General features: G+C 40.0%; 1 protein-coding gene across 3 annotated transcripts; it reads right to left on the reverse strand.

The window, feature by feature from the left end:
* Positions 1 to 45,507: 45,507 nt before the first annotated feature.
* PRELID2 (PRELI domain containing 2) lies at positions 45,508 to 121,340 on the reverse strand. 3 transcript variants are annotated; one of them, XM_061188290.1, is made up of 8 exons: positions 119,573 to 119,596; positions 115,725 to 115,808; positions 107,738 to 107,795; positions 103,923 to 103,996; positions 102,228 to 102,388; positions 75,277 to 75,382; positions 51,315 to 51,384; positions 45,508 to 46,895 (listed from the first exon to the last, which is right to left on the reverse strand). In XM_061188290.1, exons 3-7 carry the CDS (start codon positions 107,781 to 107,783, stop codon positions 51,325 to 51,327), a joined length of 447 nt encoding a protein of 148 aa, XP_061044273.1. In that variant the 5' UTR covers positions 107,784 to 107,795; positions 115,725 to 115,808; positions 119,573 to 119,596; the 3' UTR covers positions 45,508 to 46,895; positions 51,315 to 51,324. The 3 variants fall into 3 exon arrangements, with proteins under 3 accessions (XP_061044273.1, XP_061044272.1, XP_061044271.1); XM_061188289.1 differs by lacking the exons at positions 115,725 to 115,808; positions 119,573 to 119,596 and adding an exon at positions 121,003 to 121,340 and having other exon boundaries at positions 102,228 to 102,328; XM_061188288.1 differs by lacking the exons at positions 115,725 to 115,808; positions 119,573 to 119,596 and adding an exon at positions 121,003 to 121,340.
* Between the last annotated feature and the right edge of the window lie 556 nt (positions 121,341 to 121,896).

Below are 121,896 nucleotides of genomic sequence, written 5' to 3' on the forward strand. Positions count from 1 at the left end.
TAAAATGAAGTAGATGCTATCAGCCCCATTTTACAGATTAAGAATCTAAGAATGTCACCAAGGTCCCTAACTCTATTGGGAGTTAGGGGCAAAAACCAAGACTTGAACCAAGTTCTGACTCCAAAGTCTTTGCTCTTTCATTGCATGGTGCAGCCTCAGGAAAGCAAGCACATTCAATCTTCTCCTCTGATCTGATGCCGCTCATTAGCGTCCTGAAATCATCTGTGTAAGAACTTGACAAGGTTTCATTTTCTTCTGCCGCTTGTGTCTGACACAACGCCTTCAGCGGCTGTGGGTGACAGGAAGGCTTTTAACCCGGTGAATCAATGGCTGATCCCGGTCTACCTCCAACACTGCAGTGACATATGGCAGCCTCAGAGTCATCTCAGGTCTTTAAGGCATCTTGTTTGTTGCCCTTAAGTCCCACTTTGGCAATTTTCACAACGTTAGCTTGTCCTTTGGATGGGAGATGAAACCCTCAGTAATCATTTAGGCCATGACTTGCATCAGCAGTAATGGTAGCTGGATTTTTGTCCTTGCTCCAAAAAAGTAAAAAGAAAGCATTGAGATTTTCTAAGGAAGTCCTTGTCAAATATTTATTAAGCTACCTATTGAGTTCCAGGTACTGCTTTCAAGGAGCCTGCAGTCCAGTGGGGAAAAAAGGCAAACAATTAAACGAATGCCATCAGAAGGAAAGTATAGGATACCATGGGAAAGGGGGAGAAATCAATAAAGGCTTCCCAGTGGAAATGACATCTCCGCTGGCATCTAAAGGATATGTGAGAGTTACCCAGATAAAAGGGTAGAAGTTACCAGAGTCCTTAGCAGAAGGAACTGTACATTCAGTGTCCTGAAGGTGACAGCCTGGCAATCAGAAGAATTTAAGGACATTCCACGTGCCTAGAGTTTAGGTGCAACACTGGGACAGAAAGAGGGTTTAGACTTTATCCTAAGGGCAATGGGAAGCCAATATTAACTTTCCATGAGGATGATCTTCTTTGGGCTTAGTTCAAATGATGGCGAGACAACATAGGTAGACAGAAGGAGGCTGCTTCAGTCAGGGTCTAGACAGGAAACAGAGCCCCCACCAGTTATTTTGAAAGATAATTTAATATGGAGAATTATTTGCCAGATGTTGGAAGACTGAAAATACCAAAAGGAGACACTGGTATCGTAAACATAATAGTAACTGCAGGAAGTAGTAACCACTTCAAAGGCTAGAGAAGCAGAGAGAAGAGGTTGGTATTACTAAAATATAAAAGCTTAGAGGAGGGCTGCTGCAGAGTTCCACCCAAATCTCTGAGGAGAGGATACTGCCTGTCTGGTGCTCATTTCTCAGAAGTTAGAAGACCTGACAGAGCTGGAATTTAGACAAAGGCTGGCTGGCAGGTACTGATGTCTGAGAAGGCACCATGAGGCAGGTTCTGAGTGTTAGAAAAACAAACTGGAACCAACTGCTGCTACTAGAAGCAAGTGTCATGGGCAAGGTGAAGAAGCATTGCTGGGTTACATAAACAGGAAGGAGAAAGCCCTTTTTCCTCCCCCAGGTTCACAGTTTCTTCTGGAATGTGCTGCAGCTACATAACAACCACAAGTGGAGAGCTTGTTTGAATTTGGAAGCACTGCATCGAAAAGCAGAGTACAGACAGAAATGGGTCCTCGTAATACCATGTGAGCCCTGAGCTGTAACTAAAGGCAAGTCCACTGTCAGGACTGTTCAGTTAGGTAAACCACTCAATTTTCTTTTTCTGTTTAAGCCATTTGGAGTGAGGTTTTCTTTCACTTGTGACAAAAACAAAACAACAAAAAATACAATACAGTACATAGAGATACTGATGCAGCACCCTTGTCTTGCATTTGTTTCTCCACTCTTTCTCTATTCGCAAAATAACTTTTTCTTGCCCTCCTTTTGGATCACAGTACTGGCAGGAAAATGACTTCACACAATAGAAAATACCTCTATTAAACATAATGAAAATCATTTAACTTCACTAGTCAACAAAGAAACGCAAACTTCAATGAGAATGATCTCAACTCAATTAAAATCCCCCCCCCCAAAAAAACTTTAAAGATGACAATAACCAACTCTAACACAGTTCTGATGAAACAAGTACACTTATGCATATGACCATATAAATGGATATAGCTATTTTGGAAATCATATTGTAATATGTATTTAATGGTCTAAAGCTTTGACCCAGTAATCATACTCTTATAAATGTATCCTAAGAAAATAATTGCAGAGACCATTCTCTACCTTGCTTAACCCTCCTCATCTAACTGTAGTTCATCGATGTCCTATTTAAAGACTAATTACTAAAAGTGTACACCATACTTTACATATAGTAGAATGTAGAATACAGTGTTCCTACTCATTTTCAGGACCCTGAATAATATTTCTGTGCATACTAATGAAGCTCAACTTTTTCTTGGAGGGGAGGGTGGGTAGTTTACAGTAATCTTATCAAATCTCTTTTGCATATAACCATTACTTAAATCTTGCATTGTAAGTGAGTCCTTTACATGTTTATAGCTCATCTCGTCAAGAAGACTGGAAGTTCCTTGAAATAAAGTACTAGCTCTCATCTTTATAACCATCCAACAACATTTCAGTCAACAAACATGTAGTACATGCCTACTATGAAGTGGAAACTGTGCACAGTAGCTACTGCAGGGCCATGCACAGCTGGTGTTGGACAGAGATTATGATAAATGTCTTCCTGGGAATATTTACCTGGCAAATGTTTCTATGATACAATGAACTTCTTGAGGTTTTCATTCATCTTTGTATTGCAAAATTTAGAGCAGTGCAGACATACAGTATGCTTGATAAATGCTAAATGAATTGATTAGTAAATAAGTTTTTAATTGACTGAACCTGAATATTTTTGAGAGTTCCAGTCGATGGGGCAGAAGATATTTACATGTTTTTTTGGCCAACCAGTTCTGCAAGCTTATATGTACACATACACAAACACACACACACACACACACACACCCCTAAGCCTTGGATGCAACCATGCCATGTGTTTGTGATTATTAGCAAAGGGGTCACTTGACCAGCTAGAGATCTTCTCCCAGAACAGCACCATGCATCAATCATAAGTGTTTGAGCTGACACCTCAAGAGGTAAAAACGTTCAGTATTTTCACCCAAAGGATGACATTTTGTCTAATGATGTTAATTTTGCACAATAAACACTTTACACTACCAAAAAAAAAAAACAAAAAGTAAATGCCTGTCAGGTTGACAATTACAAATGGCAAAGGAGAAATAGATTAATTCCTGCAACAGTGAGTTTGAATTATCTAGAAGTATTTATAAAACAATTTGACAGAGATTAATTACGTCTGTGTCTTCATAAAGCAACATCTTTTGTTTGGCTCCACTTTGGCTCCAAATACACTCCAATTTGCCTGTAGTGTTAAGTATACGGATTTGGTTTACTTTACTTGCTCAGTCTTTACCTGAATTTTCATTCTGAATTTTCCACTGTCATTTATAACTCTTGCCACAGTCATAAGGTCTCCATTTAGGAACACATTTTTACTTGTACATAGTTGGTTACCAGGGGGATTTTCAGCTGAAGCAACCATTTGATAAGAGGGGATACAGATCAACCTCACTTAGAGAAACTCAGAAAGCAACTGCCTAATACTCCAAATGTATAAAACTACAAAATGGTCTGCTTTTCAAGATGGTTCCCCATAGTTTCCTTATTTCATGATTTTGCTGAACTTTATATACCAGTTTGAGAAATTTAACCTAAGGAAGGTATCATATCGTTATGCAAAGATTTACCTTCAAGTTGCTTTATTGCAGAATTATTCATAGTAGCCAAGAAGGGAAGGGAAGGGAAGGGGAGGGGAGGAAAGGGGAGAGGAGGGGAAGGAAGAGGACAGAAGGGGGAAGAGAAAGGAAGGAGGGAAGGAAGGAAGGAGAGAAAGAAGGAAGGAAGGGAAGAAGGGAGGAGGGAAGGAAGGAAGGAAAGAAGGGAGGGAGCAAGGGAGGAGAGGAGGAAGGAGGGAGAATTTCTAACAATTTTTTAAAAATAGAAGAATTAGAGTAGCCAAACATTGAAATACTGCACAGCCTTTACAAATTATGTTGGAGGAGAACATATAACAGTTGGGAAAATGTTCTTGATATAGTGATAAGAGAGGAGAAAAAAAAAAAAAGCAAGCCACAAGCAATATATGCAGCAGCAAAAATAGTGATTAAGAGCATGGATGCTGGAGCCAGACTGCCTTGGCTCAAATCCCAGTTCTACCACTCAGTAGCTGTATGACTTCAAGCAAGTTAACCTCTTAGGCCCTCAGTTTCCTCATCTGTAAAATGTGGGTAATACTAGGATCATAAGGTTGTTGTGAAACCTTAGATCATAAGGTTGTTGTGAAATTAATGTAAATAAATATAAATCAAGCACTTAGAACAGTGCCTCAGAGTAAGTGCAATGTAAACATTGGCTCTTATTAACATTTACAGTATGCTTCTGTTTTTATACACAACAGATGAAAATATTACATACAGGAAAAATACTTAGAAGAATATGCCCCAAAATATTAACAATGATTACCTCAACGGGATTAAGGGTAATTTTTAGATTTTTTCTTTACTTTTTTGTTTTTTATTTACTTTTCTAGGATAAAGTTGCAGCATTTTTGTAATATTAAAAGTTAACTTTTAATCAATCACCTTTTATATGCTTTTGCTCTTAAAATATTTTATTAATAAAACCATTTTTAAAAGCAAGTATATTACAGTATAATGTAATATCCAGCTACAGATTTTACTTGAAATTAAGTACAAATCCATTGTAGTTAAAGAATGTGAAGTTCATGATATAAAGTAAGGTGGTTTTGTTTTCCTTTGTTTTGTTTTTAATGTTTTGTTTCCTGGGATCAACCATCCCTATATGATATTCAGAAATGTCATTCATTTATTCACTTAACAAATATTTTAAGTGCCTACAATGTGAACAAAATACACAAAAATCCTTGCCCTCTTATAGTTTACATTCTAGTGGGGGGAAACAAAAAACAAAATATACGAGTAAATTATGCAGCATGCTAGAATATGATAATTGGGTCTGAAAGAGATGAAGCAGCATGGCAGGGATTTAGCAGAGGGCAGAGAAAGAGGGGATGGAAGGAGGTTGGGCTACAGGTTTTAAAAGTGTTCATACTGAGCCTCACTGAGCAGGCAATGTATGCCAGAACTGATGAAAAGTCCTTTGATAAATATAAGGGTCCATCAACAGATGAATCGATAAAGAAGATGTGGTACATATGTACAATGGAATATTACTCAGCCATAAAAAAGAATGAAATAATGCCATTTGCAGCAACATGGAAGGACCTAGAGATTATAATTCTAAGTGAAGTAAACCAGACAGAGAAAGACAAATATCATATGATACCGCTTATATGTGGAATCTAAAAAATAATACAAATGAATGTATAAGCAAAACAAACAGACTCACAGATATAGAAAACAAACATAGTTACCAAAGGGGAGGGGGAGAGGGATAAATTAGGAATTTGGGATACACACTACTATAACAGATACACAGTACTATATATAAAATAGATAAACACAAGGACCTACTGTATAGCACAGGGAACTATATTCAATATCTTATAATAACCTATAATGGAAGAGAATGTAAAAAATGAATATATATATTTACATATATACGTATAACAGAATCACTTTACTGTATACCTGAAACTAACAAAATATTGTAAATCACTGTATTTCAATAAAAATTTAAAAATAAAATCAAAAAAAATACAAATATTCACTTCATCATTACACAGAATTGCTGAGTACTTAGAATTTGCCAGGTCCTAGGCTGGGTGCTAAGGAAGAGGTAGTATCCAAGAAGTCATGCTTCCTGTCCTACTTTACAAAGGGTAAAATCTTATGGTCAAAATGGTCCTTTACAGGAAAAGTTTCCCAACCCCTGCTCTTAACCATTATCTTACTTAAAAAATTAATTTGAAGTTTTAGGGGAAATAATTGCAGTCCATTTAGACAAGAAAATCCCTTGGGTGTGGTTGTGCCTGCTTAGTTTAGATCTACAGTGAATTGGGATACGCAGACTGTGCCTTTGAGATTTAATGCATTGAATACTTGAGGAGAATTACAGGAAGACATTTTGTGACATTTGAAGCTGTTTCGATTTCAGCTGCCTGTTATCTGACACTCCAAAACAAAATTACTAAAAATTTTCAGCCTGCTTACTTCGAAGTTCACATAAGAGACCTATGATTCTCCTGATGCCCCTCAAATATGAAAAATCATTTTAGAGATGTTATGGCTTGCAAGGCAATGAAAAATATAAATTCAAGACCTTGGGTATTATCAACTAAAAATAGCATCCATTCTTCTTTGCAAGCTCCGTTATATAAATCTCTATTATAAGTCTAGAGAAAGTTTAGATTTTAATTCCAATCCACAAAATCTCAAGTATTCACTCATTCAACAATTTTTTACTGAGGACCTACTATATGCCAGGCATTGCTACTGCTTAACAGAACAGTTACTTCTCAAGTGTCAGTAGCCTTCCAGTATGACATACTCCTTTTTAAGTGAAATGATAGACATTTTTTCATCTTTAAACAAGAGGAAAAAATAGATATGTCCCTAGTATCTTGCAGTGTGCAGTCTACTGGAGAAGAGAAAACCCAAATAAACACAAATAACAAAAAAAAAATTATATCGTTACAACTGTGCAGAATGTGTGAAGAATAGCCTTCTAGGAAAGGGAATAATAGGCCACCTCATTCCCACTGGAAGACTTGGAAAGCTCCCTGAAGGAAGTGTCATCTCCCAGAGGAGGAGCAGGGCAAAGCCAAATGAATTTTGTGGGAAGAGTACCCTTACCCCTACCACAACGGTCACACACTGAAATGCTAAGGATTAGGGGAAAGTGGGACCAGAAAATAATATTTAACATAAGAAAGTTGAATATTAGTATTATTATTACCCTTTGATACACACACACCCCAACTTACAAAGGGGCCAACTGAGGCTGGGAGAACTGCCGATTCATCCACTTCCCAGCAGTAAATGGCAAATCTGGGGATCAACTTCAGGCTGGCTCAGAGGCCAGAGCTTTCCACTGCCCCATCACATGCATCTCTTCCCTGCTCCACGACACTAAGGAAAACCGGAAGCCTTTGTGCCACTCCTAGCTCCCATTTCAGTTCATGTGACACTGTGCTGTTCTAAGGAGAAACTGATTTCAGAGCCATGTGATCTTGCTTTTAGATTTCCAAATTCAGGGAGAAGAAATGTCAGATGCTGTCATTTAAACTAAGCTCAGCCCCACCCTCTCCAGCACTCTGGCAACCCACTCTCCCCACCCTCAATAACAAGTTGCTTCACAAGTTTCTTTTCTGGAAAGAAAACATCACCGTCCATTCTTCGGAGTCCTGGAGATTCTTCCAGAAAGAGACCCTGGTGCTCTGTGACATGCAATCTCTCCTTCACCTGGCTTCCTGGTCCTGATGGGGTCCCTCATTTCCTGGGAATGCAATATCAAGCTCAGGTGGCTGAGGGTAAGTCCCAGGCAGGAAACCATTTTTCTTTTAGAGCAAACACAGATATGGATAGACATAGCCACACATCTCTTTGTGGTCATTTCATTCTCACTTGACAGGTGATGAAAATGGTTGGAGTGGAGTGATGTGACCTTGTAACTCTAATAGTCATTTACATGATATTTCCAAACAGGCATTGAAACTCAGAGGTGTTTCTGGTCCTCAATGTTCCCTCTGTTTTAGACATTGACCTGTAATGATTCCAGAACCAACAGACCTGGATCCAACTCCTTCACACATTGGCTATGTGACCTCGGGCAACTTACCTGATGTATCTGAGTCTTACTTTACTAATACCATGTGTTCTAAAAATATTAACTTACATTCCTATATCCTGTTTGATATTCTGCTGTCTTTCATAAGCAGGACAGTAGCCATTATAAAATATTAAATATTATTTAGTTTTAATAAATAGGCACTGCCTTGAGCTCTCCAAGGAAATCCTTTCCCACTATCCCCAGCAGTAAAAGTGTTAGTAACTGGCACATCCACTACCTCTAGGTTCCCACAGCTGCTATTCTTTATGATTGGTTGATGCACAAGACAGTCAATGTGCCCAATGTATCTGTACTTGCCCCCCACCATAGATTCTCCAAGTAATCCCCAAGGGCTAGCCCTACTCTCTCCATGCACTCTTCCAGGTCCTGGGAATCCCTGGCCATCCTGATACCCACATATAAGAGCAGCCAATTCACTATGCTCCCATATGCCAATATCTGTTCCACCTGCCAGAGTGTGTTCTGATCCGGCAGAAGTTGGGTGGGGGATGCCTTTGGTGGCATTCCTTATACCCAAGTGGGCAAGCCCTCCATGCCCATCTGGCCCACAGAGGCTGTGATTGCCCACCTTGGTCCAGCACTTCCTAGAATCATCTCTGTGTGGTCACTTGTGGAAAATGAAGCCACTGTGAGCCAGGCTCTGAGAGAAACAGAGAAAGATGGGGATGGCAGATGGTCAGGCCAGGAGACAGTAAGAGCCACTAAAGAAGAGGAGAGTGCTTTTTGTAGTAATTTATTTTAATTTTTATAATTACTATGATTTTCCTCATTTCACAGATAAGGAAACTGAGGAACGAAGAGGCCATTTAAAACGTCAGTGACAGCAGGTGTGTACTTAACCTTCACACTCACCACCTCTCATTTGACCGGAAGTATAGTTTCAACTTAATCAAAAATGACATTCCAGGGACTTCCCTGGTAGCCCAGTGGAAGAATCCGCCTTACAATGCAGGGGATGCGGGTTCGATCCCTGGTCAGGGAACTAAGATCCCACATGCCGCGGCGGCAGCTAAGCCCACGTGCCACAACTACAGAGCCCATGCACTCTGGAACTCGTGCACCATAACTACAGAGCCCATGCGACCTGGAGCCTGCACACGACAACTGGAGAAGAGAAAACCCGCATGCCACAACTAGAAAGAAGCCCACGCACTACAACGAAGAGCCCACGTGCCGCAACGAAAGATCCCGCGTGCCTCAACTAAGACCCAGCGTGTGGGCTTCCCTGGTGGCGCAGTGGTTGAGAATCTGCCTGCCAATGCAGGGGACACGGGTTCAAGCCCTGGTCTGGGAAGATCCCACATGCCGCGGAGCAACTGGGCCCGTGAGCCACAATTACTGAGCCTGCACGTCTGGAGCCTGTGTTCCGCAACAAGAGAGGCCGCGATAGTGAGAGGCCCGCGCACCGCAATGAAGAGTGGCCCCCGCTTGCCACAACTAGAGAAAGCCCTCGCACAGAAACGAAGAACCAACACGGCCATAAATAAATAAATAAATAAATAAATAAAATAAAATTTTTTTAAAAAAGTGTTATTAAAAAAAAAAAAAGACCCTGTGTGCCACAACTAAGACCTGACCAAAAATAAATTAAATAAATAAATAAAAATCTAAAAAAAAAAAAAATGACATTCCAGTAAATGATTTTCATGGCTTAGTTGATGGGACAGAATTTGACCATATAAAAATCTTTGGCAACATTATAAAATCTAGTAAAAATTTTTTACGTAATTGCTTAGTTCAGCAGAAGCTGAAAAAGTTCTTAGGACCATGAAAAACATTACTGATTTTTAAGAAAGTCTCCACTTTTTAAGACCGTAAACCACCTAATGACTGTCAATTGAATAGAGAGCTGGATAGAAGAGGTGGATGTGATTCCCCACATCTAACCACATGGTGCCTTGTAGCATGTGACAGCCCTGCCAAAAAAGATCACACCAACAGTGTCTAAAAATCAGTGAATGACCTATAAATCACTGTCATTTTAGTGAACTGTGTGCACTACAACTTGTCACTTGGTAAGCAGTTTTATAAGTTTAGTTCAGACAATAAAGAGAAATGCATGTCTAATTTTATATATAGCTTGATTTACACATTAATTTATACTAATGTAATGCTTCTTAAGTGTTTTTAAATACCATCCCTGCATTCACTTATAAAAAGGATGTTTCATAAGTATGAACTAGAGAGAGCTAGCAAATTTATGGTAATCTGAGTATAGTATTCAAGCACCACAACTTTGCACAAAACGGCCCTCCAAATCTCATAGACACACAGAATACTCCTTGTCTATGGCTGGGGCTAGAGCCATGCACAGAGATTCACGACATCCAGATAAATGTAAAGAATCTACAGTAGATGCTTTCTTATCTTCCTTCTTTCCCTCTATCCCTCCTTCCTTCCTTTCCTTCCTTTTTTATTATTTTATTTATTCATTCATTTATTTATTTTGCAGGGGATGGGGCTAGTCCTCGGCATCCCTCCCTGGGAGAATCAACACTCCCTTACTTCATGTGGTCCTGGCAGAATGCATCAGGACACATTCTATAACATTCATTAAGAAGGAAAAAGAGGGGAAAAAAAACCCCTAACAACCAGCCTCACATAATAAGACATTAAGAACTGTGAGATAACAATCTCACCAAATAAGAAGCCAAAAGGGAAAACAATTCAATAACATTAAGGTCCTCTGTTCTTCAATGAGCTAAGGAACCTTTCCCTAAAGCAATCTCATCCCCAGCAGACTTCCATTCTGTCTCCTTGGCCAGAATTGGGCAACACACATCCTTCTAAGCTGTGTACTCCCATAGGGGAAGGAATTGTCCCAGTGATGTAGATTTATCATGACACTCCTGAGATTCCAGAGCACCCCTAGTGAAGCTTCATCAGCCCAAAGGCAGAAAAGATACCACTTGGGCTTAAGTTCTACATTCACTAGAAAAATTCATAAAGGTAGACCATAGGAAGAAAGGGAGTAATTTAACAGACTGATATATAATTTTTCCGTTTCTATCAAAAGACAGCAAATACTGTCAAATAAAGCAATCATTCATCTCTCAACCCTGATAAATGTACACTAGCCATGCAAACAGGAAGCTGGGAACAAATTGGGAACTAGATTTGCCGTTCCTTTAGTGGTCTGTGTAGCACCCATTGGCCATCAAGTAACAAGTGTGTTCAGCCTTTGGAAAAAGCCAAATAACCAAGCAAACATCATCTATTCAGAGCAGACAATTGGCGGCACTACTTATATTTGATAGGAATTTTTTAATGCAAATGATTTTAAACTCAGCTCAAATGGCTTAAGCAACCCAGTCAGCGTGGCTTTCAGTGAAGTTTGTTGATTTAGCAGCTCAGACATCATCACCAAGAACCCTTGGTGCCTGGTCTTCTTTCTGTCTCTTAGCTCTGCCTCCCATGGGGTCAGCCTTATCATCAGACTCCAGATGGCAGACACACCCACCCCACATATACGCAACAGCTTAAACTTTACTCTTACGGCAAAATGGCTGCTTCAATTTCAGGTCCCACATCCTTATCCTAAATAATCTATGGCAAAGAAAATACCAGTTCCCATAGCACATACCCTGGTCCTGGGACCTTTCTTTGTCCTAAAATGAGTCATCTGACTAAACCCAAATTAATAACTGTAACCAGGGGAAAGACTACACAGGTTGGCGTGGATTCATCAGAGCCTACTTTTTGAACTGTGTGTGGGATCAGTCCCACCCCAAAACCACACAGAAAAGGGTATGTTCAGGGCATATCAGAGGGAGAAGGGGAGGAGAGAGGAATGGTTATTGGAGTGACAAACAACAAATTTCCACCACACCTGTCCTCCACACCTGAGTTCCTCTAGATAAAGGAATTCTTCCAGCAAGTCCCCAGTTTCCAGAGCTATTCCAGAACTACATTTTACAAAACCACATGGCTCATTTTACTCCTTCAACTTAAGAGAAAAAAAATCCATAAAATCACAGCATATTTTATTCAACAAGTGCCCCAGAATCAGAGTCATGGTACCTGGGGTGTCCTCCTGGGTTGGCACAGGAGTGGGTTTTGTAGCAACAGCCATCACTGATGAAACATCATGTCACAGCAGTTTCAGGATGCATGTTCACTGGGCTGCAACCATTGCTAATCAAGCTTGGAGATTTAGTTACTGGCATTAGACACAGGGATGTGAAACGAAAGCCAAGCTAAGGGATGATATCCACAGATTGGCAAGTGGATCATTTTCACTCAATTTCCCTCCGTGGATGGATCAAAGTACTCTGAGCACAGCAATCAACCAGGAGAAAATTCCAAAACCTGCATCTGTCCATCCAGCTCCCAGCCTGGAGACAAAGTAAAAGATACTGAGGGAATTCCCAGCTTCCAGTAATATATAAAGCAACGAGATAAAAATGAGTGAACCACCATCTGCAGCCAAACAGAATGTTACTGTTGTAACATCCCAAGTGCAAGGCAGTTAACCAACAGCAGTCTGCTGTACTCAAAACATGCCTGGGATTGAAGTTTGTAGACTTATATTTTACCAATTATTTTGCTACTTGGGTAATTCACTTGGTGTCTCTGAGACTCAATTTCCTCCTCTGTAAAATGGGAGCAATTTAATGAAGTTAATACATTTTGAAGTAGCTGTGTAATTCACAATTACCCCACCTAACTCTCCCCAATGTATAGAGGTGCCATTTTGTAAATGTTTCCCCAGCAGCTGTTTTCTACGAAACTTACAGGTGATCAGACCAGGAGTAAAATCTGGCCAATACTGGGTCAAATACATTACTCTTCCTCATAATATTTAGAATTGGGCCCAAAAGGGAACAATTAAACTCCTTCAGAGTGGTGGGGCCAGTAATCCGGAACCTCATACTATTAGCAACCAAAGTCCACTTGTACTGACCAGCAGAGGAAGATGATCTATGTAAAAAGATTAAAAAGTAGACACACAAAGGGGCTGAGAGGGGACCATGAGAATACCTTCCAGCCCCTTCCAGCTATAGCCCTGCTCAAGAGTTCCATGGCAAATCCCATAATCTTAAATCAATCCTCCTAAATCCCCTTTTCTTGTTTAAGACATTTAAGTTGGTTTCTACTACTTGCAAGAAAATGATTTTAATGAACTCATAATGTCTATCTCACTGGGTGGCTGTGAGAATTAAATGAGATAATAATGCCTTGTAAATGGAAAGTACTTATAAAAACTGGTAAGGACAATAAATATAGTGACTGACAAAGACATAGACCTGGACAAAACAAGTGTCCTGTTTTGCTAATGAAAAACAAATTATTTTGGAGAGAGGAATTTCTTGATATGGAAGGATGTTTAAGAGGTATCATTACTCAGTACTCTGTAATAACCTATATGGGAAAAGAATCTGAAAAAGAATAGATATATGTATACGTATAACTAAATCACTTTGCTGTACACGTGGAACTAACACAACATTGTAAATCAAATATACTCCAACATAAAATTTTTTTAAATAAAATAAAATAAAAAGATGTATCATTAAGCAGCTGATCAGGTTACCAACATAGACATTATTTATATCAGAGGTGGGCAAAATTTTATTGTAAAGGGGCAGACAGTAACTACTTTATGCTTTGGGGGCTGTAAAATTCCTGTCACTACACTACTGTTACATCTAGGAAGCAGCCATAAATAGTATGCAAACAACTGAGTGTGGCTGTGTCAAAAAAGATTTTTTCATGAATGCTGAAATGTGAATTTCATATAACTTCACAAGTCACAAAATAATATTCTTTTGATTTTTTTCAACCATTAAAAAATAAAGTGTAAAATAAATTCTTTGTGCACTGTACATACACACAAACACACACAACTTTGAAAGTCCTACTTCAATAAAAACAAAAATAAACAAATGGGACCTAATTAAACTCAAAAGCTCTTGCACAGCAAAGGAAACAGTAAACAAAACGAAAAGACAACCCTCAGAATGGGAGAAAGTATTTGCGAACGATGCGACCAACAAGGGATTAGTCTCCAAAATTTACAAACAGCTCATGCAGCTCTATATCAAAAAAACAACCCAATCAAAAAATGGGCAGAAGACTTAGACATTTCTCCAAAGAAGACATACAAATGGCCAAGAGGCACATGAAAAGATGCTCAACATCACTAATTATTAGAGAAATGCAAATCAAAACTAAAGTGAGATATCACCTCACACCAGTCAGCATGGCCATCATCAAAAATTCTACAAACAATAAATGCTGGAGAGGGTGTAGAGAAAAGAAAACCCTCTTAAACTGTTGGTGGGAACATAAATTAGTACAGTTACTATGGAGAACAGTATGGAGGTTTCTTAAAAAACTAAAAATAGAGCTTCCATATGATCCAGCAATGCTACTCCTGGACATACATCCAGAGAAAAACATAATTCGAAAAGATACATGCACCCCAATGTTCACTGCAGCACTATTTATAATAGCTAGGACATGGCAGCAACCTAAATGTCCATCGAGAGGGGAATGGATAAAGAAGATGTGGTACATATATACAATGGAATATTACCCAGCCATTAAAAAGAATTAAATAATGGCATTTGCAGCAACATGGATGGACCTGGAGATTATCATACTAAGTGAAATAAGTCAGACAGAGAAAGACAAATATCATATGATAGCCCTTATATGCAGAATCTAAGAAAAACCAAAATGATACAAATGAACTTATTTACAAAACAGGAACAGATGCACAGACTTAGAGAACAAATTTATGGTTACCAGGAGGGAAGGGGTAGGGAGAGACAGACGGAGAGTCTGGGATTGACATGTACACACTGCTATATTTAAAATAGATAACCAACAAGAACCTACTGTACAGCACAGGGAGCTCTGCTCAGTATTCTGTAATAACCTATATGGGAAAAGAATTTGAAAAAGAATAGATACATGTATATGTATAACTTAATCACTTTGCTGTACACCTGAATCTAACACATCATTGTTTTTTCGTTTTTTGGGGGGTTTTTGGCTGTGTTGGGTCTTCATTGCTTCACGTGGGCTTTCTCTAGTTGTGGCAAGTGGGGGTTACTCTTCATTGAGGTGCACAGGCTTCTCATTGCAGTGGCTTGTCTTATTGCAGAGCATGGGCTCTAGGCGCATGGGCTTCAGTAGTTGCGGCACACAGGCTCTAGGGCACTCGGGCTTCAGTATTTGTGGCACGTGGGCTCAGTAGTTGTAGCTCGTGGGCTCTATGGCACAGGCTCAGTAGTTGTGGCGCACGGGCTTAGTTGCTCTGCAGCATGTGGGATCTTCCCAGACCAGGGATCGAACCCGGGTCCCCTGCATTGGCAGGCAGATTCATAACCACTGCGCCACCAGGGAAGTCCTAACACAACACTGTTAATCAACTATGCTCCAATATAAAATACAAATTTAAAATAAAAGAAAGTACTACTTCAAGCTCTTAATAGAAAAAAATGTTAACAGAATTTATTTTAAGGTGTTGAGTTTCAGGGTTACTTATTTTCTTCTTTGTGATCACCTATATTTTCTATTTTTCTAGGATAGGTATACATTACTTATAAAATTATTTTTAATTAAAAATTTTTTAAATGGAAAACAGTCATAAAATATAGTTCATGAAACATAGGTAAAGAAGGAGGCATGAGAATGGCAGGGTTGGAGGCCCCCTGGAGCCCCAGCACTCTCCCTGGGAGCTAGGCTGGATACATGTCTCACTGTGAACCTTGACTACACTGCTGGGACAAGGCAGAGAATCCTGTCTGAAAGGAGCCTCCCACATCATCACAGAGCCACCTTACGAACCACACCAGCCTCAGCTATCCCGGCCTCCAGTTCTAGAAGTTATAATAAGAACCCCACAGCCTCGAATCACAGTGGTTTCCAGAAGGAACAAAACAAAAATTAATGGCATCACTCCTTCTTTTTGGACCCAGATGATTGATGAGTAGTTGGTTTTGCTTATAAGAAGGGAGTTCAAGGGACCATCCACCCAAACTCTCACCCCGGCCTGAATGCCTCCACAGAGCAACCCTTCCCAGTTCTCAACCAGCCTCTGCCAATATGAACATCAAATGTTCAGAGGAAGCCAACATCTGTGCTTCACCTCCTACGTGCCAGGCACTGGGCTAGTCGCTCTTCAAAGGATGTGCTCCCTTCACCTAGAGCTGCAGGTCATGTTTTCAATGCCAGTGTTAGTAGCCTTCAGTTTAATATATTTAATATAAAAATAGCAAAAACAGTAATGGTGCTGTACTCCTGGTACCCACTATCTCATTTTAAATCTTCACTGTACCTGTGATGCATAATCACCCCAGCTGAGAAACTGAGGCTCAGAAAGGTGAAGTGACTTGCCCAAGATCACCCAGCCAGTGATTGGCAAAGTCAGGATTCAATCACAGGACTGACTCCAAAGTGACCAAGTATGTAAAGCATGTCCAGGGGCTTTATATGCAGTTACTACTTGGAAACCTGTTGGAAATGCAGACTTTCAATCCCCACCCCCCCAGACCTGCTGATTCTGATTTTGCATTTTGACACAATCCCCAGGTGAGTCTTGTTCCCATAAGGTCACTGTCCTAAGAAATTTATTCTTAGGAAAAGAATAAATTCAAACTAGAGATTCAAAGGAAAGGGAGGAAGGAAACAAGATGTATTATGCATCCATCTGTGGGCCAGGCACTGTGCCACTTTCATAAAATTCTTTTCCTTTTAATCACACAATGACCCTGATTTCATGCCCATTATATTAACATATAGGTAAGGAGCCTGAGGCTCAAAGAAGTTAAATCACTTGCCCAACATCCTCAGCCAGTGCAGGGCAGAGCCAGGATTTGACCCCAAGGACCCCAACTCTGCTCTGTCTGCCTTTTTGCTTTGTGTTGGGGTCTAAAGGGAGGTGAAGGACCACGTAGCCAACTTGCAAGAGGCTCGGTTAACCTTTGGGATTTGAGTTTACTGCTAATGTTGGAAAGAGGGTGATTTTCTAATAAGCTACATTAGGGGACAATTTGCCCCAGAAATGAGTTGTGTTTTTTTTTTTAACTTCTGTTAAATTAGGATGTGTAGTTTCCTTACAAAATTTGTCCCAAAAATGCTAAAATGGCAGCCTTTGGAATTGACAAGTTCCTCATCTCTAATCAAAGTGGAACCAGAAATTAGTCTCAGGGCAACAACGCCTAAGCCCACTGTCAGAGAAATGGATGTCTCCTAATGAACACTGAGGAATGTTGGACCTTCTTAGAACAAAGAAAGACCAAACAGTTATACAAACCAAGTCAGAAAAAAAAAATAGGACTTGCAGGATGTTTTAGATCAATTGTTGTCCCTGATTCAAATGATAAGGGGTAGCTAAAACTACACAGAAGGAACAGAAAAGGCTGCCGCGGGCCAGCAGGAGACAGAGCCCAGGAGAGACAGCCTACACACGCTATACCACCCCCACTCCGCCGCCACACATCCTGCCTTTTTTTGGCCTGTTTTTGTTCAAGGCTGTATGTATTCCTTTCACCTCAAAAAGTGCCTGGCACATAGTAAACACTCAATAAATGGCTGGTGAAAAAAATAAATGAATGAATGGTATCAAGGAACGATTATTACATGTATTATATGTTGCCCCGGAAAATCTGAGGCATTCTCTAGGGGTATCTCCAAAGAATTCTGGGGGTCATGGGAGGTGGGGAGAAGAGACCTGCAGCTCTCCCTCCCCACCTGCTCCCATACGACTAGAACATCTTTGTTTTATATGTTGCGCTTCTAAATAAGATTCGACTAAAAAAAGAGTCTCATCACTAAAAGGGAAAAAATTAAAATTTCACAATCCCTGGTACAATAGAAAAATATTAATCAAAAAAGAAAAAGATTCTAAGTCTTCTTATCATTATTAGCCATGTGACCTTGAACAAGTTGCTTAACTTTTCTGAGTCCCAGTTTCATCCCTTATAAAATAGTTTGATGAGTTCAGTTAGATTATTTCTAAGGTCCCTTCCAGCTCTAACATACTCTTATTTCATCATTTTCATGACCATCCAATTTTTTTCTTTCTTCTTTGTATTTTTTCCGATTTGTTCTAATTTCTTTACAATAAGCATGTATTTTTTTTGTAGGGAGAAAAGATTTATTTTCAATCACAGATAAATTAAACTAAAAAAAATCCCTCCCAAGTATTCCCTGCATTTGCTTTTTTTTTTTTTAAACATCTTTATTGCAGTATAATTGCTTTACAATGGTGTGTTAGTTTCTGCTTTATAACAAAGTGAATCAGTTATACATATACATATGTCCCCATATCTCTTCCCTCTTGTGTCTCCCTCCCTCCAACCCTCCATATCCTACCCCTCTAGGTGGTCAAAAAGCGCCTAGCTGATCTCCCTGTGCTATGTGGCTGCTTCCCACCAGCTATCTATTTTACGTTTGGTAGTGTATATATGACCATGCCACTCTCTTTGTCCCAGCTTGTCCTTCCCCCTCCCCGTAACCTCAAGTCCATTCTCTAGTAGGTCTGTCTTTATTCCTGTCTTGCCCCTAGGTTCTTCATGACCCTTTTTTTTTTTTTTTAGATTCCATATATATGTGTTAGCATACGGTATTTCTCTTTCTAACTTACTTCACTCTGTATGACAGACTCTAGGTCCATCCACCTCACTACAGATAACTCAATTTCGTTTCTTTTTATGGCTGAGTAATATTCCATTGTATATATGTGCCACATCTTCTTTACCCATTCATCTGTTGACGGACACTTAGGTTGCTTCCAAGTCCTGGCTACTGTAAATAGAGCTGCAATGAATATTTTGGTACATGACTCTTTTTGAATTCTGGTTTTCTCAGGATATATGTCCAGTAGTGGGATTGCTGGGTCGTATGGTAGTTCTATTTTTAGTGTTTTAAGGAACTTCCATACTGTTCTCCATAGTGGCTGTATCAATTTACATTCCCACCAACAGTGCAAGAGGGTTCCCTTTTCTCCACACCCTCTCCAGCATTTATTGTTTGTAGATTTCTTGATGATGGCCATTCTGACTGGTGTGAGGTGATATCTCATTGTAGTTTTGATTTGCATTTCTCTAATGATTAATAATGTTGAGCATTCTTTCATGTGTTTGTTGGTAATCTGTATATCTTCTTTGGAGAAATGTCTATTTAGGTCTTCTGCCCATTTATGGATTGGGTTGTTTGTTTTTTTGATATTGAGCTGCTTGAAATTTTTGGAGATTAATCCTTCGTCAGTTGCTTCATTTGCAAATATTTTCTCCCATTCTGAGGGTTGTCTTTTCGTCTTGTTCATGGTTTCCTTTGTTGTGCAAAAGCTTTTAAGTTTCATTAGGTCCCATTTGTTTATTTGTGTTTTTATTTCCATTTCTCTAGGACCTGGGTCAAAAAGGATCTTGCTGTGATTTATGTCCTAGAGTGTTCTGCCTATGTTTTCCTCTAAGAGTTTTATAGTATCTGGCCTTACATTTAGGTCTTTAATCCATTTTGAGTTTATTTTTGTGTATGGTGTTAGGGAGTGTTCTAATTTCATTCTTTTACATGTAGCTGTCCAGGTTTCCCAGCACCACTTACTGAAGAGGCTGTCCTTTCTCCACTGTATATACTTGCCTCCTTTATCAAAGATAAGGTGACCATATGTGCATGGGTTTATCTCTGGGCTTTCTATCCTATTCCATTGATCTGTATTTCTGTTTTTGTGCCAGTACCATACTGTCTTGATTACTGTAGCTTTGTAGTATAGTCTGAAGTCAGGGAGCCTGAGTCCTCCAGCTCTGTTTTTCTTTCTCAGGATTGCTTTGGCTATCCGGGGTCTTCTGTGTTTCCATACAAATTGTGAAATGTTTTGTTCTAGTTCTGCGAAAAATGCCATTGGTAGTTTCATAGGGATTGCATTGAATCTGTAGATTGTTTTGGGTAGTATAGTCATTTTCACAATATTGATTCTTCCAATCCAAGAACATGGTATATCTCTTCACCTATTTGTATCATCTTTAATTCTTTCATCAGTGTCTTACAATTTTCTGCATACAGGTCTTTTGTCTCCTTAGGTAGGTTTATTCCTAGGTATTTTATTCTTTTTGTTGCAATGGTAAATGGGAGTGTTTTCTTAATTTCACTTTCAGATTTTTCATCATTAGTGTATAGGAATGCAAGAGATTTCTGTGCATTAATTTTGTATGCTGCTACTTTACCAAATTCATTGATTAGCTCTAGTAGTTTTCTGGTAGCATCTTTAGGATGCTCTATGCATACTACCATGTCATCTGCAAAGAGTGACAGCTTTACTTCTTTTCCGATTTGGATTCCTTTTATTTCTTTTTCTTCTCTGATTGCTGTGGCTGAAACTTCCAAAACTATGTTGAATAATAGTGATGAGAGTGGGCAACCTTGTCTTGTTCCTGATCTTAGTGGAAATGGTTTCAGTTTTTCACCATTGAGGACGATGTTGGCTGTGGGTTTGTCATATATGGCCTTTATTATGTTGAGGAAAGTTCCCTCTAGGCCTACTTTCTGGAGGGTTATTATCATAAATGGGTGTTGAATTTTGTCAAAAGCTTTCTCTGCATCTACTAAGATGATCATATGGTTTTTATTCTTCAAATTGTTAATATGGTGTTTCACGTTGATTGATTTGGGTGTACTGAAGAATCCTGGCATTCCTGGGATAAACCCCACTTGATCATGGTGTATGATCCTTTAATGTGCTGTTGGACTCTGTTTGCTAGTATTTTGTTGAGGATTTTTGCATCTATGTTCATCAGTGATATTGGCCTGTAGTTTTCTTTCTGTGACATATTTGTCTGGTTTCGGTATCAGGGTGATGGTGGCCTCGTAGAATGAGTTTGGGAGTATTCCTCCCTCTGCTATATTTTGGAAGAGTTTGAGAAGGATAGGTGTTAGCTCTTCTCTAAATGTTTGATAGAATTTGCCTGTGAAGCCATCTGGTCCTGGGCATTTTTTTGTTGGAAGATTTTTAATCACAGTTTCAATTTCAGTGCTTGTGATTGGTCTGTTTATATTTTCTACTTCTTCCTGGTTCAGTCTTGGAAGGTTGTACTTTTCTAAGAATTTGTCCATTTCTTCCAGGTTGTCCATTTTATTGGCATATTGTTGCTTGTAGTAATCTCTCATGGTCCTTTGTATTTCTGCAATGTCAGTTGTTACTTCTCCTTTTTCATTTCTAATTCTATTGATTTGAGTCTTCTCCCTTTTTCTCTTGATGAGTCTGGCTAATGGTTGATCAATTTTGTTTGTCTTCTCAAAGAACCAGCTTTTAGTTTTATTGATCTTTGCTATCGTTTCCTCCATTTCTTTTTCATTTATTTCTGATCTCATCTTTATGATTTCTTCCTTCTGCTAACTTTGGGGTTTTTTGTTCTTCTTTCTCTAATTGCTTTAGGTGTAAGGTTAGGTTGTTTGAGATGTTTCTTGTTTCTTAAGGAGGATTCTATCGCTATAAACTTCCCTCTTAGAACTGCTTTTGCTGCATCCCATAGGTTTTGGGTCATCGTGTTTTCACTGTCATTTGTTTCTAGGTATTTTTTTATTTCCTCTTGGATTTCTGCAGTGATCTCTTGGTTATTAAGTAGTGTATTGTTTAGCCTCCATGTGTTTGTATTTTTTTACAGATTTTTTCCTATAATTGATATCGAGTCTCATAGCGTTTTGGTCAGATAAGATACTTGATACAATTTCAATTTTCTTAAATTTACCAAGGCTTGATTTGTGACCCAAGATATGATCTATCCTGGAGAATGTTCCATGAGCACTTGAGAAGAATGTGTATTCTGTTGTTTTTTGGATGGAATGTCCTATAAATATCAATTAAGTCCATCTTGTTTAATGTATCATTTAAAGCTTGTGTTTCCTTATTTATTTTCATTTTGGATGATCTGTCCATTGGTGAAAGTGGGGTGTTAAAGTCCACTACTATGATTGTGTTACTGTCAATTACGGCTGTTACTGTTTGCCTTATGTATTGAGGTGCTCCTATGTTGGGTGCATATATATTTATAATTGTTATATCTTCTTCTTGGATTGATCCCTTGATCATTATGTAATGTCCTTCTTTGTCTCTTGTAATAGTCTTTGTTTTAAAGTCTATTTTGTCTGATATGAGAATTGCTACTCCAGCTTTCTTTTGATTTCCATTTGCATGGAATATCATTTTCCATCCCCTCACTTTCAGTCTGTATGTGTCCCTAGGTCTGAAGTGGGTCTCCTGTAGACAGCATATATACGGGTCTTGTTTTTTTATCCATTCAGCCCGTCTATGTCTTTTGGTTGGAGCATTTAATCCATTTACATTTAAGGTAATTATCGATATGTATGTTCCTATGACCATTTTCTTAACTGTTTTGGGTTTGTTATTGCAGGTCTTTTCCTTCTCTTGTGTTTCCCGCCTAGGGAAGTTCCTTTAGCATTTGTTGTAAAGCTGGTTTGGTGGTGCTGAATTCTTTTAGCTTTTGCTTGTCTGTAAAGCTTTTAATTTCTCCATCAAATCTGAATGAGATCCTTGCTGGGTTGAGTAATCTTGGTTGTAGGTCCTTCATCACTTTAAATATGTCCTTCCACTCCCTTCTGGCTTGCAGAGTTTCTGCTGAAAAATCAGCTGTTAACCTTATGGGGATTGCCTTGTATGTTATTTGTTGTTTTTCCCTTGCTGTTTTTAATATTTTTCTCTGTATTTAATTTTTGATAGTTTGATTAATATGGGTCTTGGCATGTTTCTCCTTGGATTTATCCTGTATGGGACTCTCTGTGTTTCCTGGACTTGATTAACTATTTCCTTTCCCATATTAGGGAAGTGTTCAACTATAATCTCTTCAAATATTTTCTCAGTCCCTTTCTTTTTCTATTCTTCTTCTGGGACCCCTATAATTCGAATGTTGGTGCGGTTAATGTTGTCCCAGAGGTCTCTGACACTGTCCTCAATTCTTTTCATTCTTTCTTCTTTATTCTGCTCTGCAGTAGTTATTTCTGCTATTTTATCTTCCAGGTCACTTATGCATTTTTCTGCCTCAGTTATTTTGCTATTGATCCCTTCTAGAGAATTTTTAATTTCATTTATTGTGCTGTTCATCACTGTTTGTTTGCTCTTTAGTTCTTCTAGGTCCTTGTTAAACGTTTCTTGTATTTTCTCCATTCTATTTCCAAGATTTTGGATCATCTTTACTATCATTATTCTGAATTCTTTTTCAGGTAGACTGCCTATTTCCTCTTCATTTGTTAGGTCTGGTGGGTTTTTACCTTGCTCCTTCATCTGCTGTGTGTTTCTCTGTCTTCTCATTTTGCTTAACTTACTGTGTTTGGGGTCTCCTTTTCGCAGGCTGCAGGTTCGTAGTTCCCATTGTTTTTGGTGTCTGCCCCCAGTGGCTAAGGTTGGTTCAGTGGGTTGTGTAGGCTTCCTGGTGGAGGGGACTAGTGCCTGTGTTCTGGTGGATGAGGCTGGATCTTGTCTTTCTGGTGGGCAGGTCCACGTCTGGTGGTGTGTTTTGGGGTGTCTGTGACCTTATTATGATTTTAGGCAGCCTCTCTGCTAATGGATGGGGTTGTGTTCCTGTCTTGCTAGTTGTTTGGCATAGGGTGTCCAGCACTGTAGCTTGCTGGTCGTTGAGTGGATTTGGGTCTTGGCATTGAGATGGAGATCTCTGGGACATTTTCACCGTCTGATATTACGTGGAGCTGGGAGGTCTCTTGTGGACCAGTGTCCTGAACTTGGCTCTCCCACCACAGAGGCACAGCCCTGATGCCTGGCTGGAGCACCAAGAGCCTGTCATCCACACAGCTGGACAAGGCTACCTGCCATCAGCTCCTTCTTGACCCTCCCAAGGACTGTCAGCTCCTGTTCAGCAGTGTCTTCGCCACCCTACTGTAAGCTCTACAAGGCAGATTCTGTTTGGTCTTCTTCACCCTGTATCGCTGGTACTCAGCATAAAGCCTGGTGCATCACAGACATCCAATAAATATCTAGAACCAAAGAGCTTTCTGACCAATAGCTTTAGATGTATATATGAATTTCAGCTCCAAAAAACACATCATATCAGAGCCCCTGTGGATAGGTGTGTGGCACTTTGTAACTTGATCCTGCTTAAAAACTCAACCAGAGACCCGCAACAGCTGGGCCCTCAAGAAACTTGGCGGCAGTCATCAGGAAAACTGTAGCTGTCTTTTTAGTATCCTCCTCGGGTTTCTCATGAGCAATGTCTAGCATCCCATACAAGATCCGCCCTCTAGTTCCCCAGCTCCAGGGCTCCGCATCCATTCAGTCCAGTCTCCATGTAGCGCTTCCCTGGCTACCTGCATCTGCTTTTAACAAAAGCTAGAAGAGATGTTTTCCACGTTCTCGCCTGGGGACAACAGAATTTAAAGTCATGCTGTAAGGAGAGCTGGAGCCTTCAAAAGCAAGTGATGCTTAATCTGTTCTATTTCTGAAGCACAAATGAAACCAAACAAAAAAGGAAAATAAGCTACCGCTTCACCAGTGCCAAGTTTCCTCATGCATAAACAGAGATCTATCCAGAAAAACAGCCTTCTCAGTCGGGTGGGACAAATCCTCATGTGCTTTTGTGGAAAATTCCCCAGCAAACTGGCATCAAGGACACTGTCTACAGCTGCCTCCAGGTATGGCCAGAAAACCACACAAAGGTAGTGAGATGCCATGAGCTATGCTGGGGCAAGTGCCTGAGTGGGAAAGTAGCCCTATCTCTGATCCCATGGAATAAATATAACTGACACCTCCCAAAATGACTACAAGACCATCCTGAGCAAAACTTCTGTAGAACAGGTTTGATTTTAGACCTCCAGTCGCCATGTTTTTGGTGTCTTCTCCTGGCCCAAGAATGCCCTTCCCCCACATCCCACCCACTGTGAATCTTAGTAGTGCTCAGTTCTGCTTCCCCATGGATCTGTCATTAATCCTCTCTCCCCCTTCCTCATTAATATCTTACTCCAGAAGGGACCGTAGCCACAATCATTCAAAAATAAAATGATGTGGCTTCCTGTCATCTCTCTCATCAGGAGCAGGGGGAGCTTCTGGGTCCATCTGAAATCTCACATCAGAACTGCCTCACTATGAAAGTACAAGACAGGACCTCTTTTTCTTCTTTAGCTACACACTCCCTCTAGCTGAGGCCACCCAATCCCCTGGTTTTAAATACCACATCTGCCTTCAATAATAAATGGTTAAAAAAAAGCTATGGTACATACAATGGAGTATATTCTGTGATAAAAAAGTAAATTAGCTATTAAGCCACAAATATACATGGTAGATTCTTAAATGCATATTGCTAAGTAAAAGAAGCTAGTCTGAAAAGGTTCCTACTGTATGATTTCAATTCTGTAACATTTTAGAAAGGCAAAACTATGGAGACAGTACTACTATCAATGGATGAGAGGGTTCAAGGGGAGGAAGGAAGAGCTGAATTGGTGGAGCACAGGGCATTTTTAGGGCAGTGAAATTATTCTGTATGATTTTGTAATGATGGATACATGCATCATTCACTGTAAAACACAAAGAGTAAATTATTCTAACTATGGAGTTTAATAATTATGTATCAATATTGGTTCATCAATTGTAACTACACTAACGTAAGATATTAGTAACAGGAGCAACCATGTGTGGAGGAGAGGCAAATGTGGAAACTCTAATTACTATATGTGCAACTTTTCTGTAAACTTAAAACTTCTCTAAAAAATGAAGTCTGTTAAGAAAACTAGACTTAATAAATAAATAAATACCACAGCTGTATTGAGGACTTCTGTATCTCTCCTGGAAATCCACTCATATAATCAAGTCTCCATTTGTCATTTCTATTTGCATATCTAATAAGAATCTTTACTATAATCAAAACAGAACTTTTTTTATTCCCCAGACAGTCTTCAGTTTTCTTCAAAGGAAATAGCATCACTACTTACTTGTTTACTCAAGCCAAAAATCTAGGAGTTATCTTTGGCTCTTTTACTTCCTTCATGCCCCACAATTCAGTTGCAGATCCAGGTAACTGTCTTCAAAAGAATCACAACAACCATTTCTTCTCCACTGCTCCTACCCTATCCTGAGTCATCATCATCTCTTGTCTAGACCGTCGCTATACCTCCCAACTGATCTCCCTGATTCCATTCTCCCTAAAATCGATTTCCCAAAGAACAGGCAGTTAGATGTTTTTTGAAACACAGAGCCAAGCAAGTCACTCTCCTACTTAAAACCATCTAATGCTTCCCACACTTAGAATAAAATCCAAACTCCCTGCCCTAGCTTACAAAGCCCCACACGATCCGATGCTTGCCTTCCTCTCTGACCTCATTCTGCTCCCACTTTACCCACCACTATCCAGCAACACACACACTGGCCCATTTTCTGTACTTCCCACACACCAGTTTGGTTTCTGCTCTAAAGCCTTCAGGTGTTGCTATTCACTCTCCTGAAATGTTCCTCCCCAGGACATTCCCATGGACGGCTTCTTCTTGTCATTTAGGTCTCAACAGGTAAACTTCTCTGAAGAGAAGTCTTCTTAACCACCAAACTAAAGTAGCCACCCCAGGGACTTACCTGTGCCATGTGGCACAGTGGTTAAGAATCTGCCTGCCAACGCAGGGGACACGGGTTCAAGCCCTGGTCCAGGAAGATACCACATGCCGCAGAGCAACTAAGCCCATGTGCCACAACTACTGAGCCTGTGCTCTAGGGCCTGTGAGCCACAACTACTGAGCCTTTGAGCCACGACTACTGAGGCCGTGTGCCTAGAGCCCATGCTCTGCAACAAGAGAAGCCACCACAATGAGAAGCCTGCACACCACAACGAAGAGTAGCCGCCGCTCGCCGCAACTAGAGAAAGCCCACGCACAGCAATGAAGACCCAATGCAGTCAAAAATAAATAAATAAAATAAATTTGTTTAAAAAAATAATAATAAAGTAGCCACCCTGTCTAGTATCATCACATCATTGTATTTTAATTATCTGCTAGCACTCATCATTGGTATTTTCTTGTTTATTTATTTGTTGGTATAAGTCTAAGATTTTTTTTCTAATGCAAAACTCAAGAACTCTCCATTGTTCAACATAGTTCACTAATGTCCATTCAGTGTCTAGAATGCCTAGCACACAGTGGGCTCTCAATAAATATCTATTGAATGGATGCATAAATGAATAACCAAGGAGATAAAGCAAAGATTTTTACAATGAAGGGAGAGAAAACTATGAGGAAGCCTTCACAAGATGATGAAAAAATCATGGTGAGCTACCTTAGTCTTGACTCATTCCTGTCAGAGCCACATTGTTTTGGGTGGGGGGGCCCCAGTAGGAGGATGCTTGGGAACCTCTTTCTCACTCAAGGGCAAGTCAAGATTTCTTCTCTCTCCACATTTCTTATCATTTTATACTGACATAACATTTTGAAAGACATTCTGAAAACATAAAAAGGCAGCCCACAATACCATCATCATAGCAAAGCAATTCTTTCCACATATAAATATTTCCTTTGAGTTTTTATTCATAAGCAGATATAGTTATCACAAAATTGCAACCAAAGAATATATACTATTTTACTGGGTTGCTTTTTAAACTCACTACTGTATCATAAACATTTTCTATGCTACTGAAGATCTGAATATTTCTGTAATATTAATAATAGCTACCATTTATTGAGAGTTTGCTATTTGCCAGGCATTGTTCAAAGCACTGGTATTATCTTGCTTTATCTGCACAATAAATTTTTAAGGTGGGTACTATTATTTTTTAGATCCCCCTGGTAGACAAAGCTCTTGCACATGCACATTACATGTATCAAAAACAAATTTCAGTATGAGATTGTTGATAATATTGACTGGCTACAACCCATATATCCATCAATAATGGAACACGAATAAACTACGATGCCTCAGGTGTTGGGGCATGCTATACTGTTGGGTATATTGTTGGGTATGCTATACTGCCACTAAAAATAATTATGCAGAAATATATAAGATGATATGGAAAAAATACTAAGAGAAAAAAGAATCAGAATGATATGTTATTATGATCCCATTAATACTTATTTTAAAAAGTTATAGGCAGCTAAGTAAAAGAAGATCGCATATTGTTTGATTCCACTTATGTGAAGTATCCAGACTACACAAATCCAATGACTGAAAATACATTAGTGGTTTGTGCGAGGCTAGAGGAAGAGAGAGATGGCAAGTGACTATTAACCGCTATGGGGTTTCTTTTGGGGTGATAAAAAAGATCTGGAAATAGATAGTGACAATGGTTATGTAACTTTGTGAAAATACTGAAAACCACTACATTGTACACTTTAAAACAATGGAATTTATGGCATGTGAATTGTGTTTCAATAAAGAACATATTTAAAAAGTGACTGAAGAAAAAAGTTGTGTAATAGATAAGCATATGTATTTAAATATAAAGAAACAGGATGAAAGACGCACCCAAAAACTGTTGATAGTGATAGAAGGAAGGGCAGGTGGACATATGAAATAAGATAAAAGGAGGGGTTTCTATTCTGTCTAGTTCTACATCACTTGAATACGATTTGAATAATTTACAGTTAAAATGTTTTAATTTATTACTTATTTTGTTTAAAATAATAAATTGTGCAATAAAAATATCAAAATTTTTAAAATTCAAATCAAGTAAGTAAAATAGACAATGTTTGATTTTTGTTAGTTAGTCAACTCACCAACGTATTGAGATCAACAGATATCTAAAAAACTAAAAATAGAACTAACATATGATCCAGCAATCCGACTCCTGGGCATATATCTAGAAAAAACCATAATTCGAAAAGATACATGCACCCTAATGTTCATTGCAGCACTATTTACAATAGTCAAGACATGGAAGCAACCTAAATGTCCATCGACAGAGGAATGGATAAAGAAGATGTGGTACATATATACAATGGAATATTACCCAGCCATTAAAAAGAATGAAATAATGCCATTTGCAGCAACATGGATGGACCTGGAGATTATCATATTAAGTGAAGTAAGTCAGACAGAGAAAGACAAATATCATATGATATCACTCATATGTGGAATCTAATTTTTAAAAAGTGATATAAATGAACTTATTTTCAAAACAGAAACAGACTCACAGATTTTGAAAACAAACCTATGGTTACCAAAGGGCAAATGTGGTGGGGGAGGGATAAATTAGGAGCTCAAGATTAACATACACACACTACTATATATAAAATAGATAACCAACAAGAACCTACTGTATAGCACAGGGAACTCTACTCAATATTCTGTAGTAATATATGGGAAAAAAACCTGAAAAAGAATGAATATATGTATATGTATAATTGAATCACTAGGCTGTACACCTGACACTAACAAAACATTGTAAATCAACTATACTCCAATAAAATTAATAATAAAAAAAAAAAGATCAGCAGGTATCATACAAATGAGAGGATTTCAGAGAAATATTTCTCCTCCTCAGTACATGTGGCCTTCAGAGGCTGAATATTTTCTTCTCCATGTTACAAAGAATGACTTTTTTGGACTCATAATGAGTCTTAACATAATACTACATACACATACACACACATACACACACACACACACACACACACACCTACAGGTGCTGCCCCAACTCTCAAATAATCACACTAGACAGTACAGGTAAGAATAATTGAAGCTCATGGACAACAAAGAACAAACCTGACACTGCTATATTTTCTTACTTTTATTTCACCCAAGTACAAAATAAAATGCTCAAAATGCAACAGTGAGTAGTAGAAGCATTACTTATAGATTATATATGGCCGTCTACTTAGAAAAACCAACATAATCTAAAGACAAACTACTAGAAAAAAATCAGAGAGCTTAGCCATGTTGTTGATATATGATTGACCTACAAAAATCAACAGTATTTCTCAACATCAGCAATAGCCAATAGAAAATATAATAATAAGCAGCAAACATATTAAATATTTAGGAATTCAGCTAAGCAACAAATCTCAATACCTCTCTAGAAAATAATTTTAAAATCCAATAAAGGACAAAGATGAGTGGAATAAATGGAAATTATAATAATTTTTAAAATGTAAAATTTCCCATCACTAATCTATAAATTCCCAATAAAATTTCAACTTGAACACCTTTGAGAAAGTCATCATATTTACTCTAAAATTTACATGGAAGAAGAAAGGTCAATGCATATCTAAATCAACTATAAAACAGAAAATTAAAAAGCTGGCCACCATATATAAACACATACAATAAAGCCACAATAGCAGAAAAATAGACCAATGGAACAGAATAAATATCTTAAAAACACAATCATGTGTATATGAACACCTCATATGACAAAATGCAAATAAATATATTTGACAAACTAAATATGATATAAATAAAAAGTAGAAGAGAAGGGAGAGGGAAAATGGAAAGGAGAATAAATTCACTGATGTTGCACAAATTTGGGATTTGACCTCCCAAATCCTTGCACTTGTAAAATTTGAAAATCTCAGAAAGTTTTTATTTATTGAATTATAGGTATCAATATATCCCATATTACAAATTAAAACTGAGAAGCTATTTATTTACTTACAAATAACAAAAATAAGCCTATTACACAGAAACATAAACAACATTTTTATGAAAAACAATGCTTTTCCCAAAAAATATAGTTAGAAGAGTGGCATCATTTCACATTTTTGCAAATCCCTTTAAGGTCTGGCTTAATAGAAGACACCTGAATTTCCATATGTGTTTCACACATTTCATTAGCTATCAAAGGGATAATATCATCACATATCATGTAGCCCCTGGAAAATGTTCATGTGCATTCATGAGAGAGTGAGAGTGGAAAAGCAAAGTAAAGTCTTAGTATTATTATGAAAACAGTTTTGACATCACAGACCCTCTGAAACAGTTTCAGGGGCCTCCAGTGGACCACACTTTGAGAACATCTGTTGTACAGATAAAAGGGAGGAGTCAAAGGATACATTAGAAACTGACACACCAGATAATAAAGGTTAACTAAGAAAACAGTAGAGAAGGGCATTTAAAAAGGTATAAGTACAGAGCTTATCAATAGATACCTAATCCTAATTTTAAAAAAAACGTTTTGTTATTAAAGACCAAAGCAAACACGTCACGTAGAGAAACAGAGAAAATTTAATGAGATGTAATTATAATTAAAATAAAATGACAGAGACCCAACATAACAAGTATATTAATAAATGTGAGTTAGCTTAACTCATCTTTTAAGAGAAAAATATTTCCAAAATGACTCATAAAGAAATAACAAACCTTTGGTATACAACAGCCACACCTGAAAAAAAAAAAAAGAGATTCTGAAAGGCTAAACATATAAGGATGGATACAGGCACAACAGGCAAATGAAATCAATACGAAAGCAGTGTTTGCAATCCTGATATCAGTCAAAGTAGGATGCAATCCAAAAACAAAAAAATATTAATGTGACAACAAGGGCACTACTAATGCTAAAAGCTGCAATTCAAAATAGAGCTATAATATTCAGAAGTGTCTATGCACCAAATAACAGAGCAATCATCTTCACAGAGCTGAAACTACAAGAGAAGCGTAGAAGTACATACCCTGATAATAGACTTCAGCAAACTACTCTCATTATAACACAGATGAAGTAGACAAAAAGTTAACAGGGCTATAGAACACCTAAACAACATTCTCAATAAAATAGATCTTATGGAAACATAGCAAACATTAAACCCTGATAATGAAACGTACATTTTCCTCTCAAGCAGCACAGAACATTTACAGAATTCATCAGTCAACTCTTAGGTCACAAAGAAAGCATCAGTAAGTCCTATGGAGAAGAAATATTACAAACACCACTCCCTAATTATAATGCAATAAAATAAGCAATAAATTTTTCTCTTAAACAAATATTAAGTGAAAGAGGAAATACAGCTCCAAATTTCAAAATTTCTAAAATATGATAACGAAACTACTACATATTAGAATTTATGGAATACATTCAAGCAGTAATCAGAAGAAAAACATTGATTTATATGCTTATTGCAAACTAAAAATATATCTTTTTAGAGGGAACCCAGACATACGGAGGCCCTCCATAATATTCTGAGGTTTACTTTTAAAAATTGTTTTTTAAAAGAACAGTAAAGTTAACCAAAATAAAGTACAAAGAAGAAAATAATAGATAAAAGTAAAAATTCATGTAGTAGATACCCAAAGCAATCTACAGATTCAATGCAAAACATTTCACAATTTGTATGGAAACACAAAAGACCCCGAATAGCCAAAGCAATCTTGAAAAAGAAAAATGGAGCTGGAGGAATCAGGCTCCCTGACTTCAGACTATATTACAAAGCTACAGTAATCACGACAGTATGGTACTGGCACAAAAACAGAAATATAGATCAATAGAACAGGATAGAAAGCCAGAGATAAACCCACGTACATATGGTCACCTTATCTTTGATAAAGGAGGCAAGAATATACAGTGGAGAAAAGACAGCCTCTTCAATAAGTGGTGCTGGGAATACTGGACAGCTACACATAAAAGAATGAAATTAGAACACTCCCTAACACCATACACAAAAATAAACTCAAAATGGATTAAAGACCTAAATATAAGGCCAGACACTATCAAACTCTTAGAGGAAAACATAGGCAGAAGACTCTAGGACATAAATCACAGCAAGATCCTTTTTGACCCACCTCCTAGAGAAATGGAAATAAAAACAAAAATAAACAAATGGGACCTAATGAAACTTAAAAGCTTTTGCACAGCAAAGGAAACCCTAAACAAGACGAAAAGACAACCCTCAGAATGGGAGAAAATATTTGCAAACCAAGCAATTGACAAAGGATTAATCTCCAAAATATACAAGCAGTTCATGCAGCTCAATATCAAAAAAAACAAACAACCCAATCCAAAAATGGGCAGAAGACCTAAATAGACATTTCTCCAAAGAAGATATACAGATTACCAACAAACACATGAAAGAATGCTCAACATCACTAATCATTAGAAAAATGCACATCAATACTACAATGAGGTATCACCTCACACCAGTCAGAATGGCCATCATCCAAAAAATCTACAAACAAATTCTGGAGAGGGTGTGGAGAAAAGGGAACCCTCTTGCACTGTTGGTGGGAATGTAAATTGATACAGTCACTATGGAGAACAGTATGGAGGTTCCTTAAAAAACTAAAAATAGAACGACCATACGACCCAGCAATCCCACTACTGGGCATATACCCTGAGAAAACCATAATTCGAAAAGAGTCAGGTACCACATTGTTCATTGCAGCACTATTTACAATAGCCAGGACATGGAAGCAACCTAAGTGTCCATCAACAGATGAATGGATAAAGAAGATGTGGCACATATATACAATGGTATATTACTCAGCCATAAAAAGAAACGAAATTGAGTTATTTGTTGTGAGGTGGATGGACCTAGAGTCTGTCATACAGAGTGAAGTAAGTCAGAAAGAGAAAAATAAATACCGTATGCTAACACATATATATGGAATCTAAAAAAAAACACAAAATGGTTCTGAAGAACCTAGGGGCAGGACAGGAATAAAGACGTAGACATATAGAATGGACTTGAGGACACGGGGAGGGGGAAGGGTAAGCTGAGAGGAAGTGAGGGAGTGGCATTGACATATATACACTACCAAATGTAAAACAGATAGCTAGTGGGAAGCAGCCGCATAACACAGGGAGATCAGCTAGGTGCTTTGTGATCACCTAGAGGGGTGGGATAGGGAGCGTGGGAGGGAGATGCAAGAGAGAGGGAATATGGGGATATATGTATACATATAGCTGATTCACCTTGTTATACAGTAGCTACTAACACAACACTGTAAAGGAATTATACTCCAATAAAGATGTTAAAAATAAAATAAATTAAAAAGATAAAACCTTGCTGATGTTACAGACTTGTCACCCAGGACCTCTCAACACTGTCTCTGACATCTGGGAAATGCAAATTGAGTATCATTTTTAAATAAAACAAGATGACAAATTAAAGTCCAGGCAGGTTCCTTTGCAATTACAACCTAACACTGCAACTGGTCCTTGTTAAAATGGTTCCATTAAATCCAACTGCTCAAGTCCCTCTTTCAACGTATGATATTTAACTGCTGCTACACAGTGAGGCCACACACTTATTATAAAAATAAAATGTCAAAAATCACAACCACTTTGGTCTTTTTTTCAAAAAAAAGTTTTTATCGAGTGTACAATATAGTGACAAGTGGGCTGCTCAGACCTGTTTTTTGAGAAAAACATTTTTGTTTGAATGTATGTACTGGTGAGGCAGAATAGATGCTAAGTGAATTGTGAAATGGATGTCTTAACTTTACACCTCCCATACTCCGGAGCAAAATATTTGTTAAATGAACACCAAAAAAAGAGAGGGTGGCAGGTGGATAAGCAACTAATGTGGAGATGTAATTCACAAAAGATATGTAAATGATCAATAATAATATGAGAAAACCTCAACTGTAAGCTCCATGAGAGCAAGGCCTTTGTTTTGTGAATTGTTCTACCTCTAGGGCCTTCTTCCACAGAGTTTGGAACATAGTAGATGTTCAATATTTGCTGACAGGATGAATAAACTTTCCTGGTATTCAAATAAGTACAAAATAGAACCATAGTAAGATGTCATTATTCATCTAACATAACCAAAATTTTGATTTTGTTTTTCATGATAAAACCTAATGTTGGCAAGGCACAGAAGGAGAAGATTTCAGGTATGATTCTATTTTGGGAATTATTTGGAAGGGGGAGGTGGGAGAAAAGGAGAGAGAAAGAGAGAAAATGGGGAGAAAAAAGGAAAAGAAGGGAGAGATGAAGGATCTCCAAGTTCATCTATTTCAACTCCCTCGTTTTACAAATGATGATGTCACTCATTTATTCAGGAGGGGACCAAATCCCTGCCCTCAGAGCTGTCAAATGAGGAGACAGACACTGAACAAAGTCATTAGAACGAGAAGTGCAGAGTGCTATGGGAAAGAGAAATGGAGCCCCAGCCTAGTGTGTAGACTCAAAGGGAGTCTCACAGAAATGACACTTCAGCTAAGACTTGAAAGACAGGTAGGATTGAAGTAGAGAAAGGAACCCAATGACTTTGGACTCATAAAAAGTCAGTAGTAGTAAACTTAAACCCCTGAACAATGAACACTGGGGTACATGTGTCTTTGAATTATGGTTTTCTCAGGGTATATGCCCAATAGTGGGACTGCTGGTCGTATGGTAGTTCTATTTTTAGTTTTTTAAGGAACCTCCATGCTGTTCTCCATAGTGGTTGTATCAATTTACATTCCCACCAACAGTGCAAGAGGGTTCCCTTTTCTCCACACCCTCTCCAGCATTTATTGTTTCTAGATTTTTTGATGATGGCCATTCTGACTGGTGTGAGGTGATACCTCATTGTAGTTTTGATCTGCATTTCTCTAATAATTCACCAGGACATGGAAGCAACCTAAATGTCCATTGACAGAGGAATGGATAAAGAAGATGTGGTACACATATACAATGGAGTATTACTCAGCCATAATAAGGAACAAAATTGGGTCATTCATAGAGACGTGGATGGACCTAGAGTCTGTCATAAAAAGTGAAATAAGTCAGAAAGAGAAAAACAAATATCACATATTAATGCATATATGTGGAATCTAGAAAAATGGTACAAATGAACCTATTTGCAGGGCAGGAATAGAGACACAGAGGTAAAGAATGGATGTGTGGACACAGGGGAGGGGGATGAATTGGGAGATTGGAATTGACATATATATACTACCATGTGTAAAACAGAGAGCTAGTGGGAACCTGCTGTATAGCACAGGGAGCTCAGCTCGGTGCTCTATGGTGACCTACATGGGTGGGATGGGGGTGGGGAGGGAGGTTCAAAAGGGAGGGGATATATGTATACATATAGCTGATTCACTTCATTGTACAGCAGAAATTAATACAACATTGTAAAGCAACTATACCCCAATTAAAAAAAAAAAACCTGAACATGACATACAAAACAAAACAAGAATGCTATGAAAAATGAAGTAAAGAATGCAAACCAACCAGGAAACTTGACACCCAAATGACAACACTGCAATGAGTTTTCTGAATTTCCTCCGTGACACTCATATTTCAGACTAAGTGCTAGAGAAGCCAGCAACACGGAAATGCCAAGAGGCACAGACAAAAACAAAAACAACAAACAAAAACAATAAAAGCCTTCTCTCACTAGGCAGAGGACCAGGAAAGGAGCAGCCTAGCAATCACTAAAAGAAAAGGCTATACAAAGAGATTCACTCAAAAACACTGTATTGATAAACCAAACACGATTTCTAAAATGTGTTTGAATAACCCCAAGGAAGGCCCCCACTCAAAAAGAACAAATTTTTTTTGAAAAGACTTAAGCCCTAATAAATCAATAATTACATTAAATGTAAATTATCTAAATCACCAATTAAAAGTCAGAGATTGGCAAAGCAGATTAAAAAATATGACTCAACTGTATGCTATTTATAAGAAATGCACTTAAAATGTAATGTTAATAAAAAGAAATATAGGCACTCCTATTAAAGGTACTCTAGCTAAAGGAAACTTCAGGGCAAAGAAAATTATCAATGATAGAGAGCGATATTATAAAATGATAAAAAGGTTAATCCAAAGAGAAGACATAGCAACCCTAAACATGTTAGGTACCAAACAACAGAGCTACCAAATATGTAAAGCAAAAATCAATAGACATAAAAGAAGGAACAGACAAATCCACAACTGCAGTTGGAGATATCAATACCCTTCTCTCAACAATTGATAGTACAACTAGACAGAACATCAGATCAAATACAGAAGAACTCAACAACACCATTAACCAAGAGGAGCTAATCAACATTTGCAAAACACTTCCCCCAACAATAGCAGAATATCCATTCTTTTCAAGTGCCCATGAAATATATACCAAGATAGTTTATACATCCTGGGCCAGAAAACAAACCCCAGCAGATTTAAAGAGTTGAAATCATAGAGGGTGTGTTCTCCAATCACAGTGTAAGCAGATTAAAATGAATTGCAAAGAAGACCCTATTGTTGACTTACCTCACTCTGTGACCACCTAGAGGGGTGGGATAGGGAAGGTGGGAGGGAGACACAGGAGGGAGGAGATATGGGGATATAAGTATGTGTATAGCTGATTCACTTCGTTATAAAGCAGAAACTAACACACCATTGTAAAGCAATTATACTCCAATAAAGATGTTAAAAAAAAAAATAAGACATCTAGAAAATCCCCAATTGGAAGACTAAACAACACACTTCTAAACAATCCATGGGTCAAAAAGAAAGTCTCGAGAGATATTTTTTTAAAATACATTGAACTGAATGAAAATGAAAATACACCATATCAAAATCTGTAGAACACAGTTAAAGCAGTGCTAGGAGGGAAATTTATAGCACTAAATGTATACATTAGAAAAGTGGAAAAGTCTCAAAAGAATAATCTAAAGCTCCCACCTCAAGACCTATAAAAGAAGAGAAAAAATAAACCCAAAGCAAGCAGGAGACAGAAATAATACAGAGCAGAAGCCCATAAAATACACCAGAAAAGCAATAGAGAAAAATCAATGAAAGAAAGAGCTGGTTCTTTGAAAAGACTGATAAAATTGACAAACAGAGCTTATCATTAAAGACCAGGCAGACATCAAAAAGATAATATGAAAATACTATGAACAACTCTACACACATAAATTTGACAATTTATATGGTATAGAGCAATTACTCGAAAAACACAAACTACCTCAACTCACCCAGGATGAAACAGAACATTCGAATAGCTCTACAACTATTACACAGGCCACATTTGTAATTAAAAATCTCCCTAAAACAAAAATCTGAGGCCTGAATACTTTCACTGGCGAATTCTACCAAATGTTTAAAGAATTAACGCCACAGTCTCTTCCAGAGATTGCTGAGTGTTTACTATGTGCCAGGCACTGTTCCATTCCAACTGTTTTTACGTGTCTGGAACTCATTTAATCCTTTCAACAACCCTATAAAATAGTCCCTATTATTACTCCATCCCATATGAGGAAAATGAAGCCCAGAGAGCTTATGTACACAGCTAGCACAGAGCATAACTAGGATTCTAGTTTAAACCTTGGGGCTATATTTGAATCCAATCAGATGCTCAGATTTCTTGTATTTTAATCTAATGCCAAATTTATTGTCAAATATCACTTTTGTGAAGAGAAATTCAGATCTGACCAGGATGTGCTATTTCAACAAAGAAGCTGGGGTAATACCAAAGCTGGCATTCTCAACAGAGATATGTGTTTTGTAAACAAAAATAAAGGTTATTCCTGCTAGCAGCTGCCATACAATTTCCATCTACATGACAGCTAAAATATATCTGTAAACCAGAAAAGAGGTTTCTTATTGGAAATGATAAGAGCTTCACTGTAGCAGAGCCAGTCACACCACTATAATTACAAGAATCAAAACACTGCTTCATTAATTTTTCCCTGCATTTGTTACTTTACCTCATCAAGACTAATCACACCCCTTCCCACTGATTTTAACAAGCACCCTGGGTTAAACACTGCAGACAGCCTGGTTAGAGAAAGCTGTGGTTTATAGGTGCATCTCAACTGCCTCTGTTTAGGAGAAAACAGTATGTGAAAAACATTACATTGACAAATAAAATTTTCCTGACTAATGTTTTCTCTGAACAAAAGTGGAAACACAACTGCCCCTCCCAAAATTATAGTGAAAACTAATTTAAATTTTAATATTCAATAAATGCTCTTCCTACTTATGTTCTTCCTTCTCAACAACTAAGAGACATTAACTCAGCCCTCAAAATGATCTGTGATGCCCCTGAAGGCAAGGTTTACCCAAGTTTACTGGATATTTGACCCATTTTATATTAGACATTGGCCAGACAAAGACATTGGCAGACACTGGCAGACAAAGGCCGTGCTGCTGGGAGGGAAGACCGACTCTGAGGGGCATGGGAATTCTGGGAGTTCCAGGGATTGGAGGTGGCCTACATCAGGGTTTCTCCAGCTTTTCCAAGAGGGACCTCTCCCCAGCAGAACAAGGCCCTGCAGTGTTTGAGGATGTACTAACTGTAAGTGCTTCTATCAGGTTGAGAATATGTAATTGTCATCCTTTGGTAGTTCCATTATATTCAACCTAATATAACACCTGCTACGTACAATGCAGCTTTCTAAGCAGTGTCCCAAGCAAAATGTCTTCTACGTCTCCTTTTTTAAAAATTAAGAATCCATTCCAATCTTACCCTCTACGAAGTTATACATTTGTTTTAATAAACATGTTTTTCCCACAGATCTTTGAGAAAAATGTTCTAAGAGGAACATTTTGCCCGTCTATCTTGTGGCTCCACACCTCCCTCACACAGACGGCCGTACATTCCCACTACAAATACCCTGCTTTGAGAATGGCAGGTGATACCCCAGGAAGAGGTTTCAGAGGCAGATCGAGGGAAATAAATGCCTGGCTAGCACTTTGCTATTCCCCAATTCTTCTCTGCAAAATCTCTGCCTTTAATAAGGCCCAAAAACATTGTTAGCATTTATTTTTCTGGGAGGAAATGGACTCATAGCACTTGACAGAACGATTAACACCTAAGGAAACAAGTTATAATGCTAGCTCTAACTTCACACAGACAAAAAGACTACTTCCCATACTGGAATCGTTCTAATTGTATTCTGAGGCATAGTTTAATCCAATTTAAAACTGTAATTAAAAATCGTAGCCATCTAGTGCCTCAGATATGACTCCAAGTTTTCCAAAGGCTTTAAATCCAATCATCAAGATACCAGAAGAACTGTACTGAACTTCTTTCTGCTGTACCTATGGATATGTTCAGAAATATTTTTTTTAAGACATGAATTAAGGCTCTAAACTTCCATGCTATATCCCCCAACTCTGAAATGTCACTTGGGAAAGAAATTGTCAGACAGTAAAGGTTTCCTGGTAGTCACCCTAATCAGTGACAGGTATGACCTTGTACATTTCTCCCCCTCCTTGCCCCAAATTCTGTTCCCATTTACAATAATGTTACTCTGGGGTAATTCATTCATTAAAATATTTCTGGCTATTTTTGTAAGCCTCTTGTCCTGAGGACCAGGGGAATTTTTTTTGGACTGACTGACAAGAATGACTTTGGTTTTGACTACACTAACGACTACATCCTTAAACAAACACAAATAACAGAGGAGCTTCAGCCCAGAAAATAATTTCCCCTAAACCTCTAAAGAAACTGGCAATGTGATGATTTCAAAGTTTGCACAATTTAAGGACTTCTGAATTTAAGAAGACACCTAAACTCAAAATAGGAAAACAAAAACACACAACTGAACAGTTAGCATTTTCCTTTGTCATCGGATCTAAATGTTCATCCTGGCACCGACACAAAGAAGTAATGATTCCACCAGCAGCCTAACAGATGGCAGGCACAAAATGGCTCTAACCTTCTCTGAGAATGCTGGAGAAGAGCTCCGTGAAGTTTAATTTAGCAGGATGGGGGCTGCATTTTCTCTCCGTTGCCTCCTGCACAGCATGGCTGTCCACAGCTCAGAGCACTACATCGTAAGGTGTGGAAGTAGTTACTCAGTTTAACCCTTTCAGACAAGTAAGGGTCTTGAGTTATTATGGAATCCTTTTTCTGCATGGGATTCTGTTCCACCAAATACAACCCAAACTTTTGATCATAACAAAGCAGGTTGAGCATGGTGAAATATTTTTAGACTCTCTTTTCTTCTATTAGCATTTAAGAGACACTGGAGCACCTTTTTCTTAGACAGTGAATTATATTTTTCTTAAGGACTAGAGGCAAAACATTAGAAAAAAAGAGTTCTCGTATTGCAAACTCCTTCTGCCAGCTAGCTTAAGGATAATCCCTGTTGGGAGAACAGACATTACATTTTTTTTTTTTTTTTTTTAACTAATAGCTACTTTATTTTTTTATATATTTATTTTTGGCTGTGTTGGGTCTTCGTTTCCGTGCGAGGGCTTTCTCCAGTTGCGGCAAGTGGGGGCCACTCTTCATCGCGGTGTGTGGGCCTTTCACTATCGCGGCCCCTCCCGTTGCGGGGCACAGGCTCCAGACGCGCAGGCTCAGCAGCTGTGGCTCACAGGCCCAGTTGCTCCGCGGCATGTGGGATCTTCACAGACCAGGGCTCGAACCCGTGTACCCTGCATTAGCAGGCAGATTCTCAACCACTGCGCCACCAGGGAAGCCCCCCAGACATTACTTCTGAAGTTGACAGAATTGCTGCCCATGGCATCAGGATCACCTGGGGAGCTTGATGCATTCCTGATGCAGGGGCTGCAGCCTAGAATCTCGGGGGGTGGGATCCAAGCATCAGTATTTCTGAAGCTCCTCAGGGGGCTCCAATTGGCAGTTGAGGAATGTAAGAAATACTGCATGTTAAAAATTAAATACTGCATTTTAAATTTCTGTCAATTGTTTCTGTAAGTTAATTTTTATTCTGAGTCCTCACCACACTGGGTTTGTCATTCTTAGGACTCTACCCCTCTATCTGCCTCAGTCTCTCCAAGGCTCATGGTAAGGTTCCGGCGTTTGCAGGATTAGCCAGAACTAGTTAGCATGACCACCCAGACATCAGGGAAACAAGACGCTGATACTGCAGCCCTGAATTCAGGGACGTCCTCAGATCAGGCTGTAATAGAACAGTCTGAAAGTAAAAGACTTTTATGCCAGAAAATCCTGCACCCTGCAATCATTGTGTACTGTGCAGCCCCTACGTGGCTCAGATGAGAAGGTGGTCTCATGCAGGGCAGCTCCACCTTTCCGTATATAAGGCTGAGGCTGGAGAGAACCCGTTATCTTCCAAAAAGGTATGAGGTGCCCCCCACTAATTCAGACATGATTACACAACCATGCAATCTGCTGGTGAGGCTCTGTGGCCATCAAGCTATACATTTTGTGCTAAGCTCTCCATTATGCTATGCCTCCTGTGCTATTTTCTGCACCTTTAAGCAATCATGGTGTGATTTACCCAAGAGGTAAATGTGTCTGGTCTTACCATCAATTGGTGCCCATTACTGCCCTCTGTCAGTACAATGAAGGTGCAAGCCTCTTGGAAACCCACTGGATCAAGTCAAAAGAGAAGACAAATCCTGCCTTTCTCTTGCATGCAGTAGGTGCTCAGTAAGTGCTGGATGAACCAAGGACTCTACCCCTAAAGGTCCTCAGGCTCTAACAAAAGAAAGGCATCAATAGGGCTTGGCAAGGCACTTTGGAAACCAGGCACAGAAATCCACTCGCATACATTCAAGTAAAAGGCAGACAAATAAAAGGATAAAGGCAAATCTCATGGAAACAAAGTACAGAAGGTATAGCTGAGCCTCACAACCAGGTCAACAAGCAGTTGCTCTGTCTCTCCCTCCCCCTTTGGGACCCCATGACTTCATGCCACTGTTTGTGCTTCATTTCTTCTTGCTCTGCATATCCTGGTCCTTTGCTCCATTAGCACATGGCCCATTCTGTCACCCAGTAAGAGCAGCTTCTGCTTATTTCTGGGAGAAACGTTAATGGCTCAACTTGGGGGAAGCAGGGAGCTAACATCATCTGGCTGGTATAACACTCTTATCTGGGGCTGCTGAAAGGACTAAAATCACTACTACAAATGATAAACACAAGCCCTGTCAGGTGATGTGATACCCTCAAGAAATTAAAATTCACACATAAATATTAGTTGTGACACCTTTATTTCAGAATGACGGCAGGATTGAATTTCACAGGTATACAACTAATTTATAGCTCTAAATCACAGTAACACTGAATCAAAAACACTTTATCCTGCACAGAAACTTGGCACAGAAATGTTCACTTGTAATCTACTTACGTTTCACATTATAGAACTGGACATATAAAAACACTAACACAGCTGGGGAGACAACAGCTTACAGATCTAAGTAAATCATTTGTAGCAATATCTCAGTTATCTTGAGGTCACAGATCTGACAACTGCAGTCGAGGATGAGGAAGTAAGTTAGAGGAAGTAGCAGAGCCACTAAAATAATGTCACCAAGTCGATGCAGCAACGTTCATCCATTTCACTGCTAAAAAAAAAGTCTCCCAAAGACTCACTCAGCTCCTATTTACTGTTACTTGACATACAGTATGCAATTACAGCAATTCCCAACTCCATATAGTAAAGGAGAGCAAAGTTCCTAGAGACAGGCAGAGTTAAGGAAGAGAGAAACGACAGGGAACAGTGACAGAAAAGAAGAAACTATGAAAACCATGGCAAAACTCAAAGAGCAGAGCCATTCAGTGGAGGGGCTTTAACAAACCTAAATAGGACCTGAAAGAATTCAAAACATAAATGATGACTCTGAAATGATTTCATTATCTTCAGTAGATTCTGTTTGCAAAAGCAGGGAAATGTATACTAAATTAGGAGGAGGCTCAAGAGGGAGGCGATATGGGGATATATGTATACATATAGCTGATTCACTTTGTTGTACAGCAGAAACTAACACAACATTGTAAAGCATTTATACTCCAATGAAGATGTGAAAAAAAAAAAAAGAGTTCCGTGTAAATGGCAGAAATAGAGCAAAAAAGATGTGAGACTTAAAAGAATAACCTTGAGTCAGCTATACCATGCACCCACGATATCTGATAAATGGGATATTACTACACAGGCACTGCTTATAAAATACACAAAGCAATTTATATCAAAAGAATATAGCACCTTTTTTTATCCCCATGATTGAAACCATAAAAGCCCGTTCATGGTAAAAGCACCTCAATCATAACAGGGATAGCCTCAGTCAGCTTCTCTGTGCATGAGAACTTTATATTGTGTCCTGAGTGATCAGCTGTATTGATCCATAGGCCCAACTGACTATAAACCCTTCTTAAGTGATAGAAGACACAGAGGCCACAAACACCTCCCCTAAATCACTGTTTCTCAAAATCTGGTCTGCGAAACAGCACAACCAAGACTCCTGGTGAACTTGTTTTAAAATGAAATGAAATTCCCAAATGAAATTCCATGAATCAGAATCTCTGGGGGAGGCCCTGGGAACCTGCAGTTGAGCCCACCTACCCAAGGATTTCTGGTACAGGTAGAAGCCTGGGAATCACTGTAATACATCCGCACCTTCGTGTGTAGGTTCAGCAACCCAGTCAGGAGGAGACTGGCCAGGTCTGTGAATTAACCCTTCCCACCCTTGTTCCTAATGTACCCAGTTAAGGCTATACTCCCGGTTTTGACATTTTATAGATAATCAAATTACATGTGGACCTCTAAATGTTTTATCACAAGAAGAAGATTCTGACACATAATAAAAATAAAGTTTAACAAGCCCTAACTAATTTTAAAAGGAGCATACGATTTCTAAGCCATATATGTGAAACCTGAAGTAATGGACACCCGCAGGGGGGAAAAAAAAAAAAAACTGAGGATAAGTGTCTGATGCAAGTTCAGAGGACTGCTTGGGAATGGGGAGGAAAACACATGTAAAAGCAGTCTTGGAGGAGAGGCAGAAAGCAGCTTACAACCAGAATAGGGAAACGCAAATCTCTTAAAAGTTGGCTGAGATGTTTAAGCTGGTCCTTAACACTCTTGAAGCAAAGGCTGGAAACTACTGGCAAACATGTTTTGTTTGGCCGGCACAATGTTTTAAACAATCCTGAATTCGTTGCCAACACATAAAAATTGGGTGATTTCTTTCTTTTTTTTTTAATACTATCTTTTCCTGGAAAATTGGAAATTGGAAGAACTAGAAAAACCAGACACTTGGCAACACCGTGCTGGAGCCGGGCAGCAGCTGCCCACCTTTCACCACAGCCACGTACTCCTGGGGTCTCCCCAGTGGCCGCCAGCCTGCTGCACGCATCAGATCACCTGCCAGACCCCTGCAGGCGTTTGCATTGGCCATGCCAGCTCCAAGGAATTAAGGCAAAAAATCAGCCTCTCTCTGCTTCACTCTAACAATAATTCTTACTACAAAGATACTTTCCTACCTCGGAAATGTGAAGAAAGGAATCAGATAATATCTGCAAATCACCCAGAATTGTAGTGTTCGTTGGCCATTGGAATCACCTAGGGAGCTTTAAAAAATACTGCTGACTGGGTTCCACCCCCAGAGATTCTGACTTATTGGTCGGAGGTGTAACGTAGGCAGCAGGAGCGCAGAAAGCTCCCAGGTGGGTCTAATGGACAGTCAAGGTTGAGAACTCCTGCTTTCACAGAATGCAAGTTGTTGAGTATGAAGGGTTACATTTATTCTTTTTTTTTTTTTTGGCTGCACCAGGAGACTTGCGGGATCTCAGTTCCCCAACCAGGGATTGAACCCGGACCCTGGCAGTGAAAGCTCAGAGTCCTAACCATCAGGCCACCAGGGAACTCCCAGAATTACATTTATCCTAACGTCAACCTCCAAGTACAGATTTCTCGCCTCTCACCTCTGTGATAATTCACATCACCTTTTATTTGTGTAAATGCGCTCTTATTCCAAAAGCCTACCAACTGCCGTTTACAAACTGGAAAAAGGTCAAACTGTGTTCTGGTTTCTACCATTCATTTTCCCTCCAACACAACTGAAGAATGAAACACTAAGGAAATGAAGGGAAATTATCCTAAGACACAAAACTCAGGCAGTACAAACAGCTCAAATGCAATAAGACGAGCTCACAGTGGCAGGCTTGTATTAAAATTAAAAAAAAGAAAAAGAAATTTAAAAAAACAATTGCTTTGAAATTCATCAATTCACTAAATGGAAAATTTTTCAAATATTAAAAAAAAATAATAATTTCCCCAAGACTTTCCAGTAATGGCCCAACTTGTTTTATCTTAAGACAATGAATTCCAAATTATTGCCCCTCTTCAAGCTTTCTTTTAGGTAGTGTGCATTTACATTTTGGCTTCGGATCATGGGGAATGCAAACTACCGTCACCTAATTTTCAAACAATACTACTACATAACCTTACGTTAGAAAAGTATATTTCAAAAATGGTTTCATGTACTAATAATAGTTTCTATTTACTTCTGTGTACCAGGTAGCATGCTAGGCACTTTATCACATGATCTCCAATTGTTCCAACAGCCTCATAAGGTTAACTCTATAATCCCATTTTACAAACCTAAAAAATGAATCTAGGAAAGATCTTTAAGAAAGATTTTAAATTACATACATAATCACCGAGCTGCTGTGTGGTCCTGCTCAGATTCAAACCGGAGTCCGTCTGACTCCCAAACCTGTGCTTTTCATACCAAACAACCTTGTTTAATCATCACAAGTAGAAAGATCTGTGCCCAATTATCCCCATTTGCCCAATGAAAAACAGACAGGTCACATAATCTGCTCCATATCCCAGAATGAGCTAGAAGGAGCCAAGATGATAGCCTGTCTCCCCACTCCCCAGGTTCTTTTAAGGACCAATCACAGTTCATGTGTTACATTATACAAGCTAGCTGATGGCAGTTATGTAGTACAGATGGGTAGAAATCAAATGCTCCTGCTTTCTGAGAATCTTCAACATTACTGTGAATATGGCTTAACTTCAACACAGGTATGGTATATTCCTGTCTGTTCCAGGCCACCTAAGAATCAGGTATCAGGTTTAAGTCCTTTATTCGTCCCAGAATCCTCTCATGAATCCTATGAGCAATGATGTAGAGAACAAACAGGCAAAAGCAGCATTTTCCATGCCTCTGGCCCATCCTTGGCTGCCCCAACACCGCCACCAGGCAATCAGCAGGACATCCTGAAGAAGGGCAGACAACACCTTCTATGGGATTTTTCCTTTATTTGTAAAATCGTAGAGATTATGCCATAAGAATCAGCCAGAAGGTCTCAGCTCCACGAGAGCCGCTATTTGAGGTCGGCTCCCAGGGGGAGTGTATCATGTCATATCCCGGCAGAAAGGTTTCCTCTTCTGTAAGCTGCCAACACCGCATTCTTATACCTGTATTTCGAAAACTGTGTCTTTGGATGTGTTGTGTCCGAGAAAAGATTCTCGAGCAAAAGTAGACACAACACAGCTTCCCTGCAAGAGAAAGCAAACAGGCTTTATCACCTAGTATACATGTCTCAACAATCAATACTCATTTGTCCTCTTTTCTGAAGCAACTCTTAAGAGTCACTTGAATTCTATCACTACGGATAATTCTTGAAGGAATTGCATTTCCGCCTCCTAATGATCTTCAAACAAAGCAAGCACCTCATTTTATTAATAAACTACAAACTGCCCAGAGCAGCTGGTTCAAAGGGGAGTTGAGATATAGCTAAAACTGAGGTCTTAATCATTCCAATGTGAAAGAACTCTACTGTGTTTTCAAACCTCACCAAGCCCGGTCTCCCAACTGCCAGCAGCAAGAACAAACAGATGTCAGGGCTATTTGTTTTCTTCAAAAAATGACAGGAAATCAAAAATCTATCAGATGGATGTGTCAGCAGCAATACCCCAAGCCCAGTGATTAGTGAGATTTATGCACCTCCATTCTGGCTCAGGACAAAATCACTTTCGAAGCGTTTTAACTATCAAACGCCCACTTAGATATACAGGCCAGAGAGATCTAGGGAGCATCTTTAGTGTGAGGTACCCTACACAATGTGCTCGCGTTCTATGTGACTTTAAATTATGCAAATTTGAAATGTGGTAGAATATAAAAATATTAAATAATGTCTCCTTAGGCACACTTGTGCAGACACCATGGAATGTTTTTTTAAAACATGAAGAACCGCAAAATTCCAAAGCTCAAAATTTGAGTACACTGTACACGGCACCTACACTATTGCCACATCCCAGGGCTATCTTATCTGTTAAACAAAATGCCTATATTCCTGCCCCATTCATGCACATGCATTGGAACTTTATGAAGCAATTTTAATGATCACTATTGCTGGTATCTTAACTTCCTTGTTGTGATCATTTTAATGCTTTTTTATGCCTTAAATAATACCATCCAAGTGGTTATGTTGGCGCTAATGCAGAGAAAATAAACTCTTGCACTATTAACTTTGGAATAGAGGTAAGATGTGATCAAATGCTACATTAAAAAAAGGCCAAACCACCACCACGAGGCCACCTGATGTTAATTTAGGCAAACTCTAATCCCAGGGAGAGACAACTTTTTCTTAAAGGACCAGATAGTAAATATTTTAGGCTTTGCAGGCTGTAAGATCTCTGTCACAGTTCTTTACTTTTCTGTTGTAGCTGGAACATAGCCAGGAACATAGCTGTGTTCTAATAAAACTTTATTTACAAAAGGAGGCCACAGGCTAGATTTGGCCCCCAGGTTACAGTTGGCTGACCTCTGCTCTACAGCTATGGAGCTAATCCCCACCCCAGCCTTTTCTTTTAATGTAGCATTTTACGGCTTATAAAAGGTAGTTCCCCCATCTACAAACATTCTCCCACTTCCAGTAGATATAATTTTGAGAAAATAAAAAGTTCCATTAAAACAGGCATATTTAAAAACAAAAACAGCAAAAACAAAAACAGGCATATTTCAAACTTGCCAAACTTTGTAAAATCAGTCAAGAAAATGAGCTAAAAGTAATAAGCTGCCAACAGCACTGCAGCAACAGCAATGCCTCAAAATGTTCCATATCATGTTTTTCGTGATGCTTACATAACTGTACATATGTGTCAAAACTTACCAAATCCTACATTGAAATTAGTCATTTTAACTGTGCACAGATACCTAAATGAAGCTGATTTTGAAAAAAGCTTAAAGTCTCAGCAATAGCCCCTAATTTGCAGTAATTGTAGATCCAAGTGGTAAGAGTATACACCTCTTACTTCATATTTGCTCCTGAGAAAACTGGTCATAAATTATGACAGTTCCAACTATGTAAATCCTTCAGGAACTCCATTGCATTAAATACACCTGTCCTGCACTAAACTCGTAGTTATCCAGACCTCAACTACTTCACTTCAGAGAGGAGGAATTGGTTGCTTTTTAGAAACAATACAGGGACTACCCTGGTGGCACAGTGGTTAAGAATCCGCCTGCCAATGCAGGGGACACAGGTTCGACACCTGGTCCGGGAAGATCCCACATGCCGCGGAGCAACTAAGCCCATGTGCCACAACTACTGAGCCTATGTGCCTCAACTATGGAAGTCCGTGCACCTAGAGCCCGTGCTCCACAACAAGAGAAGCGACAGCAATGAGAAGCCCGGCACTGCAACCAAAGTAGAGCCCACTCGCCTCAACTAGAGAAGGCCCGTGTGCAGCAACGAAGACCCAACACAGCCAAAAATAAATAAAATACAATAAATTAAAAAAAAAAAAAAAGGAAATACAAAGCCCTGAGTTCATGACTTAGCTCTCCACCACAGTAAAAGCAAAACAAAAAAACAAAAACATGGGTCATTTAAGACAGGAGGTAATACTTGTTTAGTTTCCTCTTTCCCTTTGGCAACACTTTAAATCACAAACACAAGTTGATAATTTCAAATACGAGTTGTTGTTGAATCTCAACTCTTTTCTTTTCAGTCATCTTTGCTCCACTGTGGAGCCTGTCAACATTCAAGCAGGGGGAAGAAAAGAAGAAAAAAAAAAGAACGAAAAAAGGGCAAACAAGCAGAAGCTGAGATGCTAAAATCAGGGAAAGGCCCCACAAAGAAAGTCATTCCTCCTCTGATTAATCTAAAGTCGATGGAATACGTGACAACAGTTTCAAAACCCCAGCTATTAGCTTTCGCGGGGCTTGCATTTCATCTGTCTCAAACTCAGAGATGAGAACTTATTTAAAGCAATTGTTCTCAAAGTGTGGTCCATGGATCAGTCTCACCAACATCACCTGGGAACTGGCTAGAAGCACAAATTCTCAGGCTCCTCTCCCTGCAGACCTAATGAATCAGAAATTCTGAGAGTGGGACTCACCAAGCTGTGTTTACCAAATTCTCCAGGTGATTCTGATACTCACTAAAGTTTCCAAATCACTAATTTAAAGTCTGAAAACCAATGTACACTTGTAAGTGGAGTTTCCTCGTCCTCTCTTTTAACTTGGAGCTGACTTTAGATCCCACCCTGCAGAATAAGATGGGCTCTGTGCTCAAGTGCACAAGTACTAGTGGTGCTTGGTGAGCCTCACAGGAGGCCAGCCTGGAAAAACAGGGGGATATGGCCAAGTTCTTCTCCACAGCTTTTCCACGTACAGAGATGTGGGAGCACGCCACATTTAGACTCCATGCCAACATTTTTTGAGCACCTGCCATGTTCCGGGCTTGTGCTAAATGAAATTATCTTGCTTAGCCGTTCCAATAATAAATAAATGTATTAGTACGTGTTATGTATACAGAGGCTTGATATTAATCAGAATGGAGTCAAACCTACAAACAAGCAGAAAACTTTATAATTCTCCAATTCTCATTCACAGGCCTGGCCAGCATGCTTTGAATGCTGAGGTTCTTGTACACAAATATTCCTTTTGCTTCCTCTTTGGTTAACTGTTCTCAAACTTTATTGTATATCAAAATTAGAGACCAAGTTGCTTATACAAAACCATGTATACTCTAGTTTTAAGCCAACATAAGGAAATTTGAGGTAATTCTGAACTACCCACAACAATGTGTGCTCTACTCAAAGGTTTTACCTTCTCCCAGACGTTAAAAATCAAAGTCCAATAAATCTTGTAAGATGCAAATCCACTATACAAATTTATTTTAGGCTTTGAGTCTCTCAGATAATTTTGTTCTGCCCTTTCCACCATGAAGACCATTGTCCTTGAGGCAGACAATAAAAACTTAAGGAATAAAAAAAGGAAGTAATTCCAAAATCCCCCTGCTTATCTGTTAACCCTACATCACTTGCCCTAAAAGTGGCATGTGCTCCAGCACAAGTGCTATATTCTTCATCCTGTGCCCATGGCAGACATTGCTAATCAATCATAGCACTCTTACCCAGAGCCGGAGAGTTATTCTCAAGGCCTTGGAATCCTTCTCAATAGAATTTCAGGCAGCAGCCCCGCCCCCAAATCGGGAGGAGTATACATGACTGGGAAAATGTCTGTATTTCACTGGCCAATCAACATGCCCCTTTCTTGTTTTCTTTTAAACAGTTGAAGCAGTTTAAAGCTGCTCCAAATACAATTTTAAACCCCTCTTTTCACTGTTCTCAGGACAATAAAATTAAGCTTCAGTTAATTCTGAACTGCAGTCTCTACAAACCTATGCCACCTTGAGGGTGCTAATCATGGTGGATTGTGTTAAACAGTTTAAACAATTTGAGTGCAGTTGTAACCCAGAACGTAGTACAAAACTGCTTTGAAAATCAAAGAACCAAGTAAATAAAGGTACAGAACAGATAACAAAAAACCTGTGAGGCAGTATCCCATGCATATAACTGGGAAACATACAGCATGAATAGCCCAGGGAGGCTGATGCATAATACTCAGGCTTATAAGCATGAAGACAGGCTGGAGTAAACAATTCTGATTTTGCTTTTGGTACTCACTGATGATTCTTTATTCAGCTAAGGGGGCACCACACTGTTCCTTTAACAGCATCTCCATTATTCTAATTCCCTATGGAGAGAAGAAAGAAAAATCAAAATGCCACATTTCACGGACAAGCACTTTTACATTTATCACAACCTTTCCCTTCAAGGAATCCAAGCCATGGCCATATATTCTTTTCAGAAAAGGCTCGTAGTCATACTTTACATTTTTATAATATTCTACTCAGCAATTTCACATACATTATCTTCACATGTGCTCAGAACTACTCAGGGAAGCAGGCAGAGCAGAACTGTGAATCTTCCATTTTAAATATAAGAAAGCCATCCAAGTGATGTTAAGAACTTCCTGAAAGTGGCCCAGTTACTAAGCGGCACTGCTAGAGCTGGAATAATCATGGTAATAGTTAATACTACAATCGTGACATTAAAAATCACAGATCACCATAACAAGTATAATGATAACGAAAAAGTTTGAAATTACTAAAATGTGACACAGAGACACAAAGTGAGCAGACGATGTTGGAAAAATAATGCCAAAAGACTTGCTTGATGCAGGGTAGCCACAAACCTTGAGATTGTATAAAGTGCAATATCTGCAAAGTGTGATAAAGCAAAGCATGATAAAACGAGGTATGCCTGTGTTCACTGAACACTTACAAATGTGCTAGACTCACTGCTAAGGTCTGTATGTGCATTATCTGAGGTAGTGGGTGCAGGGTGCACCACGGAGATCCCCCCAGGACTCAGGCACTCCTCCCCCTTCTGCCAGCACCATAGGCTGGCATGCAGCCAAAGGGAGATGCATTCACTGAGGTCATGCCCCTCTGCAGGGGTGGCCCACATCTCATGGCTGGTGGGTATAGCGTAGAAAGCCCAGCCCCCGCCCACAATTCGGGACAACTCTGAACGGCATCCCATCGCCACAGTTCCCCAAGGGATCAGCTGGGACCTACATCACAACTGCATCGCACTTCCACGTCACCTTCTGCCTAATCCTGCTTGCCTCGCTCCCTTACAAGAGTTGTTTCCGAGAGCCCTCTCCAGTGACCCTCCGCATAAAAATGTCCATCTGAGTCTGTGTCCGAGAGCCGACTAGGACACCTTGTTTAATACACACAAAATCTATGAACAAGTACTATTCTTACCCCCGTTTTACTGATGAGAAAAACAGAAATTCAAAGAGAGTTAATTTTCCCAACGTTATACAGCTATTAAGTAATGAAGCCAGGGAAAGAACAGACACTGAATTCTGGTTTCTGGTGAGCAAGGCTCACTCCATGACTGTACGCATCAAGCTGTTTGTACGCATCAAGCTGACTGCCCACCCACCCCGGCCGGTCAAATTCTACCCCGGAAGAAAGAGGGAAGCAGATACTCCCTCTTTCCTCCTTCAAGGACAAGTTCTGTACCAGAGGCTGAACCTTCAGACGGAAAGGCAGGATTGTGATGTAATTATGAACTGGGGTGCTAAGGAAGTCAAAGCTGGATTGTGGGGAATGGGGCACGATGCTCTCAGGGGCAGGAGTGTGGATGAGAGGGAGTAATAATGATCAACGCTAACTTAAATTGCAGGTCCCCAGGCCCCGCACAGGAAGGCTTTGATTTCATAGGACTCAAGCAGGCCCCAGAGAGCTGTACCTTTAACAAGTACCAGCTGCTCCCCATGGTCAGGCAGAGCTGGGAGACACTGAGTGGGCCTACAAGAGAAAGGCAGGGACTTCTTACCTGGGGTTTGTTCTGAGCCACGGGAGGGGGATGCACCTCGAGAAGACAATAAAATATATTGAGTACTAAAGTACACTGAACAAAATCTAACGTTTCCTTGAGGTTTCCAAAGGTCCTTCAGATTCTAGCTGGCTATCACCACAAATACTGCCACTAGCTTGAGAGGAGGAAGTATTAATTAAAGAATCTTGTCAATGCCAGGGAGCACGGACTGTGGGGTGAGCCAAAACAGGAGACTGTAGGACCAGGAGCCCTGTTGTCAGAGTCAAGAGACCTGGGTTCTGGTCACAGCCCTGCCAATTATTCTGCTGGGTACCTTAGGCTAATCACTTTTACAAAGTTGTAGCTTAGACCACAGAGCTAAGGGGACTGGGAGGTTGACTGGATAGTGCAGGCGCATGCCAGAATTACTAGGGGAACCCACAAAAGCAAATACAGATTCCCAAGCCCTACCCAGACCCATTCAATCAGAACTTCGAGGGCTGGGGCATGGAATCTGCAAATATTCCTCATGTGGTTCTGAAGCACAACTAGTTCATATACTAGAATTTGTAAAAAGCAGCTTGATACCACCTCTGCAAGCCTGGGAATTGAGGAAATAATTGTCCTTAATCATTTGTGAAGATACAGTATATACTCTTGTACTCTTAGAGCTACTCACCTTTTTAAGAATTAGGGGGAAAAGGAGGGGTTGGGGGATGAAACAACCAGTGGAGTGAAATTTAACTTAATTCTTAACCTTAAGGTCTGAATTGTGCTCACTTCTGCTCTCTCTCACTCAACAATAGAACAGTTAACAAATATTTATTGCGTACCTGCTATGTGCACTGGAGATTAAGTGGTGAACAAACCTAAGTCCCTGCGTTCATGGAACTTACAGACTAACAGATTTCATTCCCCTTGTCTCAACTTTTTTTGTTTGTTTCCACAAACCCCTGAGCAACAATTAAACGCCTTCCTTCTATTTTCAGTAAGAATAAAAATAGCCATGTTAATTCGGTTGCAAGCTTCTTGTTGCAGTGGGCCGTAAGTCTAGTCGGTATGTCTTTAAAACCAGAAAAGCAGACTCCTTCCTTAGGAAGTGAGCACAGGTGAGCGCTCCCCATCTGTCTAAATTAAGAACGCCACCGTTTACTGAGCTGAGAGCTAACTGACGTAAGTGAAGACGCTGGGGTTTGCCTTGGGAATTGAAAGACATTATTTATTGAATCAATTATGCTCACACTGTGACAGTTGATTTTCTTTCCCTTTTTTCCCCCTCTCTCATACCACTTTAGTCTTTTTAAGCATAACAGTTAGAAATAGAAGGTGGAGAGCAGGGGCAAACAGAGAGAGACCTATAAATGAATTGAAAACAAAAAACAAAAAACAAGAAACCTACCAGGGAGGCCAAGCCATTATTTAGTCCGTCTCTTTGGTAAGGAAGGACCAAATCAAAACCCAGTCGATAGAGTCCTTTCGAATAGTTTCAATGCTTAAAATTCAACCCCCAAGAGATCAGGCTTAAAGGGGCTAAATTTACACCACTTATCACACAGTGATGCCTGAAATGCAGAACACACATTACGTGGATCCACCTTTATAGACAGAGCTTAACTTAAAAGATTTTTGGGCTGACAAACCATAAACCAGCTTGATTTTATTATGTCCTTCCCCTCTGAGAATTTTTTCTCCCTGTTACCAGGCCATCTTTCTCTATTTGCCAATGTACAGACAAGGGAGCCCTCCCAGGCTCATTTCCCTAATACCAGGGCTGTGCTGGCCAGACACGTTCCCACAGAGGAGTCCCAGAGTCACGTCTTTCAGATTCAAAACACTTCACCAATTCTCCACTCTAGAAGTGTCTGAAAAATAGCTGATGATTACAGAAAACGAAAAGCTTGCCTGAAGAGAAGGCAGAATAAGTTGGAACTAAAGGTGGCTAGGTCCAGATGCTATCTTTATTTTGTTATCAAACTGATGCTTCCTTAAGAAGCTCTGATTTACCTATGAGTCCCCGAAGAGGCCTGCATGAAGGGAGGACCTGCAGAAGCTGCTAGAAGGTGAATGGTTTGAATAAGACCCAAGCCTGGTTACGAGTGTGACATACAGAGTGAGGGGAAGGTCCGAGCAGAGGACAAGAGAGTAATATTAGACGTTATAAAAATTACAAAGTTCTTGGGGTGTCCCCTGGCCATCCAGTGGTTAGGACTCTGTGCTTCCACTGCCAGGGGCCTGGGTTCGATCCCTGGTTGGGGAACTAAGATCCCACAAGCTGTGCGGCACAGCCAAAAAAAAAAAAAAAAAAAAAAATTACAAAGTTCTAAAGCAGTTCTCAAAAGACACATATATAGGGAGATCTTAACAAAAGAGAGTTGCTCAGTTAGTTATCACAATGATAAAAGATTGGCCATAATTAGATGAAGAACAACTGTTTGTGTACTGAGTGTTTACCAGAAGCTAGGTACTGTGATGACCAGATTAAGCATTGGAAGACCTCTCCTCCCGCCACTGAAAACAAGCTTTCTTTTGGATCATGGCTTTGGAATAAGTACCGGAAACAGTATCCTTGCCCATTGTGTGTACAAGACTGCACTGCTGCTGTGAGGAATGAGATGCATATAAGACATGATGCTTCTACTCAAGAGGGCGTCATCGGTCTCTCGGGAGGAATCAGAGGAATGCAAAATAACTGAAAAACAACATAGCCTCTGAGAAACATTACCACACTTAAAAAAAAAAAAAAAGGTCAATGGAAGAAGGGAAGCAGAGACTGATCTTGCGTGAAGGCAGGACCTGCAGAAGCTGCTAGAAGGTGAATGGTTTGAATGAGACCCAAGCCTGGTTATGAGTGTGACATACAGAGTGAGGGGAAGGTCCAAGCAGAGGGATTGACAAAAGGCATGGGGGTGGGAACATCAGTCCATGTGCAGTTAAGCGTTTGCCTTCCTGAAGGGTGAGAAAGTGGAATGGATGAGACTATTACACCTTCCAATGTCTCCACTCCCCCGTAAACTCCCCACCTGTTCACACATACTCTTCCTCCCACCTTAGTTCTGCTCTTTCCTGGAAGAGACAACAGCACATAAAACATCTCACAAATAGCCCTGTAATTATGCAACAACACTCTTAAAAGGTTTTAGGGTTGAGTCCAAGCTAGCTGTGAAACCTTGGGCATCTTACTTAAATTCTCTAACCTTCAACTACCTCATCTTTGAATGGAGATAATATAGTAACATGGGTTTGTGCTAAGAATTTGTCAAAATAATGTCTGATCTGGTTACCACAGTACCTAGCCTCTGGTAAACACTCAGTAAATGGTTGTTCATCTAAATCTCTTTCATGATCATCCAATCCCACTAGAATTCAAATCCCATAAGGCTAGGGCCCTTGTCTGTCTTGTTCAAGATGTAACCCCTAAGAGAACAATGCCCAGTACACAGAAGGCATGCAGTAAACGTCTACTGAATGAACGAATGAATCTATCAATCAACCCATCAATCATCAGCTTACAAGTCTACCACACTAGATGGTAAGGTGCTCAGAAACAGGGAACAAAAGTTACTTACGTTTGAATCCTTACTGTCTAGTGCAGAATCTGGCACAAAATACATGCTCGATGTTGATGAATCATAAGACAGACCAACTGATACTTTTGAATGCCAGGCTGATGAGTGTGAATTTTGGAATTATAGTGTGATCTTCCCAGTAGTTGGCATCCTAGAAAGTGTGGTGAAAGGTCAGGATAACAGGGGCTGCCATAGGAAATGAAAAAAAACCAAACAAGGAAAGAATAAAGAATGAAAGATAAAAGGAAGGGAATGCTGTGGAAAGAACTGACAGCAGAGCAGGGACTTAAAATGGGTCCTGAAGAATCCGTGGGCTTCCCTGGTGGTGCAGTGGTTGAGAATCCGCCTGCCAATGCAGCGGACACGGGTTCGAGCCCTGGTCTGGGAAGATCCCACATGCCGCGGAGCAACTAGGCCCGTGAGCCACAACTACTGAGCCTGCGCGTCTGGAGCCTGTGCTCCGCAACAAGAAAGGCCACGATAGTGAGAGGCCCGCGCACCGCGATGAAGAGTGGTCCCCACTTGCCGCAACTGGAGAAAGCCCTCGCACAGAAACGAAGACCCAACACAGCCAAAAATAAATAAATAAATAAATTAATTAAAAAAAAAAAAAAGAATCCTGATTAGCCGAGAGGAGTTAGAAAGTGACATAACTCAGATGAAGTGTGCGTTATAAAACCACTCACCTTTTGATAAAAAGGTACGCATCGAGTTTACTTTAAAAATCTCACTTCCCTTTTGATTCTAAACTTTTTTTTATTAAGTTGGTTTACATAAAACTTTCTCGGAATCTTTTCATTTATTTTATGTAGAATCATAACAGTATGAATAAAAGGTAGAAAAAAGAAAATGTCACTTCCCTGCTTCAACCCTTCAACAGTGTTCCACGGCTCTTAAAACGTAAGGCTCTGTCTGACCTGCCTCTAGCTCACTTCAACCGCAGGGAGGGAGGCAGGGAGGAATCCGCATTCAGTTTTCTCATCAAAAGGTAAGAGAAACACTGCTCAATGCTTCTCCAGGAAAAGATTCTTTGCCACAATAAAGTATCTTTTAATCTGATGCTGTCCAATTCTTTTATATTTAGGATTTCTCGTCTATAAAACTAGGATAACACCAAACAACAGGAGTTCAAATGTACTGGCACATACTGTGTGCCAGGAACTGTGCTGAGTACTTCATCTGCACTGGCTTATTTTACCCTCCTATCTGCCTTAGAGAGTATTTTCTTCTTTTGGATGAGACCCAAGGCTCAGAGAAATTAAGCATCTGGACCAAAATCACATAATAACCAAGAGGTAGAGCCTTGATTTGACCCAAGGCAATCTGGATTAAGAGTCCAGGATCCAGGATCTTACAACACTGGGGGCTGTAGGGTTTTAATGAGATTGCATGTGTGAAGACACCTAGTATGATGCTGGGTACACAGCAAGGGCTTTCCTTCCCTTCCCTATTGACTATGTTCAAAAAGCCTGATACATAAAGCAGGTACTTCAGCCCTACACCCAAACTAAATGGCATGATTCTTAATATACAAATCAATGTTTAATCACATCTACAAATTATTTTAAATATAATGCTTTTCAAGTAGGAATATCCTAACAGACTATATGACTTCAATATAATTTTCCCACAGGGGCTAATAAACTATTGAGTAAGATTCACTTTTATTTTGATAAGTAACTCAAAATCTTTAGGTGTAACTGCAGAACATTAAACTGATACAGTAATTTAGATGTCTTTGCTTCACAGTATAAAGCTTCCTCTCTCCTGAAGGAGAACATTTAATCTCACAGTTTGTAAAGGAAAAGAATATATTCTAAAATAATAAAATCTAAAAATTGGAAAGGACATTATATTATCTAGTCCAGATAGGAAACTCTCAGCAAAGAAATGAAAGTGGCCCATCCAGTTTAAGGAGTTGTCCTGGGATCAAATATCACAATGGAAGATGACAAAGCCATTTCCATATTGCCAATTTGCAAATAAACCCTGATCTGACATGAACCTTTTGTTGGCTAAAAGGCATTTAGTCACTGGTCTCCCACCCTCCAGTGTGACTCAATAAGTCTATTTCCATTTTTAGTTTTTTTAAATGTGACTTGTATATAATTTCAGTTTTTCTGACTTAGACTTCATGCAAAATATGGCTTGTTCATGTGTATCTGTTGGGTATAATTATCAATAATTTTTTTAAACATCAAAGCCAGCCTCCCATTCAGTGCCACATCCACCCATGACATTTCTGACAATTGTGATCTTTCTTAGAAACCTCCATGGATGGGATGCTTTATACTCCTTATTCCCTCTGTCTCAGGCCTAACTGTAAGACAATCTTCCTTACATTGAAGCAGCACTGGCTCGGTGCCTGGCACCAAAGGGTCTTAGTACCAAGTCTTGTACCAACTCTTATACTACCAAACTAAAAAACAACAAGGTTCCTATCAATTCCCTTTATTAGCCATTTTTTTCACTATTCATCAGATTTAAGCTCAGTCATAAATTCCCCTTGTTTCTTCCCTATTCTGAGAGAGAAAATGGTTAGCCGCATGCTTGTACATTTAATCAATGAATTGTCTCTAAAAGAGTAAGTAAATCCAACTGATGCCTAGACAATAAACAAATCCAATGGGTGCCCAGATAATTATCTTTTTATCTTAAGTTCATATATACCCTTTCAGAGAGGGGACGGAGATTTAAAATCAGGTTGGGTTGACTCCAACAGCCTCATTATAACCGCTAAACATGTGTCTATCATGTCATAATGAAAAAATTAAGTTTTTGCCTATAATTTCCTTGCATTTTTCTTTTTAAATAATAGTAACAACTGGGACTTCCCTGGTGGTCCAGTGGGTAAGACTCCTCTCTCCCAATGCGGGGGGCCTGGGTTGGATCCCTAGGCAGGGAACTAGATCCCGCATGCCGCAACTAAGACCCGGCACAGCCAAATAAATAAATAAATAAATATTTTAAAAAACAGTAACTGATCATTTACTGTATGCCAAGTCGGCTCCTAAGCATTTTATGTATGTAACTCATTCACTCCTCACAGGTACTCTATGAAATAGGTTCCTATATTATCCTCATTTTACAGATGACAATGGTGAGACTCAGAAAATTAAACGGCTTGCCCAAGGTCACACAGCTGGTCAGTACAGAGTACGCTGCTTTCAGAGAGCGCGAGAGCAAAAGAACATAAATGGCTCTGCTGCAAATATAATTTAAAACATTTATGTGCAGGTAATACCCACTCAAAAACATTTTATATAAAATGTTTTTTTAAATTCTGCTTAAAAACAGAACAAGTCTTTTTGGGGGGAGTGCGGCAATTTTTTAAATTATGAAATATTTCAAACATATCAAGAAGTGCCAAGAGTAGAAAAACTAGTGGGCTTTAACAAACATCAATGTCTTTAAAAGTAACAAAAGCTACATCCTCACCAAAGGCCAATGATCAAGAAAATTTTTAATTATAGCCTTTAAATTCTTCTTAAACTGGGTGTCAACAACTCAACTCTCAAAAACCCACCATTTTCCTTTACCAAGGAAATTGAGAAAAAAATAGTTTAGCCAGGATCTAAGAAAGAAAGCTAGACAAAGAATAAGGGGTCAAATCCCAGGCAGCACATGGAATTCTGAGGATATTCAAAGTGACAAGAAATATCACTCCAACAAACCTGGGTTCATGAAATACAAGGCTTCTTGTCTCCTTAACAGGCAGACACCCCAGCGTCCTCCCCATCATCTGCTTGGGGCTCTACCTGGTGCCCCTAGTCCCACACAGTGTGGGCACACCAAGGGGTCCTTCAGCAAGAGATGAAGTTCTACCATAGAGTGGAGATACAGAATAAGAAATGACCACTGACAGAAGGGGTAAGAATGACCAAGAGGAACAGCTGGACACCTCGGAGAGCTCAAGGGGCATTTAATTAGCATGCTCCAGGGCTTAAGCACACAACTGAAGTTTAACTATTAGATGTACCTTCAAGAAATTAAATTAGCTTTGCAATTCAAGTTGCTCTGCCCAGAATTCTGTATTAATCCCTGGCCTTGTTGGTCAAACTAACAGCCTTAATTTTGCACCAAGAGCCTAGGTGAATCCAAGCCCGATCCTACAACAGATTTGATCCACCAAAGATCTGTGACTAAAACACTCTTAGTCCACACAAGCTGTGGATGCAGCCCCTATTTTTCTGCAATTTCAATGCAGCCCAGCCAGAGCTGTTTCAGTTTTCAATTCTGTGTCTGCCTTAGGTTTACATGAGGTACGTGAAGATTTATGGTGGCCACAAATTCCTATCTTCTCATTGTCTCTGAATTTAGCACAACAGAGTACAAGAATGGGCTCAGAAAAGTAACAGACTGGTTGGAAATTCCATCCAGAACAGTGCGGAGAACATGGCCTCCAAATTTCCAAAGAGTCCAGTCGGCTGTGAGCGTAAAAGAGCGACAGCAAAGCAAGTACAATACTGTACACTTCGAGCGTCTACTTCAAAGTCGTATGCGTACTAAGCTCTGTATACTGGCTGATGACACCGTGCAAGTAATTTAACCTCCTTGTGCCTCCACTTCCTCATCAGGGCCTGGCTCCTGGTAAACACTCAATAAATTATAGCTACAACCATTATTACTGTAACTGGCTTTCTCCAAATTTTCCAGAAGAGTCTGCATTTACAGAAGACATGGACTGAAAACAAGCCAACATATCTATTACCAGGCACCAATACTCAAAGACATCTACGAGATTTACAAATCTTTGTAATATGCAGTGTATTCAGCTCACGTGCATAGGATTTTAAAATGAAATTGGAACATCAGTACCACTTGCTTACTACCCTCTCTTGCTAATTAGTATTTTTTAAAAGCATGTGTCTGGGAATTCCCTGGCAGTCCAGTGGTTAGGACTTCGCGCTTTCACTGCCAAGGGACCAGGTCGGGGAACTAAAGATCCCACAAGCTGCGTGGCATGGCAAAAAAAAAAAAAAAAAAAAAAGGTAAAAGTGTGTGTCTTATTTTTAAATATTTTATTACCAACACCTCAACCCTTGACCATCTACTTGTTACATGAATTATCTCTGATGCTCTTGGATCCCTACTTAGCTTCAACTCCTGAATTTTTATGCAGACTTCAAGACTTTGTCAGACAAATTTAAAAATCTTTTTTTTTAACATCTTTTTCGGAGTATAATTGCTTTACAATGTTGTGTTAGTTTCTGCTGTATAACAAAGTGAATCAGCCATATGCATACACATGTCCCTACATCCCCTCCCTCTTGAGCCTCCCTCCCATCCTCCCTATCCCACCCCTCTAGGTCATTGCAAAGCACAGAGCGGATCTCCCTGTGCTATGCGGCTGCTTCCCACCAGCCAACTATTTTACATTCGGTAGTGCACGTACGTCGATGCCACTCTCACTTTGCCCCAGCTTCACCCCTCCCACCCCATGTCATCAAGTCCATTCTCTATGTCTACCTCTTTATTCCTGCCCTGAAACTAGGTTCACCAGTACCTTTTTTTTTTTTGGTTCCATATACTTGCATTAGCATGTGGTATTTGTTTTTCTCTTTCTGACTTACTTCACTCTGTAGGACAGACTCTAGGTCCATCCACCTCACTACAAATAACTCAATTTCATTTCTTTTTATGGCTGAGTAATATCCCATTGTATATATGTGCCACATCTTCTTTATCCATTCCTCTGTTGATGGACATTTGGGTTGGTTCCATGTTCTGGCTATTGTAAATAGCGCTGCAATGAACATTGTGGTGCATGTCTCTTTTTGAATTATGGTTTTCACAGGGTATATGCCCAGTAGTGGGACTGCTGCGTCATATGGTAGTTCTATTTTTAGTGTTTTAAGGAACCTCCATACTGTTTTCCATAGTGGTTGTATCAATTTACATTCCCACCAACAGTATAGGAGGGTTCCCTTTTCACCACACCCATTCCAGCATTTATTGTTTCTAGCTTTTTTGATAATGGCCATTCTGACCGGTGTGAGGTGATACCTCATTGTAGTTTTGATTTGCATTTCTCTAATAATTAGTGATGTTGAGCATCTTTTCATGTGCCTCTTGGCCATCTGTATGTCTTCCTTGGTGAAATGTCTATTTAGGTCTTCTGCCCATTTTTTAACTGGATTGTTTGTTTTTTTGATATTGAGCTCCATGAGCTGTTTGTACATTTTGGAGATTAATCCTTTGTCTGTTGTTTCGTTTGCAAATATTTTCTCCCATTCTGAGGGTTGTCTTTTTGTCTTGTTTATGGTTTCCTTTGCTGTGCAAAAGCTTTTAAGTTTCATTAGGTCTCATTTGTTTATTTTTGTTTTTATTTCCATTTCTCTAGGAGGTGGGTCAAAAAGGATCTTGCTGTGATTTATGTCATAGAGTGTTCTGCCTACGTTTTCCTCTAAGAGTTTTATAGTGTTTGGCCTTATATTTAGGTCTTTAATCCATTTTGAGTTTGTGTATGGTGTTAGGGAGCGTTCTAATTTCATTCTTTTACATGTAGCTGTCCAGTTTTCCCAGCACCATTTATTGAAGACACTGTCTTTTCTCCATTGTATACTCTTGCCTCCTTTATCAAAAATAAGGTGACCATATGTGTGTGGGTTTATCTCTGGGTTTTCTATCCTGTTCCATTGATCTATATTTCTGTTTTTGTGCCAGTACCATACTGTCTTGATTACTGTAGCTTTGTAGTATAGTCTGAAGTCCAGGAGCCTGATTCCTCCAGCTCCATTTTTATTTCTCAAGATTGCTTTGGCTATTTGGGGTCTTTTGTGTTTCCATACAAATTGTGAAATTTTTTGTTCTAGTTCTGTGAAAAATGCCATTGGTAGTTTGATAGGGATTGCATTGAATCTGTAGATTGCTTTGGATAATACAGTCATTTTCACAATGTTGTTTCTTCCAATCCAAGAACATGGTATATCTCTCCATCTGTTTGTATCATCTTTAATTTCTTTCATCAGTGTCTTATAGTTTTCTGCATACAGGTCTTTTGTCTCCTTAGGTAGGTTTATTCCTAGGTATTTTATTCTTTTTGTTGCAGTGGTAAATGGGAGTGTTTCCTTAATTTCTCTTTCAGATTTTTCATCATTAGTGTATAGGAATGCAAGAGATTTCTGTGCATTAATTTTGTATCCTGCAACTTTACCAAATTCATTGATTAGCTCTACTAGTTTTCTGGTAGCATCTTTAGGATTCTCTATGTATAGTATCCTGTCATCTGCAAACAGTGACAGTTTCACTTCTTCTTTTCTGATTTGGATTCCTTTTATTTCTTTTTCTTCTCTGATTGCTGTCGCTAAAACTTCCAAAACTGTGTTGAATAATAGTGGTGAGAGTGGGCATCCTTGTCTTGTTACTGATCTTAGTGGAAATGGTTTCAGTTTTTCACCATTGAGAACGATGTTGGCTGTGGCTTTGTCATATATGGCCTTTATTATGTTGAGGTAACTTCCCTCTATGCCTACTTTCTGGAGAGTTTTTATCATAAATCGGTGTTGAATTTTGTCTAAAGCTTTTTCTGCGTCTACTGAGATTATCATATGGGTTTTATCCTTCAGTTTGTTAATATGGTGTATCACATTGATTGATTTGCGTATACTGAAGAATCCTTGCATTCCTGGGATAAACCCCACTTCATCCTGGTGTATGATCCTTTTAATGTGCTGTTGGATTCTGTTTGCTAGTATTTTGTTGAGGATTTCTGCATCTATGTTCATCAGTGATATTGGCCTGTAGTTTTCTTTCTTTGTGACATCTTTGTCTGGTTTTGGTATCAGGGTGATGGTGGCCTCATAGAATGAGTTTGGGAGTGTTCCTCCCTCTGCTATATTTTGGAAGAATTTGAGAAGAATAGGTGTTAGCTCCACTCTAAATGTTTGATAGAATTCGCCTGTGAAGCCATCTGGTTCTGGGCTTTTGTTTGTTGGAAGATTTTTAATCACAGTTAAAAATCTTGGTATTTACACATTGGGGGAAAGGAGGGTGGGTTCGGAAAAAAAAAAAAATCATACAATGTCAGAATTGAAAATGACCTCCTAGTCCAATCCCTGATTTTACAAAAAATGATAGTGAAGTGAGAGCAACTAGTGCAAGCACTGTGGCCAGGAGAGTGCAGCCAAGGCAGGGCCAGAGCTCAGATTTCCTGATTCCTGGTCCCTGTGCTGCACAGTCCACTGTGCAGGGACATGACTTCTGATCACTATGCAAATAATGACATAGAGACTCATCTCAAGCTCAGGAAACCACTTTCTATCATTTCAGGAAAGAGCTTAACTTCCCAGGTTTCATCTAGTTTCATAGAAGATAATACCCCAGAATTTCAGCTGGCTGACTTAAGAGATTCCCAGAAGCTTTACCACTGAGTAGTCTATCACAACCATGATGAATTCAAATGAGCCACTGAGGGGTTTAGGATTCCTGAGTCTCACAGTCAAGGTAAAGGCATGGATTTAAACTTCGTGGAAGGAACAAAAACTGTTATCAGTTGCAGAATACTCATTTTCACTAAGATGTTTTCACTGCAAAGGTTACATTTCTCAGGACTAAAAACTCTAGAGATAAGGGCAGGCTGAGATGAGTTGATGGGGAGTGGGATACGCAAAAAGAGAGCAGCTACTATTACTTAACTGATCTAGAAATAAGTTGTTAAAAATCAGAATCCTGGTAATATTCTCATGGCATCTAATGAATAAATATCAAGTAAATCAATCTATTTGAGCACTGAAGAGTGGGATTAAAAAGTATTACCAACAGATTTAAATTGAAAGCTGGGAAATAAGAGGGACAGAACATATTTCATCAGTTCTTCAAGTGATTCAAGTAATGAAAAGAATCTTGAAAGAATTCCAATCATCAAGCAGGAAATAGAAGTCTCCAATATATAGTCAGCAGAACATTATACTAGTGTTCTTATGTCATGTTTGTGAGTTTATTCTTTTGAATGACAGTTTTATTTGCTCTTTTCCTCTATCTTGGAATTATTACTGGGTTTTGAAATGTCCGCTCTTTTAAGGGTTGTGACTGCCATGCATGTGTGGACACTATATAGTCAATTCATAGATAAGGAATTGAGCAGTTCAGGGCAACTAGCCCAAGGTAACACAATTAAAACCTTGGAGGAGGACTGAGGTCACACAACTAGTTAATAACAGAAGTATTAACTTTCACTGTCTTTGGAGTAAGAATCAGAAGACTAGAGCTAACAACTTCATTTCTTCTTCACAACAATCCCATGAGGATGGACTAATTAGCCCTGCTTTCCTAGTGACAAATGCAAGTTCCTAAGAGGTTGTGACTCATTCAAGTCATACAACAAGAAAGCTGATAATACCCAGAGCCAGCTGGTGGTGGAAGCTACAAATGGGCAGAATTCTTCTGGAAGCAAATTGGTGTTACATATCAAAGGTCTTTAAAATGTGCACACTCGTTAGCCTAGGAAGTGATCAGAAATATACACAAATATTTACATTCATAGATTTACTACAATATTATCTATAATAGTGAAAAAAATAGAAAACAACAACAAGAGCTATTATGCCAGTGGAATATTATGAAAGCATCAAAAATCATGTTTTCAAGGAATGTGTAATGACACAGAAGAATGTTCACAGTATGTCCATAAATGACAAGGTCGGGCTAAATAAACAGGACACTTCCAATTTTGTTATTCAAAAAAAAAATACATATACATACATATGCAAACATACACAAAGGCATATGGAAGGATCTATATCAAAATGTTAAATGTAGATACAACAAGTAATAAAATTATGGATCTAAAAAATGATTAGAAAAATAATTTTTAAAGAAACGAAACCTTACCCATACTGCTGCTATGTAAAATTTTTGTTTGGATAAATATTTAAAAGCCTATTTACTTAAAAAATATACTTCTTATTAGAGAATTTCTCTTAATGCTAGTGATTATTTAAGTTTTTCTATGTGCCAGGCATATTTCATATATATGCCCTCACTTAATCCTTAAAATAACCCTGTGAAAGATTATTATCACTCCATTTTAGAGGTGAGAAATTTGAGGGTCCAAGATGTGAAATGTGACATCTGGGAAATAAGAAAACCAGATCATGTACCAAGGGGCACTTCTCTAAAGCTTCACATTTGTTAAGCACATAGGCAAAACCTTGTTTCACACCAAATAATCTTTCTAAAGGCAGAACATACTAGGCTTTTAGTTCAGGAGTTGGCATGTGGAAAATGATTAATAGGATGTCTATAATTTGCTTCAAAATATTTCAGCATGTGCAGCATAATGTTATGGTGCATGTGTTAGTTCAAGTTATACACCAGGTAGTAAGTTGCCCTAATGTAGGCTTCACGCTCCAGGCGTTGGCTATGAGCATTCTAATCAGCAATCTCACTCTATAGAAAGCTCAGTTATCTTTATCAGAAACCACCAGAGGCTTTGATAATTAGCATAAGGAATGTTAAAATAGTGAATTTTCACTGGCTTGCTAACTAGCATAACAGATATGAGAAATGGACTCTTATTACCTCAATTAGAAGAACTTAAGATATGCGGATTAGCTCAAAATTCTAGAGCGACACTCATCCTTGCAATGAGGACTTAAGACTATTCAGCAATGCCTTCACCTGCCAACTTTAGGGAAGGCACCCACAGTTTATGACTAAATAGTCCTGCACAGACACTGGATTGAAGATTCTGGCTACCTGATGCTATCTGTAAAATAGCTGAATCTTGCCTTTGGAATATCATCAGCTCTGCCTGCCGAGAACGAAGCACCCAGAAGGACGGAGATGTAATCAAACTTACAGAACAGGAAGCTACTTTGGGTTTCCTTGTAAATGATTAACAAAGCATCTGTATGTGTTGCAGAACTTTTTCATAAGCTGGTAGTGAGGTTATGAGGGTGCAGCTGACCCTCACCATTCCCAATAGGTACCAAAAAGACCTTAACAACTGTACATACAACCTGGCATACCAGTCTGCTTGGGTCAGTATGACAGGCAATTCTGACACTGCTCCTAGTGTTCCTGACCTCTTGGTATTTATGCCCTTGTGTAACCCCTTCCCTTGACTGTGGGCTACACCTGGTGACTTGCTCCTAATGAAAAGAATACAGAAAATAAAGGGATGTCACTGCTGTGATTAGGAAACAAAAAAACTATGGCTTTTGCCTTGCTTGCACCCTCTTGCCCTCCCTCTTGCTTGCTGCCATGTTGTGAGATGCCGTATAGAGAGGCCCACACGGCAAGGAACCAAGGGAGGCCGGCAGAATCCTACCAGCAACCACGTGAGTGTTTGGAACTGAATCCTCTCCATTGAGCCTTCAGATGAGATCGCAGCCCCAGCCAACAACTTGATTACATCCTTGTGAGACCATAAGGCTGAGCACCCAACTAAGCCATGCCAGACTCCTGACCCACAGAAACTGAGAGACAATGAACGTGTGCTGTTGCAAGCTGTGGAGTGTTGGGGTAGTCTGTTACAAAGCAACAGATAACTAATAGTTAGTTTAAAAAAATGATGCAACAAACAGATTTTTCCAATGCCCATTTGGACTACATACATAGTACCTGAATATACTATACTATATACATATAGCGTATAGTGTGTGTGTGTATATATCCATATAGAAACATACATGCATCCAATATATATACACACACACAACATACATATATATATACATATATATACTAGTATATATACAAGAACAGTATCTTCTGTCTCAAAGAATTATCTTCCACTATTAAAATGGATTTCATAAGGCTCAAATAAGCACACACCCTAAGGAAGCAGCATATTCAGATCTCTTTAGCCATAACATGTCTAGGCCAGACCTTCTTTAAAAAGATGCACAAGTTGTTTGACTTGCCCACATTGTTTCAGTGATAAATATTTCACATGCTGTTGAATTCAATCTCTCTCTGCTTCAGCCTCCCAATCAACACAATAAGAATAATGATGGAACCAATAATGGGGCCTTGCCAGGAGAGTGGCTGAAATAACAAATTATTTTATCACACATTGAAAATGTATTTCATAAACTTAAAAAAAAATCTCTCTGTGTGAGTGCATAATGAAGGCCCTGCATTTCCGCAGCATTTGTAGTCATCCCGAAGTACTCAGACAACTGGACTAAAAAAAGAACACAGAACACTTGCATGACAAGACTGTTATCACCCATATTATCTCCTGCACCTCTCCCAGAAAAGTAAAATGTGGGATTTACAAGAACCACATGGGAGTTCACCAAAAAGTTCTTTTGATTTTTGTTTGGAATTTGGGGGGTGGTGGGGGAGTGGGGGTGAACTGGTGATTGTTTTGTTTTGATTTGGAGAGATGGAGACAAAAACTACAAAAGACAATTACACCCAATGCAGTATAAAGCACGCTTTCTCAGCGGGGACAATATTGAAACCAGATGACAATTTGTTCACGGAAGTGAAAAATATCTTGCACTTTTTATGTATATAGCAAAGATATAATACAGTGTATAAACAGATAATTAGGATATTTATCATAATTATAGGATAATACTATAGGATATTAGTATTAACATTGGGTGGGGGGGACAATTTGGAAAAAAAAGTCTGCAAAGGATCCTTAGTTGGGGGGTGATAATGGAAAAAAGACTGAGCAACACTGGCCTGAGGGTTGCCTTTCCAGAACTGGGAGCATCTGCAGAGCCATGTCTGCCCCAGGTAATATCCTGATCTCTGTTTCCTGTTCTGAGGATCCCTGAGGTTGGACTTGGCTGGCCTGGGTTACTACCAGCTCTGCTTCACAGTTGCTGACCATTCACCTAGGCTGCAGAAATGTGTATGAAGCCTTACATGTGTCCCAGATTTCCACCAATCCCTGTTTTCCTTCAGATCTTCCTCTGTTTCCTTAGTCAGTTTTTTGAGTGCTTGCTTACCTGGAGGCATATGTATCTGTATGTATATGGCAAAATATGTATTTGACAACTAGCATCCTACTTGTCCTCGGTATGAGAAAAATACACAGTAATGATACTGTCCATTGCTGTCATGGACAAAGACAGACAGCTATCTCAAAAAGAAACTTTTAGGAAGTTTCCTTGAAAAATTAAACACAGAATTACCATATAATCCAGCAAAGAACTGAAAGCAGAGATTTAAACAGACATTTATTCACCCTTGTTCATAGTAGCAACGTTTGTGTCAAAAAGGCCCCCGAATTGCAAGTCACCTCAAAGTGGTAAAGGGAAAAGAGAAAAGCAGTTGAACAAGCCCCCAGAGGAACAAACACAGAAGTGATCCTGAAACAGGAGGGAAGGGGGCAGGGCACAACCTTTAAAAGAATGACAGCCATAGGACATGACAAAAACTGGTGAGAACTAACTAGGTCCAAGATGGCGGAAGATTCGACTTCCAGTAGACCTTGAGCCTCAGGATACGCTCATTGTAACACATCAGCATGCTAAATGACAAACTCACAGGCGCCATGACAGTTCCAAGGCTGACCATAAAAGGTCAAAAAGTGGGCCATGGTCCAATTCCCCACTCCTTCCCCAAAACAGCTGAAATACTCCTCCCACTCATTAGCCTATGAAATTACCCACCCCTATAAACACTGACAACCCACGTACTCTGGTCCCTCTCATCTTCTGAGATGGCCCACACTCTGTCTGTGGAGTGTGCTTCTCTCTAAATAAATCCACTTCTTACCTATCACTTTGTCTCTCACTGAATTCTTTCTGTGACGAGAATCAAGAACCTGAGTTTCATTAAGTCCTGAGACCAGGTGTGTGATCTCAATTAAAAGACCGTGGGTTCAATGTTCATTGCAGCTCCATTTACAATAGCCAGGACATGGAAGCAACCTAAGTGTCCATCGACAGATGAATGGATAAAGAAGATGTGGCACATATATACAATGGAATATTACTCAGCCATAAAAAGAAACGAAATTGAGTTATTTGTAGTGAGGTGGATGGACCTAGAGTCTGTCATACAGAGTGAAGTACGTCAGAAAGAGAAAAACAAATACTGTATGCTAACACATATATATGGAATCTAAAAAAAAAAAAAGGTCTGACGAACCTAGGGGCAGGACAAGAATAAACACGCAGACGTAGAGAATGGACTTGAGGACATGGGGAGGGGGAAGGGTAAGCTGGGACGAAGTAAGAGGGTGGCATGGACGTACACACACTACCAAATGTAAAACAGATAGCTAGTGGGAAGCAGCCGCCATAGCACAGGGAGATCAGCTCAGTGCTTTGTGACCACCTAGAGGGGTGGGATAGGGAGGGTGGGAGAGAGACACAAGAGGGAGGGGATATGGGGATATATGGATATGTATAGCTGATTCACTTTGTTATAAAGCAGAAACTAACACACCATTGTAAAGCAATTATACTCCAATAAAGATGTTAAAAAAATAAATAAATAAGAAGGCATTCCATAACATCTCAAGATTAATCTCCTTCTCTGCCGTGGTCACACAGGGCACAATTAAAATCATTAAAGTAGAATGCATATATCCAAAAAAAAAAAAATGACCGTGGGTTCAAGTCCCAATCTGGGTTTTGACCAGGTTTGAATCCCAGCACGTGGGTTCAAGTCCCAATCTGAGTTGCACGGTTTCAATCTCACCTTGGGGGTCCATATCTAGGACTAGGTTTTAATTTATACACACAGATATATATATATATACTTAGTGAGCACCTAGTTTTTCTTTTTCTGGGAAAAAAAACAGATCCCACCTTCACCACTGTTACCATGACTATTAGCCTCAAGCTCTAACCTGCCCGCTTTCTTGAAGAAAGGGAAGTGTTATATTGTCTTACAGGAAACCACCAGAACAGAAAAACAAGAGGCCACCAGAATTGGTTAGAACCAGCCAAATGCAAGAAGGTGGAAGACCTGACCTCCAGTAGACCCTGAGCCTCATTATATGCTCATGATAACAATAACATGCTGAATGACACACCTACCAGTGCCATGACAAGAAGTACCGGACCACAGAAGGAAGAAAACGAAGTGGCACCCAGTTGCAGGAAGAACCCTGCCTTTTCCCAGAAAACCAATGCATATGCACCCGCCACCACCATTAACCCTGCCTTTAAAAATCTTGCCTTGATCAACTCCCCAACCCCAGAAGTTGATTTGCGAACTAATTTCCTGCTTCTCCATTCTCTGGACATTGAATAAAATTTGTGCTGTTTCAGTCACAGCATCGGCTTCATTATTGGCTGTCTGAATCCAAATGGAAAAAGAACCTTCGCCACCGAGGCAGGGGGCTTCTGCTGAGCTATGGTCCAACGATCAATTTGGTAACGTCCCCACTAAACAGCCTCAGGGATAAAGTTCTAAACTGAAAATAAAGTCACCTAAAACACTCTAACGATGACTTCTACAGAAGCCACTTAATGCAGGCTCAGCTGTGAAGGTTTATCAGGAAGTCAGGCTGATACCGGAAAACATCACCACTTGGGTAAAAGATAAAAGACACTTAAGCATGAGTGGCTCCTAAAATTGAAAAGCTAACTAATTAAACTAAGCCTCTTTAAAAAAAAAAAAAAAAAAGTAAAGTCAGAAAAGGCAAAAGCTAGCAGGAAAAATATATTCTTCCTTCTGAGTATAATAAATGGGAATTCAGAGGAATCACCTGGATTACTCACTTTAAAAATTTAGTCACTTGATGATTTCCAGATAACAGTCACCAGAAACCAGCTGTGGACCTTGCTGTGCATTCGATTTCCTTTTTACTCATGTCCTCGTATACGTACTGAGCACTGTCCTAGGTACTATGGTTGGGGGGACTGGGTGTAAGATGAATAAAACTGTCTCTCTGTCATCAAGAGCCTAGTACTACTGTTAAGACCATGCCAGAAACCTTTAGGAGTATTTACCCATTCTACCACCCCTTTCCCTGGGAACTAACACCCTAACGCTGACCCACGTAGTTGTGACATAGGATTAGCCATATTTACACAACCTGGCTTCTCCCCTCCTGGCCATGTTTGACCTATGGAAGGCCACTGGGAGTTCCTTCCAGAGAATTTGGAAAGGAAGAAATAAGCAGTCTCTCTGTTGGCCAGAAATCTACATAACAGTACACTTGGACTGCGGAGGCCCACATCACACTATACAGCCTGTGAAGCAGAGAAAGCCAGACTGCATAAGAAGAGAATAAAGCCGATGCATATTCGTATGGACAAGTGCTAAAGAAGGAATACCACCTGGGTTCCTGGCAGCTCTCAGTTCCAGTGCAGACCATTCTGAAGCCTGCCAGCCTCACCACCCTTGTAGCTCTATATCAAGCTAGCCTAAGGTAGTTTCTGTTATTTGCAACCAAAGAGCCCTAGTAAATACAGAGGGAGTAGGACCACAACACAAATTCATCTAAAGCACAACATGATGCTGAGCTGGCTAGCATTCTGCTTCATTCCTCTGAGCACATCTTGACCAGTAAGTGGCAAGGAGTAAGTGGCACAGTAAGTGATAAAAGGTGGGGATGTGAGTCCAGTCTCCACCCTTTGCCAGTCCTGTGACCTTGAGTAAATCCATTTAGCCCACACTCAACACAGTGCCTCCCGCAAAGCGGGTACTCAAAATATATCTGCAAGAGGAAGGACTGTGGGCAAGCAGCCACCTACAGACTGGGTGCACTTACCTCTTCAAGACATTTCTCATCAATAAAATGGGAATAATAGTGTCTCTTTATGTATCTCACAGAATCAGAATGTACACAATCACTGTGTGATTAAAAGTCATTAAAAGGTTCAGAATGATGGGCAGGTCAAATAGAGACCCACTCGGAATTAAACAAACAATATTTATTTATCTAAAGCAAGGGCTGGCAAACTATAGCCCACAGGCCAAATCCAGCTACCACCTGTGTTTGTATGGTCCACAAGATAAGAATGGTTTTTACAAATGAACATTTGCAGCCAATTTGATGGCAGGGAATACTAATTTTTAACCCCAACTCAGGTAAATGTTATCTCCCCCCAAAAAAGAATTCCATTCTTTTAAGAATTATATACTTAGTAGACTTTTATTGTAAAAACTATACTCAATTACTATTATTATAATTTTAATTTTGTCAATAAAAAATGTGTGCAAATTTGGTTCTCTCTTGTTACAAAGCACCTACACAGTATCTTGATTTTGCCTATTGGCCCACAAAGTCTAACAAATTTACTATCTGGCTCTTTACAGAAAAACTTTGCCACTTTTAATCTAAACAATGTCCCTGGGAATTCCCTTGTGGTCCAGTGGTTAGGACTCTGCACTTCCACTGCAAAGATTCCGGTTCAATCCCTGGTTGGGGAACTAGGATCCTGCAAGCCACGTGGTGCGGCCATAAATAAATAAATAAACAAACAAACACTGTCCAAGAAGTCAACTCAGTCAGGGACATAGCAATAAAGTTATTTTTCTCATCAGCACTATTATTTTTAGAGTGCAATTTTGCAGAACATGGGGCTTTTTACAAATGCATATTTTGCAATATAGCAAGGCAAACCCGCAATAATGTCTGAGTAAATGACAGTCACATCAGACCTTACAGAAGCTCAACTATCCACTTCAAGCCCAGGCTTAAACAGGCAGGGCCAGCCTGGCGATGTGCTCACCAGGGTCAGGAACACATCATCAATCTAGACAGTATGTCTATGGAGTACAGTACAGGACCAAATATTCATCCATCACCCTCAGCCTCCCAGATTAACACATTGTGGTCCAGGTTCATTCTTGAACCTAGATCTGTAAAACGAGAACCAAGGTCTATTACCCATAAAACCTCTAAGGTTGCAAGGATAGTTCTTTAGACCAGCCATTAAGCCTGTCCCACAAAACAAAACTAGGTAACATATCCATCATACCTGAGTAAACCCTGGAAATAAGTGATTATGTTCACCAACATAATTAATAACAATAATAATGACAAATAATTTTAAATATAATAAATAAAACAAATACTAATAATTTTAAAATATTTTGGAACACCTACAACAGGCATATAAAGGTGCATAAGAAATGGACTTTCCTAGGCAAGAAAACAGGATATATCAATCTCATATGTAATGCTATATAAAACAGATGAAAACAAGAATAGCACTACTTAAAACACAGGGTAACTCAGGACCTTAGAACTTCAAGGTGGCCTCTGAATAACATTCATGGAAGCCTAAGCTCCCACAAGTATAGAGCTTGAATACCATAATAAAAGACAATCAGGAGCTCCAGAACTCTGTGTCTTCTTTGTTCAGAATATCAGGACAACAATAACAGCTATTTCCAAGGTTTGTGAGCATTAAATGAATTAATGATTAAATATTCTTTTTAGTGAGTAGCACATGGTAAGCACTCCATAAATATTAGCTATTATTATCTTTTTTACTAAACAGCTGTCATCACATTGTATATACAGTAAATATAATTATTCATTCTGATTATTTCTCTTTATTAGACTATAAGTATTCCCATATTATCACATATTCTTCATTGGCATGTTTTTAACTTAATGAGCTACAAATGGCACTTTAGTTTTACTTTGATTTGGATTTATGTAATAATTAGTGAGGGTAATTCTCTTTTCATATATTTATTAATTGTATTTTTTTCTTGTTTTGCCTGTTCATGAGCCTTGTTCAAGAACCCAATGGGAATCTCCATGGTTTCTTAAAATTAATGTTGGTTCAAAGTGAAAAGAAGCTTACCTTCTGGGCACCCTGTCTTAAAAATGTGCTGGCAAAAGTTTCCAAAACGCAGTTGAGAAAACCAGCCCCTGTAATTGAAATCCTGCCTTTTTGAATGAACTCTGTCCTGCAAAAAACAAAAATATACATCTTTGTAACACAACGTTGTAAAGCAACTATACTCCAATAAAAATTAATTAAAAAAATATATATATCTATATACACACACACACCTTTGGTGTCATTCTATATTTAAATATTTAAATTATAGGGATTTCCAACAGCATAACTACCACTTATAATCAACACAAAATAATATCTATAGTAATTCAATAATTGCCTGTTACAGCAAAGATTTTATCAAAAGGAGACTTCCAGTTTATATAATATAAGCAACATATATTCAAATTAAAGACTATTCATTTCAAGTTGCTAAGAAAGTATACTTTAAAAGTTCTCACCACACACACAAACTGTAACTATGTGAGGTAACGGATGTGTTAAATAACCTTATTGTGATAATTATTTTGCAATATATACATATATCAAATCATTACACTGTACATCTTAAACTCACACAATATTACATGTCACTTACATCACAATAAAGCTGGAAAGAAGAGAAAACACATGGGTACTTTATTCTGATTATAAAAACTGCAGAACACAGAATTTTTATTTATACCTAACAAATAATTCAATGATCAAACTGTGACAGGACAGTAAACGAGCTTTAAGAATCTCTACCTGACCCAAAATAAATAAATTTAACTTATTCTAAGTAAATATATATATATAAATATATATATATTTATATATATATATTTCTCATTCCATGCTACAAAATGTCTTGTTAAAATTGAGTATGAGACAATAATCAGCTGTATGACCTCAGGTAAATTACTTAGGTTCTCTTAACTCAGTTTCCTCCTATGTAAATTGGGAATAATTATAGTATCTTCCTTTTACAACTAGTGTCAAAAGTAAATGAATACATACAACAGGAACATGAACAGTTCCTTACACACAGTAAGGAACTTATTAAATGTTAGCCACCATTACTAAAGAGAGACAGACAGACAGAGACAGGAAAGAAGCCTGGAATGACTTCTTTAATCTTTGATCAGAAAAGGAGGTGAGACAGATTATATGTGCCACTAACCTATTTAAAGTTCTACCAGTATTGGGACTTCCCTGGTGGCGTAGTGGTTAAGAATCCGCCTGCCAATGCAGGGGACACGGGTTTGAGCCCTGGTCCGGGAAGATCCTACATGCCACGGAGCAACTGAGCCCGTGTGCCACAACTATTGAGCCTGCGCTCTAGAGCCCGTGAGCCACAACTACTGAAGCCCATGTGCCACAACTACAGAAGCTCAAGTGCCTAGAGCCCGTGCTCCACAACAAGAGAAGCCACCGCAATGAGAAGAAGCCCGTGCACCGCAACGAAGAGTAGCCCCTGCTCGCCACAACTAGAGAAAGCCTGCACACAGCAACGAAGACCCAACACAGCCAAAAATAAATAAATAAATAAATAAATACATTTACTAAAAATTAAAAAAAAAGTTCTACCAATATTAATTATCTCCATTTCATAAAGCAAAGATTTGAGTAACACTTGAGAGTGATGTCATAAAGATGGCAGGATAGGAAGCCCCAGGCCCTCATTCTCCCACAGAGACCCCAACTTATGGGCCAAGTTGCCTTTATGAGAAGTGCATAAACCAGCTAAGAGACTGCAGCACCCCAGGCAAGTACAAAGCCAAGCAGAGCCACACTGAACTGAACAAGAATGTTTGCTGCATTTACCTGCCACAGTCCCCATCCACCCAGCACAGGGCACCACAATCAGGAAAAAACCCCTGACTCCTGGCTTCTCCTTTGGAAGGAAAGAAAAGAGCGGAATGTACAGCTAACATTCTGACCTTACAGTGGGCTGTCCAAGGAACTGGTTTCTGTCTTGCCTGACTCAGAATGCTGAAGGGAACAGCAGCATACTTTGGATGTCTGGGGGCTGCTAAGAACAAAGGCAAGCATGGTGGCTTGTTATAGCACCAAAGAACCTGCAGTACCACAGACAGACACCAGGGAGAGCAAGAGACTATGAGCTCTTGATAACAGGGGCAAACTTTCTAACTGGAAAATTACACACACAAGCCCCAAAGAGAAACATCCTCACGAAAGACACAAGGGGGGGCCCCCCCAAAATCTCTACCCAGGCTGATGGGTGAAGGTCTTCCCCTGCACAAAGCCAGTCTGCAGAGGTTGGGAGAGGTGGCTGTCTTTTCAAATGCCCAAGTCTCAACAAAAGATCACAAAGTAAACAAAGAAACAAGGAAACAAGGCCCAACCAAAATAACAAGATAAATCTCTGGAAACCAATCCTAAAGAAATAGAAATCTATTAATTACCTGACAAAGAATTCAAAATAACCACCTGAAAGATGGTCAATGAGTTAAAAGAGAACAGAGGTAGACAACTAAATGAAATCAGGAAAATGAGGCATGAACAAAATAAGAATATCAACAAAGAGATAGAAACTAATTATAAGAAAAAGAAAAAAACCCAGACATCCAGGAACTGAAGAATAAAATATAAAAACTGAAAAATTCACTAGAAGGGTTAAACACCAGATTTGATCAAGCAGCAGAAAGAATCAGTGAACTTGAAGACAAGTCATTTAAAATTACTGAGTCAGAGGAGAATAAAAAAGGAAAAAGAAAAAAGAATGAAGAAAAGTTAAGATGGCCTAATGGACTTATGGGACATCATGAAGTGGTCAATGTACACATTACAGGAGTGCCAGAAGGAGAGGAGAGAAAGAAAGAAGCAAAGAGCCTATTTGAAGAAATAATGGCAGAAAACTTCCCAAATTTGAGGAAGAAAATGGACATCCAAATTCAAGAAGCTCAATGATGCCAAAGAGGATAAATCCTAAAGAGACCCACATCAAGACTTTTATAATCAAATCATCAAGTCACAGACAATGAGAGAGAATCTTGAAAGCAGCAAGAAAAAAAGCAACTTGTCACATACAAGGGAGCCCACATAAAATTTTCAGCGATTTCTCAGGAGAAACTTAGTAGGCCAGAAAAAATTGGTATGATATATTCAAAGTGCTAAAGAAAAAAAAAAAACTGTAAACCAAGAATACTGTATTTGGTAAAACTATCCTTCAAAAATGAAGGTGAAATTAAGCCTTTCCCAGATAAACAAAAGCTGAGGGAGTTCATCACCACAAGATACTGGACTTTGCCTGATTTATTCATTTGTTCAATACACACTGACTGAGTGGCTACTATCTATTAAGCACCTTACTGGGTGCAAGAGCCCCACAGGTAAGGACAGTTTCTGTCCTCCAGGATCTCACTGACTAGTGGGAAAGACACATAGACAAGAGGGTGAGTGTCACACCAGCAAATGCAGGCAAAGCATTCCACCAGAGGAAAACCACAAGGACTCAGACAAGAAGGTCTGAAGAGCAGCCAGTTATCTGAAAATACCCAATACTTGGTAAGGGGCTTGATCAATTTTTTTCCATAAAAATGACCACAGTATAAGGTGGGTGTGGGAGATGTTAGGAGATAAGGCTAGAAGGACAGATGGAGACCAGATTGCAAATGGTATTCCCAGACTGAGGAGTTTAGACTTTACCCTGAAGGCAAGAAGGACTTTGCATCTGAGGTCACCAAGTAACAGGTACAGATGAACAGTTACATGTGCACCATTGACTACAAGGCTTGTTGCCATTCCTTAATGCTTTTAGATGACTTCCTATCCCCCATTTTCAGCACTGTGCCTACACTCAATGAGTTCAATGAATATTTGTTAAATGGATAAATTAATATTAAATTTCTTTACAATCAAAAGTATTCCACAACAACAAAAAACTTCCCCCTACCTTCTTATATCTCTAAGGAAAGGAAATGGGAGCCAAATCTCCCATAGGTGTACTTGGGTGTATTTGTACATGTATATATGAGCACATTCATTAATACTAAGAAATATATTGAGAAAACTATGAATTCAGAAAGCTGTGATTTTGGTAAAAATAGCTAATATAACCTCTTAATTAGACCTTCTCTCTAGTTCTCTAATAGCAGTAGCCTCTACATTTAGATCATGCATATAGTGAAAGGAAGCCTTCAGAATACTTCTCTCTCCCTCTCTTTCTCTCTCCCTCACCCTCTCCTGTCTACCCTCTCCTCTCTCCCCTCTCCCCTCCCCTCCACACACACACACACAGTTATCCTAGCCAATCTGACATAAATAGTCTAGGCAACTAGTCAGTTTAAGCAAAGCAGCTTCCACCTCTTAGATTTAAACCTATTTTAAATGATTTGCTCATGTAAAACTATATCCTGGTGACACTAATCTTTCCTGTCTTTGTTCCAGATTAGTCAGAGTAGAAATTTACAGTGATTTTAATATTTCAAAATGAAAAGTTGAGCAGTCTTACACTCTTAGGAGAAATGTACTCTTCAGTCTGCAAGGAAAACGTAGGCGAGGGATTAATAAAAGTCTCACTTACATCATATTCTAACCAACATTTCTTTCTGCCACTTTTGGGAGAAGCAAGTGCTCAGAAAAGCAATCTCAGGCTTGGCCCACATATAAGAGAATAACGGGGCAGTAAAGCAGGGTCATGCCCTTGCCATCAATGAGATGAGAGTTTATCCTACTATATTTTAAGGCTGCCAGAGAAGGAACTGCTGTGCTTTCTCTCAATAACTCATTGACAAAGCACATCAGACATTTTCTTCTTAATACACATAGCTAACCTAAATCCCTCATGCTAGATAAGCCTCCATTTAAGTTCCTACGCAAAACACAGCAGCTTACACAACAATTTACGGGTTTAATTTCAGTTCTTTTTTTTTTTTTAATTTCTTTGTTTATTTTTTGGCTGCATTGGGTTTTTCGTTGCTGGGTGCAGGCTTTCTCTAGTTATGGCAAGCAGGGGCTACTCTTCGTTGCAGTGCGTGGGCTTCTCACTGCGGTGGCCTCTCTTGCTGCGGAGCACAGGCTCTAGGCACACAGGCTCAGTAGTTGTGGCTCGCGGGGTCCAGAGCGCAGGCTCAGCAGTTGTGGCGCACGGGCCTAGCTGCTCCGCAGCTTGTGGGGTCCTCCCGGACCAGAGCTCGAACCCGTGTCCCCTGCATTGGCAGGCGGATTCTCAACCACTGCACTGCCAGGGAAGTCCTCAGCTCTTTTTTAAAAAAAAGAAAGAGAAAAAGATAGATGGATGGATGGACGGATGGACAGACAGAAAAATAGACAGAGCTGAAATATGAACAGACTCTCTGGGCATTAGAATTATAGGTGTTATTTATTTACTTTGTTCTTTTTACTAATTTCTGTAATAAAGATGTATTACTTGGCAATCACCAAAAAACATCACTAATAAATCCTTGAGGATCATTTTTATATAAATAAAAAGTTATTCTTTAAAAGGCTCTGTGCTACCAAGAACCCTTTTCAGCAAAGGGACATGCTAACTTTTTTTTAAATGTGTATCCTGCCACTTTTTTTTTAATTTATTTTATTTTATTTATTTATTTTTGGCTACGTTGGGTCTTCATTGCTGCACGTGAGCTTTCTTCTAGTTGCAGCGAGCGGGCTTCTCATTGCGGTGGCTTCTCTTGTTGTGGAGCACGGCCTCTAAGCACACGGGCTTCAGTAGTTGTGGCACACGGGCTCAGTAGTTGTGGCTTGAGGGCTCTAGAGCACAGGCTCAGTAGTTGTGGCGCACGGGCTTAGTTGCTCTGTGGCATGTGGGATCTTCCCAGACTAGGGCTCAAACCCGTGTCCCCTGCATTGGCAGGCAGATTCTTAACCACTGCACCACCAGGGAAGGCCCGGGACATGTTAACTCCAGACTTATCCTTCATTTAAAGTCTCATTAAATCACCTCTTGGCTTTCCTTTTCTCACACTATGTAACTCCATTTCTTTGTGCCTTTTGACCTAAGACTTTCTCCTGCCTCCAAGTTTTGTTTGATGTTTCACTCAAGAGATACATAGAGATGATTCAAGTTTTCCTACACCTGTCTTATCTCTGTTAAGCCTAAAGGAATGACTGCATCCATTTATGATGTTATATACTCAGGGTCACACTTATTCTTCAAAAAACTGTATAGTAACAATGTGTATTATGTATCAGACACTGTACTATGTTCTGAGGTTGTTACTCTTAATATGTTTTCTCTCTTTTACACATGAGGAAACTGTGGCAAAGAGAAGTTAAATAACTTGCCTGAGGTCACAGCTTAATGTCATGCAGATTCATATCTACCACCTCAAAGGAGACAACCATCATCCTAGTCTATGAGACTAGAAATCTCAGCAACAGGTTAAATGGTTCTTTTTCTAAACAATCCAAACATTCACTCAGTCCCCAGATTGTGTTTATTTTACTTCTAATGTTCCTCAACAGTCCATGTCATTCTCTCTCTTGCTGCTGCTACTGCCTGGGTTTAGCACAGTACTCTCTCTCTCCAGGACCACCACAACTGCCTCCCAATGGGATCCTTGCCTCCAGCGTGGGCTCCTCATAACCCACACTGCCCCGTCAGCTTCCTAAGCACACCCTGATCTTGTCACTGTTCACTAAGGCACAGGGAATTAAACCTGCATGCTCAGTGGAGATTCACCCATACTGTTGCATGAAGCTGTTGTTTGTTAGTTTTCATTGCTACATACTGTTCTATTGCTTGAAAATACTCCAAATTATTTATCCACTCTACTGAAGATGGCCATTTAATGTGGACTCAGTTTGGGGTTACTAATAGTTCTGTAAAGTAAATATTTATAATGCATCCAGCTACATACGTGCACATGTGCACAAGTGTCTCTAGAGTGTCTAGTGGTCAAATATCTGGGTCACAGGACATGCATAGCTTCAACTTTTAAAAAATGCCGGGACTTCCCTGGTGGTCCAGTGGTTAAGACTCTGCGCTTCCACTGCAGGAGGGCACAGGTTCGATCCCTGGTCAGGGAACTAAGATCCGGCATACCGTGCAGCATGGCCAAAAAAAAAAAAAAAAAGAAAGAAACTGGGGGAAAACATGCCAAATGTTTTTCTAAATGGTTGTACCTATATTTTTTTTCTTCGTTGCATCATTTCCAATTGCAATGACTTAGCACATGGTAAGAAATCAATAATGCATTAGAAGCAGAAGGATGGAGAGAGGAGGGAGGGGAGGGGAGAAGCAAACGAAGAGAAATTTATGGTACATCTCAATACTTCTGTCAGGGAAATTGAACCAGATGTCTCAGGAGGTCACTTGCTAGTGTCAGTAGGGGGCAGCCTTCACCTGGCTGAGAGATAAGCCAGCACAGTATCTGGAAACATGTTCAAAGAGGAGGCTCACTCACTCACACGGTGCCTATACCTGAGTCACATCTATCGCTTTGTCCATGGGCGGACAGAATTCAACACAGAATACAATGGAATCATGAGAGAGCGCACAGCTCAAAGCTAGGAACAGCTTTGTGAAAGTGAGTGACAGCTTATTCCATCAGTCTCCTACTCTGGGGTCATTTAAAAATGTGTTTCCTTCTGAATTTGGGGAAATAAAAAAGTTCAGAGGAAACATGGATCAGGAATTAATCCCCAGAGCACACAGCCACCAGCTCTGAATCCTCAAAATGGCAGTTTCCAGAAAGCAAAAGCTCTTAATGAGCTCCTATCCCTGAATTATTGACTGGTTGGGTATGGCAAACCTTGCCCAATTGTTTTCACGATGGGAATTTAATTAAAGTGTCTTTGAGAAGGAAAAATGGTTCCACGGATATGCTTGTTGTGATGACATCTCAGTTCTAGTCAGGCTGTTTTCGGCATTCTCCTGTAACCACACAGAGGGGTGGTGGCCCAAGGGACAGGCAGGGCCCGACACTGCTGCGGAGACTGCCCTGCCCGTGCGCGCACTTCACCACGCCAGGACACGCGGTCCCTCCCCCCAGCTTACCAGACCCACTTACAGAACTGTGGTTCCTCAGAGACCCAATTCAATTTACAGGGTCCTCCGTCAGTGTTAAGCACTTTTTAGCCTTAACACGAACACACATAATTATACATGCGCTTCTTATATTTTATATATCTGTATTAAATATATATATCTTTACAGGACATGAATTCGGCATATGGTTCCTGGAGTCAGATGGCTTGGACTCACATCTCCTCTCTAACACGGAATGGGGACCCGCCCACGTAGGCAAGTTCCTGAAGCCCAGTCTCCTCTGTAAAATGGGGTTAATCACACCTACTCAAACTTTGTTCCAAAGGTGAATAAGGTAATATGTGTGAAGCACTCAAGGTAATATGCGTAAGCATTCGATACATGTTAGTTACTCATACTAACACTGGTAGTAATAATGCTATTTACTACTACCATCATTATGATTCCCATTTGCAGAAAGAAGAGCACGGTGTCTGGGAAGTTAAATGCCCACAGTACAAATCCAGCTCCAGTAAACTCCAAAGTATGTCCACTTCACTGGCATCTAGATGGCACTCAATCCCCATAAACTACTTGGCAAGGAGTCCCTCCCTCCCCATGCTGGCATTCAAGGCCCTCGGAGCTCCAGAACCCTCCATCTTTCCAGCCTTCCCTCCCTCCCTGCTATCACATGTCACACACCCAGCACAGCGGCCACAGAGACCAAACACCCTGCTGGTCTCTATAACCTTCACTCCTGAAGCCCTTCCCCTCTGAGCGGCTCTCCTTTAACCCATCCCAGGAACCACTGGGTTGCGGCCTAAATGATTAACCAGGAGCAGGAACAGGGAGTAAGTAAACGGTGGATCTCAGGAGCCTAGCAGCCTAATGCGGGTAAACATTATAGGGCAGGGTGGCTCGGTCTCTTAAAACATAGCATTCATTCTCACAATCTATCTTATTAACAGCCGATCATGCAGAAGCACTGTATTAAGTCTTTTATATACACATTTCAGTTAATTCCCACTATCTATCTTACGAGGTAGATAATATTAACCCCATTTTACAGATGAAAAAACTGAGGTTCAGACTGGCAAATTTGCTAAGGTCACACAAAAGTAACTGGCATGACCACTTTTGAATCCACACAGTTAACATCAGCTCCTGTGTCCCTTCCCACAATCCTGCCTCCTAGAAATGTGCCTATTCACATTTGCTTACTGGCAATGTGCTTACTGGCATCCTAAGTGGTGGACAAAGCTTCAAAATACACAAGTCTGTGAACTGGTCCAATTGGAGGCTTGTCTTGGGATATCGGGCCCACCAGCGCGTGTATCCCATTCAGGCTGGCTTCAAGGATGTACGTTCTACGGGGTGGCACAGGGCTCAGCTATCAGAAGGGCTACACACTCAGTTGAATGCTCCACTGTCACCGTTTCAAAATTCTTATCTATTTTTTAACAAGGGACTCTGCATTTTCATTTTGCACTGGCTCCTGCAAATTATGTAGCTGTTCCTGATCCCATTTCAAACATAAGTCTATACAACACTGCCAACTGCCAGGTCCCTGGGAAGTTTTATGAGATGCCTAGGTATACATACTTCAGTTTAGCAATACCTAATAAAAGCCTCAAATATGTGCAAACCCTTGGACCCATAACATCTACCTCTAACAATGGGTTCTGAGCAAAAAATCTTAGATGAGGGCATAGACCAGCCTACAAACATATTCATCACATCGCTATCTATAAGAGCAAATAATGGCACATAATGCAATGCCCAATAATTAAACACACTAGAATAATTTTATCCAATAAATACATCTGACCAGCCATTTTTAAAAATCATCTTAAAGTGACACATTCAATAAGGAAAGACAGTCCCAAATGCAATGTTAAATTGTAAAAGTCAGAATACCATGTACAGTATGATTCCAAGTCTGTAAAAAGTCTGCACAATGAGTAAATAAATTGTAGCAACTGCAGTATGCTCCTACCACGGAATGCTGCACAGCAATGGGAAAAGAACAAACAAAACTGCTGATACACACAAGATGAAGCTCCTAGACGCGATGCCGAACAAAAAACAACAACGACAAAAAACTAACACAACAGAATACATACTATACGATTCCATTCCATGTGAAGATCAACAAGAGACAAAACTAATCTATAAAGATGGAGGTCAGAATACTGGTTCCCTTTGGGGTCACTGACTAGAAACAGCACTGACCTGAAGAGGGCATGAATATATTGTTTTTTCTTATATGTATCTTGTAACTGTCCTACAATGAACATGTAATACTTGCGAAAAAAAGAGGAAACATTTTTAAACATGATAATAAAGAATACTTGGAGCAAGATTCATCCAAACAGGACCTATGTGAGGGCCAGAAGGTTCTCCTACCTTCAGACAAGAGGCTGTTGAGTCTTCCCAGAGCAGAGCAGAGAATAAAACAGAACAAGCTAGGAATTACCACTTAGAGTCCTCTCAAGACTACACCCCTCTTGAGGTCAGACACATATGAAACGGAAGAGCCTCCACCTCCAGCACAGAAAATGTCTCAAAATGTAGCTGTGAATTCAAACCAGGAAAACGAACTCAGCTGGTCAATTTTTTCCCCATCTCTTTGCTTAGCTACCAATACTAGCCTTGATTAAAAAGAGGGCGAACAGCTCCCAGGCGTTGACCCACAATCTGATGGAGGAGGCAGACCCTTACGCTGGGAGGACAGCCATCAGGCTCCTGGCTACTGTCCCAGGACCGTTAGGGCTTCTGCATGGCATCGATTCTTGGTTGGTAAAACATTCTAGTTTTTAATACCCAAACTTTTTATTTACTAGAGATGGATGGAGGAAGAGAAGGAAAGGGGAGGGGGTAGGGGAGGGGAAGGAGAAAGTAAAAAGGAAAGGAAAAAAAAATAAGAGAAAGAGAGGAAGGAAGGAAGGAAGGGAGGGAGAGAGGGAAGGAGGGAGGGAAGGAGGGAAGGGGGGAGAAAGGGAGGGAGGGAGGAAGGGAGGAAGGAAATTAAACTGGCCTCTCTGCTCCATAAGAGATTCCACAAGAGTTCATCCAAATTTTGCTAAACTTTTCAGCAGGGTGTTTCTGCCAAGAAGTGTTTACTGTTTGCTGGAGAGTCAGATTATCAACTGGTCATGCTTTATAAGATTAACAGGAACTTTGCACAAAACAGAGCTCCAAAAGGGGTGCCAGCTGTATGTCTGCTTTCCACTGTAACCACAGGATACTAACTAGTTATCAAGGGTTCCCAAATCTGGAGGCTCAACAGATTCACCGGGAAAACTTTAAATATATTGACTCCCAGGAGCCAGCCCAAGCTGACAAAACTAGAATCACCACAATGAATCCACACATTTAAACTCCCCCCAACCCTTCACTAATACACAACTGAAAACCAAAGGGCAAAGGAGGATGGGAGAGGAAAAAAAAAAATCAATAGGCATTCACTAATATATTTCAAAAGCTCTTACTTGCAAATGGCACAGAATGCTCTCCTGGCTAAACATCATTGTTTCCAGTTCAATCATCACCTCCATTTTCAATAAAACAGCTTACTCCACTTGTCAGTTAGTACCTTTAAGGAAACACGGCACTTTGAAAACAGCATTTATTCACCATTAGTTCCAACGACAACCTACATTATCTAGTGCTTTATACTCCCCAAGTGTAGGGCATTTATTATCTTATTAAATCTTCACACCACTCTGTGAGGGAGCTCAGGCCAGCTTTATCCCTTCTCCCAGAGTCCAACAGCACGTAAGCGACCAAGCAGCCAAAACCAGCAGAGAAGCATCCATATTACTGGGTTCAAGAGTCCCTCTACACCGAATTTCCCACCAAATCCTATCAGACTTCCCCCAATCTGCATGTGCCCTTTCTGCCGGTCCCCTTTTCAGCCCATAAGAAGCATTATCTGCCATTCATTCAACAAATGGCCATGGAGCCTCCTCTGTGAGCCCAGCACTGTGCCAGCTGCAGGGGTGCAACAGGATGGAAGAGCAGAGAAGGCCCTGATTATATGGACACAAACGTATCTTTTGTAGGGCAGTCTTACTGAGTGGAAAATAAGGCTCTTGCCCAGACGCCTGCCATATTTACAGAAAAGGCACTGGTGCTCCGTGTTCTATAACTGGCAGTACGTTCTGCTAATTATCTCATCACCCACTGGTGCATGGGAAATCAAGGTCAATATAAGCACAGGGCATCCTGTTTGGGGATGAATACAGTGGTTTTTATTCAGGGTATTAGATAACAACACCCTCAAGACCTTTATCATCATGACCGAGGCTTAGGAATCATTCCTAAGTGAAGCTGACAAAGCCAGAATATTTTAGTACCTCAGTGAAAACAAGTTTGGAGGTCAACTAAAAAGGCTACTGCCAAACGCATGCAAGTCACCAAACTATCAAATTTGCTCCTGGGAAAAAAATACATCAGAGTACGGAAAAAACAAATACACAACAAAAAATGCCCAACAATTAGTCCCTCGAAACATGCAAATTATACTATTTGTGAACCACCAAATGAATACTTGAGACTTGGGATGTTTTAATCCAGAAATTTAAAAATTAAAAATTAAAAATATTATATATCTTATTTAACAGAACAAAGAATATTCATATGAGTCACTTCAATGATAATGAAAACTTACTGAACTAAGAAGAGCTGCTCGTCCTAGTCATTTAATCTGTGTGTAAAGTTTGATTTTGGCTTTTTTGTTTCTTTTACTATATTCCAGGTGGGATTTTTTTTTGATATCTTATAAATGTTGAGTCAACATAACCAATGTTATTAACACACATTCTACTAGGCTGAACATCGCCAAATCTCAGAAATAAGGTTTGCAAGCCTCAATGGATAAGCAGAAGCTCTTAGACACGGAAAGGTGAAGACATGAGCCATCATGATGCTCAATGCTGAGTATGAGATTATGGTCTTGTCACTCAAAAGCAAAAGAAACCCAGCTCTGTACCATCAGGAACAGCATGAGTCCCCAGTGACAGTGATAACTTAAATCCTGCTTCAAGATAACAGAACAGTTTTTATTTACCACCAAAACACACACAGTTATGGTGAAAGGGCAAAGCCCAAGAAAATACTTTTACAAGATGATTATCTTTTAGAATTACATTACTTGGACACAGTAAATGTTATTAAAACCAAATCCAGTGCATATCAATTACATTCCCACATAGCACAATAAAAATCTATTCATTATAAGGAAAAGAACCAGAACTGACAGATAAATACATTTTAAAGTCTAGAAGCAGGAGAAGCTTCAAGATGGAGGAGTAAGACGTGGAGATCACCTCCCTCTCCACAAATACATCAGAAATACATCTACATGTGGAACAACTCCTACAGAACACCTACTGAACGCTGGCAGAACACCTCAGACCTCCCAAAAGGCAAGAAACTCCCCACGTACCTGGGTAGGGCAAAGAAAAAAGAAAAAACAGAGACAAAAGAATAGGGACGGGACCTGCACCAGTGGGAGGGAGCTGTGAAGGAGGAAAGGTTTCCACACACGAGGAAGCCCCTTCGTGGGCAGAGACTGCGGGTGGCGGAGCGGGGGAGCTTCGGAGCCACGGAGGAGAGCGCAGCAACAGGGGTGCAGAGGGCAAAGCGGAGAGATTCCCGCACAGAGGATCGGTGCCGACCAGCACTCACCAGCCCGAGAGGCTTGTCTGCTCACTCGCCGGGGCGGGCGGGGGCTGGGAGCTGAGGTTCCGGCTTCAGAGGTCGGATCCCAGGGAGAGGACTGGGGTTGGTGGCGTGAACACAGCCTGAAGGGGGTTAGTGTGCCATGGCTAGCTGGGAGGGAGTCCGGGAAAAAGTCTGGAACTGCCTAAGAGGCAAGAAACTTTTTCTTCCCTCTTTGTTTCCTTGTGTGCGAGGAGAGGAGATTAAGAGCGCCGTTTAAAGGAGCTCCAGAGGCAGGCGCGAGCCGCGGCTATCAGCACGGACCCCAGAGACGGGCATAAGACGCTAAGGCTGCTGCTGCCGCCACCAAGAAGCCTGTGTGCAAGCACATGTCACTATCCACAGCTCCCCTCCCGGAAGCCTGTGCAACCCGCCACTGCCAGGCTCCCGTGATCCAGGGACAACTTCCCAGGGAGAAAGCACGGCGCGCCTCAGGCTGGTGCAACGTCACGCCAGCCTCTGCTGCTGCAGGCTCCCCCCGCATCCGTACCCCTCCCTCCCCCCGGCCTGAGTGAGCCAGAGCCCCCGAGTCAGCTGCTCCTTTAACCCCGTCCTGTCTGAGCGAAGAACAAACGCCCTCAGGCGACCTACACGCAGAGGCAGGGCCAGATCCAAAGCTGAACCCCAGGAGCTGTGCGAACAAAGAAGAGAAAGGGAAATCTCTCCCAGCAGCCTCAGGAACAGCGGATTAAATCCCCACAATCAACTTGATGTACGCTGCATCTGTGGAATACCTGAATAGACAATGAATCATCCCAAATTGAGGCGGTGGACTTTGGGAGCAATGATATTTTTTTTTTTTTCCTTTTTCTCTTTTTGTGAGTGTGTATGCATATGGTTCTGTGTGTGATTTTGTCTGTATAGCTTTGCTTTTACCATTTGTCCTAGGGTTCTGTCTGTCCGTTTTTTTCTTTTTTTTCTTTTGGATTTATTTTTAGGATAGTTTTTAGTGCTTGTTATCATTGGTGGATTTGTTTTTTGGTTTGGTTGCTCTCTTCTTTCTTTCTTTCTTTTTTTTATGACTTTTTAAATTTATTTTATTTTTAATAATTATTTTTTATTTTAATAAGTTTATCTTATTTTATTTTACTTTACTTTTTCTTTCTTTCTTTCTTTTTTTCTCCCTTTTATTCTGAGCCATGTGGCTGACAGGGTCTTGGTGCTCCGGCTGGGCGTCAGGCCTGTGCCTCTGAGGTGGGAGAGCCAAGTTCAGGACATTGGTCCACCAGAGACCTCCCAGCTCCACGTAATATCAAATGGCGAAAATCTCCCATAGATTGCCAACTCAACAGCAAGACCCAGCTGCACTCGATGACCAGCAAGCTACAAGTGCTGGACATCCTATGCCAAACAACTAGCAAGACAGGAACACAACCCCACCCATCAGAAGAGAGGCTGCCTAAAAACATAATAAGGTCACAGACACCCCAAAACACACCACCGGACACAGATCTGCCCACCAGAAAGACAAGATCCAGCCTCATCCACCAGAACACAGGTACCAGTCCCTTCCACCAGGAAGTCTACACAACCCACTGAACCAACCCTAGCCACTGGGGGCAGACACCAAAAACAACGGGAACTACAAACCTGCAGCCTGTGAAAAGGAGACCCCAAACACAGTAAGTTAAGCAAAATGAGAAAACAGAGAAACACACAGCAGATGAAGGAGCAAGGTAAAAACCCACCAGACCTAACAAATGAAGAGGAAATAGGCAGTCTACCTGAAAAAGAATTCAAAATAGTGATAGTAAAGATGATCCAAAATCTTGGAAATAGAATGGAGAAAATATAAAAAACGTTTAACAAGGACCTAGAAAAACTAAAGAGCAAACAAACAATGATGAACAACAGAGTAAATGAACTTAAAAATTCTCTAGAAGGGATCAATAGCAGAATAACTGAGGCAGGAGAACGGATAAGTGACCTGGAAGATAAAATAGTGGAAATAACTACTGCAGAGCAGAATAAAGAAATAAGAATGAAAAGAATTGAGGACACTCTCAGAGACCTCTGGGACAACATTAAATGCACCAAGGTTCAAATTATAGGGGTCCCAGAAGAAGAAGAGAAAAAGAAAGGGACTGAGAAAATATTTGAAGAGAGTATAGTTGAAAACTTCCCTAATACGGGTAAGGAAATAGTCAATCAAGTCCAGGAAGCACAGAGAGTCCCATACAGGATAAATCCAAGGAGAAACACGCCAAGACACATATTAATCAAACTATCAAAAATTAAATACAAAGAAAAAATATTAAAAGCAGCAAGGGAAAAACAACATATAACATACAAGGGAATCCCCACAAGGTTAACAGCTGATCTTTTGGCAGAAACTCTGCAAGCCAGAAGGGAGTGGCAGGACATATTTAAAGTGATGAAAGGGAAGAACCTACAACCAAGATTACTCTACCCAGCAAGGATCTCATTCAGATTTGATGGAGAAATTAAAAGCTTTACAGACAAGCAAAAGCTAAGAGAATTCAGCACCACCAAACCAGCTTTACAACAAATGCTAAAGGAACTTCTCTAGGCAGGAAACACAAGAGAAGGAAAAGACCTACAACAACAAACGCAAAACAATTAAGTAAATGGTAACAGGAACATACATATCGATAATTACCTTAAATGTAAATGGATAAAATGCTCCAACCGAAAGACACAGACTGGCTGAATGGATACAGAAACCAGACCTGTATATATGCTGTATACAAGAGACCCACTTCAGACCTAGGGACACATACAGACTGAAAGAGAGGGGATGGAAAAAGATATTCCATGCAAATGTAAATCAAAAGAAAGCTGGAGTAGCAATTCTCATATCAGACAAATAGACTTTAAAACAAAGACTATACAAGAGACAAAGAAGGACACTACATAATGATCAAGGGATCAATCCAAGAATCAAGAAGAAGATATAACAATTGTAAATATTTATGCACCCAACACAGGAGCACCTCAGTACATAAGGCAAATGCTAACAGCCATAAAAGAGGAAATCGACAGTAACACAAGGCAGAAATCGACAGTAACACAATCATAGTAGGGGACTTTAACACCCCACTTTCACCAATGGACAGATCATCCAAAATGAAAATAAATCAGGAAACACAAGCTTTAAATGATACATTAAACAAGATGGACTTAATTGATATTTATAGGACATTCCATCCAAAAAACAACAGAATACAGTTTCTTCTCAAGTGCTCATGGAACATTCTCCAGGATAGATCATATCTTGGGTGACAAATCACGCCTTGGTAAATTTAAGGAAACTGAAATCATATCATATCAAGTATCCTTTCCGACCACAACGCTATGACACTAGATATCAATCAAAGGAAAAAATCTGTAAAAAATACAAACACATGGAGGCTAAACAATACACTACTTAATAACCAAGAGATCACTGCAGAAATCCAAGAGGAAATCAAAAAATACCTAGAAACAAATGACAATGAAAACACGACGACCCAAAACCTATGGGATGCAGCAAAAGCAGTTCTAAGAGAGAAGTTTATAGCAATATAATCCTACCTTAAGAAACAAGAAACATTTCAAATAAACAACCTAACTTTACACCTAAAGCAATTAGAGAAAGAAGAACAAAAAAAAAACCCAAAGTTAGCAGAAGGAAGAAATCATTAAGATCACATCAGAAATAAATGAAAAAGAAATGAAGGAAACGAGAGCAAAGATCAATAAAACTAAAATCTGGTTCTTTAAGGAGATAAACAAAATTGATAAACCATTAGACTGACTCATCAAGAAAAAAAAGGGAGAAGACTCAAATCAGTAGAATTAGAAATGAAAAAGGAGAAGTAACAACTGACACTGCAGAAATACAAAGGATTGTGAGAGATTACTACAAGCAACTATATGCCAATAAAATGGACATCCTGGAAGAAATGGACAAATTCTTAAAAAGTACAACCTTCCAAGACTGAACCAGGAAGAAATAGAAAATATGAACAGACCAATCACAAGCACTGAAATTGAAACTGTGATTAAAAACCTTCCAACAAACAAAAGCCCAGGACCAGATGGCTTCACAGGTGAATTCTACCAAACATTTAGAGAAGAGTTAACACCTATCCTTCTCAAACTCTTCCAAAATATAGCAGAGGGAGGAATACTCCCAAACTCATTCTACATGGCCACCATCACCCTGATACCAAAACCAGACAAAGATGTCACAAAGAAAGAAAACTACAGGCCAATATCACTGATGAACATAAATGCAAAAATCCTCAACAAAATACTAGCAAACAGAATCCAAACAGCACATTAAAAGGATCATATACCATGATCAAGTGGGGTTTATCCCAGGAATGCAAGGATTCTTCGATATACGGAAATCAATCAATGTGATACACCATATTAACAAACTGAAGAATAAAAACCAAGTGATCATCTCAGTAGATGCAGAAAAAGCTTTTGACAAAATTCAACACCCATTTATGATAAAAACCCTCCAGAAAATAGGGACAGAGAGAACTTACCTCAACATAATAAAGGCCATATATGACAAACTCACAGCGAACATCGTCCTCAATGGTGAAAAACTGAAACCACTTCCACTAAGATCAGGAACAAGACAAGGTTGCGCACTCTCAGCACTATTATTTAACATTGTTTTGGAAGTTTTAGCCACAGCAATCAGAGAAGAAAAGGAAATAAAAGTAATCCAAATCGGAAAAGAAGAAGTAAAGCTGTCACTGTTTGCAGATGACAGGATACTATACATAGAGAATCCTAAAGATGCTACCAGAAAACTACTAGAGCTAATCAATGAATTTGGTAAACTAGCAGGATACAAAATTACTGCACAGAAATCCCTTGCATTCCTATATACTAATGATGAAAAATCTGAAAGTGAAATTAAGGAAACACTCCCATTTACCATTGCAACAAAAAGAATAAAATACCTAGGAATAAACCTACCTAAGGAGACAAAAGACCTGTATGCAGAAAACTATAAGACACTGATGAAAGAAATGAAAGATGATACAAACAGATGGAGAGATATACCATGTTCTTGGATTGGAAGAATCAACATTGTGAAAATGACTATACTGCCCAAAGCAATCTACAGATTCAATGCAATCCCTATCAAACTACCAATGGCATTTTTCACAGAACTACAACAAAAAATTTCACAATTTGTATGGAAACACAAAAGACCCCGAATAGCCAAAGCAATCTTGAGAAAGAAAAACGGAGCTGGAGGAATCAGGCTCCCTGACTTCAGACTATACTACAAAGCTACAGTAATCAAGACAGTATGGTACTGGCACAAAAACAGAAATATAGATCAATGGAACAGGATAGAAAGCCCAGAGGTAAACCCACACACATATGGTCACCTTATTTTTGATAAAGGAAGCAAGAGTATACAATGGAGAAAAGACAGTCTCTTCAATAAGTGGTGCTGGGAAAACTGGACAGCTACATGTAAAAGAATGAAATTAGAACACTCCCTAACACCATACACAAAAATAAACTCAAAATGGACTAAAGACCTAAATATAAGGCCAGACACTGTAAAAGTCTTAGAGGAAAACATAGGAGAACACTCCATGACATAAATCACAGCAAGATCCTTTTTGACCCACCTCCTAGAGAAATGGAAATAAAAACAAAAATAAACAAATGGGACCTAATGAAACTTAAAAACTTTTGCACAGCAAAGGAAACCATAAACAAGACGAAAAGACAACCCTCAGAATGGGAGAAGCTATTTGCAAATGAAGCAACTGACAAAGGATTAATCTCCAAAATTTACAAGCAGCTCATGCAGCTCAATATCAAAAAAACAAAAAACCCAATCCAAAAATCGGCAGACCTAAATAGACATTTCTCCAAATAAGATATGCAGATTGCCAAGAAACACATGAAAGAATGCTCAACATCATTAATTATTAGAGAAATGCAAATCAAAACTACAATGAGATATCATCTCACACCGGTTAGAATGGCCATCATCAAAAAATCTACAAACAATAAATGCTGGAGAGGGTGTGGAGAAAAGGGAACCCTCTTGCACTGTTGGTGGGAATGTAAATTGATACAGCCACTATAGAGAACAGTATGGAGGTTCCTTAAAAAACTAAAATAGAACTACCATACCACCCAGCAATCCCACTACTGGGCATATACCCTGAGAAAACCATAGTTCAAAAAGAGTCATGTACCACAATGTTCACTGCAGCTCACAACAGCCAGGACATGGACGCAACCTAAGTGCCCATCGACAGATGAATGGATAAAGAAGATGTGGCACATATATACAATGCAATATTACTCAGCCATAAAAAGAAACGAAATTGAGTTATTTGTAGTGAGGTGGATGGACCTAGAGTCTGTCATACAGAGTGAAGAAAGTCAGAAAGAGAAAAACAAATACCCTATGCTAACACACATATATGGAATCTAAAAAAAAAAAAGTGGTCATGAAGAACCTAGGGGCAGGATGGGAATAAAGACACAGACCTACTAGAGAATGGACCTGAGGACACAGGGAGGGGGAAGGGTAAGCTGGGACAAAGTGAGAGAATGACACGGACATATATACACTACCAAATGTAAAACCGATAGCTAGTGGGAAGCAGCCACATAGCACAGGGAGATCAGCTCTGTGCTTTGTGACCACCTAGATGGGTGGGATAGGGAGGGTGGGAGTGAGGGAGACACAGGAGGGAAGAGATATGGGGATATATGTATATGTATAGCTGATTCACTTTGTTATAAAGCAGAAACTAACACCCATTGTAAAGCAATTATACTCCAATAAAGATGTTAAAAAATAAAAAAAAATTAAAAGTCTAGAAGCAAACACAAAAGAGTAAGAAATTAATAAGCTTATCTTGGAATGTAATGTTTCAGAGGGCAGAAATCATGAATTTTCATTCTGAAAAATCTAAAATAGGGCACTCCTTTCCCCACTTCCAAGAGTAAATGCCTGTATCCTACTCTACATAATAAACAAAGCACAGGACTTCCCTTGCAGTCCAGTGGTTAAGGCTCAGTGCTCCCAATGCAGGGGACCGGGGTTCGATCCCTGGTCGGGGAAGATCCCACAGGTCACGTGGCACAGCCAAATAAATAAACAAATAAATAAAAATAAAGCACGTTCCCACGAGAGCTGACTTCTGATTTTTTATTTCAGATTAAGATTCATTTTTCTATTCTCTGATTTGGCCCAAGTGTCCCAAGGCCAAGCTGTGCATCGCCCCCAGCATCTCTGACTCTGGAAACCCAGTCAGTTCGTCAGAGCACTGCACGTGACAGTCCTGGGTCTACAGCAGCCATGGTCATAGCAGGAGCCAAGAAGAGAACCCCAAATCCGGGAGAATTCAGTCCATGCCAAACACTTGCACTGACCCCTGCATGCTATGCTCTCCAGCACTTCAATCTCACTCTGGAACTAAAAGAGAAGTGTTCCTACTCCCATGACTCTCGAACTGAGGAGCTCATACCCCCAGAGACGGTGAACCAGAGGAATGCAAAATCACAACGTGTAACATCTCCCTGCAGCGTAATGGAAATAACCATAAACACTGTTTCTGTATTAAAATAGTACATGCTTAGGATTAGAATCAAAAGTCATGTGAATTTTTAAGACGATGAGGATGATAACAACAATAAAAGTCATGATGTTGAGCACTAACATTTATTGACCACTACGGGCAGGTGCTGCTCTAAGCTCTCTGCGTGTACGAACTCATTTGATTCTCACAACAGCCCTCCAAGGTAGGGATATCATCCCCATCATACAGATGAGGACACTGGGGCTTAGAGAAGTGTAATAAATTGTGCAAGGGCACAAAATTTTAGTTTCAGAGGTGGTTTCTAACCCCAGAATCTAGTCAGTTACTGTGACACAGGACAGGAGAGACCCTGCACAGGCCTGGAAGAGCCAGGCTGGCTGTGTAATGAACTAGATCTGTATTTTGGACAAATGAGTCAGATATAGAAAGACAAGAGACTGTGAGGCTGCCTTAGTTCCTGGTTCCTGTCCCTTGGGAGGCCCAATGACTGGTACAGAGATATCCCTGTATTCACTTGCTGTAGTAAGTGTTTATCACTTCCAAAGCATAACAAAGACAATGGGTACCATGTTGAAGGGGAAAACCGGTATGCAGTGGTCCTTCTTACTATACTCTAGTGGTGTTTGCGTCCAGGTGCCCATCCCTCTCCCATGCAGCCCATGTGTTTCAGCGGGAAGGGATCCCACCCCAGCTCTAGGGGCAGATCCTGACTGGTGAGGGCCAGTCAGCCGGTATCAGCCTCTGATCACTCTTACTGGTCCACGAGGGAGCAGGTGATCGATGCTGACTCAAAGAGATTCAGGGAAAGGCCTTTTCCCTCTTGGTTGGGATAGGTTCTCTCATTCTCACAGGTCTCTTTCCCTCACTCAATGAGGACAAAGATGCATGCTACCCTAGTTGCTGCTGGCAGCCATGAGCTAAACAAACTTGAAAAAAAAATTGGATACACAGGGAAAGGTGGAGCCGAAAGAAGAACAACTATGAAACTGTACCCCACTTGGTTATGAGATAATAGAGCTCCTTACTAAGAGGAAGGACAGTGTCATTGCCAGCAGCATAGATTCTGGAGCCAAACCACCTGGGGTTTGAATCTGACTCTGACACTTACTGGCCATCATAGCTAGAATAAGTTACTTAACTTCTCTAAGCCTCAAGTTGTAAAATGGGCATAATAATAGTTCCAACCTCACAGGGTTGCTATGAGAATTAAATGAATTTATATATATAAACTCATATATACACAAATACATACATATATCAAGCACTTAGAACAGAGCCTGGCACAGAGTAAACATATATAAGTGATGGCTGGAATCACCTGAGTCAGGGTGTCTGTAATTTGCTGTGGAAGGCGGCCTGATGGGTATAGGAGAAGGGACAGAACAAGTACAGGAGGACGTCTCTGAGGCATGGAGTGCCAAGCTGGACTCTGGAAAAATCGAGATGAGTGCGAAACATCACATCACTCTAGCTTCTGAAAAGGATGTAAACTCCATTCCATAAAAACTGCAGGGAAAAAATGTCCAATGAAGTTAATAAAGGAAGAAAGCATATTAGAAATACCCAGTTGTGTGATACACAGACAGAGAAAGACCAAAGGAGCTCTTGCCCAAGAAGGTGCCACAACTGCAGAGACGTCAGCAGAAAGCCAAAACTGGATCTATGTAAAGAGACACAGGTCAAGGCTTGGCCAGATTCTATGGGAAACCCATTTCAGGCCTTCTCTGAATTGAGCCGACAGGCCATGCACAGGGACAGAATGACATCTGGTTTCCCGTCACACATCCGCACCTGCTAACCAACACACAGCTTGAAGGTCTAATTTTAGACTCAGCAGCCGTGACAGCATTTTTTTTTTCTTTAAAAAAAGATTGTCCATATTTCATCTTCTGGGTGCAGTGGATAGCCCTTACTCTCACATTCCCTGCAAAGGAGGGGAATGGAAATAATAATGGGTCCTTTCTTTCATGTCTCCCCAAGATTACCCACTCATTTAGAATGTCTGCCTAAAATGCCTTTCTAAACCCATGTCAAGACCTAAGAAAACATAAGTTTCCCAGAGCCTGAATCACAGCTGTCATTACATCATCCCCTGCTCAGAAACCTTTGTGTGACTGCTTGTTGCCGGAAGAACAAAACCCATTCTCCATAACCTGGAATCCAAAGCAACCTACAGTTTGAGATTAAGTCCATCCTTTAAAAATGTCCATATTCCTGCCTCACCACTTTGCTCAAGGTGGGGTCACATATTGGCTGGGCAACTTAGTGACCATCTCTCTTTGGGTAAGTTATCTAACCTTAGCTTCAAAACACCTCAGGTGAAGGATCTAGCTTTGACCTTGACATAATAGGAGTCAATAAATACCGGCCTGCTGTATCAATCATTAAAAAGAGAGTGTTTTGCAGAGGACAAGAACATAACAAACCAAAGAAAGGAAAAGGTGTAGTTGGTCAAACTCTTTTACAGAGGAATCTGGTAATATGTATCAAAATATAAAATGCACAAAACCTTTGAATTGACCCAGAAACCCCACCTGTCCCATCTACCTTAAAAGGTCATTGAATAAGTGAGGAAATATGTAATCATAGGGATTTCATCACAGCATTGTTTATAATAGCGAAAAATTCAGAAACAATCTAAATGCCGTTGGGATTGGACCAAGAAAATTGTTAGATGATGAAAACTGCTTCTTTTTTCCCTGAATTTAGTGTTTTTTACAAGATACATGTAACATTTTTTCCAAAATCAGAATGACTATTTAAAAAGTAATTTTTAAAAACACACAATGGAAAAAGGTTCTGCAGGAAGTTTTCCTGGATTCTCCAGGACAGTTATTATTTTACAAAGAACTGATGAAGGTTTAGTACTGCTTTTCAGACCAGCCGACAGCCCAGATAGCTGATAAAATGAGGCTGAAATGAGGCATATGAAACGAAAGACTTCTGTGTTTTTTGCATAAAATCAGCAAATTCTGTCCTTTTACTACTTCTACAAAAAAAGAAAAAAAAAAAGCTCTATTCTTTACCCACAACTTTTATAGTTAATCCCAAACATCTATGTTCTATGTGAAGCTCTTGACATGAGGGAGACTAAGAAAAAAAAAGCTAGTGGGTGGTTCAGAGGAAGCCCACCTCAGACGCTAATAAGACTTGGCATTCATACTCACCCAGTGTGCTGCTGGAGCATTCTAGAATTATCACTATAGGACCAAAATTATGGGGAGCAGAAATGATTTGAACAAGTGATGGGGTTTCAGACAGATTTTAGATTTCTGATTTTTAGTTATTTGGGTTTGAAGGCTTTATTTCCCTTAAAATGACAGGTAAATAAAAATCTCAAACCATATAGAACAGAATAACATACAGTAAATTATCCTCTGAAATCATAGTTCACAGCAATAATCACTATTAACATGTGGTGCTTGTTATAGTTTGTTTTTGTTTGTAAACCTATTTCAAAGGAATTAATCATTTCTCACCCATTATACTGGCAAAAATAAAAAAGTATGTTAATGTTAAGTCCTGGCAAAATTGTAGGAAATGAGCTTTCATGTGCTGCTGCTGAGAGTGTAAATTAACTTATTAATATATTGGTGCAGAATCTGTATAAACTTAAAATATGCATGTCCTGAGAACCAGCCACATAACTTTCTTTTATCGAGGAATAATTCATATACCATGAAATTCGCCCCTTTAAGGTATACAGTTCAGTGGTTTTAGTATTTTCAGAGGTGTGCAACCATCAACACTAGTTCCAGGATATCTTCATCACCCCAAAGAGAAATTCCATACCCATCATCAGTTCACTCCCTCTTCTCCTGTCCTCCTTGCCCATGGCAACCACTAATCTACTTTCTGTCCCTATGGATCTGCCTGTTACAGACATTTCAAATCAACTGACTCAAACAATATATGGCCTTTTGTAACTGGCTTCTTTCGCTGAAAACAGTGTGTTCAAGCTTCATCCACGTTGTAACATGAATCATTACTCCATTTCTTTTTATGGCTGAATAATATTCCATTGTATGGATATACCGCATTTAGTTATATATTCATCAGATGAAGGACATTTGGCTTGTTTCCACATTCTGCCTATTACGAATAATGGGGCTATGAACATTGCTGCAAATTTTTGTGGATTTTTTCAATACAATGTAGAATTGCTGGGTCAAGTGGTAACTCTACATTTAACTATTTGAGGCACTGAAAAACCGTTTTCCACAGCAGCTGCACCATTTACATTCCCAGCAGCAGTGTGCAAGGGTTCCAATTTCTCCACATCCTTTCCAACACTTGTTACTGTGTCTCTTTTTTATTATAGCCATCCTAGCAGGTTTGAAGTGGTATCTCAATGTGGTTTTAATTTGCATTTTCCTAAAGATGTTGAGCATCTTTTCATATACTTATTGGTCATCTGTATACCTTTTTGGATAAACGTCTACTCAAATGCCTTGCCCATTTATTAATTGGGCTGTCTTTTTATTACTGAGTTGTAACAGTCCTTTGTATATGCTGGATACTAAACCCTTATCAGATATACAGTTTGCAAATATTTTCTCCCATTTGTTGGGCTGTCTTTTCACCTTCTTGACAGTGTCCTTTGAAGCACAAAAGTTTTTCATTTTGATGAAGTCAATTTTACCTATTTTTTTCTTTTGTTGCTTGGGCTTTTGGTGTCATATCTAAGAAACTACCGCCTAATCCAAAATCACATAGATTTACACCTATGCTTTTTCCTAAGAGTTTTATAGTCTTAACTCTTTCATTTAGTTCTTTGATCCATTTTGAGTTAATTTTGTATTTGGTGTGAGATAGAGGTCCATCTTCGTTCTTTTGAATGTGGATATCCAGTTGTGCCAGCACCATTTGTTGAAAAGAATACTCTTTCCTCATGGAATTATCTTGGCATATAGCTCTTTAAAATCTACCTGAAGCATTCTATAGCTTGATTGTGGCAATGGTTACACAACTGTATATGTGTGTGTTTGCCAAAACTCATTGAATTGTACACTAAGAATAAATTTTGTATGTAAATAATAACTCAATAAACCTGACAATTAAAAATTCTCCTTTAACATAATACTGTATGTCAACTATATTTCAATAATAAAATCAATTCTTCTTTAGAGAAACATTCACATATAGAATACACAAGGATCGTATGCTTCACAAATATTACAGTACTGCTTATACATAAGAGTAACAACTAGAAACCATCTGAACATCTGTTCAAAAAAAAAAAAGGTAAATAGAATGTAGTATAATCATAGGATTGAACACTATGCAGCAGTTCAAAGGAATAAACTAGATTTTATAGACATCAAATGGATAAAGTTTAGAAACATTCTACTAAACGAAAAAGATAAGTGCACAATGATTTACACAGAATTAAAGCATGTATGTAAAAAAGATAATCAAAACCATACTATACAGGTTCTATGAGTATCTAAAGGTATCTCTTAAAGGTCTGGAAGAATATTCAACACACTGATAACACTCACTGCCTCTGGAGAAGGCAAAAAGGCACCAAATTGGATAGGACAGTCAGAAAGGAGTTGAGCTGTCATTTTTCCCCCAAAGGGAAATCTATTTATTGATTACTTGTGTGATTAAAAATTAATAGTATATAATTTATGTGAGTTGTAAACAGAAGTTATAAGTATGGAATCATAGCTTTTTAATATGCGTGCTCATTTGTGCTTCCCCGCACCCAATCTACATGCACACACACACACACACACACACACACACAGAGGTGATCTTACCAATTTGGATTTTCTATACTTTCCCGGAAGACAGACTCTTCCTTCATGGATGCATATTGTGTCCACGTAAGGCAGTGACTCCTTATAGCCATGTTCCTTTCCTGCGGATTGAACCATGATTCCTCTTCTAACTGGACATTAGGTACCTTTAAAATGTTCACCTGTCCAAAAGACGGAAGATGGCTTTCTGAATTTAGGAAGAACAAGCTACATAAGGACTGTGTCCAGAGTTGCTTTTAGTCTTGGGGAATTAAGAGGACAAGTGATCCTGATATATGGATGATGGCTCACCAATGGCTGTAAGTCCTTGATAATCAAACATACTATGATCTTACTAAATGCTGGTAAGGACATGCAAATGGCCCAGGATTTATGCAGCCTGTATAGTCCCTGGCCTGATTTCCCTAACTGCTCAACACTAAGCAAAGTATCAGCCTCCTTCGTGTCTCCTCTAGGGCTGGTTATGGCTTTCTTAAATTGACGGATTCTAATTGGGCCCACTTATGGGCTCACATGCAGGACAATATCAGATAAAATATGTTCTTCATTTTAAACTCTGCCCAGTATCTAGAAATGTATGCTTTCCTAGGTGGAGGAAACATGGAAAGCTACAAAGGCAAAATTGTACAAGTCAGGGTGTCCTTAAATTATTTAAGAATGGAGATACAAGACAAAGTTGAATGCCTTTTTAAATAATAGATGCAAAGCATGTATACAGGGCAAAGGCAGGGTACACACTCTGTGGAAAAAGCCAGCAATAATTTGCTGCACATACTGCAACATGTTATTATCTGGAAAATAAAAGAAAGTTCATTTTCATTGTCATATCAGCCTTCTTTCCACTAAAGAAAGCAACAGAGTCTTAATCCATGATAAGAAAGTGATGGAAGCTGCCATGTTTTCTACACACAGCACAGCAAAGCAATTTGCAAGCTAAGCGGCAGAAGCCCCGCTGGGTTTTATATCACACACAGGATCACTTCCAGGTTGAAAAGACTGAGACATTTTTAAAAGTGCACAGCAAGACACTCTCCTCTATTTCCTAATGATTCTAAAAGGACTCTTATCAATAATCCCTCTACGGTTAAAGCAATGTGATTAAAAATTTCACTCACCTTTTTCCAACAATCACCAGAGTGCTCAAGGATTTCAAAGAGAGAAAACAATTTGCTATCATGAAGATTTCATCATCAATACCATTACTTTACAGAAACACACACACAAAAAGACTTTCAGAGGGTGCTGAAAACACTATACTCCCAAAACCATTCTCACTGACAGTAAAATGGAAACTGAAGCTTTTCCTTACTGAAGATGACACTTAATATTTACCATCTGCCCACTTCTGATCATTCTTACCTAAGAGTCATATCTAACCATGCACAGATTAGAAAAGATGGCCACTTCATGCAAAATGTCCAAAGTATCTTTTAAAATAATTGTAGCCCATCTCTATGTACACTAAGAGCCCTCCACAAGAGAGACAAAACAGACAGGAAAAAAACTATCTCTGGTAGCATCTGTCAAAACTCAGGTTGGATAGGAGACAGGTTTCTTCCTTTGAAGGGCTCTGAGGTAGGAGAACTGGGGAAGTTCCAACACTCCTTCACATCAGAAAATGCTATCTCTTTCCGTGACTATTTGGAAAACACCCAGCGTTACACCAAATCTGATTAAATTTTGAAATGAATTTACCTTCCTTAAAATTTCTGGAACCACATTTTGACAGACTGCAATCCTCTTTCTATAGATGATCCCTGTTGACACATCTAGAAACAGAAAATTTTCACACTCAAAAAAAAACTGAAGGAAATGTATTCTTGTTTTAATGTCAATAAAACTTTTAATGTCAATCTCAATTTTCTATATGTAGAATTCCCAAAGAAAATATTTAACTCAAAACCCAGCATCCCTGACCACTTTTCTGGGCCAAATCCCTCCAAATATCTGTGAGCAAGGAATAAGGATAAAATAGCTAGCCACTCACACTGCACATTCTAAATTCAAGGACAAAAGAATCGTAAATCGTTCACTGCTCTGGACTATCAATGTCAACGCTCCAATGGCCATGGCCAATGAGCCTCCTGCTCAGCTCCAACGAAGAGAATGTTTTAACAAAACGATGGAGAATCTGATTCTGCCACCTTCTGTACCAAACGTGTTTTCAAGCACAGGTTTCTGGCTGCAAATTTAAACCTATTATTAATTATATTGGGCATACTCTTGTCTCGTAGGGGAGCAGACCCCCCCCCCCTTGGCTGGAACTATTCTGTTTTGGAACGAAGTTTACAGAATAGCACTAGGGACATAAAAAAAAAACACACAATAAATGTGAGTTGAGAAAAAAAGGAAACCAAATCAGAGAAAAATATAAACTCTGAAGTGTTGTCTTTTGCTCTGTGAATTACTGTGACTCAGCCATGTTCCTACAGTTTCTCAAAGCTCTGGCTATAACAGCCCTGAACCTTGGTGCAAACACCCTGAGTGCCCAGAAGTTGTTGGTAGGGTGAGAAATTGGTTCATCTCCTCTGCCCACTGGCATGCCTTTGGCCATCTCATCCAATGTCTGCAGCACACATAGTGAAAATGGATGAGCCACTCCCGGAGGCAAAGATGCCCCTGTCAGTGGTAGAAATTATAATTAACCACTTAGGAATATGCACATTGTTCTATCATTTGATCTTCTCAACAACCTAAAGGCAGGTTGTTATTATTTTCCCATTTAACAGATGAAGAAATAGAGCCTCCAAGAAGTTAGGTCATGTAGATAGTAACAAAATCAGGACCTGAAAACAGACTTTTCTAATGCCATATAAAACCTTTCTCCTACGAGTGCAGGTACCTGAGAAAATGGCTTTTAATCATATTTACAGAGTTATGGAAGTGCAGGAAATGCCCTCGCAAAGACAGTTCTCTCTTCACCAAGCAGAGAGAAGGCCTCAGAGTCACGAAATGAACGTCTCATACATTTTCTCAGAAGGTTCAAGAGCATGGTAGACCGAGCCTGGGTGTCTCCAAAGGTTTACACATTGATGATGTGCATCATTATAGCTTCCTTCATTGCCAGCTCTCGAGTTCAAACACTGACAGTGAAAACGCTTCTACCAGAGGAGATGTATGTGAATGACAGAGAACAGGAAAGACTCCTACACTCCAGTCCAAGGATCAGTAAACATCTTCTGTAAAGCGCCAGATGGTAAATATTAATATTTTAGGTTTTGTGGGCCATACAGCCTCTGTTACCACAACTCTATTGTTGTGATAAGGAAGTAGGCACAGATAATACATAAACAAATGGGCATAGCTGTGTGCCAATAAAACTTTATTTACAACAGGCAACACAAGCATAATTTGTCAAGCCCTACTCTAGTCAATACTGAACCGTATTGTTAAGCAGTTTTGATTCCATAATCCAATCATTTTACAGTCACATCTCATATACATGCTATTAGTCATATCTATTTTGCCATCTATAAAATGATACATGGGAAAAGTTAATATATCCTGCTCCCAAAGTCCATCTCCTAAATTTGGGATGATTCGTTGTCTATTCAGGTATTCAACAGATGCAGGCACATCAAGTTGTTTGTGGAGCTTTAATCCGCTGCTTCTGAGGCTGCTGGGAGAGATTTCCCTTTCTCTTCTTTGTTCGTACAGCTCCCGGGGTTCAGCTTTGGATTTGGACCCGCCTCTGCATGTAGGTCCCCTGAGGGCGTCTGTTCCCCGCCCAGACAGAACGGGGTTAAAGGAGCAGCTGATTCGGGGGCTCTGGCTCACTCAGGCCGGGGGGAGGGAGCGGTACGGAGGAGGCGGGGCGAGCCTGCGGCGGCAGAAGCCGGCGTGACGTTGCAGCAGCCCGAGGCGCGCCATGCGCTCTCCCGGGGAAGTTGTCCCCAGATTACAGGAGCCTGGCCATATGACCCAGCAATCCCACTACTGGGCATATACCCTGAGAAATCCATAATTCAGAAAGAGTCATGTACCAAAATATTCATTGCAGCTCTGTTTACAATAGCCAGGACATGGAAGCAACCTAGGTGTCCATCATCGGATGAATGGATAAAGAAGATGTGGCACATATATACAATGGAATATTACTCAGCCATAAAAAGAAATGAAATGGAGGTGTTTGTAATGAGGTGGATGGAGTTAGAGTCTGTCATACAGAGTGAAGTAAGTCAGAAAGAGAAAAACAAATACAGTATGCTAACACATATATATGGAATCTAAGGGAAAAAAAAAAAAAAGAGGTCATGAAGAACCTAGTGGCAAGACGGGAATAAAGACACAGACCTACTAGAGAATGGACTTGAGGATATGGGGAGGGGGAGGGGTGAGATGTGACAGGGTGAGAGAATGTCATGGACATATATACACTACCAAATGTAAAATAGATAACTAGTGGGAAGCAGCCGCATAGCACAGGGAGATCAGCTCGGTGCTTTGTGACCACCTAGAGGGGTGGGATAGGGAGGGTGGGAGGGAGGGAGATGCAAGAGGGAAGAGATATGGCAACATATGTATATGTGTAACTGATTCACTTTGTTGTAAAGCAGAAGCTAGCACACCATTGTAAAGCAATTATACTTCAATAAAGATGTTTAAAAAAAAAAAAAAAAAAAAAAAGAGAACTTTCTGTGAGGAACATAGCTCATTAAAAACCTCCAACTGTCACATTCTTGAGTCCACCCAGGGGCAGCATTTGCACCAAGACCACATTTTCCTAGGGCTCTTCTCAGAAAATAACTGAACCTGGTGGGGAAATTCCTCCCCAACATGGAATTACTCTAAGTCAAAGTTAAGTAAATATTTTTCTCTAAAGCGATAATAAATATTTTAGATTTTTCCAGTCTTATGTTCTCTGTTGCAACTACTCAACTCTGCCATTTTATCATGAAAAGCAGCCAAGGGTGATACGTAAATGAAAGGGTGTGACTGTATTCCAAAAAACTGACATATATACACTACCAAATGTAAAATAGATAGCTAGTGGGAAACAGCTGCATAGCACAGGGAGATCAGTTCGGTGCTTTGTGACCACCTAGAGGCATGGGATAGGGAGGGTGGGAGGGAGACGCAAGAGGGAGGGGTTATGGGGATATAAGTATACGTATAACTGATTCACTTTGTTATACAGCAGAAACTAACACAACATTGTAAAGCAATTATACTCCAATAAAGATGTTAAAAAAAAAAAAAAAATGATACATGAATATATCAAGAGGCATAGCCATGTGACCTCATTGTTCTGAGGATTAAGTTAATAAAAGTAAGAGTGCCTGGCACACATTAAGTGTTCAAAAATGTAAACTGTCACAGTTGTCATCAATTCTTAATGGAGAAAGTGACAAGAGCATAAGGCAAGCCTTCTACTGTGGGAAATGCCGGGTGCTCTTTTCTATCAGTCGCCTCGAATACAGAACTATACCTGTTAATATATCTGTTTAAAATATAACAGGCCACACACACACACGAAGACACACATCTTTACAAAGATCACTAGCACTTACCTTTTTTTTCCTCCACAATTTTTACAGAGATGACATTTTTATCCATGGGGTTTGGATACTAAATGAAAACACATAAAGAAAAATTACCATTCCTTTTTTTACAAAGTGAATTACTTCATAGCAACCAGTTATTTGCAGAAACAGTAAATATTATCCAAGCAATCTCTAAGGCCAGTTTTCAATCAAGAGTCTTAATTTTACTAGTTCGGAATAGGTAAGTGAGATGTTGTCATCAACTGGACCTGTATGAAATCAGGAGAAACCTTCTTTGGAGTCAACCTAGCTCTGGATGGAGAGGGGGAGGTTAGGTCAAGCTAATTAATAAATAATACTATTAATATTGAACCAGCCTTACATAAATCAAGCGTGTTCTTTGTACGAGGCACTGTGTTGAATGCTTTACTTGCATGATCTTTTTTAAAATCAGCCTCTCTGTTGTGACTGGGTCATGGGATATCATTATCCCATCTTTCAGAAACTAAATGGAAACTAAATAAAATCAGAAAGCTTAGGGTCACCCAGCTAGTTAGTGGTAGAGCCACAAAATTAAATCAGGCCTAGTTTCAATACATAGTGAATTCCTTCACTATTGTCCTTTACTATTGCCTGGTGGCTGGGTCAGCATCACAGGAGTATAATCACAGAGGGAGTCTATGCCAGGTGCTCAACAGTTTATTTATGTATATAAGTGTATGGCTGAGTCACTTTGCTGTACAGAAGAAACTGGCACAGCACTGTAAATCAACTATATTTCAATAAAGAAAAAAATGCAAAAAAAAAAGTTTATTTATTGATTAAATTCCCCTGAAACACAATTTCATGTTAATAAAAAGCTGATAGGGTTTCCCTGGTGGCGCAGTGGTTAAGAATCCGCCTGCCAATGCAGGGGACATGGGTTTGAGCCCGGGTCCGGGAAGATCCCACATGCCGCGGAGCAACTAAGCCCGTGCGCCACAACTACTGAGCCCGCGTGCCTAGAGCCCGTGCTCCGCAACAAGAGAAGCCACCACAATGAGAAGCCCACGCGTGCACCGTAACGAAGAGTAGCCCCTGCTCGACACAACTAGAAAGCCCACGTGCAGCGATGAAGACCCAACACAGCCAAAAATAAATTTATGAAAAAGAAAAAGCAGATAACAGCTACCATTTTTGTCCTAGGCAGTTTAATATATTATTTCAGTTTAATTCTCAAAACTATTCCATGAGTTACATTCTGGGGTTTTTTTTTCCCTTTCACGTGTGAGAAATTAAGCTTGGATAAACTAAGTCATTTGCTCAAAATCACCCAGCTAATGAGCATCAAGACTGTAATTTAGCCACAGATACTTTCTTTTGCCTTCAAGGTCTGCCCACCTAACCTACCCTCAAACACCTCAGTCACTCAAACCCCACCCTCTCCACTGCTCAGATGCAAAAAGAGACTCATACAGTAGAAGTCCTCAAAGCCAGAGGATAAGCAGGCTGCTGACCAGGCCTGCTCAGGGCCTGTCGAGCTCTATTCCCAGAGGTTTACTGCTTCATCATGCAATCTAATATGAAAGGAAAATTACAGGGAAGTCTTATCCAAAACACCATAAGGTGCTGAGGGGGAGATGAGAGCAGCGAACAGGCTGGTGGGGGGGGGGGGGCAGGGGACAGGGCCCTCCACTTGGTAAGCTTGAGCTTTAAGCCTTCTGAACCCAGGAAATGGTATACAAAACTCAGTGAGCAGGGCTCTTCCCCACCCCCACGGCAGCTCTGTGTCTGCATGCATCAGTTTGTATAAGAGGTTGACCGAGTGACTGATTTTTCAGGGAAAAGGATCCATCACTTTCACACATTGTTAAAGATATCTGTGGCCCCAAAAGACCTGGGATAAGAACACAGACTCTGCAAGAGCAGGAATTTTGTATCTCCACCAGCCAGCACGGTGTCTGGCACGTAGCAGGCACTCAATGAATATTTTCAGAATGAATGAACAATCTGGAAGATAAACCTTGCTGACCTCCGGGATCAATGTGGAAACTAAACCTTAGCCCCTTCGAGGACCAGGGGAAACAATCTATGAAGCGAGGCAGTGGGCTCAGTCCTTGGCACCCTCAACACCACATCACACCCCACGCCGTAAACTCTGCCAGTCACACTCTCATCCGGGCAACGGCAATCTTGATAACAAATCAACAACTTGCCTTTTTGTTTGTTTGTTTGTTTGTGGCCACACACTCAGCTTTTAGGATCTTAGTTCCCCGACCAGGGATCAAACCCAGGCCCCGGCAGTGAAAGCACCAAGTCCTAACCACTGGACTGCCAAGGAATTTCCCAACATGGTTGTTTAAGTATATATTTATTCATTCATTCATGTTTGCTCCAGAAAAAAATGCTCAAAATTACAATGCTTGTTTTCTTGAAGTTTAACCTTCAGTATTTTTGTGAAGATAATGTCCATCACAGGGGGTCAGGTTTAGCTATTCTGTCCCTCAGCAAGGGGGCTTCACTTACACAACACCCTTGAAGTGAGGGAGATATCTGAGACTCACACAGATGCCCTTACTTTTTATTGTGTGTGTGTGTGTATAGAAATCAGAACTTTTATACTAAGGTAAAACGAGAGTATGAGAATATTGCCTCTACTACAGTTCTAGTTTACTCATTTTATTATATTCATCAATACATCCTGACTGACTGAATATTATAAATATACTGTAAGTTGTAGGAAGATGACTGAACTAAATTATGAAAGAGGTTGGAAACATAATCACTAGAGAATGCTAATGATAAAAATTTCCCAAGTTCTGATTACTTCACAAAGTTATCAGTGAAATTCCTAAAGATTATAAACTCAAATGCTTTAGTCATGCTTTTATATAACTTTAATATCTGCTTATTAGGGTGAAGGGTATCGATTTAAATAAAAGTGAAACTATTCTTCACTTAACAGTTTTCTGACTACCTAGGCACTGTTCCAGGCACTAGGGATAGAGTAATGAAACAAACGAAATTGTAGCCTCTTAGAGAGTTTACATGTTAGTCAGAAAAACAAAAAATAAAATATATAAGGAGAAAATAAATCAGACTAAGGGATAAAAGGGGCTTGGGAAATCATGAAGAGGAACCATTGTAAAATACTTAAGGGTCACTCATTAGACAATTCTTGCAAATTACAAAGTAAAATGCAAGTTGTCTCAGCCAAACACAAGAAATCCTAAACTATTCAATCTAGTAAACTCATTTGCAAGATTCAAGGCATTTTCCTATGCAACTACTTTTGGAGTTGAATAGACGTGAGCCTCAAGTTTCCTTCCATACGAGAATGGAAAAAGAAATCAGAGGTTTATTTACAATAGCTAAATACCATGACATGAAAGGCATATATTTTAACTTTTTTTAAATTAAAGATTTATTGTACTGAGGCGCCCCCTACCTGGCATTACTCAAAATTTTCTGACACCATCTTGTGGTAACTTGAATATTCATGATTTAATTCACAAAAATGTATCTGAAGTCAGTTAATAAGGGGTCGAGAGAGGGAAGGCTGCTCAGAGAGGATCACCGCCAGGAATGCCAATTGGGAAGACAGGAAGCAGGTGACCAGGTTTTTCTGGACACCTGTACAAACACAGTGTGACAGTGGAAAGGGTTAAGCTAGATCAGGATCAAGCCCATCAAAGACTTAATTGCACATCTACTTTGCCCGTGCAGAGTCCTGTATTAGAGGTCACCATATGTATTATCTCATTTTGTCCTCCTCAAAATGAGTAAATCTCTTAACAAGCGTTAAGATAAGGAGTCTCCATGTTAAAAACATAATGGCATAAGACCTGCACACGAGCAGGGCAACCCTGGGATCTTCCGGTCCCCGCTCCACACTAGTGACTTTCATGGAAGCAAAGTGGACTGATGACCCAAATATCTACCAAAAACCCTTGCCATCCTTGGACCTCACTCAGTGGACCATAAACTGCAATGGCTAATAATTACTGCACAGGGCTCTGTACATTTGCCATACTTTCTGGGTGACACAAGGAATTTTTCAAGGTATATTTGAGTTCATTCTGAATTTACTTATAATTTTTACATTCTTCACAGAACATATAAACTAACCCCTTCCCTTTCCTCAAGATATAAATGTGTTGCAAATATCACTGCTTATATTATATGTATGTAACAGCTTAACAAGGGTAAAACATAGACTCTCCTACACTGTCATATACCTTGCTTTCATTTGTTTTACATATTAAAAGGCAAGAGGCCAAAAATTTCAAAATAATGGGTAAAAAACAAAATACACATTAAAACAAATACATAGCTATGAAGAGTGAGAGGTCAAGAAATAGAGTCCATCTAACTACAGGAATAACATTCAGTATATTTCTGGGAGTAGATCCATGAAGATAGGGTATATTTACGTTTCTTATTTACAGGGGGAAAATATAATAAGCTTTCATAAAGCCGACTCTTAAGAGAGTAAGGAGTTATTAACGTATCAACTTTCCAGGACTTCGGTGGTCCAGTGGTTAAGACTCCAAACTCCCAATGCAGGGGGCCAGGGTTCGATCCCTGGTCAGGGAACTAGATCCCGCATGCATGCCGCAACTAAGACCTGGTGCAGCCAAATAAATAAATAATTAATTTTAAAAAAAAAAAGAAAGAAACAACTTTCCAAAAAGCTCAGAAGTCGATGTCTGCCTTTGATAATACTCCCACCAAAAAAGTCAATGACCTCCAAAGAAGCCACTGTTTACCAACTTCCAACTGGCATTAGCCAAGAGAACACAAGGAAGCAGTTAAGCTGATATATCTGTAATAGTCCTTCAAAGAAGGCCAAGGAGACCTAAAGTAAGTCTGGTACATTAACATATCAGTTTTATAAGCATTAAGGGAATCTCTGCTACCCAGGCTGTTGCCAAACGTGTACGTGCAAAGGGATGGAGCTGCTGAAAAGAGCTATGGCGTTTAACTACACAAAGAAATCACTGTGAGCTGTGCCAAATTCTCTTTATGAGCTACATACTATTGTCTATCTTAGAAGAAAAGCAAAGTTGACTTTATACCAAGACCAAATGATTAGTCAAAATGTCAATGACCAAAGACTAAACACATTTAAGTTAACAGACATTTTGAATGGCTGTTCGTTGGCCTTCGCAATAGGAGGATGAAGTAGAAGAAACAAAGGACAAGGAGGCAAGATGTGCAGACTGTGATGCTGCCATCTGTGAAGTCCGGGTGGTGGACCGCCAGATGATCCTCAAAGACCCTTCTGGTGGGACAAGTAATGATTCTAAACAAAGGCCAACCAACGTCACTTCACACTCATTCATACCAAAATGTCCCAATAATTGGCAATGACATAATGAAGTTTTTTAAAAAGAATCATTCATACAATTGTGACACCAAGGAAAATCCTCTTCCCTAAACATTAAATGCAGCACTATTTACAATAGCCAGGACATGGAAGCAACCTAAGTGTCCATCGACAGATGAATGGATAAAGAAGATGTGGCACATATATACAATGGAATATTACTCAGTCATAAAAAGAAAGGAAACTGAGTTATTTGTAGTGAGATGGATGGACCTAGAGTCTGTCATACAGAGTGAAGTAAGTCAGAAAGAGAAAAACAAATACTGTATTCTAACACATATATATGGAATCTTAAAAAAAAAAAAATGATACTGATGAGCATAGTTGCAGGGCAGGAATAAAGACGTAGACATAGAGAACGGACTTGAGGACACGGGGGCAGGGAGGGGGAAGCTGGGGTAAAGTGAGAGTAGCGTGGACATATATACACTCCTGAATGTAAAATAGATAGCTAGTGGAAAGCAGCAGCATAGCTCAGGGAGATCAGCTCGGTGCTTTGCAATGACCTAGAGGGGCGGGATAGGGAGGGTGGGAGGGAGGCTCAAGAGGGAGGGCATATGGGGACATATGTATGCATGTGGCTGATTCACTTTGGTGTACAACAGAAACACAGTATTGTGAAACAATTATATTCCAATAAAGATCTATTTTTTTTTAAAAATGCATACACAAACCCAATGCATTTAAAGTTACAAAGTCTACAAAATAACTAATCAGTACTCTTGGAAAGCACCATGGTCCAGAAAGCACTAAGGAACTGAAGAGGAGACTAAGATACAACAACTAAATGTAATGTGGGATCCTGGATTGAATCCTAGACTGAAAAAAAGTCGTATTAGTAAACAAGTGCCAAAATTTGAATAATGTTTATAGGACAGTTAACATGGTATCAGTGTTAATTCCCTGATTTTAAAAATTATATAGTGGTTTGAGGAAGTCAAGGACACGAATTTTCTGTTTTTGCAACCTTTTGTAAGTCAAATTATTTCTAAATGAAAAGTTAAGAAATAAACGAAAGTAAAATAAAGACAGTCTGGGAAACAGAATGAGTTTTAGAATCTAAAGAGACCTCAGTTGAAGCCCACCTATGGGAGTCTCAGGCAAATTATCTCAGTCAGTCACAGTCTTTTCATCTGTAAAATTAGAAAAACAAAAACAAAAAAAAAACAACAAAAAAAATCTACCTCAAAGAGTTGTTATAGGAATTCAAGGAAATAATTTTATGTAAAGTGTAACACCTGGCACCTTACTGGTTTTGCTACTGAAAAATGACTCAATATCTTTGAAAACTTAGTTTCAAGACTTCAGTCTTTATCTTGTAACTTACTGTGGTGTCGTATTAAGTATACTATTAGTGTCCATTTGCAATCCAGATATATTTAAATGATTATTCAAAAATAACTAGAAGATATTTCTTATTTTCCTAGACTAGTAAAACCTCACAAGCTTATGCTTTACCATTGCAGAATTTGTAGAAGATACGACAAGGACTCCTTGACACATCCCTGCCCACTAGCATTAGGGAAAGCGCCACATTGGAGAAGAGAATAGAGAGAATACTTACTTTTAAAAAAGGCAACAAACTCTAAGTACTCTAAGAGCTCTTATATATTTATAATTAAAACGTGAATCTTGCCCCACACTTTATGTCTGTGATATGCCCCTGAGAAGGCACTTATCACAAAAATTAATTTATTTTCCTTTGTCCCCTTTGACAGTGAGCTCCTTGAGGCCAGGGCTATGTTTTTGTTTTTTTTTTTTAAACATGTTTTTTTGTTTTATTTATTTATTTATTTATTTTTATTTTTGGCTGTGTTGGGTCTTTGTTTCTGTGCGAGGGCCTTCTACAGTTGTGGCGAGCAGGGGTCACTCTTCATCGCAGTGCGCGGGCCTCTCACTGTCGCAGCCTCTTTTGTTGCGGAACGCAGGCTCCAGACGCGCAGGCTCAGTAGTTGTGGCTCACGGGCCCAGTTGCTCCGCGGCATGTGGGATCCTCCCAGACCAGGGCTCGAACCCCTGTCCCCCGCACCGGCAGGCAGACTCTCAACCACTGCGCCACCAGGGAAGCCCCAGGGCTATGTTTTATTTAGCTTTTCATCTCCCAGGGGCCAAATGATACACAGACCTATTGTGGATTTCTATTAGGAGACATATAATGAATGTTTAACTATTATATTTTGACAGTTAAAATTTTCCTATCTTTCAGGCACTGATTAAGCCACAACCTCTACTAGGTAACTTACTAAGTATGCTTTAATATTATTTAAATGACATTTTAAAAATAAGTCATAATTCAAATATGCACCTTTATTCATGCTTAGTCTCCCCTTAATTACTCCTAGTTAAAAAGATTTCTGCAGACTACTTCTCTCAGCTTTTTATTTTCAAGTTCATGGATTACATGTCATAAATTATTTCTGTTAGTATTACTATAACGATTTTTAACAAGTACTTTAAAAGTACTTGTTTTAAACAAGTACTAAAGCACCTACTGTGTGGTGACATTAAACTATGTATATTGTATGCAACTGTGTGCATTATCCAACTTACTTTCCCCCAACAACTCCAGAAGATATTATTATCATTAATATTATGCAGATGAGGAAACTGAGGCATAGAAAAATGAACTGACTTGCCCAAACTCACACAGCTAGAAGCACCCCGACACCTGGCTGATGCCAGAGCCCACGCTCTTCCTGTCTGCACCTTCTTCCCGTCGCACCTAATTTTCTAGTAGAATTGAGGATAGGAAGATAAAAGTGAAGAAAGACTATTATAGTGTGAACAAAAAGATAAATAACCATTATGCTAACCCAGGCCTATCATTTTCAAATCACTTATTTTGGAAATACGGGTCCACTCCAAATATTTCAGGAGCTCTGTAGGGAGAGATGTTCCACACATGTGTCAGATATGCAAGGGAGAAAAAAGAGGATCAGAAATGGAAACATTATTAATTACCCAATCAACTTTCTACTCTAAATGGAAATAGCCATTCATAAATCCCCTTTCTGAGTTTAAGGGTAAACATTCAAACCATTTTGTTCACAACATCAAGCTCCTGGCTAGAATAAATAAAATCTGAGGCCACTGTGTTGAAGCAAAGAAATTATTTTAATCTGTCCGTTTGATTACAGTACCCAAAGTAAGGACATGTTACTGAATCCCACACCGGCTTCGGTCTGAAATTACTTAGGGCTAAATCCTGAAGAGAGTATTTCACTCATTCATTCAATAAGGATTTGCTGAGTACCTACTATGTTCCAGGATCTCTTTGGATACTTGAGATACATCAGGAACAGATGATAAAATCTCCACCCATGAAGCTTACACTCTATTCACAGTGACTCTTTCACCTACAGCATAACAAGAAAATCAACCTGAACAACTCTATGGTATGAAAAACTGTCGCTTCTCTGGCCTCATTTGAGAATAAACAAGAAAAATCCAGGCCACATCATGGCCTTTTTTATGACTTTAAATTTCAGGTAGACAAAATTTAGGAAGTCTTTTAGGAAGAAATTTTTAGAAAATCTAGGAATCCAGCTCATGCAAGGCAAGCTCATTAAACAGACCCATGTTAGCTTCCAGAGAAGAGTAAGCCTATCAGCTGCTATATCCATCTATGCAACAGTGTGTTCTCTTTGTAGATGGTTTTAAGTAAAAGGAAGGAAACAGCTATAAATGATGAGAACTAGAAAGCTAAGAGGCATTCAAAGAAAGAAACCAAAACACACTGTCAAGGGCACTGACACTGTAGTTCATGGAAAGTACAGTTTAGCATCTGATGAATAAACCATTTTGGTTCTCACAGCACTCCTCCATGAAGAGTTCATTGAGAAACATTGCACTCCACGAACAAAGAGTATTGTGGTGTTTGTTTTCAAGGTGCCACTTAGCTTTGAAAGCATGTAGCTAATATTTTGCCTGTGGTATCCAACAGGCAGGTGTAAGAAGAGCAAACATTCCTCAGGTTTTAAAAATAGCAGGATATTATAACTTGGAAGGCAAGCCCTAACATACCAAAAGCCAGAGATCAGTAGACTCTATTTAAAATAGAACTTCCTCAGTGCTGTAGCACTTTCAAACATACCATTGTGCAAAATCAGATTAAATGCTTCCCAGAGATCCTATGATTGTCCCTTCTGCCAAGTGCTTTCCTTTGAATAAAAAAAAAAATACAAAAAGACTAAAAGAAAAATAAAAGTGTACTTTGCCAAAAGGATCATTCTTACTACCTTATGCTTTAAAAGAAACATATGCTTGTCAGACTGTTACACATCTGATGCTCACAACAATCCTGGGAGATTGGTGGGGTACATAGCATATCATTTCACAGATAAGAAATTAAGACAGTAGGGTTGTCTCGTAAGGTTGTGCATGTTGCTCACTGCACAAGGTTTTCCAGTCAAGCAGGCCATTGGGCACCTAGAAGAAGGAGCACTTTTTTCTAACTTGCATAAGTAGCCCCATACACCTCCCACTAGCCCCATTTACTGTGAGCTTATGGGTGTAGACCACCTAGATGATGCCTCTTTCTAATTTGCTCAAGGGCACAGTATAGGCTGGTGAAAACTGTTTCCCAAGACCACCTCAAAACTGTTTTTAATGAAGGAAGCACAATGATTGGAATCCAGGTCTACTGACTTCCAGTTCATGGCTTTAAATAATGTAAGGTGGGGACCTCCCTGGTGGTCCAGTGGTTAAGACTCCTCGCTTCTACTGCAGGGGGCACAGGTTTGATCCCTGGTCAGGGAACTAAGATCCCGCATGCCGTGCGGCCAAAAAAAAAAAAAAAAGAGAGACAAGAAAAAAGAATGAATAATGTAAGGTGAAAATTCTCAGAGCAACTGAATTTATTGACATCCTAGAGACAGTCACATAGTCCCATCCAGGGATCTCTGAAGGACTGCTTTGTGAACAGAAAGAATGGAAGTGTAGTGTCCATAGAGATAACACTGTCCCATCCCTAGACCTTTTCTGCAAATGTTCTCTTCCACTTTCCCTAGCCTTACCTTCCAAAATGTCCTCCTCAGTTTTTATGTACTATGTGCCAGGCACTTTGCTAAGTATTGTATAAGAACTCTTCCAGATCCTAACTGAACCCAGCTAGAGAAGCGACCTCAGCTATAACACATGGCACCTAAAAACTGCCCACCTGAGCCCAGTCAACCCATAGAAATGCGAGAATTAAAAGCTTTCCATCAAAAGCTTACCATTGGTTTAGGCCACTAAATCACTAGGGTGATCTGTTACACAGCAGATAACCAAAACAATGTATTTTCTCACCCTCGCACCTTCAAAGCTATACCCTTAGACCAGGCACAACCGGTCGGAGATGAATAAACCCTGAGAGAAGACTGCAGGCAAAAGGAAACTGAGATTGGATAAAGAGCACACAAAGTAGAGCCTACAGCACTGTATTCCCTCAGTGATTATCTGAGTGTCTATTATGTGCAAGGCAGCACAGCCTGGTGATTAGGGGGTGTGAGCTTGGATTCAGATGTGTTGAAATCCTGGCTCTCCCACTTGCTAGCTGTGGGAACTTGGAATCTGAACCTCAGTTTCTCCAGACCATGGAATGGAAGTCAATCATAACTACTTCCTGAAGCTTCTGGGAGGGGTAAAAATGATAACGTATGACAGCACTTCCTCCCCCGCCCCGCTGGCCTAGGAAACTCATCTCATGTTTCAGCCATCACTTCACAAATGTCACTTTCTCGAAGAAGTTTTCCCTCATGCCACCCTCCGGGACTTCACAACACTGTGAACTTTCCCTGTGTAAATACACATCATCAGCTGGAGTTATGTGTTCACTTGTTAATCATTTATTAATGTCAGTCTCACCCACCAGAGACCATCAGCTCCATGAGAAGAGAGTCTGTCTGTGGTGCCCTACACCCAGCACAGAGCCTGGTACACAAAATGTCTCTAAACACCTGCTGAATGAAAGAAAAGCATTTAGCCCAGAAGCCTGACACATGCCAAGTACTCTCTAAATGAGAGCTTGGCACTGTGCTACGTGCTTCTTCAGGAGTGAGACCTACCCCGAGGAAGCTTAGAGTCTAATGAGGGAAAAGACACATGCAGTAGTAACTACCCAACACTGTAGAAGACGGTCACTGAGGCCCAAAGTGTCCCTCCAGCTCTGACAAGGCAGAGATTGCCTCTTGATGAGGACAACCCAGAAAGGCTTTCCAAAGGGGCCATGGCATTGGAGAATCCACACTCCAAAGTGCCAGTCCTAAAACAAAAATGGGGTGTTGGCTTTTTCTCTTTAGGGCCCAGAAGCCTGGCCTAAGGCAAAGTCTACAGCACATCTGTAATTCATTTATTCATTCATTTATTCATTCATCATTCATCAGATTTGTACTGAGCACCTAGTAGGTACCAGGTACTACATACAGGAGATAATTAACAATATTAACCCGCTGACATTCTCCCCCCAAAAAAGGCCTCCACGGCACCATCATGTTAACCAGGGTCCTACTCACTCCTTTGTGACCTGGGCCCCCAACTGCATCCTCTAATGGAGGTCAGGTCTTATCACTTAAAAAAATCCATCTCCAGGCTTCCAGGTGGCACACCGGGAGCACTGCCAGTGGCAGCTGTCCAAGGCAAATTACAATTCTTGCAAATCTTCCTCAAGATTGTGAAAGCTGAAAGAAGATCTGATACAACACTCATCTGTAGACAAAGAAAGTCACCTGCCATTTCAGTAAACAAACGATGTTGTGGCCATAGGTCCTTCAGCCTCTGCAGCCATCCCCAGCGGTGCACCCTGAGGGGATTCAGGACAGAGAAAGACAGGATACAGGTCCTAGATAGGTAAGGCACTTATCAAAGGAATTTCAATGAGCCCAGACTCTTGCATTGTTCCATACACAGAAAAAAGCTAATTTCATTAACTTGAGATGTCCTGTTTTAATTAGCAGTAATCTTTGCATGGTCAACTATCCTTTTTTTTGTTTGAACTCCTATATATCCTGGCTCCTCCCTTACCTCCTCAGACCAGCCCCGAGGAGCTATCTCAGAGGCTGTGTCCAGGCTTAAGTCCTCAGCAAGTCTGCCCAATAGAACATAATTCTCAACTTTCAGGTTGCGCATTTTTTTAAGTGGACACATCTTAGATGCAGAAGCTGAAGCCTAAAGAGAAAACGACCCTTGACCAAGGTCATCAGGTGAACTAACTAAAGGCAGAACCAGATTAGAAAGAAATTTCCCATTCTACCATTACGAGCCACAGTCCCAGGAGCAGTCCTTGAGATAAAGAGGGACACTGAATATTGAGGCTAGGGTGTACAGTTACAGTAGCACAAACAACAACAATATATTTTAAAGAACTTAGCAAGCATCGGTCACTGTGATAAGCACTTTACGGGAATTATTTCACTTGAATCCTCACAACTCCTGAGTTGGTACTATTATTTTTCCCATTTTACATATTACAAAACTAAGGCACGGAGACTGCCCAAAGTCCCAAGCTGTTAATAAAAGAGAAAGTGGCGAGGTGGTAGATGACGGCTTCAACAGCCTCCACTAGCTTTGAAGGAGTCAATGATGTACTAGAGAGATCGACAAGCCCTGTGCAAGCTCACCGGGGCTCCAGAACTTGGGTTCCCCGCGACTCTCCCTCCAGCTGGGGCAGGGTGTGAACGTGATGCCGCGCACGGAACCTTTCCCTCATCCTGGTGGGGGAGCTCTCAAGGAAATCCACCCCCGCCCTCGCCCAGCACATCCCAGAGGCGAAACCCGCAGTTGGAAGGGGAGACCGACCGTGGATGTGGACCTCCGAGCGGGCAGAGGGGTGCAGAGTGGAAGAGAGGGGAGCTGCGGGCGCCCGCTGCCCGGAGCGCAGACTGCTGGGCCACCGGGTCAGCGCGGGAGAATGCGAGCCCCGGCCGAGACGGAGCGGGGCGAATACCTTTCGGAGGAAGCTGGCGACCACCTGCTCGAAGGGGTACTTGAACACCTCGTGCACGTCCACGGTGACCCCCATTCCGGCGCGCCGACCACGCCTCCGCGAGCACACTGCTGCTGGAGCTCTGTATGTGCCGGGCCGCAGGCGTCCACGCCAGGGTAGCCGAAGGGGCGTGGGGGTTTATTTTCTCCTCCTTTTTCAAACTTTCGAAACTTTATTGTCCACTCGGAGAACCAGACAGTCGGTCATGCCCCCGCCCCCTTCCGCCAGCGTCCCGTCGGGCGGCGGGCGCGGGAGGTGCCGGGGCCCCTGGCGGTGTCGAAGGGAGGCGCCTGGAGCGGCCCGGCCCCGGCCCCGCCCCTCCCCGCGCCGGTCACGCCTCTCCCTGGCCACGCCACGCCCCCGACCACGCCTATGGACCCAAGTATCCGCCCGGGAGCCGCCGCACAGTGCCTTGGAGGCTTGGACCTTGCAACTGGGGCTTTTGTCATCACCTCTCCTGGAGCCTTAAGCCGCTACTGGCAGCGCTAAAAAAAAAAGTAATAATAAATACATAAACTACCCTCCCTCCAAGTTTAGGGATTGTAATATAACCCTCCTCGTGTTGCCGAGTCCGGTGTGACAAAGGCCAACAACTGCATTACCCACACGACCCGGGCAGCTGCCTCTGAGGCTTTAGGTTGCGTCTCAAGTACTTAAAAATTGCCCGTATCTGCATCTGACTCCGTAAGGAAATCCTACGCTCATGAAGGTTAAACACCATGGAGCAAGGAAACAAGGGATACAACAAGAATTTTGAGTGTTCTTCACTCGACTGTACAGATTTTACAAGAGCAGGCAAGTGAATCCATTAATCCAATAACTTATCCAACATGTTACTTCCTGAGCACCTACTAT

The sequence above is a fragment of the Eubalaena glacialis genome, chromosome 4 (assembly GCF_028564815.1).
Source record: "Eubalaena glacialis isolate mEubGla1 chromosome 4, mEubGla1.1.hap2.+ XY, whole genome shotgun sequence".
In the NCBI taxonomy this organism is placed as follows: Eukaryota; Metazoa; Chordata; class Mammalia; order Artiodactyla; family Balaenidae; genus Eubalaena; species Eubalaena glacialis.

Coding starts and splice junctions, on each gene's coding strand:
- PRELID2 (XM_061188288.1), bottom strand. CDS start 121,077: ATGGGGGTCACCGTGGACGTGCACGAGGTGTTCAAGTACCCCTTCGAG. Junction 102,389..103,922: donor TTCCAGAAATTTTAAGGAAG/GTAAATTCATTT, acceptor TCTTTTGGACAG/GTGAACATTTTAAAGGTACC. Junction 75,383..102,227: donor AGTATAGAAAATCCAAATTG/GTAAGATCACCT, acceptor TGTTTTTTGCAG/GACAGAGTTCATTCAAAAAG.